Consider the following 141,437-nt stretch of genomic DNA (forward strand, 5'->3'; position numbering starts at 1 on the left):
GATATGGTGCCTAAAGATGGGCCCCTCAGGTTGGAAGGCACTAAAAATATGACTGCAGAAGAGTTACCTCCTCAAAGTAGAGTCGACCTTGGTGACAGGAATGGAATCAGGCTTTCAGGACCTTCGTTTGCTGATGTGGCACAACTCAAAAGAGAAGAAATGGCTGTAAACATCCATTAATAATAGGAATTTGGAACGTACGAAGTATGAAACTAGGAAAATTGGAAGTTGTCAAAAATGAAATGGAATGCATAAAGATCGATATCCTAGGCATTAGTGAGCTGAAATGGACTGGTATTGGTCATTTTGAATCAGACAATCATATGGTCTACTATGCCCGGAATGACAAATTGAAGAGGAATGACATTGCATTCATCATTAAAAAGACCACTTCAAGATCTATCCTAAAGTACAAAGCTGTCAGTAATAGGATAATATCCATACTCCAACAAGGAAGACCAGTAAATAAGACTATTATTCAAATTTACACACCAACCACTAAGGCCAAAGATTAGGGAACTGAAGATTTTTACCAACATCTGCAGTCTGAAATTGATTAAACATGCAATCAAGATGCATTGATAATTATTGGTGATTGGAATGCAAAAGTTGGAAACAAAGAAGGATTGGTAGTTGGAAAATATGACTTTGGTGATAGAAACAGCATGGGAGATAGCACAATAGAATTTTCTGAGACAAACAGCTTATTCACTGTAAATATCTTTTTTTCAACAATAGAAACGGCGGCTACGCACGTGGACCTCACGGGATGGAATACACAGGAATTAAATCAACTACATACTTGATTTAAGAGATGATGGAAATGCTCAATATCACCAGTCAGAACAAGGCCAGGTGCCGACTGTGGAACAGGTCATCAATTGCTCATATGCAAGTTCAAGTTAAAGCTGAAGAATATTAAAACAAGTCTATGAGAGCCAAAGTACAATCTTGAGTATATCCCACCTGAATTTAGAGACCATCTCAAGAATGGATTTGACAAATTAACACTAATGACCGAAGATCAGAGGAGTTGTGGAATAACATCAAGGACATCATATGTGAAGAAAGCAAAAGGTCATTAAAAAGAGAGAAAAGAAAGAAAAGACCAAAATGGATGCCAGAAGAGACTCTGAAACTTGCTCATGAAAGTACAATAGCTAAAGTGAATAGAAGAAATGATGAAGTAAAAAAGCTAAAGAGAAGATTTCAAAGGGTGCTTGAGATGACAAAGTATTATACGAAATGTGCAAAGACCTGGAATTAAAAAACCAAAAGGGAAGAACATACCTGGCATTTCTCAAGCTGAAAGAAGTGAAGAAAAGATTCAAGCCTCAAGTTTCAATATTGAGGGATTCTACTGGGATATGATGCAGGAAGGCATCAAAGGAAATGGAAGGCACAGAGTCACTCTACCGAAAAGAATTGGTCGATGTTCAACTATTTAAGAAGGTAGCATATGTTCAAGAACCAATGGTACTGAAGGAAGAAGTCCAAGCTGCACTGAAGGCATTAATGAAAAACACAGCTGCAGGAATTGACGGAATATCAACTGAGGTGTTTCAACAAATGGGTGCAGTATTGGAGGCTGTCACTTGTCTATGCCAAGAAATTTGGAAGACAGCTACCTGGCAAACCGACTGGAAGAGATGCATATTTGTGCCCATGTCAAAGAAAGGTGATCCAACAGAATGCAGAAATTATCGAACAATATCATTAATATCACACATGAGTAATATTTTGCTGAAGATAATTCAAAAGTGGTTGTAGCAATACATCAACAAGGAACTGCCAGAAATTCAAGCCAGATTCAGAAGAGGATGTGGAACAAGGGATATCATTGCTTATGCCAGACGGATCTTGGCTGGAAACAGAGAATACCAGAAAGATGTTTACCTGTGTTTTATTAACTATGAAAAGGCATTCGACTGTGTGGATATAACAAATTATGGATAACCATGTGAAGAATGGGAATTCCATAACACTTAATTGGGCTCAGGAGGTTGTATCCTTTCACCATACTTATTTAATCTGTATGCTGAGCAAATAATCTGAGAAACTGGACTATATGAAGAATGATGCATCAGGATTGGAAGAAGACTCATTAACAACCCGGGATATGCAAATGACACAACTTTGCTTGCTGAAAGTGAAGAGGTCTTGAAGCACTTACTGATGAAGATCAAAGACTACAGCCTTCAGTATGCATTGCACCTCAACATAAAGAGAACAAAAATCCTCACAACCTGACCAATAAGCAACATCACGATAAGCAGAGAAGATACTGAAGTTGTCAAGGATTTTATTTTACTTGGATCCATAATCAAAGCCATGGAAGCAGCAGTCAAGGAATCAAATGACGTATTCAATCATGCGAATCTGCTGCAAAGACCTCTTTAAAGTGTTAAAAAGCAAAGATGTCACCTTGAGTACTAAGATATCCCTGACTCAAGCTGTGGTATTTTCAATCACCTCATATGCCTGTGAAAGCTGGACAATGAATAAGGAAGACCGAAGAAGAGTTGACTCCTTTGAATTGTGGTGTTGGTGAAGAATATTGAATACACCACAGACTGCCAGGAGAACAAACAAATATGTCTTAGAAGTACAGCCAAAATGCTCCTCAGAAGCAAGGATAGCAAGACTTCATCTCACGTATTTTAGATATGTTATCATGAGTGACCAGTGTCTGGAGAAGGACATTGTGCTTGGTAAGGTGGAGAGTCAGAGAAAGAGTTAAAAAATCTGTCAAGGATATGAATTGACACAGTGGCTGCAGCGATGGGCTGAAGCATAGCAACAATTGTGAGAATGGTGCAGGACCAGGCAGTGTTTCATTCTATTGTACATAGGGTCACTGTGAGTAGGAACTGATTCAACAGCACCTAACAACAACAACAACAATGAATATAAAGTGGGCACCCCAGGGCTTGGCATATATCACAGCCTCAGTAAGGGATCACCATCAATGTTATGGAGTCCCCAGGTGGGGCAAGTATTTAACATGCTTAGCTGCTAACCAAAAGGTTGGAGGTTTGGGCCCACCCAGAGGCACCTTGGAAGAAAGGCCTGGAGATCTACTTCTGAAAAATCAGCCATTGAAAACTTTATGGAGTATAGCTCCACTCTGACACATATGGGGTTACCATGAGTTGTAATCAACTGGATGGCAGCTGGTTTGGGTGTTTTTGTTTTGTTTTGAGTCCCTGGGTGGTGCAAACAGTTGACATGCTTGGCTGCTAACCGAAAGGTAGTCTGAAACCCTACAAAGCACAGTTCTGCTCTGACACACACACGGGGTCATCATGAGTTTGGGTCGACTTAATAGCAACTTAAAAATTTTTTTTTAGTCAACATTATGGCTATTTCCACCTGCTGGAGACAGGCTGGGTCTTTCAGTGCCCCGTGAGATCCAGACCACAATGATAACACGCTTCCTCTCTGTCTTGTCCTTTCTGCTTCTCGAAGTCTTCCTTCCTCATTGCACCTCCCTTTAGCAATTTATAAAATGCAGGGTCATTCAGGACACTTTATTCTGAAATCTTTGGGTCTGTGCTTGGAGAAGAGGAAACACTTCTTTTACAACCCATTCTGCTCTCCAGCATCTCAGAAGAGGAAGGTCCCTGTGAACTTCTCCAAGGCAAAGACCAGCACCTGGCCTATCACATGCTTGCATGTGCCAGGCAATGGGCCAGTGTATTAGTTTTCTAGGGCTGCCATAACTCATTACCACAAACTGGGTAGCTTAAAATAACAAAAATTTATTCTCCCACAGAGTCCAGAAGTCCAAAACCAAGATGTTGGCAGAGTTGATTCCTTCCGAGGCTCTAAAGGACAGCCCATTCCATGCTGTTCTCCTAGCTTTTGGTGGCTGCTCGCAATTACTGTCATACCTTGCCTTGTAAATGCGTCACTCTAATCTCTGCCTCCATCTTCACCTCACCTTCTCCTCTGTGTCTGGTGTCTAACCTCCCTCTGTCTCACTCCTATAAGGACACCTGTAACTGGATTTGGGGCCCACTCTAAATCCAGGGCGATATCATCTTGAGATCCTTAACTTAGTTACATCTGCAAAGACTTTTTTCCAAAGAAGGTCACATTTACAGGTATCAGGGACTAGGACTTGGACATATCTTTTTGGGAGCCACCATTCAACACACTATACCTGGGGACTCATATGCATCATCTCATACAATCCTCACTTTGAAACAGTATCAGAGGAGGGAAACTGAGTTCAAAGAGAACAAGTCACTTTTCCAAGCTCAAACTGCTAGGTGTCAAAAGTGGGATTAGAATCCAGGCCCTTCTGACTTGCTGCCATACCACACTGTCCCAGAGGAGGTCTCAGTAACAATGATTGATTAGTGAATGAATAAATGAATGAGTGAAGTATTTAAGTAACAGGTATGCAAGTTACCTTGTACAAACATTTCCTAGAAACAACAAATTACAGGTTAAAAAGTTTGGGAGCTCATTTAAACTAGGTTTCTATTCCTGGTGGCTCCAGCTCTCTGTGTGACCTTGAATACATTAGGGCCTTAGTCTACTTATCTGTAAAATGGGGATTATAATATTTTCTCAAAAGTTTTTCAAGGATTTTAAGTGAGAGAAAGGACATAGATCAATGTTAGGCACAAATTGGGAGCCTGGGAAATATTACTCCATTTAAGGAGGCGTTTTTGCCTAGTCAGGCATGTCCCTCCACAGTGCATAAGAACCACCTGAGACATTTGTTTAAACCATTTCCTGAGCCCTGAACTCACTTGGATCAGAATATATGAGAGCGGGCCCAGTAATCTGCATTTTTTTTCTTTTTTTTTAAAGTTGACATGAAATTCACGTAACATAAAATTAACCATTTAAAATTGTACAATTCAGTGGCATTTAATACTTTCACAGTGTTGTGCACCACCTTGTCTAGTTCCAGAACATTTTCATCAACCCAAAAGGAAACTCCGTGCCCATGAAGCAGTCAGTTCCAATTCCTCCACTCCCACCCCAACCCCTGGCCACCATTAATTTGCTGTCTTTATGGATTTGCTTATTCTGGATATTTCAAATAAGTGGAATCATATACTATATGGCTTTTCGTGTCTGGCTTCTTTCACTCAGCATAATGTTTTTGAGGTCCATCTACATTGTAGCATGTATCAGAACTTCATCCCTTTTTGTTGTTGTTGGTTGCCACCAAGTTGATTTTGACTCATGGAGGCCCCGTGCGTGTCAGAGTAGAATTTCTCCATAGGGTCTTCAAGGCTGTGACCTTTCGGAAGCAGATGACCAGTTCTGTTGTCTGAGGTGCCTCTAGGTGGGCTCGAACTGCAAACTTTTTTGCTAAATCTTTGCACCACCCAGGGACTCTCATTCCTTTTTATGGCTCAATAATATTCCATCATAGGAATATACCACATTTTGTTCCTCCATTCATCCATTGACAGAAATAATCTGAATTTTTAGGAAGCACCCACAGATGGTTCAGATGCTTTGTTGTCACTTGGATATGTAATGACAAGGGCAGAGGGTAGAGTCAGCCAGACCTGAGTGGAATTACCCAGCTCTGCTATTTTCTGGTTGTGTGTTCTTGGGCAGCTTCCATCGTCTCTCTGAGCCCCTATTTCTGCATTGGAAAAACGGAAATCATCACAGGGATCAGAGGAGCATCTGCCAGGGTGTGATATGGGTTGAAATCCCGTAAGCTGGGCATCGGTAATAGGTAGACAGAAAATTGTGGCAACATGATTTACCCTTTTCTAACACACAAGATAGCTTCTGTCTTACTTTTTTAGTGCTTCTATAATACCACAAGCAGGTGGCTTTAAGGAACAGAAAATCCTTTTCTCACAGTTTAGGAGGCTGGAAGTCCAGGTTCAGGGCACTGGCTCTAGGAGAAGGCCCTTTCTCTGTTGGCTTTAGGGGGGAAATCCTTGTCTCTTTAAGCTTCTGTAGCCCTGGTGTTCCTTGGTTCCTTGGTGATCTTCATGTGGAATCTATATTCCCATATTTGTGCTCCTTATGACTCTGAAGTGATTAGATTTAGGATACACCCTACACTGACATGGCCTCATAAGCATAACAAAGAAAACAAACAATTAAAAACAACAACAACAATAGCCCAGAGTGGAGGGTCTTTTCATCCCGCACTTGAGAGACGAGGAAGGTGGGCCTCAGGGATTAACTCACTTCCCAGCAGAGTTTGGTCCGCTCACATCAATAGGTGATGGGTTCTCCTTGTCTGCAGGTGGCCAAGGTGGAGAAGGAGGTTCAGGGAGAGAGGGGGCTTGCCCAAGGCCACCAGTCAGGGTGCTCAAAGCTAGATTGGAACCCAGGAGTGTTTGACTCCAGAACATCAACTCCTTCCAGCCCTCACCAGGCTGACTCCTCAGATGAGAGCTGGGATACCCAGGGAGGGTGAAATGTCCCCGTTGCCACCTGAGTCAGGCATGGAGATCCTCGATTGCTGCTGGTTCAGGAATAGCTAAAACTCACCTCATATTCTGGTGTGCCAGGCAGTCTCTCTCTCTCAATCCTAAAGATAACTGTGAGGGATGGTCTGGGATATTCCCATTTTGCAGATGAGGAAAAAGAGGCTCAGGAGAATGAAATGGCAGCTTGCCAAGGACATGCAAGTGCAGGGCAATGAGTTCCTCTTTTTATATGGCCTTTCTGGCACTGGACTTGTAACTCCGGCAAAACGATTGGGTGGGACTATGCAAGTAAGGTATGTAAATCTCTTTCCAGGATTGGCTGGGACTATGCAAATAAGGTGTCTGTGGCCCACCAAGGGGATTGATCAGTTTTGCCATTCCACTAAGCTTAAAAAGAGTCAATTTCACAGGTTGAGGGGGGAACTTCACCACCATCAAGAAGAACCTGGAGTGGAGTGTGCCCTTAGGATCTGGGGCCCCTGTGCTGAGAAAACTCCTAGACCCAGGAGAGAGAGTTGTAGCACTGGAGACAGCACACAGCAGGTACAGAGAGAACCGGGAAACTGGCACAAGACATCTGTGGTGGGATTCCCAGCCCACAGAGCAAGGTGGCTGCAGTGGGCTCACTGACCCATGGAGACAGAGAGCTGAGTACCCTCAGGGAGGAGGCTTCCTGGTGCTGTGGGGTGCCTCCAGGCACATGTCAGCAGAGCTAGAGCAGGGGCTGGAGACAGGCATAGCAGAGAAGGAGCTGAGAGGTTAGAGGCTGTCTGGATTGAAGAACTGTGCCCTGCCTCCTGAGTTGTTCCTGTTACTTCCGAGTTGATCTCGATCCTAAGTTGTAACCTGTTACTTCCGTAATAAACCTCAAAATCGTGAGTATGGTCTTAGAGATCTCCATGGCCACTGCAATGAATTATTAAACCCCACAGAGAAGTAGAGAGAACCGTGGGAGAGATGGCTGCTGTCAGAACTGGTACACAGGTTCAAGAGTGGAGGTGAGTCTGAATTCCACCTCATGGGAATCAGCTTTGGTTTGATGTGATTTTCTCTCCTCTGCCTGAAGTTAGATGAGGAGGTCTGATACTACCATTTTACGGAAAGTAACCTGCTCCTCAGAGGCCCCAGAAGCCCAGTCCTCCATGGTCCTGCCCTCTGGCTCTTCATCCTTGGATTTATTTTCTGACCCAGAGTGTTGTGTTTTCCCCTTGAAGGCCTTCAGGCCCTGGTCTGTAGTGGGGTGGACCCAGGACTCAAGGTGGACAATGGGAACTATGTGAAGGGAGGTGCCGCTAGTGCAGAGCTAAAACCACGTGTATGAAAGCAACCCAGCTCTTGAAAAATTTTCTGTTAGAGCTCAGAAGGTGATGGTGTCCAGGTGCCCAGGCCTCCTCTTCAGTATACAGAAGTACAGATTCCAGGCCCCTCCTCCCTCAGACCCAGGAGTCCAGCCCCCTCCTCTCCCTCCTCTCTCCACCCAGAAGTCCAGGCCCAGCCCCCTTCTCCCTCAGATCCGGGAGTCCAGCCCTCTCTTCCTCCCTTGGATCGGATCCATCCAGGAGTTTGGGGGGGGGGGGGCTTTTAGCCCCTCCTTCCTCAGACCCAGGGGTCCAGCCCTCTCCTACTCTGCCTTGCTCAGATTCAGGAGTCTGGGCCCAGCCCCCTTCTCCCTCAGACCAGGAGTTCTGCCCCCCAGCCCCCTCCTCCCACAGTGACCTACCCAAACCCAGTGCCGAGTCGATTCCTCATAGAGATGAGTCCACAGTGACCTACTCAGTGGATAATCAGCACGACTTAATGCCTCTGACACCTGATTCCCATTCCCTGCCTCTGCTGCCCTCCCCCCTCCCCCCGCAGCTGCGTCACTCTGGCCAGGTGACTGCTCTTCTCAGGCCTCAGTTTTTCCTATCTGGAAGATGGGGCTCCTCCTCTCTTGCTTCCCTAGGAAAGGAGAGCTGCTGAAAAAGGAAGTCTCTACTCTCTTTTTGTCTTTGTTGCCCTCCTGGGAAAAGGGCTGGAGAAGGGGGGGTGGTCAGGGGGAGGTGGGCTGGAGAATGCTATCAACCAGGCAAGTCCTGCTGAACAGATGGGGTGTGACTCAGACAGGTCCCGCCCCCTCCAGACCTTCTCCTCCCTCCTGGCTGGCTCCAGAGATCCTAGAACTTCCTCCCAGAGGAGGCAGATGGTGGAGATCCAGTCATCTCTGCTGCGGGGCCTCCCGCCTTCCAGGGTTGCAGCCCAATCTTGGAGGCCTAGGTGTTTCCCAGAATCTGGGGGTGTGGGAGGGACGGCTGTCCAGGGCTCCACCGAGAGCATTGTGGCCCAAGCCCTCAGAGTTCCTGGAAATTCAGTGGCAGTCGGCTGTAAGATTTGGGGATTTTGCTGACCTTGGGGACTCCTTGCCTAGGGTCCCACCTCCCTGAGAGCCCATCATCCCACCCCTTTCAGGACTGGACACTCTGATGAAGCAGCCACAAATCTGGGGAGGGGGGAGGGTGGAGGTCCCCACTGCTGGGCTCTCTCCCTCCTGTGCAGCTTTGACCTTCCTATCCCTCCTCTCCCTGCCTCCCCCCTTCCCCATCTTTTCTTCTCTCTCCCACCTCCACCCTCTTCCTCCTCAGCCCCTCCCTTCTTCCTTATCCTTCTACCTTTCTCCCTCCTTCCTTATCCTTCTACCTTTCTCCCTCCTCCTCATCCCCCTTCTCCCACTTCCTCTTTCTCCTCCCCCCTTCCGCAGTTTTTCCCCTCTCCCTCCTCCACCATCCTCCTCCTCTACCCTTCTTCTTTCTCCCAGTTTCTCTTTATATCCCTCTCCTTCCTCTTCCCCATCTTTTTCTCTCTCTCTCCTTCCTCTTCCTCCTCCCTCCTTCCCTCCTCTCTTCTTTCCCTCCCTTCTTTTTCTTTCTCTCTCCATCTACTGTTCTGACTCTCTATCCCAATCTCACATGTTCATTTGTATGACATATATTTATTGAGTGCTTACTATGTACCAGGCACTGGTCCAGGCGCCCTGGAAATAGACTTGTGAAGAAAACAGGCAAAGAAGACTGCCTTTGGGGAATTTTCCTTCTGACGGGGGAACTCACAATACACAAGAAAGATAATGAATGAGCTATCCATCCTGCAGGAAGGTGACTGGTATCTGGGTGGCGCAAGCAGTTTGTGCTTGATTGCTAACCTAATAAGCAACATCACTATAAATGGAGAAAATGTTGAAGTTGTCAAGGATTTTATTTTACTTGGATCCACAATCAACACCCATGGAAGCAGCAGTCAAGAAATTAAATGACGTATTATTGCATTGGGCAAATGTGCTGCAAAAGACCTCTTTAAAATCTTAAAAAACAAAGATGTCACTTTGAGGACGAAGGTACATGGGACACAAGCCACGGTGTTTTCAATCGCCTCAGATGCATGCAAAAGGTGGACAGTGAATAAGGAAGACCAAAGAAGAGTTGATGCACTTGAACTATAGTGTTGGCAAAGAATATTGAATACACTATGGACTGCCAGAAGGACGAACAAATCTATCTTGGAGGAAGTACAGTCGGAATGCCCCTTAGAAGCGAGGATGGCAAGACTTGGTCTCACTTACTTTGGACATGTTATCAGGAAAGACCAGCCCCTGGAGAAGGATGTCATGCTTGGTAAAGTAGAGGGTCAGGGAAAAACAGGAACGCGCTCAACAGGATGGATTGACACAGTGGCTGCAACAATGGGTTCGAACACAGCAACCAATGTGAGGATGGCAGAGGACTGGGCAGTGTTTTGTTCTGTTGTACATAGGGTCGATATGAGTGGGAACCAACTCGACTGTACCTAACAACAATGATCAACTTTTTGAGGAACCATCAAACTGTTCTGCATGGTGTCTGTATCATTTTACATTCCTACCAGAAATGGATGAAGGTTCCAACCAGGCCATTTCTTGCTTTGGATGTCCTTCCTGTGTCACCTTCTAACCCCCACCCCCCCCCATTACCCTGGGTAACTCCTCATCAGTTAGACCTCATTTCATTCAGGACACCGCCTCCTCTAGGAAGCCTCCCCTGCTGCTCCAGCTGGTCATCTCTTACTGCAAGGGATTCTCGGAGACCAGTCAGACATCTGGGGCTGAGGGAGGATGGAATGGGGACCTGGACTCTTGTGTCTGAGGGAGGAGGGTGTTGGGGGTCAGAAATCCTGTGTCTGAGGGAGGAGGGGCTGGGGGCCTGGATTCCTGGGTGAAAGGGAGAAGGGGGCTCGGGGCCTGGACTTCTGGGTCTGAGGGAGGGGGGCTAGGGTCCCGGCTAAGATGGTGCCTCCTCACACTGGTGTATGATTCTGTTTACACAGCTGTCTCCTCCATCAGAGTGGTGTCTCCTCAAGGGCAGGGCCCAGGTCTGAGTCATCTCTGTGTGCCTGGCATCACCCACCCGAAAGCCCGGCCCACCAGTGGCTCAGGAGATGTCAGACAATGAATAAATGCTCTTTCTTTGGCCCCTTCTCCATTCCAACTTTGTTATCTCCTTGCCCTTCTGTCCTGGTGTTCTGTAAAACACACTCTGAGGTTTTCTCATGATGAGCAAAATCCTGGAAAGGCCATTATGGACTCAGGACAGGGACTGAAGATCAACCACCATTGGAGCAGAGGATCTGGGAGAAGTGGCCGTTGGTGAGGAGTGTAGGAAATCTCTGATTGTCCCATCCCAGCTTCGTGTGTCCTTGTCTTTCAGCTCTTATATTGACTGCTTGTAGCCTTGGTCATCTATCTCTGCAAGGGATTCTGGGAGACCAGTCAGACTTCTGGGTCTGAGGGAAGAGGGGGCCGGGGGCCCGGACTCCTGGGTCTGAGGGAGGAGGTGATGGGGGCCAGGGCTCCTGGGTCTGAGGGAGGAGGGAATAGGGGCCCAGACTCCTGGGTCTGATGGAGGAGGGAATGGGGGCCCAGACTCCTGGGTCTGAGGGAGGAGGGAATGGGGGCCCAGACTCCTGGGTCTGAGGGAGGAGGGAGTGGGGGCCCAGACTCCTGGGTCTGAGGCAGGAGGGGGTGGGGGTCCAGACTCCTGGGGCTCAGGGAGGAGGAGGCTGGGGGCTCAGATTTCTGGATCCTGGGCACCAATTCCTGGGTCCCGAAGGGGGAAACCATTGGGGTTCAAAGTCCTGGTCCCTCCTCCCTCATCCACACTCTGGTTTTAGAAACATCTGGTTTTATATAGCTGCTCCACCCAGGCTTGGAGGGGTAGAGGCTTGACAGGCAAATGCCCTGCTTCTGGGTGGAGCCTGGGCTGGGGCAGAGGAATCACCCACCCCTCCTCCTCTGGGCTCTGCTCCCACTGGAGGATCCATCATCCTGACACAGCCAGACACCCGGTGGAGGCCAGGCTCCCGGGAATGGGGGTCAGAGAGGCCGGCACGCCCTGGTGGGGTGAGCAGGCACTCCTGGCTCCGGCCTGGACGGGCTTTCTCCCTGCCAGCTACACTCAGGCGAAGGCCCAACCTGGCACCAGCCCCCCACTCCTTGGCCACCCGGGGAAAACCAGGGTGGGAGGACTTGGCATCTCAGAGGCAGAGCTCTGGACAGGCTGGAAGAGATGAAGCAGCAGGGAAAAAGGAAGATTGAGAGAGAGGCAGAAATAGAAACAGAAAGCGTGAGTGAGAGAGAGATAGAGATAGAGGCCCAGAAAGAGAGAGACAGGGTTACAGACAGACAGAGGGAAGACAGACACAGAGAGAAGCAGACAAAGATAGACAGAGATAGCACTCCAGAAAGAGAGAGACAGGGATACAGAGAGGCTGAGGGAGGATAGACAGAGACAGACAGACAGACAGACAGACAGACAATGAGAGACAGAAGGAGACAAAGGCAGATAGAGGAAGGGAGACAGAGAAAGACAAGAGGAATATCGATTCTGACTCAAAGGGACCCTATAGGCCAGAGAACTACCCACAGGGTTTCCAAAGCTGTAAAAAAAGACTGCCACATCTTTCTGCTGCCAAGCAGCTGGGTAGGTTTGAACTGCCAACCTCTCGATTAGCAGCCGAGCACTTAACCACTGCACCACCAGGGCTTCTACACACAAAGATTGAGCCCCAGAGAGAGACAGGAATACACAGAGATGGAGGGAGAGAAAAAGGAGAGGCAAAGAAAGAGGGCAGACAGACAGACACAGAGAACAGGGACAAGAGAGAAAGAAAAACAGAAAAGAGAGAAACAGACAGGGACTCAGAGAGAAACACAGAGAAGGAGATAGAAATATGCAAAGACAGACAAAGGCAAAGGTAGGGAAACACAAGTACAGAGAGAGTCCCAGACAGAAGCTGTCAGGGATACACAGAGATTGAGAGAAAGAGGGAAAGATACAGAGAGAGAAAGAAGGGTGAAAAATCAGGGAGAGACACCCAGAGAGAAAGAGAGAGACGCACGGAAGAAGGAAGTCAGGCAGACCAAGAGTCAAAAACTCAGAGACAGACAGACACAGACCCACAGAGAAGCAGGTGGAAACAGACACAGAGGGGGAAGAAGAAAAAGAAAAGAGGGAGGCAGGAGAGAAACAGACAGGAGCACAAAGAGACCCATAAAGACAGACAGAAAGGGAGAAAGAGAGGTAGGGAGAGACAAAAGGACAAAAGAGTCTGAGAGAGACAGAGGCAAAGAGAGAGAAGGAGACAGGAATATGCAGAGATGAACAATCAGAGTCTCAGACACACTGAAACAGGGAGAGAGCAGATGGAAAGGGAGGGAGAGAGACTGATTAGTTCATAGGAAGAGGGACAGACAGAAAGAATTATCTAATTTACAGGGACTTTTGATTTTTTTTTTTTTGAAAAGCATGGAAAGAAGGGTGAGGAAACAATGACGTTTATCATGGGGTCTTCTGGTCCCTGAAGGGCTGGGAGCTCTGATCTCTTGGATCCCCCATCTCTGGTTTCTGAGAGAGGCCATGCCCACCTCTACTGTGACTCAGTTTCCCTAACGGGTCAGGTCACTGACAGAGCTCGGGTGGTTCCCTGAAGGCAGCTGAGCAACAACTCTCTGAGTTCACCCCTGGGTCCCTGGGGAGACCAACCCCAGTGTCCCTGACCCTCCACCACCCCACTCAAAGTGTTCCTGACCCCCCACCACTCCACCCAAGACGTTGGCACGTGCACGCAGGCGCACACGCAGACCCACTTCAATTAGGCTCTGACAGACATTCACTCACAGCTCCAGTTCCAGACGGCTGTGCCTCATAAACCAGAGCACACACAGTCACACCCACAAACACACGTGTGTGCATTTTATTCCAACCGTCAGTGGCTGAGACAAGTCCCTGGGGGGCCCAACCCAGAGACAGAAGGTTCTGGGGACAGCAGGGGAGTGGCTGCGGGGAAGAGGGGGTATCTGGGCCACCCCTGGCAGGTGAGAAGGGGGAGGTGAGGAGACCTGGGAGGGTGGGAGACAGAGAGAGAGCAGTGGGCGGAGAGATGAGGAAAAAGATGTGAGGAGAGAGGTGGGGAGAGAAAGAGAGAGATGGAGAGAGAGATGTGGAGAAAAAGAGACGGGGGAGAAAGGTGAGGGAGGGATGAGGAAAGATGTGGGGAGAGAGATGAAGGAGAAAGAAAGACATGGGGAGAAGGGGGGAGAGATGGGGAGAAAAAGAGAGATGTGAGAAAGAGGTGAGGAGAAGAAGTGGGGAGAGAGATGGAGAAAGAGAAGAAGATAAAAGGATGAAGAAAAAGTCAGAGACAGGGAGAAACAGAAGTGGGGAGAGAGAGAGTAGAAAGAAAAATCCATTGCCATCAAGTTGATTCTGGCAGAGAAAGAGGAGAAGAAATACAGAGAAAGGGAGACTGGGGCACAGAGGGGAAAAGAAATTGAGAGCTGGGAAGAGAGAGATGGAAACAAATACCAGGGTGATGGACAAGAGAGTCAAGAGGGAAACCCAGAATATAGAAGAAAGGTGGAAGAGAAAAAAGGGGGAGGGAGGGGTATGGGGCCAGAGAGAGGGGGAGAAGAAATGGTGGGAAACTGGGGGAGAAGGGGGGAGAGATGGAAGGGAGACCTCGGAGGAGAGGGATGGGCAGGGATGGCAGACTGGGAAGGGAGGCCCCCGCTCCCAGAGGGGGATGGGGGTAATAGCGGGAAGCGGGTGGAGCTGCCCTGCTTGGCCGTGACCTCAGAGCCCCTGGCCCAGCTCAGCCCTGACGTCAGCCTTCCTCCCGCCCCCGCCTGCTCTGGTCTTCAAATGATCCCCCCAGCTCTCCTGCTACTGAGAGACTCCTCAGAGAGCAAGAAGCGGGACAGAGAGAGAGCTGGGCCGGACCCTCAGCGATGAGACAGGTGTGTGTGTGTGTTAACTTCGGCCATGTGGGAGAACTACTAGCATGTGTGTGACCACGTGCGCTAGAGGAACTGTGTTCATGTGGTTGTCCCCATGTGTGCGATTTCATGTGTGTATTCATGTGTGTAAGGAGCCCTGGTAGTGCAATGGTTATCTATTCAGCTGCTTACCGAAAGGTTGGTGGTTTGAACCCACTCAGAGGCTCTGCGGGAGAAAGACCTGGTGATCTGCTCCTATAAAGATTAAAAAAATTACAGCCTAGAAAACCCTTTGAGGCAGCTCTACTCTGTCACGTGGGGTTGCTGAGTCGGAATTGACTCCACAGCACCTAACAACAGCATTCGTGTGTGTGTGACAGTGGCCATCTGTGTGGGACAGTGAGTATGTGAGGCTGAAAGTGTGCCATTTCCATCTCTGAGTGTGGGCGGCCATCGAGGGCACATGTACATGAGATATGACATGTCCCTGTTTATGTACATATTTATCTTGCTGTATATCTGTGTATGTCTGTGTGCGGCGGAGAAGGAAAGAGAGACAGAGAGAGAGAAAGCTGTATTTGCCTGTGACACGTGGGTCTGGATTTGTGTTTCATCTGTTCAATAAATATTAAGTTGAACCACATGAAATCGCCGATATTCAACTGCATTTGACCTATAAAAATGGCAATTTCATATGGTTGACTGTTACTATTATTTCTTCTCAAACCCTCCTTGTCTGTCCCATTGCCCTAGACCCAAAGGTGGGTGTTTGTGTGTTTCTTGACACATTGGCATTTCCGCCCAGTGTTGCCCCTTCCTGCTGGAGGGTATGTGTCAGTGTGTGTCAGCATGTGTACCTGTGGGAGTGGGGGTGGGGGCTGTAGGATCACTGTGTTTTACCTGAGGCTGGATGGTCTGTAGTCATTTTCAAGAACATGAGTGTTTTCCTATGTGCACATGCTCTGTCACTTGTCACGTATGGGTGTGTGTGTCCACAGTTGATATATGTGTGTTCATCTGTGTTGCTGGGACCCCTACCCTCTGCATCCGCACCATGAATTAGGCCACCTCTAGGAACTCAGGCAGAGTAGGGTTTGGAGCAAAGGAACGGAGAAGGAAGATTCTAGAAGAAAAGATAATCATTGTTGATATCGAGCAGTTACTAGTATCAAGCCATGTTCCAAAAGCTCTGCCTCAGCACTGTCCAACAGAAACACAATGCAAGCCACAGAGATAATCTAAAAATTTCTAGTAGCCACATTAAAAATGTAAAATGAAACAGGTGAACTTAATGTTAATAATATATTTTATTTAACCCAGTGTAGCAGAGTTCCTGGATAGTGCTGACAGCCAACATGCTCACCTCTTAGGCTCACCGAAAGGTTGGAGGTTCAAGTTCACCCAAAGGCAACTCAGAAGAAAGGCCTGGCGATCTAGTTCTGAAAAACCAGCCATTGAGAACCCTACGGAGCACAGTTCTACTCTGACACACATGGCATTGCCACGAGTCAAGTCGATGGCAACTAGCAGTAACTCAGTGTAACAAAACAAAAACAAACCAGTTTCGGTTAGCAGCTGAGTGCTTAATCATTTGCACCACCCAGGGACTCTAAAAACCAGCTGTTGTCAAGTCTATTCCAACTCATGGAGACCCCATGCGTTTCAGAGTAAAACTGCACAGAGGGTTTTCAATGGCTGTGACCTTTCAGAAGAAGATAACCAGGCCTCTCTTCTGAGGTGCCTCTGGGTGGGTTTGAGCTGCCAATCTTTCAGTCAGTAGCCAACTGCTTAACTGTGCCGCCCAGGGACTCCCCTGGTGTGACAGGGGTCAGCAAAATTTCTGTTAAAGGCCAGATAGTAAACATTTGTGGTTTTGCGGGCCTTAGTATCTCTGTCACAACTATTTATCTTTGACGTTGTGGTTTGAAAACAGCCATAGACAACAACAGCCACTAATGAGCATAGCTGTGTTCCAATAAAACTTTATTTAAAGACATAGAAATCTGAATTTCACATAATTTTCATGTGTCACAAAATATTCTTCTCCTTTTGATTTTTTTCAACAATTTAAAAATGTAAAAATCATTCTCAGCTTGTGGGCCATAGTAAAACAGGTGGTGGGCATTTGGTCTCTGGCTAGAGTGTGTGGACCCCTGATATATATAAAAAAATTATCATTTTAATATGTAATCAATACAAACATTATTACCCAGCCCCAAAAAACCCATTGCCACTGAGTCAATTCCGACTCACAGCAACCTTACAGGACAGAGCAGAACTGCCCCATAGGATTTCCAAGGCTGTAAATCTTTACGGAAACAGACTGCCACATCTTCCTCCTGCGGAGCAGCTGGTGGGTCCGAACCACCGACCTTTCAGTTAGCAGTCGATCACAGGCAAGCACTTAGCCACTGCATCACCAGGGCTCCTTACAAACATTTTAATGAGATATAGTTGCTTTTTTTTGTACTAACTCTTTGAAATCTAGCGTGTATTTACAACACATCTCAACTCAGATGCTACATTTTCACTGGAAACTCTTAATCTGTATTTAGATATGGAAGATTCTTGGGTGGCGCAAATAGCTTGCACTTGGCTGCTAATCTAAAGGTTGGCGATTCAAACTAACCTGTGGTGTCGTGGAAGAAAAGCTTGGCTGTGTGCTTCCGTAAAGATTACAGCCAAGAAAAATCTACTGTGTAACACATGGGGTCACCATGAGTCAGAATCAACTCGATGGCAACGAGTTGTTTTGGTTTGCTGTTGTTAGTTGCCTTCGAGTTGATTGTGACTCATGGCAACCCAATGGTTTATTTAGATTTCGCAAAATTTACTGCTGAAGAGGAAGCATCATATCCTCAAATTATTTCAGGTATACTTGAGCTTTCCAACAACTGAATCCAGTATCGACTTTTAAAGTTAAATTTAAATTAAATTAAATGAAAAATTCAGTTCCTCAGTTGCACTCGCCACATTGCAAATGCTCAGTAGCCACATGTGGCTGGTGGTTCCTGTACTGGACCATGCAGATCTAGAACATTACATGATGGTAGGTCTACATCTAATGACTCATTTAATTCTGAACTCGGCAACCCTATGAGGTGGAACTGACGACAAGGGAGGTGGCTTAGTGTGGAAGTTAAGAGCTGGGCACTGGAGCCAGACTGCCTGGGTTTGAACCCTAACCCCTCTTCTTACTACTCAAATGACCTTGAGCAAGAGAATTCTCCTTCCTGTGCCTCAGTTTCCTCATCGGTAACAGAGGGATAGTAATGCGACCTCACAGTGTTGCTGTAGAGAAGAACCTGGAACACAGAAGGTGCTAAATTCCCATTTTACAGATGAAGAAACAGGCATCCTTCCCCTCTGATTCTGGGCTCTTCCAGCAATGCCTGCTGGGCACTGACCCTGTCGCAGAGCTGGGCAGAGGAAGAGGAAAACCAGCCTGTACCTTTGGGAAGCTTCCAAAGGGAACTTCTGTCTGCAGAAATCAGACTCCTCTTGAGAGCCGTGAGATCTTGGGCCATTCCTCTTCGCTGATCAATCCTCAGTTTTGCCATCTGCACAGGGGAGAAAACATTATTTGTCCTCCAGAACTCCCCTGTGGAGTACAGGCAGTATATAGGGTTGTGGTTTAGTGATTGGATTCCAAGACTTCAAATCCCAGTTTCTTCTTTTCCAGGTATGACCCTGGGCAGGCTGCTTCACCTCTATGTGACTCAGTTGCCCCATCTGTAAAGTGAGGATGATAATAATAATAGCTACCTCACAGGGCTGTTGTGAGGATTAAAACAAATAAGTTAATATAAAAGGCTTTGAGCAGTGCCTGGTAGATACCATAGTGTGTTGTTCTTTTTAGTACATATAGATTATATTATTATTACTGATTCAACACTAGGATGCCTTTGTGATATGAATCATTATTTTATGTAGCACTAAAGGAGTCCCTGGGTGGCACAAACGACTAAATGCTCTACTACGAGTCAAAAGGTTGTGGTTTGAACCCACCCAGAGGCACCTCAGAAGACAGGCTTGGTGATCTGCTTCCAAAAGGTCACAGCCTTGAAAACCCTATGAGTAGTTCTACTCTTGCATACATGTGGTCGGAATGGTACTCCACCACAACTAACAACAACAAGAGGAAAAAACCTCCTGCCGATTAAACTGACACTCCATTGAGTGTAATCCCCACGGCGATTTCAGAGATGTGAAACAACTGTGTTAGAATCAGTATAATCAGGCATTAAGCTTAGACAACTGTTTGCCACAATTATTTTCATGAATGAAAACAACTTCCTAGTATCCAGGGGATCCTCTTGACAAAATGGGGATATTTTGAGCTGGCATGGGAAAAACCCAGGAGGGCTTCCTGGAGGAGGACTCTTCCCCATTCTTTCTCCCTCTCTCCGCTCCCAGCAGGACACAACCAAGCCCAGCACGGCAGCCTGCCGCTACTCTGGTCTGGCCCGGCGGGTGCTCACCATCGCCTTCGCCCTGCTCATCCTGGGCCTCATAACCTGGGCCTACGCCGCTGGCGTGCCGCTGGCCTCCGATCGCTACGGCCTACTGGCCTTCGGCCTCTACGGGGCTTTCCTCTCGGCGCACCTGGTGGCACAGAGCCTCTTCGCCTACCTGGAACACCGGCGGGTGGAGGCAGCGGCGCGGCGGGCGGCGGCGCGAGGTCCCCTAGACGCGGCCCAGGCGCGCAGTGTGGCGCTGACCATCTCCGCCTACCAGGAGGACCCGGCGTACCTGCGCCAGTGCCTGGTGTCCGCGCGCGCCCTGCAGTACCCGCGCGCGCGGCTGCGCGTCCTCATGGTGGTGGACGGCAACAGCGCCGAGGACCTCTACATGGTCGACATGTTCCGCGAGGTCTTCGCTGACGAGGATCCCGCCACCTACGTGTGGGACGGCAACTACCACCAACCCTGGGAGCCGGCGGCGGCGGGCGGGCCGGGCGCCTACCGGGAGGTAGAGGTCGAGGACCCCGGGCGGCTGGCGGTGGAGGCGCTGGTGAGGACGCGCAGGTGCGTGTGCGTGGCCCAGCGCTGGGGCGGCAAGCGCGAGGTCATGTACACCGCTTTCAAGGCCCTGGGCGACTCGGTGGACTACGTGCAGGTGAGTGGAGGGCGGCCTGGCCCCAACCCTGACCCTAACATTCCAAATCCATCTTCCCTGAGGTCTTAAGTTCTAGGTAGAGATTCATTCTTTCCTTCCTTTTTCCATTCATTCATCTATCCAATGGAGAGATTATTTCCATTCATCCATCTACCTACCCATACATCCAATATATTCATTTATTCGATCATCTATTCAATGTAGATTCTTTCCCTTATTCATCCATTCATCCATCCATCCACTCATCCATCCATCCACCCATCATCCATTCAATATTGAGATTCATTCATTCACTTATTCAACCATCCATTCTATGTAGATTCTTTCCTTCACTCATTCATTCAACCATCCACCCACCCACCCCCCCATCCATCCACTCAGTATAGATTCATTTGTTCAATTATTCGTTCATACATCATTCAAGTAGGGATTCCTCCCTTCACTCATTCATCCATCTAAGAGACATCATTTATTCATTTATCCATTCATTCATCCATGGGATATAGAGATTCAGGTGTTCCTTCCCCCCTTCATTCCTTCCTTTCTTCATTCATTCAATGTAGAGATTTTGTTCATTCATTCACCCATCTATGTATTCAAAAGAGTCATTTATTCCTTTAGTTATTCATTCATTCAATGGAGAGATTCATTCATTAATGCAATGTATTTGTTTTCCGTTGCTGTGTAACAAATTACCATGAATTTGGTAGCTTGAAACAGCACACATTTATTATCTCACGATTTCCGTGGGTTAGAAGTCTGGGCAGAGCTTAGCTGGATTCTTTGTTCAGGGTATTACAAGGCTGCAACCAAGGTGTTTGCTAGAGTTGGCTTAAGGGTCCTCTTCCAAGCTCATGTGTTTGTTGGCAGAATTCATTTTCTTGCAGCCAAGGAACTCATGGTAGCTTGCTTCTTCAACGCCAGAAAGAGAAAGTCTCTGCCTTCTAGAGGGCTCACCTGTTTAGGTCAGGCCCGCCCAGGATAATCTCCATTTTTATTAATTTAAAATCAACAGATTAGGGACCTTAATTACATATGCAAAATCTCTTCACCTTTTTCATATAAGGTAACATAATCATGGGAGTTATATGCTGTCACTTTTGCCATATTCTATTGGTTAGAAGCAGTGACAGTTCTCACTCAAGGAACACTATTATACAAGGGTGTAGGTCTAGGTTATGTTTTTAAGATGTGATTAGACATTGAAAATGATTTAAAAATTCAAGGTCCCAGCTGCTCCCCACCTCTGGTGCCTTGCCCCCGAGCACCAGCCCCACACAGTAGGGGTCTGGTCTGATCCTGGCCCCTCTGGCCCCACAGGTCTGTGACTCAGACACAAGGCTGGACCCTATGGCACTGCTGGAGCTAGTGCGCGTGCTGGATGAGGACCCCCATGTAGGGGCTGTTGGGGGGGACGTGCGGATTCTTAACCCCCTGGACTCCTGGGTCAGCTTCCTAAGCAGCCTCCGGTATTGGGTGGCCTTCAACGTGGAGCGGGCTTGTCAGAGCTACTTCCACTGTGTGTCTTGCATCAGCGGCCCCCTAGGTGAGCAGGGGTGAGATTTGGGAGGGTCATGGATGGAGTGGAGCAGGGGAAGGGGAGCAGGTGATGTGACTAAGACTGGGGACAGAGATGGGGCTGGGGCAGGAACTGGGATGGGGATAAGGTTGGGAAATGGAGGTGGTGTTTCGACTGGGGATGGGGTTGGAAAAAGGATGTGGATGGAGATTGGGGCTGGGGTTGGGGAAGGGTTTGAGGAAAGGGAAGTGATGGGGTTGGGATCAAGGACAGGGTTGGGGCTGGGTTGGAGGTTGGAGATGGATTTTTAGATGAGGACAGGTTGGGGATGGGGCTGAGAATGGATATGGGGCTGAGGATGGGGTCGTGGATTTGGATCTGAGACTGGGTTGGGGCAGGTTTGAAATAAGGACGGGCTGAGAATGGACTTAGGACTGGAACAGAGCTGGGGCTATGGTTGGAGGTAGTGCTGGAAAGGAAATTGAGATGGTGAGGGATGGGGCTGGAGATGGGGTTGGGGTTGGAGATAGGAATGGAGACGGGGTTGGTGACAGACAGCAGGGGCTGATGCTCCTGCACTCCCTGCCCCCCATCCAGGCCTGTACAGGAACAATCTCCTGCAGCAGTTCCTCGAGGCCTGGTATAACCAGAAGTTCCTGGGCACCCACTGCACCTTTGGAGATGACCGGCACCTCACCAACCGCATGCTCAGCATGGGCTACGCCACCAAGTAAGCTGAGGGAACCAGGTGGCCGGGTGTGTCCTGGGGCCAGATAGTATCCCAGGGAATGTGTGCATGTTGGGAGTTCTCCAAACTCAAAGTAACTCCTGGGACAACGTCTCTACCAAGTGAGATGTTAGGGGAGAGTGGAAGATACCATAAGGGACAGGGGTGGCATTTGCATTGGATCACAGGACCCAGTGGGCTCTACCAAATGAGGCAAGGTGAGACTGGGGAATTCCACCTAGAAAATACAACATGAGATGGAGAGAGTAGATTCTACCATGGAGACCAAGGTGGCACAGATTATTCCAGGTGAGGTGGGGAGGGCAAGAAATAAATGGATGGAGTGGTATCTGACTAGTGAGAGAGTGAGGGAGAAAGAGTGAAGTGAGAGAGGAGGGGAGCTCCTACCCTCTAGTAAGGGCTTTAAGGAAGTGAGATGTGGTTTAGTGATGCTTTGGGGCATATGAGCTAGACAAAGTGAAGTTCAGGGAAGAGTGAATTCCACATAGCGAGATCCAGCAAGACACTGGTCTGCTCTGACAGAACTTGGAATATACCGAGGGTCACCTGTGCAATCGTTCACGTGACATTCATTAAGTGCCTACAACATTTTAAGCCCTTGGAATGTGGTAATTTCTTAACCCTTATGTGCCTCAGTTTTCTCATATGTAAAATGGGGTCAATAATGGTTCCAACCTAACAGGGATATTGTGAGGATCAAATTCATGCTTACACTTAGACAATAAATAAGTAAAATATATAGTGTGCGAGGTAATCATAGGTGCTATGGAGATAACCCATAGAGACGTCTTGGAAGGCAGGCCTGGCAATCTGTTCCCAGAAGGTCGCAGCCTTGAAAACGCTATGGAGGAGAGTTCTACTCTGCACATACGGGGTTGTCATGAGTCGGAATCTACTCCACGGCAACTAACAACAACAACAACATGAGATAAATAAAGCCAGGAAGGGGGTGGATAGGAAGTTTCAGGGTAGGGAATGAAATGCTAAGTCAGGTGCCTGCGACAGGGTCAGGACTAGGCAGGAAGAGGAGGCTGGAGCAGTGAGCATGCCAAAGCGTGTGAGGAGTGAGGAGGACGGAGGTTCACAGGGAGTCCCTCATGGAAGGCTCGGAGGCCGCGGTGAGGACTTTGGATTGAGACAAGGGAGCCATGGGAGGGTTTTGAGCAGAGGGGTGACATGTTGTTGTAATAGGATCCCTCTGGGTGCAGTTTTGAGAACAGGCTACAGGTGGCATGGCTGGAAGCAAGGAGTCCACTAAAGATGCAACTGCATCATTCAGGGGCTTGGTTTAAACCCGCAGAGTAAAAAAAAAAGTAGCAACCAAAAAATAAAAATTAAAAAAAAACCAAACCCACTGCCATTGAGTCAATGCTGACTCATGATGACCCCATGTGTTACAGAGTAGAACTGTGCCCCATAGGGTTTTCTTGGCTGTAATCTTTACAGAAGGAGATTGCCAGGCCTTTCTCCCATGGCACAGCTGGGTGGGTTTGAACTCTCAACCTTTAGGTTAGTAGTTGAACACAAACCATTTGCACTACCCAGGGATCTTATAATAGCAAGAGGATTGTGAAAAAGGGGTAGATTCTGAGTGGGACTAAGAGAATGGACATGCATGCCTTCCAAGTGACAGATAAGAGACTGGACACTATCAATTAATGTCCATGGGGAGGGAATAATGTGACCTAACAAACTGATTGCTGGTGACCAGCCAATGGCTTTCTGTAAAAGGGATTCTGGCCTTGAGTGGCTTGGCTGGAAATCTGAAGGGATTGATTAGTAATGTCTGCCATGGCCACAGGAAGGGAGCCTGATGGTCCCCTTGAGAAGCTCTACCACATGGATTACCCTAGGCAGGAACCATGCCTGTCTTGTTTCTCATCGTGCGGCTGCCAATAAGAATAATTGCAATGGTATTAGTAATAGATTAGTGATAGTATAAGTAAGAGTGCTAGTAATGGTAAAAATATTAGCAATGGCATAGTAGTAGTAGCTAACATTTATCTAGCAAGCACTACATAAAAAAAAAAACCAAGCCCACTGCCATCGAGTCAATTCTGACCCATAGCGACCCTATGGTGACCCTATAGGACAGAGTAGAACTGCCCAATAGGGTTTCCAAGGCTGTAAATCTTTAAGGAAGCAGACTGCTACATCTTTCTTCCACTGAGCAGTTGGTGGGTTTGAACTGCCAACCTGTCCATTAGCAGCCAAGTGCTTAACCAGTGTGCCACCAGGGCTCCTCGTAGGAACGATTATTGACCCCATTTTACGTATGAGAAAAACTGAGGCCCGGAGAGGTGAGGAAACTAGCCCAGATCCCACAGTGGCCATTTCTGGCTCCAGAATCCTCTCCAGGCCCCAAAGAAAGCTGTGCTGAGGCCGCACCTTCTCCCGCCCCTCCAGGTACACCTCCCGCTCCCGCTGCTACTCAGAGACACCCTCGTCCTTCCTGCGTTGGCTCAGCCAGCAGACCCGCTGGTCCAAGTCCTACTTCCGAGAGTGGCTGTACAACGCACTGTGGTGGCACCGGCACCACGCGTGGATGACCTACGAGGCAGTGGTCTCGGGCCTCTTCCCCTTCTTTGTGGCTGCCACAGTGCTGCGGCTCTTCTACGCTGGCCGCCCATGGGCGCTGCTATGGGTGCTGCTGTGTGTGCAGGGCGTGGCGCTGGCCAAGGCTGCCTTTGCAGCCTGGCTGCGGGGCTGCCTGCGCATGGTGCTCCTCTCGCTCTACGCGCCACTCTACATGTGTGGCCTCCTGCCTGCCAAGTTCCTGGCGCTGGCCACCATGAACCAGAGTGGTTGGGGCACATCGGGCCGCCGCAAGCTGGCTGCCAACTACGTTCCTGTGCTGCCACTGGCACTGTGGGCTCTGCTGCTGCTTGGGGGCCTGGTGCGCAGTGTGGTCCAAGAGGCCACGGCCGACTGGAGTGGCCCGTCCCGGGCTGCCGAGGCCTACCACCTGGCCGCTGGGGCCGGTGCTTACGTGGGGTACTGGGTGGTTATGTTGACATTGTACTGGGTGGGCGTGCGAAGGCTTTGCCGGAGGCGGGCAGGGGGCTACCGTGTCCAGGTGTAAATTCGAGCAAGAGTCTTAAGGGGAGGCAGGAGGAGACTTGCAAGGCTGAAGGGGCATGAACTTGCTGGATCTTAGCTTCTCACCTCTGTGAAATGATGGGGGAGCCCTGGTGGCTCAAAGGTTAAACACTCTGAAAGGCTGGCGGTTCAACCCACCCAGGGAGAAAGAACTGGCAATCTGCTCTGGTAAAGATTCCATTACCCTGCTGCCATCCAGTCTATCCCAACTCATAGCGACTCTATAGCAGAGAGGAGAACTGCCTCGTAGGTTTTCCAGGGCTGTAATCTTTATGGAAGCAGATTGCCACATCTTTCTCCCACAGAGCTGCTAGTGGGTTCAAACCACCGACCTTTTGGTTAGCAGCCAAACGCTTAACCACTGTGCCACCAGGGCTCCTCCTGTAAAGATGACAGCCTAGAAAAATGAGTGGGGTCAACCCAAGACTCCCCCTGGGACTGTGTTGGGGCTGGGACTTCTGGATCCCTGGGGACGGGTATTTATTGATCAGGGTGTAGGTTTTTTAGGGGCAGGAAGAAAAGGGGCCCCCACTTTCTCCCTGTTCCTATTTAATCTTCATTTGTACTGTGTGATTAGGATATAATAAAGAATTTTATTTATTTTCTTCTGAGACTTGTCTTTTTCCTTTTTTGAGAACCAAGGGGGCTGGGGATGGTACTTTGTTACAGCAGCCTTACCAGACTAATACTTTATCTGTCTGCAAATCCCACTGGTTCTACCTTCAGAATAGATCCAGAACCACTGGTCCTCACCTCCCCTGTCACCACCTTTGTCCCCAGGCTGCATCTCTTGCCTGGATTAAAGCTACCATCTCGGGCCCGGATTGCTTCAGCACCCACCTAAATAACAGTGGTCCCTGCTTCCACCCTTACCCCCCCTATAGTCTATTATCCACAGAGTTTCTAGAGGGATCCTGTAAAAATGTAAATCAGATCATGGCTCTCCTTGGCTTAAAACCCTCCCATGGCTCTCATCTCATGCAGAGGAAAATCCACAGCCCTTATGGTGGCCAATAGGGATTGAATTGTGTCCTTCCCAAAATGTGCGTTGTGAATCCTAACCCCTATTCCTGTAGTTATAATCCCAGTGTGTTGTTGTTAGGTGCCATCCAGTCAGTTCCGACCCACAGCAACCTTGTGCACAACAGAACAAAACACTGCCCAGTCCTGTGCCATCCTCACAATTGTTATGCTAGTTGCAGCCATTGTGTCAGGCCGTCTCATTGAGGCTTTTCCTCTTTTTCAATTACCCTCTACTTTACCAAGCATGATGTCCTTCTCCAGGGACAGATCCCTCCTGATAACGTCCAAAGTATGTGAGATGAAGTCTCGCCGTCCTTGCTTCTAAGGAGGAGTCTGGCTGTACTTCATCCGAGGCAGGTTTGTTCTCTCTTTCGGCAGGCCACGGTGTATTCAGTGCTCTTCGCCAACACTGCAGTTCAAAGGCGTTAGTTCTTCTTCGGTCTTCCCTATTCATCGTCCAGCTTCTGCGTGCACATGAGGCTACCGAAAACACCGTGGCTTGGGCTGGGTGCACCTTAGTCCTCAAGGTGACATCTTTGTTTTTTAACACTTTAAAAAGGTTTTTTTGCAGCAGATTTGCCCAATGCAATGCATCTTTTGCTTTCATGGGTATTGGTTGTAGATCCAAGTAAAATGAAATCCTTGACAACCTCAATCTTTTCTCCATTTATCATGATGTTGCTCATTGGGCCAGTTGTGAGAATTTTTGTTTTCTTAATTTTTTTATGTTGAGGTGTAATCCATACTGAAGGCTGTGGTCTTTGATCTTCATTAGTAAGTGCTTCAAGTCCTCTTCAGTTTCAGCAAGCAAGGTTGTGTCATCTGCATAATGCAGGTTGTTAATGCATCGTCCTCTAATCTTGATGCCCCATTTTTCTTCACAGAGTCCAGCTTCTCAGACTATTTGCTTAGCATACAGATTGAATAGAGATGGTGAAAGGATACAACCCTGACGCACAACTTTCCTGACTATAAACCACATAATATCCCCTTGTTCTCTTTGAACAACTGCCTCTTGATCTGTGTACAGGTTCCTCCTGAGCATAATTAAGTGTTCTGGAATTCCCATTCTTCACAATGTTATCCATAGTTTGTTATGATCCACACAGTTGAATGCCTTTGCATAGTCAATAAAATACAGGTAAACATCCTTCTGGTATTCTCTGCTTTCAGCCAGGATCCATCTGACATCAGCAATGATATCTATCCCTGGTTCCATGTCCTCTTCTGAATCCAGCTTGAACTTCTGGCAGTTCCCTGTCGGTATACTGCTGTAGCCGCTTTTGAATGATTTTCAGCAAAATTTTACTTGCATGTGATATTAATGATATTGTTTGATCATTTCCACATTCAGTTGGATGACCTTTCTTAAAAACAAAAACCAAACCCGTAGCCGTTGAGTCAATTCTGACTCATAGTGACTCTATAGGACAGAGTAGAACTGCCCCATAGAGTTTCCAAGGAGTTCCTGGTGGATTTGAACTGCTGACTTTTTGGTTAGCAGCTGTAGCACTTAACCACTACGCCACCAGGGTTTCTGACCTTTCTTGGGAATAGGCATATATATGGATCTCTCCCAGTTGGTTGGCTAGGTAGCTGTCCTCCAAATTTCTTGGCACAGACGAGTGAGCACTTCAGTGCTGCATCTGTTTGCTCAAACATCTCAATTGCTGTAATTGATAGTGTTGATAGTACTAGTGTAGGGTGTGTCTTAGGCCAATCTCTTTTGAGAGGTAAAAGAGCAGATTAAACAAGCAGAGATGGGGGAAGATAGATGCCATGCCACATGGGGATCACCAAGGAACCGAGGCATAGAAGCTCAAAGACAAGGACTTTCCTCAGGAGCCAAATGAGAGAGAGAGCACCTTCCCCTAGAGCCAGCGGGCTGAACTCAGACTTCTAGCCTCTAAGAAAATAAATGTTTGTCAAAGCTACCCACTCGTGGTATTTCTGTTACAGCAGTGCTAGATAAATAAGCAGTGGCCAAGGGCCTGAACAATCTGGTCACGTATCCTCCCCTACCTCATGGCCCACTCATTTCCTACAGCCTTACTCTAGCTACACTGGCCTCTTGGCTACTCCTCCCACACACCAGGCACCCACCTGCAACAGGGCCTTTGGCCCTGCTGTTTCCTCTGTCTGGAACATCTTGCAATATGCAGTTCTTCCCCTAACTACCTGGAGCTAGGTCAGACTTCACAGGTAAAGGGCACACTCCTCCAGACTGCTAAATCTGCCCAAGATTTCAGACACCAGCTACAAGCTTGGGCATTCCCAGGTCACCCACAGTTCTAACCTGCTAGCTACAAATTTGAGGGTTCCTGATCCTGAGTTGTACCCTGTAACTGCCTTAATAAACCACTTAACTGTAAGTGGTTTGTACATTCTGTGAGGCCATTGCAACGGATTATCGAACCCAGCAGAGAAGCGGAGAGTGCTGTGGGAGGGATGGCTGATGTCAGAACTGGTAAAAAGGTTGGAGTCCCTGGGTAGTGCCAAAAGTTAACATGCTCAGCTGCTAACCGAAAGGTTGGAGGTCAAAGTTCACCCACAGGCACCTGGGAGACCTGGCAATCTACTCCTGAAAAATAAGCCACTGAAAACCCTATGGAGCACAGTTCTACTCTGGCACATATGGGGTCACCAAGAGTCGGAGTCAACAGGAACTTTTTTTTTACCAGTTACTTTCCCCTCAGGACACCTGTACTTCTGACCAACTGGTTACAAATTTGTGGGATCGGGTTTTATTAGCCCCTTAGGAGCCCTGGTGGTACATTGATTAACAGCTCGGCTGCTAACCAAAAGGTTAGCAGTTCGAATTCACCCACTGCTTTTTGGAAACCCTATGGGGTGGCTATGAGTCAGAAATGACTTGATGGCAGTGGGCTTGGTTTTGGTTTTATTAGTCCCTCAGGTTTGATAATTCACTAGAACTCACAAAACTCAGGAAAGCATCATATCTATGATTACAGTTTTTTTTTTTTTTTTTGTGGCACAAAGGCCTAGAATACTTTATTCTTACATTTTCAGAGAAATGAGGACAGGGAGGGGAGTCGCGCATTTGCCAAAAAAAAAAAAAAACCCATACCAGTTGCCACTCTACTTCTCTGCTGGATTTGACGATGCTTTGCAGTAGCCACAGAGAACTCACAGACCATACTCATGATTATGGAGTTTATGTTTTTTTTAACAGGTTACAGTTCAGGATTGTCATGGTTTGAACTGTGTCTCCCCAAAATATGTGTATCACTAGGCCTTGATTCTCAGTACTGTATGATTGTGTACCATTTTGTCATCTGATGTGATTTTCTTATGTGCTATAAATCCTGTCTCTGTGATGTTGATAAGATGGGATTATCGGCAGTTGTGTTACTGATGCAGGACTCAATCTACAAGATTGGACTTTGTCTGGAGCCAGTCTCTTTTGAGATATAAAAGAGAGAAGCGAGCAAAGAGACATGGGGACCTCACATCTCCAAGAAACAAGAGTCAGGAGAATAGCGTGGTTTTTGGACCCGGGGTCTCCATGATGAGAAGCTCCTTGACCAGTGGAAGACTGAGGGCAAGGACCTTCCTCCAGAACCAACATAGACAGGAAGCCTTCCCCTGGAGCTGACACCCTAAATTTGGACTTGTAGCCTACTAGACTGTGACAGAATAAATTTATCCTTGTTAAAGCCATCCACTTGTGGTATTTCTGTTATAGCAGCACTAGATGACTAAGACAAGGATCAACTTGGGAGTAACAGGAAAAACTCAGGATACAGTTTTTTGATCAGGGCAGCAACTGGTTAACCTTTACAGGAGCAGATCACCATGCCTTTCTCCTGCAGAGTCACTGGGTGGGTTTGAACTGCCAACCTTTCAGATAGCAGCCGAATGCTTAACCATTGCACCACCAGGGCTCCTTATCATCATATAACTTGATATATCCCACTGCCATTGAGTCAATTCCAACTTAGAACAACCCCACAGGACAGAGCAGAACTGCCCCTGTACCATTTCCAAGGCTGTAATCGTTATGGAAGCAGACTGTCACATCTTTTTCCAGTGGAGCAGCTGGTGGGTTTGAACTATTGACCTTGTGGTTAGCAGTCAAGCACATATATTTTTAGAGGACACAATTCAATCCATAACAGGGAAGGAAAGTTGTTTTTTTTTGTGTGTGTGGGAGGCATCAAGGACTCTATTTGAGAGTGTCTTCTGCAGGAGGGAATGTCAAAGGGACTGTCAGAAATCTTGCTATGGGGCTATGGGGAGGGTCTGGGCTTGGACCTGAAGCCCTCAGCACAGGACCTTGCACTATGATATAAAAACACGAACAAATCTGATGCCCTTGAGTTGATTGTGACCAATGGTGACCCCATGTGCTACAGAGCAGAACTGCACTCCACAGGGGTTTCTTGGCTGTAATATTACTGAAGCAGATCGCCAGGCCTTTCTTCCATGGTGCCACTGGGTAGGTTAAGACAGCCAACCTTTCAGTTAGCAGCCAAGAGCAAACTGCACCACCCAGGCACCTTGCACTGTGATAAACCCATTGCCGTCAACTCCGACTCATAGAGACTCTACAGCACTGTGCTAGCTGTGGGTACTACTGTAATTATGGGGGCCATGATTCCCCTGAGTGTGTTTGGGGTATGCTGCTTCCTCCTCCACCTGATAGTAGTGACCGCTTTCGAAGACTAAAGAAACTGGAGCAGAAGAATATACTCTTTATTTGAGGGATGGAAGTGGGACAAGGTAGGAAGACAGATATCTTTGTTAGCTGTCGCTGAAGTACCACCTAAAGAACACCCTGGAGAAACAAGGAGGCTTGTGTGTGTGGAGGGAGGGGTGGGTTGGGGATCAGAAATCTGGGCCCTGGTGGCCTGGACGCCTGAGTCTCAAAGGTGGATGGGGGCCTGGACTCCTGGGTCTGAGGGAGGAGAGGCCAGCGGCCCAGAGTTCTGGGTCTGAGAGAGGAGGGAGCTGGGACCTGGACTCCCGGGTCTGAGGGAGGAGGGGATGGGGTCCTGGATTCTTGGGTCTGAGGCAGAAGAGAGCCTGATACCGGGACTGGGGGGTCCCGAGGACTCACCACCCGAGCAGGACCAGACTCGCTGACAGGAAGGCCACGGCGGCCGCGAGCAGGCACTGATTGCTCGGCGTCAGAGCCCCGGGGGTGGCCAGCAGCTCGCCCAGGCTCGGCCTCCAGGGCTCGACCATCTCCATCTCGCGCGGAGCCCAGCGCAGCACTTCCCGAAAGGAGACCTGAAGCTCGGTCTCCCCGCGTGGGGGCGGGCCCGTCACTGCGGGGGCAGGCCCGTCACTGCGGGGGCACACACGTCAGCCGGACGAGCCCCACCCCGCTAAGCCCCGCCCCCACGCGCGACCGCGCCCCGCCCGAACCATTAAGAAAGAAGTAGAGCCGCGCAAGGGGGCGCTGTTCGTGCAGGATCTCGCAAGAGAACGTCCCGCGGTGCTGCGGCTGCGCCGGTCGGATCCGCGCCACGTTCCCTCGGGCCCCCGCCAGCTCTCGGAAGTAGGTCTGGTCCTGAGTCCGGAGCTAGAGGACGCTCAGGCTGAGGCGGTGGGAGGCGCGGGGCCTGCCAGGGCCGGCCTGCTGGAGCCTAGGACCTGCATTCTCCACCCGGGCTCATCAAACCGTAAGGTACAACCAAGGCCCCGCCCCTGAACCGGACCACGCCCACTTGAGTCATGGCCCCACCTCTCCGTTTTTATTCGCTGGTCCTTAATACATAGCCCCGCCGCATAGCCTTGACACCCCGACCCCCGGAGCCTATACTCGTCTCCCGCCCTAAGCGCTGCCCCTAACTCCCAAGCCCTACATATAATCCACCCCCTGAACCCTGGCCCTGCATTATGGACCTCGATTCCTGTCCTAAATCCCAGGACCCTCCTCTGCACTAAGCCTGGATCTAGACTACGCTCCGAGTCCCACCCCCTTGAGTCCGGACTCCCCATCTTTTAAAGCATAACCCACCTCCTAAACTCTTCACGCTGGCCCCGCCCCGACTCACACCTCCTCCTACGAACTTCCAGGAATAGGTGATCTGCTTAGGAAGCTCGAAGTTGACGTCGCAAGAGAACATAGCCTGATCACCCCGAATCACCTTCATGTCCTGAACTGAAGACCGGGTTCAGGTCACTCTGTCGTACTTGCCCACACCTGGCCCCACCCCCAGACCACAAGCCTGCCCCTTCTTCGCTCAGGTCTCTTCTCCAGTTCTTCACTTCCTGTCCCCACCTCTCAGTTCAGTCGTTCCAGGGCCCTCCTTTCACTAGGGCAGTCCAGTCACTCCAGGCCCCACCCCTCTGCCTGGCAGTCCAGTCATTCCAGGCCCCTCCCCTCACCTGGGCAGTCCAGAGGAAGGTCGCAGAGTGTAGAGTAACACCCGCGACAGCGGAAGCGCCGTGAGACCTCCTGGAGCCCTACAGGGTGGGAAACCTGGGTCTAGAGGGATGTCTCCATCTTCCCCAGCCTGTGTCCCTGTGGCCAATTTAGGATGTATTAAGTCTCCCGGGGAGCCCTGGTGGCATACTGGTTAAGAGCTTGGCTGCTAACCAAAAGGTCGGCAGTGCAAATCCACCAGCTGCTCCTTGGAAACCCTATGGGGCAGTCCTACTCTGTTCTATAGGGTCGCTATGAGTTGGAATCGGACTGGACAGCAACGGGTTTGGGGGAGAGGGTTCCATTGACCTGTTAGAATCTTGGCCCCGCCTTCCCTGCGCTCATTGGAGGGCACTCACCACTCTCGCCCTCTAGGATTCCTCCTGGCTTGCTTTGGGGCTCTCGGACCCACCTCCTATGTGGTTAGTGAGCAATACCTGGTCAACTTACTTTTCTCCAGGGCTTAATTTTGGCCGCCGAATCTAAGACCCACCTATGCTCTCCCAATCAGGTAGTCTCAGGTTTTGGCCCCGACCACTTCCCGTGCCCCGCAATCCTGAGCTTTGAATTATATCCTCACCGCAGGGAGGGATGCAGTCCGGGGCTGCATAGAGAGAGAGAGGAAGTTACTACTTTGCAAGTTGAGGGAGGGGGCACCCTACCCGAAGGACCTCTAGAAGATGTTACTTGGCCGGAAGTATTCCTCTGAGGGGGCAGAGCCAGGCCTGCTGCATTCCACCTAAGGGGCGGGGCCAGCCCTGGAGCATTCCAGAGAGACAAGCACGTATTCCACTTGCAGGGCACCGAGCCTAATTAGGAGGCCACCAAAAGAGGAAGCCAGACAGGCTATTAATATTTTTCACGGAACGCGCATGGCCAGACACAGATCCAGGAAGGGGCTGGGGCCTGTCTGGGTCAGGAGCATCCCAAGAAGGGGTCCCTGCTGGAGAGGAAACCCTGGGTCAAAGGGGTGGGGCCGCCTCCCGAGCGGTCCAGGCAGGAGTGGTCCACCAAGGGAACAGCTCAGCGATCAGGCCAGAAGCGGATATGGGATTTCAGGAGTGGGGTCCCCTAATTGTATTACACGTGGTGGTGATGGAGTCTACTTTTACCTTCTTTAAGCTGTGCTATGTCCTTCTTCATGGCCTCGGCAGCAGCATGGAAAACCTCCTCATAAGACTCTATAGGGTGGAGGTCGTTCTTGTAGTAAAGGCCCTTCCCCGATGGCCAGTGTAGCTGGACAGGACCCGCTGTCACCGTGCCCTTGTCCCTTCCCCTGTCTCTCTCCACCCCTATGTCTCTCCAGTATACCACATCCAATGCTCTCCTCACCTCCTCCCACCTTGTCTGCCTCAAAGGCTAAGTCCCCAAGTCTCCTGCCTCCTGAGTCTCTCTCGGGTGGACCCACTCTTCTGCATCATCTTGTTGGTGGGAAGATCAAATTCCTCATCGAGGCCTACTAGGCCATTTGTGGTCTGCATAGGTCCCCTGCCCTCTCTGCGCTCCATCCATGCTACCCACCTTTCATTTCCCCTAATACAAAAAGAACCACTAGCAGCCTAGCACCCCAGGGCCTTTGCCCATGTAGGGTTCTGTTCCTTTCCCCCATTCCTATTCATCCTTTATGTCTTACCTCAAGCGTCACCTCCAAAGGGTTCCCTCACCACAGATCTAATCTCGCTCCCTCTGTTATTTTGTATAGTGCCCCATTTCTTTCACTCATAGCTCTCCCCAATATATAATTACATATATACATGGTCAGAAACCCTGGTGGCATAGTGGTTAAGAGCTACGGCTGCTCACCAAAAGGTCAGCAGTTCGAATCCACCAGGCACTCCTTAGAAACCCTGTGGAGCAGTTCTACTCCATCCTATAGGGTAGCTATGAGTCGGAATGACTGGATGGCAATGCGTTTTTGTTTTTTAATATGATCCACTACCTGCCTGCTTTTTTTTTTTTTTTTTTTTTTACTGTGGTGCCTTGCATGTTGCTGTGATACCGGGAGCCATTGTTGGGTGCTGTTAAGTCCATCCTGATTCAGTGACCCTATATGACAGAGTAGAACTGCCCCATAGGATTTCCTAGACTGTAATCTTTATAGAAGCAGACTGCCACGTTTTTTCCTCCCACAGAGCCCTTAGGTGGGTTCAAACCACCGACCCTTCCGTTAGCAGCAGAGCATGTAACCATTGCACTACAGGGCTCCTAGTTTGTAATTACATATATATGTGGTCCACCACCCATCTGTTTTTTGTACTGTAGTGGGTTGTGTGTTACCATGATTCTGAAAGCTATGCTACGAGTATTTCAAATGCCAGTAGTCAACCATGGTAGGCAGGTTTCAGCAGTTTCTAGACTAAGGCAGCCTAGGAAAAAAGACCTGCTGATCTACTTCCAAAAATTAGCCAATGAAAACCCTGTGGGTTACAGAATATTGTCTGAGACTTCAACTCGCTTACTGTGAACGTGTCATCAGAAGGGACAAATTGCTGGAGAAGGACATCATGGTTGGTAAAGTGCAAGGTCAGCAAAGGTGAGGGAAACTCTCAATGCGATGGACTGACACAATAACCAAAATAGTGGATTCAAACATACCCATGTTCATGAAGGTGGTTCAAGACCAGACAATGTTTTGTTCTCTTATACATAAGGACAGAGTCAGAGCTGACTCAAAGCAACTAACAACATATGTATGGTGATTTGTTTAAGTCTCTCGTGTGCTGGACTGTAGGAGCCCTGGTGGCAGGTGCAGTGGTTAAGTGCTCGGCTGCTGACCAAAAGGTCAGTGATTCGAACCCACCAGCTGCTCTGTGGGAGAAAGATGTGGCAGTCTGGCTCCGTAAAGATTACAGCCTTGGAAACTCCATGAGGCAGTTCTACTCTGTCCTACAGGGTCGCTGAGTTGGAATCAACTCAACAGCAGTGGGTTTGGTTTATGGTTTTGTGCTAGACTGTAAGTGAATGTGTCCTTCTTTAGTGCTGTGATCCCAGACCCTAAGAGAGGGGCCCAATCTTAGAATAAATAAATATGTGTAGAATGAATTCCAGGATCCAGCTGGAACTAGAGATATAACTAGTAGCCTATGGCCCAAATCCAGCCCTTGGACATGTTATATTTGGCCTGAAAAGTGTTTAAAAAACAAACATACGAGCCAGTTGCCAACATATTAAATTTGGGAAAATCACATGTTTGGCTTCTCTTTATTAAAAAAAAATGGGGAGGGGTCTAACTTGGAGATCATATAACACAAGGCAACAGTCAGCTGAACAGCAGCTCACCCCACTTACACAGGGCACGCACCCACAGCTTCTCCATAGCCCCACTCTCTGTTCATTTCTACGTCCTTCTCCCCATCCCCCTTCACTTTTTGATGTTTCTTTCCTGCCCTTTTAGGCATTTGGATTTTGCCCATTGTTACTAGCCTCCAAACTAGAAAGTTTGGGGATTTTTTTTCCAGGGAAGCTTTGCAGAGAAGTAGATGTATGGATTGACCTAGTGGTAGAGGTGGTTTTGGAAAACAAATGGGGCAGGGATTGCCAGTAGCCTCTAATCTCTCTCTTTTAAAAATATTTTATTGTATTCTTGGTGAAAATATACACAGCAAAACACACGCCCATTCAACAATTTCCACACATAATGTTCAATGACACTGGTTACATTCTTTACATCAACTTTCTCAGTATTTCCCTTACGGTTGTTTTACTCTGAGTAACTTAGTCTCACTGCCCCCTAAAGTTCTTACCTGTGTTTTAGAGTAACTGTTGTCCATTTGGTTCCTTATTGATCATTTTTTTAAGAGTGTAGCACTCAAGAGTGACATTCTTTACTTTTTGATCTAACCTGCTATTTTGTTAAAAGATGACTTCAGGGGATAGTTTCGCTTCAATGTTTAAAGAGTATCTCTGGGATTCTGCCAGTCTCAATGGGTCCATTAAGTCTGGATTCTTTGAAAATTTGAAGTTCTGTTCCACAATTTTCTCCCTTTCTATCAGGATCCATCTACTGTGTCCCTGATCAGAATGTTTGGTAGTGGTAGCTGGGCACCATCTAGTTCTAGTCTCAAGGTTCCAATCTCTTTTCCCTTTAATAACAGAACACTGCATGTCTGTGGGAACAGTGCCACTCAACTAAAAGATTTCATTTCTCAGGCTTCCTTGCAGTTAGGTGTGGTCATGTGACAAAGTTTTGGGCACTGAGATTTAAGTGGAATTATCAATGTGTGAGTTACAGAAAGTAGCCTTAAAAGGAAGGTGGTGCCACTTTATTATTCCCTTCCTCCATCCTGCTGCCTGAAACTTGGTTGTGATGGCTAGAGCTCCAGCAGCCATTTAAGACCATGAGGACAAAGATTATACCTATGACAGTAGAACAGAAAGCCTGAAAGAGCTTGGGTCCCTAAGAAAATGGAGCTGCCATACCAGCCCTGAATGTCTACCTCAAAACTTATTTCTCATGGGAGAAATAAACTTCTAGCTTGTTTAAACCACTGGGGTGTGTGATGGGGGTTTCTCTGTGACTTAAAGCCATACAAAAAGGGAGGGATTTGAGGATATTTGCAAGAGAGTGGCTGAAGTGATGATGATGGGGTAATAAGCTGGAGAAAGGGGGCACTGAAGCCAGGAGGAAGGTTCAAAATGAGGAGTCAAGAGATTGAAGACTCAGAGGTCTTTCCAGGGCCACAGAACAGGACTGTAGTCTGGAGATGGCAGGATGGTCAGGAGGATGCGGTCAGAGTGGGAGCTCCAATGAGATAGCATCAGGATGTTGGAGGAGTCATCTCATGGATGGGCCAAACCAAGTGACTCAAGTGGAGGAAGAGTGTAGGATATACCAAGTGAGCCATGGAGGATCATCTGATTTGAATCCTGGCTCTTCCAGGTGTGAGCACACCTGTTTCACTTAGACATCAATCATACGTCCTTCTCTGTATGTGACCTTGACCAAGTGACTTAATCTTCCTGATCCTTAGTTCCCTCATTCATATGATGGGGGCAATAAAGTACCACCTCCCAGGGTTGGGGTGGAGGTGAGGATTAAATGTGATACATATAAAAGTGCTTAGACATGTCTCATGAAATTGTTTTAATCCCTGCATGAGATGATGTCTGGAAGTGCGTAGAACTGTGCCTGCAACACAACCAATGTTGTGGAAGGTCAGCTATTATTATTACCATCCCCTGGTTTGGATAAAGGAGCCCTGGTGGCAAAGCAGTTAAGCACTCAGCTGCTAACTGAAAGGTCAGTGGTTTGAACCCACCAGCTGCTCTGCAGGAGAAAGATGTGGCAGTCTGCTTCCATAAAGATTTACAGCCTTGGAAGGCCTATGGGGCAGTTCTACTCGGTCCTATGGGGTTGCTATGAGTCAGAATCAACTTGACGGCAATGGGTGGGGGAGATTGAGGCATGGAGAGGCTAGGGAAGTTGCCCAAGGTCACAGAGTTACATTTCAAGCCAGGCGGCCGGGCTCCAGAGCTGGCACACTTAATCATTCTGCCCTCTTTTCTACACCATACCATACACTCCATGGTTTACAGACACAGACTGTGTGACCCGGGACCATCAAGGAGCAGCATTAAGTCAGCCTTGTCCATCTCTCTCGTTCTCCAGTTGGGAGAAAGTTGGGTGCCATCCTCCACCTTCCCACCCTGCACACCCTACGCTCACCTGCTCTAGTCCATGTCTGGAATATCTCTTGGGTCTGCCCTTCCTATCTAGCTGGAAAATAGGGCTATAACAGCTCACCATACCCAGCGGTGCTGAGAAAGAAAGGCCTGGCGATCTGCTTCCATAAAGATTACAGCCATGAAAACCCTACGGGGCACAGTTCTACTCTGCAACACATGGGGTTGCCATGGAATTGGAGTTGACTCAAAGGGTTTGGTTTTGGATTCACCAGGCTCGTATGAGGGGCTTACAGAATAGTGACTATAAATAACTCTCTGCCTAGCAGACACAGCTTCTGCCATGTACAGGGCCAGCTTGGCACATAGTCAAGTCCTTGATCTTCCTTCTCTTCTATCCTCATGTCCCACCCCCCTCAGCTTAGACCCATCTTGGCCTGCCTGGATCGCTGTTGACTGCTTCAAGCGTCCACCCAATGTCTCTCTCCTGGATACCTTCAATAGTCTTGCTTTTGCCCTGGGCCAGACAGATTTGCTAAAACCCAAGACAGATCCCATCCCTCCTCTGCACAAAACCCTCCAATGGCTCCCGCATCCCACTCTAGGGCAACGGCTGAAGTTCTTATGATGGACAACAGCCATTCTCAAAGTATGTTCCTGGACCAGCAATATCAGGGCCTTTGCACTGGCTCTTTCTGCTGCCTGTAGCTTTCTTTCCCCATGTTATCTGCATGGCTCATCTACACGGCCCTCATTTTCACCTCCTTCAGGCCTTTGCTCGACTGTACCTTTCCATTTGTACCTCCCCGGACCAACTTATTTAAAATGATCACCCCATTGGCCACCCTGTTCCCTTTCCTTGCTTTGTCTTCCTCCACAGCCCGGATCACCAGCTGACACACGATAGTAATTTATAGATGTTTCTTTTCTGTCTCCTCCCATCGCCAAATATAATAAATCTGAGAGCGGGCTCTCATACTTTTGTTCACAGCCATGTCCCCAGCACAGTGCCTGGACCATCTGATGAATATTTGCTGGACATATTGCACTTGCCTTCTCCCGGCCTCCAGTCTCTCCCTCCAGTCCATCCCCACAGGGCCCCTGTTATTGTTGGGTGCCGTCGAATTGATTCTGACTTCTAGTGACCCTGTAGGACTGATTCTGACTCACAGTGACCCTGCAGGACAGAGAACTGCCCCACAGGGTTTCCTAGACTGTAGCCTTTACAGAAGCAGATCTTTTCTCCCATGGAGCTGCTGGTGGGTTCAATCTGCCAGCCTTAGGGTTAGCAGCTAAGCACTTACCCACTGCACCACCAGGGCTCCGTCACAAGGCCCCAGAGGATTGTTTATGCGCCTGGAGCTGACCTCTGCTCACAGCTCTCCCCTGGCTATCCAGAAGTCCATCGGGTTTTCAATGGCTGATCTTTTTTCTTCTTTTTTTCCCAGCGGTAGATCGTGAGAACTTTTTCAAGGCACTTCTGGGTGGACTCGAACCACCAAACTTTCAGTTAGCAGCCGAGCATGTGAACTGTTTGCACCACCCATGAATGGGAGTAATTGCCAATGCAGAAGCCCTCCCCTGGCTTTCCAGAGCCTCAAGTCTCCCTGACCTTTTAGCTGAACCCTGACCCTTGTTATCTAGCTGCCTCCTCGATGTCCCCTGGGCCCCTCAGTCACTGCATCCTAGCCCAGCTCACCATCTGCCCCCACTCCTGCTCTTTCTCTCCAGCTTCTCCTCCCAGGGATAGTTTTAACTGCCCACTCAGCTATGCTCTGCTCCTCCTTTCTCCAAGTCTCCTGCCCTCGTCCTCTCTTGTCCATATTCACAACACCAGCTCTGCTCAGGGCTCATCCTCTCTCACCCAGACCCTCGCCCCAGCCTCCCCGACCTCCCAGCCCCCAGTCTACCACACACACGCCCCCTAGAGGGGACTTCTACACTTCCATCTGGACCTGTTCCTCCTCTTTTCAAAGCCTTCTGTGACAAGACAGCCTGAGTGGGGAGAAAGGGTGTTTCCTGGAGCCCTGAGCCCCCCTTTTCCAGCTCTCAAGTCCTTGGGTCTCCCTTTGGGGAGAGGGCTGCACGGCTGGAGTTGTCTCCATGTTGCCCCCCCCCACCCCGCCACTGGACATCCCCATATGTCCCTCCAAACTCAGCCTCAATGGGCTTTGGGGATCTTTGTCTAAAAGCTGGGTGGGCAACAGCATGAAGCAAAAAGAGTAACTGTCAATGTGGAAAAAACAAAACCAAACAAGCTGCCATCAAGTCATCCCAACTCATGGTGCCCCGCATGTGTGTCAGAGTAGAACTGTGCTCCACAAGGTTTTCAGTGGCTGATTTTGTAGAAGTGGATTTCCAGGCCTTTCTCCCGAGGTACCCCTGGATAAACTGGAACAGCCAACCTTTTGATTAGCAGCTGAGTGCATTAACCATTTGCACCACCCAGGGAGGGAATGCAGAAACCACCCCCCTCAAAAAACAAACACAAAAAAATCCCAAACCAGTTGCCATCAAGTCCATTCTGACTCATGGTGACCCCACATGTGTAAGGGGAGAACTGTGCTCCATAGGGTTTTCAATGGCTGATTTTGTGGAAGTAAGTCGCCAGGCCTTTCTTCTGAGACACCTCTGGGTGGATTTGAACCTCCAACCTTTGGATTAGCAGCCAAGCACTTAGCCGTTTACACCACCCAGGCATGGGACTAACTGCCAATGCAGAAAACAAAAAAAAACCAAACTAGCTGCCATTGAATCGATTCCGACTCATGGCGACCCCATGTATGTCAGAGTAGAGCTGTGTTCCACAGCGTTTTCAATGGTTATGACCTTTCGAAAGCAGATTGACAGGCTTTCTTACGAGGTGCCCATCAGGTGGGTTCGAACGGCCAACCTTTCAGTGAGTAGAAGGCTTAACTGTTTGCACCACCCAGGGACCTGTCCATACTGAAAGAAGCCCTGGAATTCCAGTCCTAGGAGGTGGCAGGTTTATCCTATACAATAGTGCTCCATGACCTCCCTCCCACTCCTTTCATCCTCTGGCAGCTCCAGGCTCTGGCATGTGGGGGGCAGGGGTCATGTGTCCTGTGACCATGGCAAGCAGGTGTGATTACTGTGGACACTACCCCTTGGCCAAGAATGTGCCCCACAGCCCTGTGGTCCCTCCACCTGGCCACGAGCGTGTGTATTTCTTCAGAGCTGCACATGTGTGTCACACCCCCAGGCTGTTACATGTGCCTCTCTGCCAGGGCTGCCACACCCATGTCTCTTACCACTGCCACCTGAGTGACTCTCAGGTGTTCCTACTTACTTTTCTGGCCCTCTGATATCCTTATAGGTCCCTGTTGTTGTCGTTAGGTGCCATCAAATCAATTACAACTCATAGCAACCCTATGTACAACAGAGCAAAACGCTGCCAGGTCCTGTGCCATCCTCACAATCATTGTTATGCTCGAACCCATTGTTGCAGCCACCGTGTCAATTCATCTCGTTAAAGATCTTCCTCTTTTTCTCTCACCCTCTACCTTACTAGGTGGTGCAAACGGTTTGCACTCCACTACTAACCTAAAGGTGGGAGGTTTGAACCCACCCAGCAGTGCCGTGGAAGGAAGGCCTGGCAATTTGCTTCTGTAAAGATTAGCCTGTTGCCGTCAAGGCAATTCCAACTCATGGCGAGTCTATAGGACAGAGTAGAACTGCTCTATAGGGTTTCCAAGGAGCAGCTGGTGGGTTCGAACTGCTGATCTTTTGGTTAGCAGCTGAGCTCTTGACCACTGCACCACCAGGACTCCTCTGTAAAGATTACAGCCAAGGAAACCATATGGTGCAGTTCTACCCTGTAACACATGGGGTCTCCACGAGTTGGAATCAATTCGACAGCAACAGGTTTGGTTTTTGTGATAATTGATACCCTCACACATTAAAAATGTGGAATCGCATTCTAACTGTAAGGAGAACATAGATTTTTTTCATCCTAGAGGAAGACAAAGGAGCCCTGGTGGTTCGGTGATTAAGTGCTCGTCTGGTAACCAAAAGGTCTGTGATTCGAACCTACCAGCAGCTCCACAGGAAAAAGATGTGGCAGTCTGCTTCCATAAAGATTACAGCCTTGAAAACCCTATGGGGCAGTTCTACTCTGCCCCATAGGGTCACTAGGAGTTGGACTTGATGGCAATGGGTGTGGTTTGTTTTACAGGAAGACATCCTTCCTGAGGGTGTCTCATCTTTCTGAGGGTCAGGGAGACCCTGTGTCTCACTGAGCTCTGCAGCCATCCGGGAGGCAAGAAGATTGTCCCACCTTACAGATGAATGAGTCGAGGCCCAGAGAAGGGCAGTGGCATGTCCGGAGTTTCATAGCCAGGAAGAGTGGGAGCCAGACGGTCAGGTCGGGACCAGCCGGGGGTCTTCTCCCTGGGCTGGGCTCCACTCTGGGTTATTTCACCATCGTCCCTCCACCTAAAGCCTCGCCGGCCTCTACATGTTCCTCCGAGAACCGCCTTCTCCTTGACACATAATCCAGCTCACTCAGCTTGCTAGTGTCACCTCCTCCCAGATCACTGCTGAGTTTCTTAGGGGCCCCTGCACACACCCACCTCTTGGGGGTCTCAACCCCACATCCCCTGCTGCCACCCCCACTCCACTCACTCTGGGCTGCAGCCGTCTCCTGGAGGGAGTGGGCCATCTGGGTAAAGATGTCATGCAGGCGGCCTCTCTCATCATAGTCTGGGGGAGGCAGGGGGAGGGGGGAGGGGTGTCAGGTGGCAGGAGTTTGGGGAGCAGCTTCTCCCAACCCTGTGACCTTAACATGGACATCCTCTGTCTAAGATATCATCTTTCTCTCTGAATCTGCATCCCACTCCCACCCCTGTGAGTTGTTATCTCCCTTCTCTCTGAGTCTCTACCACATGAGTCTCTATTCCCCTACTCTCTCTGGGTCTCTGTCTCCCTCTCTCTGGGTCTTTGTCCTCTTTTCTCTGGGTCTCTGTCCTCCCCTCTCTCTGGGTCTCTGTCCCCCTGAGTCTCTATTCCCCTTTTTCAGGGATTCTGTCCCCCTCTTTCTCTGGGTCTCTGTACCCCCCTCTGTCTCTAGGTCTCTGTCCCCTTCTTTCTAGGTCTCTGTCCCCCTCCTCTGGGTTTTTGTTCCCCTCTCTCTCTGGGTCTCTATCCCCCTCCGTCTGAGTCTCTATCCCTCTAAGTCTCTGCCCCATCAATGTCCAGCTCTCACTTTGTGTGTGTGTCTCTCTGTTGCTCTTCTCCGTCTGTGAGTCTTGCTCTTCTGATTCTCTATCTCTCTATCCCTTTTCCTAGGTGCCTATCTGGCTCTCTCCAGGCCTCTGGTCCCCCCTCTCCATGGCCTCCCAGGGCCCCAGTAGAGGATCTCACTGATCTCTGTGTTGCTGAGGCCCTTGAAGGCAGCCGTGAATGCGTTCTCACACTTCTCGAGCGCTGGTTCCTCCATCCCAACGAAGATCTGGCAAATGCGAAGGCGCTCAGAGTAGGTCGTGAAGCAGAGGAGGCAGGCCCAGGCAGGGGCCATGATGCCCACCAGGGCCACTAGCGCAGATGGGACAATGCTCACAGGGGCCAGCAGGGCCATAGCCGAGGGGCTTAGTACCTAGAGAGAAGCTGGTGACTTTTGTGAGGTCACTGCATAGCGGGGGAGGGGCCAGTGGATGTAGGGTCAGGGGGTCAGGCTTTGGCTGGTGGTCAAACGTCAAGATCTGGGTTTTCAGAGGGAAGGCTATGAGGGGTCGGGGGTCAGGCTGGTGATCCCCAGGCTGGTGGTTGGGCCGGACGCCAGGCTCCCAAGAACCTCACCTGTGACCCTGGACATCCTCACAGGTTAAAGGGTCTCAGGGACCCAGAAGCCGGCAGCGTGGGGTGGGGTGGCCACGAGGGACAGCGGGGTGAGGTCAGAGACAGGCAGGGGCACAGAGGCAGAGACAGTGAGTGCCAGAGACAGAGACACAGAGACATAGAGAGATGGAGGGAGATGTGGACTCTGTCAGGGAGACTGAGAGGCTATGAGGGCAAGAGACTGAGACACAACAGAAATGGGGAGACAGAGAAAGCAAAATGGCGATGGCTTGATAGGAAAGAACTTTACGCAAGGAGGAAGGGATGCAGGGAGAGGACAGAATAGACAGCCAAGCTCCTCCTCCCAGGGTCCCTGCAGCAGACCCCTGAGCCTCGGCAGGTGGGGCAGCCAGGGGCAGGGGGTCCCGGCTGGGCCCCCGTCCCGTGCAGGGCGCAGCCTGGGGAAAGCTAGGAGGCCGTATAGTGATCTCCTTGGGTGTCCTCCTCAACTATACAACCTCCTACCTCAGCCCGGGGGGCGCGGCAGGTGGACGGATGGACAGACAGACGGACAGACGGGGGCCAGGGAGAGCAGGGAGGGCCGGAGGCCCCGGCTGTGATGGTGAGCCCGACACGGACCCACAGACACGAGCTTGTGTGCGGCGAAGGCCCCGCAAGGTCGGTTCTACGGGTGGGTGCCAGGACCCAGGTGTCCGGGCCCCCGGCCCCCTCCTCCCCAAGGGACCCAGGAGTCTGGGCCCCCAGTCCCTGGCCCCTTCCTCCCCAATGGTCCTTGGAGTTGGGCCCCCCACCAGTCTTCTTATCCCTCAGACCCCAGAATCCATGCCCATAGTTCTCCCCAAGGGACCGAGGAATTCCAAAATCAGCCCCTTCCTCACCAGGGATCCAAGAGTCCAGGCCCCTGGCCCCTTCCTCCTCAAAGGTCCTTGGAGTTCCCCCACCCCTCACCTCTAGTCTTATCCCTCAGACCCAAGAATCCAAGTCCACAGCCACCTCCTCCCCAAAGATCCCTGGAGTCCCAGCCCCCCAGGCCCTCCTCCCTCAGACCCAGGAGTCTTGGCCCCCAGACGTCTTTCCTCCCAGAAGTTCAGGCCACCTCCACCTCCCTCAGACCCAGGGGTACAGCGAGGCCTGCCTCCCTGGGGAAAGAAGGCACTGCCCAATGGGAGGATCCTCACCTGTCTGGAGTTTGACCCCTCGGGCAACATTACTTCCTATTGTGTCAGGCTCCAAGGAATCCAGGACCAAGGCCTGAGATGGGCCAGTGGGTCTGCAACCATCAAAGCCTCATCATTTATGATTTCTAGAGGCTGAAACTACACCAGGAGCCAGCACCAGCGTCTGACTGACACCCCAGGCAGTCCTGAGAGGGAGGTGCTAGGAGCATCCCCATTTGGCAGGTGAGGACACTGAGCCTGAGAGGGGAAGGGGCTTCCCCAAAGTCACCCTGAAAGTGGGTGGGGCCAGGCCTCCCAGACCGGGCCCTGTGGACTCCTGAGCTAACAACAGTCTGCCCACCTGGGAGTCTCCCTCTGGGCCTGAGTCTCTGACTCTCTTGCTCCCACTGCCCCACACACTCTCCGTAATCTTTTTCTGCTATCAATTTTTTTCTGACCATGCCCTTTTTCTATTCCACAGTCTTAGACTGTCTCTCTCTCTTCGTTTAGGTCTTACCTGCCTTCAGTCTCTTTCTGCGTGAGGCTGTGTCTCCCTAGCTCTCTCCTGTCTTTCCTTTCTCTACCACACTGTCTTTCTCAGTCTGTCTTTCCCTCCCCATCCTGCCCTCTCCCCTGCCCCTTTCTTGTTTTGGCCTTCCCTCTCTTTTCTCCTCCGTTTTCTCTCTCTTCTTTCTTCCCCCCCTTTCTCTTCCTCCCTCCCTCTGTCTTTGTCTCTCTCATTCTCTGGGACCCTCAGTCTCTTTCTCCCTCAATTTCTCTGTCTCCCTCTCCTCTCCGTCTTCCCTGTTTCCTCCCCATTCTTTTTGGTGTCTCAGTCTCCCTCCCTCCTCCTGTCCCCCCCATCTCCCCTTCGGTCTCTGTCTCTCTCCCTTTCTCTCCTCCTTTCCCTCCTCAGTCTCTTTCCCTCCCAGTCTCTCTCCTTCTCTCTCCCCTCCCCCTTCTCTCTTTCTCTCTCCCTCCCTTCTCTTTTCCTTCTCTCTCTTTCTCCTTCCTTCTCTCCCTCCCCCTCTCAGCTCACTCGGAGCCAGGTCTGGAGCTGGGGGTGGGGTGGGGGTGGCTCGAGAAGGGGCCCCGGGCTGGGGTAGCGACCTGCTGAGGAGGGGGAGGAGAGGCGGGAAGGGGGCGGAGAAGGGAAGGGGGAGGCAAGCAGGGGCCAGAGACGGGTCCGCGGTCCCAGCTCACAGTCCCCGTCCCTCCTTCCCAACCTCCTAGACCCTCAGGCGGGGGCGAGAGTCAGGCCAAGGTGGGGAGGAAGGGGAAGGGAGGAGGCTGCCCCCGCCCCCCCCACCAACCTGGCCCTGAGCCCAGGCCTGGGTTCCCAGCATGCCCCGGGGCTGCCTGGGGCCTGAGGAGGGGGGTGAGGAGAGAGGGGAAGCTGAGAATCTTCAAGATTCGCAGGACCTGTGCATCCCCTCCCAACCCCAACACATTCCTCCTTGGGGAAACTGAGGCCCAGAGAGAAGGGTCAGGACTCGTTCAAGGTCACTGGACGAGGCTTTGGGAGAGACACGAACTGTCTGGTCCACCAGCCCTACTTAGGGGAAGGGGTGGGCTTAGGACTTCCCCCAGGTCTAGGTACCCCTCCCCCTCTCCGCAGACCCTGGGGAGCCCCCAAGGGTCAGAGAGCAGACCCAAACAGTCTGGCACTATAGCAACCAGCGGGCCCCGCCCCCTTAACCCCTGGAGGGCTGGACTCCAGCTGGGGCTAAAGAGGAGGTGGGGACTCCTGGGTTCCGGGGGAGGAGGGGTCTGGAGACCCGAACTCCTGGCTTCCAGGGAGAAAGATGCTGGGGGCTTGGATTCTTGGGTTCCAAAGGAAGAGGAGGTTGGGGATCCGAGCTCCTAGGGAAGAGGGGACTAGGGTTCCGGACTCTAAGAGTTTTGAGGGGGATGGGAACTGGAGCCTGGACTCCCAGGTCTTAGGGAAAAGGAGGTTGGGGGTCTAGAATCCTGGGTCCTGGGGCAAAGAGAGCTGGAGGAATCCTAAGGGGAAGGGGACTGGACTCCTGGATCTGAGAAAGGAGGGTGTGGGAGCCTGGACTCCTGGGTCTGAGGAAGGAGGGCACCGCGGGCGCAGACTCCTGGGTCTGAGAGAGGAGGGGCTGGGGCCTGGAGTCCCGGGTCCCCAAGGGAGCCTGGATGCGGGCCTCTCCTCCTCCAGACATCCCCTGCCCCCGCCGCTGACCCTGGCCTGTCTGGCAGCCCAGACAACCTACCCCCTCCTCCTCAGCCCCCTCCCACTCGCACGGCTCACCCTTGACCCCTCAAAGCCCCGCAGCCCCATCCCTGCCCCTCCCCCTCCCCTCCAGCCAGACGTTAACCCTTCCGTAGCCAGAGGCATCACCAAAGCCAGACTGTCCTTCTCCACCTCCCTGAGGGCTCAGGCACCTCGTCCCCTGTCTCTGACACCCTCAGAACCTAGCCACACCAGCCTCCATTTCCCTCCTCCCCCCAGGGACCCCGGAATCCAAGACTCCAGCCTCCTTCTTTCAGGACCCAGGAGTCTGGGTTCCCAGCCCTCTCCTCACAGAATCCAGAAATCCAGGCCCGCGGCCGCCTCTTCCCTCGGGCACCCTGGAATCTGGTGGGGGGGGGGCCCGGCCCCAGGCCGCCTCCGTTGCCGCAGACTCACCGCTCCCGCGGCTCCCGCGTCGGAGGGACCAGGGTCTCCTCGAGCAGGAGCCGGGCCCCCGGCCGCCGCCTCTCCATCCTTCTCCCCGCCTCCACCGCCCAGCGGCCTCTCCCCTTCCTCCGCGCGTCCCCGCCATCCTCTGCCCTGCGCTCCTGGCTCCCTCCGGCCTGCGCCTCCCCGGCTCTGCGGCCGGGCGCTCCCTCCCGGACCCCGCGAGGGGGCCCCCGCCCGGCCCCTCCCCGCCGCCCGGCCCCGGCCCGCCCGGCCGCCCCCCTGCCCCGGCGCTGGCCCGGGTCCAGGGGAAAAAATTCCATCCAGCCCCGCGAGGGAGGAGGCGCGGGCGGGCGGGCGGGGCCCGGCCAGGGGAGCGTGACGCAGCGCGGAGGGAAGGGACAAAAGCGGAGCCGGGAGGTGGCGGGGCGGCCGGCGCTCTTGCGGCCCTCCCTCCTTCCCGGCCAGGCTCGGTGTCTGTCTCTCCGTTTTCTCTCCATCTCGCCTCCCTTGCCTTCTCTCCTCCCTCCCTCCTTTTGCGTGTCTCCCTCCTCCTTGCTCTGTGCCTTCCGCCATCCCTCTGTCTCCATCTCTCCCTCCCTTCCTCTCTGTCTTCCTCTCCCTCCCTTCCTCTCTCTCTTTTTATTTCTCTCTTCATTTCTCTCCCTCCCTCTCTCTGTTTTTCTCTCTCCTTCCCTCCTCCATTTCTCTCTCCATCTCTCTCCCCACTCTCTGTTTTCCTTCCCTTTCTCTCTGCCTCTTGTCATTCTCAGTTGGTTTTGTCCCCTCTCCCTGTCTGTTTCCTTCTGTCCTCCTCCCTTCTGTCCCTGTGTTTCTGCCCTTCTCTCTTCCTGTCTCTCCACCTCCCTCCCTCCATCCTTTGGGCTGTGTCTGTGGGTCTCCTGTGCCTCTCTCCTGGTTTTCTTTCCCTTTTCTCTTTCCATTTGTTTTTCTCCCTTCCTCTGTGCTGTCTCTTTCCTTTCTGTCCCTGACATTCTTCTTTCTCTCTCTTCCTGCCTGTCTCCATCCTTTCTCTGGTGCTCTCCTTCCCTCTTTTCTCTGTCTCCTTATATTTTCCTCTTCCCCCACCCCACCCTTCATCAGGATCTGCCCTTCTCTCTCTCTCCCTCTCACTCCCTCTCTCTGAGTCTGCTTTCCCTGCCTCCCTCCCTCCGTTTCAGCCTCTCCACCAGAATCCTCCCCCACCCCCACAGGGGACTCAGAGGTGAATCAGACCCATCTCTGTCCTTGCTGAGCTCACAGTCTAATGGAGACAGACACAGCCACAGACAGTCACAATCTGGGGGTGATGGGGTTTTGACAGAGGGAGTGACCAGAGGCTGTGGGACCCCAGGGGAGGAAGGAATCCCTTCAGGAAACCTTGAAGCCAGCAGAAAGGCCCGTTGGAGAAGGTGTGGTTGTGGTATGGCCTCCAAGAACCAGGAGAAGTTCATCAGAATTGCTGAGAGAGGGGGTGGCAGTAAGGGCATCCCAGGCTGAGGACACATTGGCAAGGGCCGATGGCAGGAAACTAGGGAAGATTCTGGAAGAACGGCCAAACATTGGAGGTCTACAGGGTGGGAGCCAGAGAAGAAAGATGGGGCTGGGGTGAATGGGTGGGGCCAGTTCTCAAGAGTTTTGAAGGCCAGGCTGGAAACTTTGTCCTGAGGGTGATGGGGAGCCTTGGGAGGGTTGTGGAGTGGGGGTGGCAGGGTCAGATCTGGGTGTCAGAAAGACCCCTCTGGGACTGTGTGGGGAATGGGATGGAGGGGGAGAGACTGGTAGCAGTAGGGAGGCCAGGGAAGAAGCTGGGGGCTAGGACCTTCAGGACAGAAGGGGATAGGGCAGAGAAAATGAGGAAGTGGAAGGGTTAGGGGAGTGAAAGAATGGGAAGAGGTGATGAAGATACTGGAGGTGGGGGAGGGGGAGGGTGGGAGTTGTTTCCAGTGGGGAACTAGGAGGAAAAAGAGGTTTGTTGGGAAGATGCTGTGCACAGGCTGGGGCTTGGTTAGGGGCCTTGGGGGACATTTAGGAAGACGTTCAGGCAGCGGTAGATAGAAGGGTTTCAACAGTGAAAATTACATCTAACTTCCAGCCACCGAGTTCCCCTGTCTGGGGACTGCTTATTTATACCAATTTCTTGTGTATCTTTCCAAAGGAATTCTGTACATGTGTGCAAATATACTATACCACTTCTTCTTTTTTGTCCCTAGATTGGATCACATTATTATGCACTTTGCTTTTTTTTTTTTTAAACACTATATCCCAAAGTTCCTCCCATGCCTGTGCTTATAGAGCCACCCCATTCACTTTAATGGTGGTATAGTACTCCATAGGAGTCCCTGGGTGGCGCAGATGGTTAAGTGGTGGACTACTGACCGAAGGATTGGCAGTTCAGACTCACCCAGAGGTTCCTCAGAAGTAAGGCCTGGTGATCTGCTTCTGAAAGGTCGCAGCCTTGAAAACCCTAGGGAGTGCAGTTCTACTCTGCACACATGGGGTCACCATGAGTCAGAATCAATGTGACAGCAACTCACAACAACACAGTATGCCATGGGTGTCCCTGGGTGGGACTAAGGGTTAACACACTGTTGAAAGTTTGGAAATTCAAGTTCGCCCAGGGGTGCCTCTGAAGAAAGGCCAGGTGATCGTTTCCCGACAAATTAGCCATTGAAAACCCTATGGAGCATAGTTCTACTCTGACACACATGGGTTGCCATGAGTCACAATTGACTCAGTGTCAACTGGTTAGAGTATTCCACTGTATGGATGAGCCAGTTGGGAGTTGGATGAGTCAACTGGGACTTTTGTGTTTTTTTTTTTTAACCTAAACTAATGTTGTATACATATTCAAATTTACTAGTATTTTTTTAATTAGTGATTTCTTCCAATGCTTTTAAGCCCCTGAACTCAAATATTTGATAAATACGGTATTCTAAGACTTTTAAAATCTGTTGATAATTACTAGTACTAGGAATAATGATGATGACAACCATTTATTGACTGTTTACTTGGGGCCAGGCTTTGGACTGCATATTTATTATATATCACTTAATTATTACAACGTATAAGATCACAATGTTACGTATGGTATCATGTAATCATTACTTAACTGTTCCTTATCCCATTGGTGGTTCAGTGGTAGAATTCTCACCTTCCATGCGGGAGACCTGGGTTCAATTCCCAACCAGTGTACCTCATGCGCAGCCACAACCTGTCAGTGGAGGCTTGTGTGTTGTTATGACGCCGGACAGGTTTCAGTGGAGCTTCCAGACTAAGACAGACCAGGGGAAAAAAAAGCCTGGTGATCTACTTCCAAAAATCAGTCAGTTAAAACCCTATGGATCACAATGGTACAGTCTGCAATCAATCATGGGGATGGCGCAGGACCAGTTAGCATTTCGTTCCATTGTGCATGGGATTGCCACGAGTCGGGGGCCAGCTCAACAGCAGCCAACAGCAGCAATAAGGATGAGGGAATTGGAACTCTGAACAGGGACTTACCCAAGGTCACATAGTGAGTGGCAGAGCCAGGATTTGAGCCTAGGTCTCCCTGACTCCAAGTTCAATGCTCTTTTTGGGGGAGTGGGCTGCCTCTGTGACAATGTGCAACTATTTCGGATTACAATTGGACACATATCAGACTTGTCTTTGGACACAAATTCACCTATCATTAAAAAGGATCCTTTGCCAGACCTTGCACCTTGATTTGGTATCCAGAACGACAGTCACTACATGTTCACCCCAGATGCCTTGCAGCCGGGTCAGCACAGTAAGCTCTGTGCTGTCCTTCTGTCCTGGCCCTGATCTAATTGTGTTGTGATTTTCTGTCTGGGCCTGTCTCTGAGAAGTCATTGAGGGCATGATCGAGGTCTGAGTCATCTCTGCATCCTCAGTATCACCCAACGTAGAATGTGGTTCAGATTAGGGGCTCAGGAAGATATTTGCTAAAGGAATGAATGGAAGGATGGGTGGATAACAAATGGTTGTGGGTTAGTCTGGGACTTGCTTAAGCCTTTGGGATAAGAGAACACAATTCCCACTAATTCCTGAGATATAGGGGCCCCATCCCATTGGTTGGTGAGTCACAGGGACCGCTATTTCCATCATTCTCTGACACATGGGCCCACGACTTCCTCAGTCCCTGAGACTAAGCTACTGCAATTCCCACCAATCCCTGAAGATTCAGGATCCACCCTTCCCATCAGCTTCTGAGGCCCGGGACCCACACTTCCCTTCAGCCCTCCCGAGGCCCAGGACCCACCCTCCCCATCAGCCCCTGAGACTTGAGATTCACTGATCCCATCGGTCTCTGAGACATGGGGTCCACTGTTCCCATCAGTCCCAGAGACACAAGGCTACCCTTACCATCACTCCCTGAAACAGGGGGCCATCATTCCCAACAGACATTAAAAAAAAAAAAAAAAAAAATTAGCATACAAATATTACTATTCCTAAGGCACAGGAGCCACCTGTACCTTCAACTCGTGACACACAAGTACCACCACTCTTATTATCCCTGGAAGCAGCACTTCAAGGGAAAATAGAAACTCCCTGCCCTTTACAAGACCATTCCCAAGTTCCTTAAACAGGATATGTCAGTCAGGAAGATATATCAACCTTTCCAGAGCTAGATCTGAGTCAAGGACACATTTACCTATTAATACAGTGGAAAAGGAGGCACGAAGAACATCAAAGCAGCAAAAATCCTTCCATGTGAGGGTTAAGCCCCAAGCCTGAGATAATCAGGTAATCCCCACAGGTGGAATAATCCTCAAACTGGCAGAGCATTCAAAATACCGGATAATCCAAATGCAAAAGACCCCCCTCCCACCCCGTACCATTAAATAATTCAAAATGGTGGATCTGTAGGAATTGGGGCCAGGGGCACCATTTCACAGTAGAGGAGACAAAGCTCATTCCCACTATTAATCTGTTCCTGGCCAAAAGGGGTAAAAAATGGCTGTGATTTTTTTTTGTGGGGGGGTGAGGTTCTCCTTAGCCAGTCCCTCCCCTTATGGGCCATGCCTTTGACTCATCGGATGAATAAAGAAATCTTCAGCTGCTCTGCTGCTCTTCACATCTAAGCAAAAGGACGCTCAAGTTGACTGGAGTAAGTGTAGATTTTGCAAGCCCATCATGCTGCCATCCATTCCTCCTCCTCCTGGAAATGGAGATTCTTTTTCTTGCGGGAGACCCAGTCCATGTGGTTCTGGAAATAACGTTATGGTATTGATGTCCATCCTCCCTCCTCTCCAAAAATCTGGTCTGGGCATACTACCCAACACTTGCCAATCAGAATATTCATGCCTGTGTGACCTCCCCAACACAGCTGATTAGAATCCAAGATTTTATTTTTATCTTGCAACTTCATTTTATGTCTTCTAAAATATACAAGCATCAGTGCATACATACAGTGTTTTTGTTTTGCCAGAACAGGATCATATTCTATATAGCAGACCACCATTTGTCTGTCAGTTCGTTGTACTGTGGTGGCTTGTGTGTTGCTGTGATGCTGGAAGCTACACCATCGGTATTTCAAATACCAGCAGGGTCACTCATGGTGGACAGGTTTCAATGGAGCTTCCAAACTAAGACAGTCTAGGAAGAAGGATCCGGTGATCTATTTTTTTTAATTGGCTAATGAAAACTTTATGAATAGCAGAGAAACATTGTCTGATATAGCACCAGAAGATGACCCCTCAGGTTGGAAGGCACTCAAAATACAACTGGGGAAGAGCTGCATCGTCAAAGTAGAGTCAACTTTAAGGATACGGATGGATGGAGTAAATCTTTCAGGACCTTCTTTGCTGATGTGGCATGACTCAAAATGAGAGGAAACAGCTGCAAACATTCATTAATAATCAAAATATGGAGTGTACAAAGGAGAGTTGGAAGTGGTCAAAAATGAAATGGAATGCATAAAGATCGATATCCTACGCATTAGTGAGCTGAAGTGGACAGGTATTGGCCATTTTGAATCAGATAATCATAAGGTCTGCTATGCCAGGAATGACAAATTGAAGAGGAATGGGATCGTATTCATCGTCGAAAAGAACATTTCAAGAGCTATCCTGAAGTACAACGCTGTCAGTGATAGGATAATATACATATGCCTATAAGGAAGATCAGTTAATACAATTGTCATGTATTGAATTGTATCCCCCCAAGATATGTGTCAACTTGGCTAGTCCATGATTCCCATTATTGTGTGATTGTCCACCATTTTGTCATCTGATGTGATTTTCCTATCGTTGTAAATCTACCTCTATGATGTTAATACCCCCACGCATCTGTCAGTTCATCCTACTGTGGGGGCTTGCATGTTGCAATGATGCTGGAAGCTATACCACCAGTATTCAAATACCAGAAGGGTCACTCGTGGCGGACAGGTTTCAGCTGAGCTTCCAGACTAAGATAGACTATGAAGAAGGAACTGGTGATCTGTTTCTGAAAAGAATTAGCCCATGAAAACCTTATGAATAGCAGCAAAACATTGTCTGACGTAGTGCCAGAAAATGAGCCCCTCAGGTTGGAAAGCACTCAAAATACAGTTGGGGAAGAGCAGCTCTTAGAGTTGATCTTAATGATGTGGATGGAGTCAAGCTTTTGGGACCTTCATCTGCTGATGTGGAACACTCAAAATGAGAAGAAACAGCTGCAAACATCCATTAATAATTGGAATGTGGGGTGTATGAAGTATGAAACTAGGAAAATTGGAAATCATCAGAAATGAAATGGAACACGTAAACAATGCATAAGCGAGCTGAAATGGACTGGTATTGGCCATTTTGAATTGGACAATCGTGTGGTCTACTATGCCAGGAATGACAGCTTGAGGAGGAATGGCATTGCATTCATTGTCAAAAAGGACATTTCAAGATCAATCCTGAAGTACAATGCTGTCAGTGTTAGGATAATATCTATACACCTAAGAGGAAGCCCAGCTAATTCAACAATTAATATGCACCAACCACTAAGGCCAAAGATGAAGAAACTGAAGATTTTTACCAACTTCTGTAGGCTGAAATTGATTGAACATGCAATCAGGATGCATTCATAATTACTGGTGATTGGAATGTGAAAGTTGGAAACAAAGAAGAAGGATTGGTAGTTGGAAAATATGGCTTTGGTGATAGAAATGATGCCGAAGATCACATAATAGAATTTTGCAAGACCAACAACTTCTTCATTGCAGGTACCTTTTTCACCAACATAAACAGTGACTATACATGTGGATCTTGCTAGATGGAATACACAGGAATCAAATTGATTACATCTGTGGGAAGAGATGATGGAAAAGCTCAATATTATCCATCAGAACAAGGCCAGTGGCTGAACGTGGAACAGACTATCAACTGCTCATATGCAAGTTCAAGTTGAAACTGAAGAAAATTCGAACAAGTACATGAAAGCCAAAGTACGATGATGAGTATTTCCCAGGTGAATTTAGAGGCCGCCACAAGAATAGATTTGACGTGTTGAACACTAATGACCAAGGACCAGATGAGTTATGGGATGACATCAAGAACATCATACAAGAAGAAAGAAAAAAGGTCTTTTTTTAGGCAGGAAAGAAAGAAAAGACCAAAATGGATATCAGAAAAGACTCTTAAACTCGATCTTGAACGTCAAGTAGCTAAAACAAACAGAAGAAATGATGAAGTCAAAGTGCTGAACAGAAGATTTCAAAGGGTTCTCGAGAAGATAAAGTATTTTAATGAAATGTGCAAAGACCTGGAGTTAGAAAACCAAAAGAGGGAACAGGCTCAGCATTCTCAAGCTGAAAGAACTGAAGAAAAATTTCAAGCCTCAAGTTACAATATTGAAGCATTATATGGGCAAAAAATTGAATGGCACAGGAAGCATCAAAAGAAGATGGAAGAAATACACAGAGTCACTGTACCAAAAAGAATTGGTCAACGTTCAGCCATTTCAGGAGGTTGCATATGATCAAGAACCAATGGTACTTAAGGAAGAAGTCTAAGCTGCACTGAAGGCACTGGAGAAAAGCAAGGCTCCAGGAATTGACGGAATACCAATTGAGATGTTGCAACAAACAGGTGCAGCACTGGAAGCATCTCACATCTATGCCAAGAAATTTGGAAGACAGCTACCTGGTCAACCAACTGGAAGAGATTCATATTTGTACCCATTCCAAAGAAAGGCAATCCAACGGAATGTAGAAATTATGGAACAATATCATTAATATGGAGCCCCGATGGCATAGTGTTTTTTTTTTTTTTTTATCATTAGTATTACACAAAAGTAAAATTTTGCTGATGACAATTCAAAAGCAGTGGCAGGAGTACATTAACAGAGAACTGCCAGAAATTCAGGTCAAATTCAGAGGGTAATGTGGAACAAGGAATATCATTGCTGATGTCAGATGGATCTTGGCTGAAAACAGAATTCCAGAAAGATGTTTACCCGTGTTTTATTGACTATGCAAAGGCACTTGACTGCATGAATTATAACAAATTATGGATAACATTGCAAAGAATGGGAATTCCAGAACACTTAATTGTGCTCATGAGGAACCCTTGCATAGACCAAGAGGCAGTTGTTAGAAGAGAGCAAGGGGATAGTGCATGGTTTAAAATCAGGAAAGCTGTGTGTCGGAATTTGTATCCTTTCACCATACTTATTCAATCTGTATGCCGAGCAAATAATGTGAGAAGCTGGTCTATGTGAAGAACTTGACATCAGGATAGGAGGAAGACTCATTAACAGCCTACAAGATGCAGATAACAACTTAGCTTGCTGAAAGTGAAGAGGCCTTGAAGCACTTACTGATGAAAATCAAAGACAACAGCCTTCAGTGTGGGTTTACATATCAACATAAAGAAAACAAAAATCTCACAACTGGACCGATAAGCAACATCATGACAAATGGAGAAAATACTGAAGTTGTCAAGAATTTCATTTTACTTGGATCCACAGTCAATGCCCATGAAAGCAGCAGTCAAGAAATCAAAAAATGTATTGCATTGGGCAAATCTGCTGGAAAAGATCTCTTTAAAGTGTTAAAAAACAAAGATGTCACTTTGAGGACTGAGGTGCACCTGATCCAAACCATGGTGTTTTCAGTCGACTCATATGCAGGTGAAAGCTGGACATTGAGTAAGGAAGACCGAAGAATAATTGATGCCTTTGAATTACGGTGTTGGCGAAGAATATTGAATATACCATGGACTGCCGAAAGAACTAACAAATCTGTCTTGAATGAAGTACAGCCAGAATGCTCCTTAGAAGCAAGGATGGTGAGACTTTGTTTCATGTACTTTGGACATGTTATCAGAAGGGACCAGTCCCTGAAGAGGGACATCATGCATGGTAAAGTAGAGGGTGAGCAAAAAAGAGGAAGACCCTTGACAACATGGATTGACATGGTGGCTGCAACAATGGGCTCAAAATTAGCAATGATTGTGAGGATGGCAAAGGACCAGACAACGTTTTGATCTGTTGTACACAGGGTTGCTATGAGTCAGAACTGACTCGACAGCACCTAATAACAGCAACAACAAAGTGATTAAGAGAACGGAACTGAAACCAGATTTCCTGGGTTTGAATTCTGGTTCAGCCACTTACTAGCTGTGTCTCTCTATGCCTCAGTTTTGTCATCTGTGAAATGGGTATGATAATAAGAGAACCTACATCACAGGGTTGATGTCAGGATTAAAGGAGTTAATATATGTAAAGTGCTTAGAATAGTGCCTGACACATAGTAAGCCACATAGGATTACCTGTTTGTATTATTCCTATAAATAAATATATAGAGAGATAGGGCTTATCCTAATTTCCTCTTGCACATACAGGTAATTTTACATAAACAGAAAAATTTATACTTATGAGAAGTTTTCCCTACATTCTTCCCTCTCTCCTTTTGTTTTCTTTGCTTGCCTTCTTTGACTCCTTCCCTTCTTGCCCACTCTCCATGTGGGTCTTTATTGGAAAGCTATCCTGATACATGTCTTTCTGTACTTAACTAGACACACACACACGCATATACACATATTTGGGTTGCATTAAAATTCAGCTTCAGCCTCATTATTTGTTCAAATTTTTCTATTTGACTTCAGCCTCTTCTCAGTCTTTTAAAGGCTGAATGACTGAATGTTTGCTGGAAGGTCATTTCTGGCAGCCCTTAATTTGTGTGGGCTCACCTCAAAGAATATGTAATCGACTGGATTATCATCATAATATTACAACTGTGATAACGTTAGTAATATGAACAAGTCATATTGTTCATATCTAATGTTAATATCTCGACAGTTATTTTCAAATTTAATCGCTGGTGTAAATCGGAGTGAGAATCTTACCTCGGCATTCAAGGTTAAAATTTTATCAGTTAGTTGAAATACACACACATATAGGAATAAAAGGTTGAAATAATTAATGATGATTGTGAAAGCTTGTATGTTTTTAGGTTGGGTTCCCCAGGAAACTGAGATGGAGATTAGAGTAGAGTCCAAGAAATTAGTTGAGGAGTGATCTCAGGATTAACACTTGTAATGGAGTGAAGGAAGTGAGATTATGAACAGTAGCAGTTGAACTACTATGCAGTCATAACAAAGGCCTCAGCCAATGCCACAGGGAGCTCTGGCATTGGATGGCACCGCAGAATTGTCCCAAATTGGAATAAACAGATGAGATCTTTATACTTGTGAGACAAAAACTCAGTTTGGCTTTTGTCTCTGCTTCCTGAAAATAACCCTTGGAATCAAGGTGTCTCTGTATCGAAAAAAGCTAGGCAACACTTGAAAATTTGTGCAAATGCGTAGGAGCGTGATTATTCAATCATTCATATTCAGTGATTCAACCGATCGTGACTATGCAATGTGGTCCCAATCATGACTATGCAATGAGCCAATAAAAGGCTTTGAGCACAGAACTCTAGGGGCTTCCTGGTTGGTGAGAACATCTGCTCTCAGGAGGGTTGCATGTTCCTGTGGACAGTCCTAGACCTCACCCTATGCATCTCCTGAGTTTTATCCTTTCTGCTTGTAATAAATAAAAAATAAAATAAAATAAATAAGGCAACTGTAAATATAGATACTCTGTGTGAATTCCGTGAGCCATTCCAGAGAATTAACAAACCTACAGGGGCAATGAGAGCCAGCAGGGGCTGATGTGTGCCTATGTGACAATCTGAAGGACTGTGTCCATTTAACTTGTGTGCTCTGACCTCGCTCAGGGTGACTAAATCAGAGAAGGGCTGCATTGGCAGCCAGTCTGAAGGACAGTGTCCTTTTCTCTTGTGAACTCCCAAAACTGTTCCGGTTGGCTGGGGTTGAAGAGAGAGTGTCACTTGGGTGGCTGGTGATGAGGATAGAGAAGTGGGAAGGTGAGGACTGGATCCATTTCCAGATTGGAATTGGACTGATGCTGATTCTTACCACCTAGTTAGCAATGAAGGTAGGATTTGCCCACCGTGCCCCTTGCTTAGTGCAATATCCTACATTGACCAGTCATTGGATGTGAGCTGCTCCCAGGAAGGGACCATGCCCTTGGGTTAGGAAGCGCCCTTCCTCTGAAGGCAGTCTTTGGGATGGGGGTGGGGGGGGCTCAGCTGCAAGTTGTCAGCCATTAGCACTTCCAGCAGCTGGAGGAATAAATGCTTCAGCCCTGAAGGGGAAATCTATCTGCTACCGTATGCATTTTACATCCAAAAAACAATTATTGAGAACTTCCACATAATTACACAAATCAGGAAATAGATTGAGTGTTATGAATAGTAAGGGTGCATTAGGAAGGATGTTTTCTCCTCTTGGAGCCAATGAATGTTTGTAAAAATATAAATAATAACATGAGTCAGAAAAGCAGAGATTAGATTAGATGGGAATCCAGAGATTGTTTTTGTGTTTTACTAAGACTTCTTTGTAGAATTGTTTGGTATTCAAGCATCATATTATTAAATAACCCTGAGTAACTATATTTGATTTTTTAGTTAATTCCGCTTAAGTCATAAGTCTTTTAAGAAAAAGTATTATTTGAAAATTCTTCAAGTTTGTGAATGTGAATTTAAAGAAGATTGCCAACATTGCGGACTAAAAATTTCTTGAAGTGGGGAAAAAAAAACCACTCTAAAATAATGTATAACAACTTCTATGATGAATTGTCTTTGATCTAGACATAATAATGAATGCAAAGAGCATGGAAAAAAAAATAGGGAAGTGTTAGCAATAAGATACCCCAAACACATTTTGTTCTCACGAATCAAACTTCAAAACAACAGATTTTATAAGATGCTTTAAGAAGATAAATTCTTTATAGTTTTGAGCCTATTGAAGCTAAAACCTTAAATCAAAGCTGTCACAATGACTGCAATAAACTACCAATCATGTTCAGAAATGGAAGATGAAATGTTGTCAAATTTTACCCAAGCTATGAATCCTAAATTTTTTTCTAGAAAACATGTTTTGAAAAAGTATACTGGATTATATTCAACTGTGTACAGAATTGCTCTATGCACTACTACTGAATCTTGTACAAGAAGCATTCAGACGTGAAGAACCAGTCAGATGTCTTTTAAAAATTGATTAATGATGAGTTTAACTATATTTCTACTTGGTTGTTGAGCTATTTCTGGGTCTTACACATAGTTAACAACATAGTGAATATGATTTACAAAATACATATAGAATGCAAAATCAGTAATTGTCATTGATAATGGAACAAAAATGGCAAAGGCTGTAAGCGAATTAGAAATTATAAGCACGTGATGATTTGTTTACACCCTTCAGTTGTGTGTCCAGAAAGCTCAGTATCAAGTAAAATAATTGTTGGCCATACAGAAAGATGGCGGACCACACTTTCATCGTTCTTCTTCAGCCAAAATCAAACTCATGACCTATAAGAGATTTTGGAACCTGCTGTGTCATGTCACAAGGTGTTCAGACAAGGTTTGTCACAGGTATCACAAGGTGTTCAAACAAGAGGGCAAAGAAACTCTCCCATGTTCAAAAAAACTGCTGGAACAATAAAGAAATTTTCTACCGTATCCTGCACATGACAATGCCACCATAGCAGGACTTACCGGCAACCAAGACTAGCTTACACAGAAAATGGTTTTTTTGATGAAACTACTGAAGAAGCAGCCAACCAGCACGCTTTGAGAGCGGTAGCCTGTCTTCCATGATGTGTGCTATAAAGACTTTCCTATCACTCTGCTCCTTTCAGAGTGCTGAGACTGATGGGTAGCCATTGACAGGTGAGACAGAGATGGAAATTTAGAGAGAAATTTTGAGGTAGGAAACCTTCTATAAGGGCTCCCAATGATCTCCACCTCCTGATATTCATGCCCTTGTATAATGTCCTCTCCTTGAATGTGGGCTGGACCTAGGTTTGCTTCTAATCAGTGGAATATAGCACAAGTGATGGGATGTCCCTTCTGAGATTAGGTTACGAAAGATTGTGATTTCTGTCTTGCTAGCAAACTCTCTATTGCCTTTTCAGCCTTCATGCATTGGTGAAGTAAGCAGCGTTGTTGTGAGCTGCCACGTTGGAGAGGCCTACATGGCAAAGAACTGAGGGCAGCCCCTGGCTAACAGTCAGCAAGGAACTGAGACCCTCAGTCCGACAACCCATGATGAATTGGATGTTGTCAAAAACCACTGAGTGAGCTCGAAAGTGGATCATTCCCCAGCAGAGCCTTCAGCTGAGACCACAGACTCTGAAATGACACCTTACTTGTAGCCTACTGAGAAACAGTGAAGCAGAGGACCAAAATGAATTGAGTTCAGATTCCTGGACTATAGGAACTGTGAGGTAATAAATGTGTATTGTTTTAAGCTGCTTAGTTTTGGGGTAATTTGTTACGCAGCAATTGGTAATGAATACAATTTTGGTATCTTGAAAGTCAGTTACCTTGCTCCATTTCCCTATTTTTAATCCAAAATTTAAGGACAGATTCTTTCCAAATGATTGTGTAAAGAAGCACGTGTGTGCAAAATATATATTGAAAAAAATAAAATAAGAGAGGAAGAATGTTCTTGTTTTGATTAATGGCTGACTAGGTTCGACCTTTGTGTTGAAAAATGACTAAAAGTGCTATATAAAATACTAAATATATTCTTTACAAAATCGTGAAAGATATGACAATCTAGTGAGCAATTATGAGGCTAAAATTTGCAAAATGAGGACTCAGAAGCAAATAGAGCATTCAAAGCTGCTTTTGACCAATGGGCATTTGCTTAATCTGACTATGAAAATGATCTAAAGTCTTACCAAGCTTCTGTGATGAGGCAGACAGAAATAAAAATGATAACAAACTGGTAGTGCACATAAGCACACGGAAGAAGCAAACTTAAACCCTCTCTGGAGGATGACACCTTTTAGATAAGATTGTCATCCTTTGCGGATGATAGAATCATCTACTAGAATACTCGAGAGAATTCACTGAAAAACCTTAGAACTGATCAGCAAAATTTCCAGTTTGGCAAGTTAAAATATACCCTACCTCCTACACTTCACAAAAGAGTTCTAGATGGATTAGAGATTTAAATGTGAATAAAATTATTTTTCCATTGTAATTTCCAGTTGATCACTTTTTTAATGTAAGAAAGTTACTGTTTTTTAGCAATTAATTGGGCAATCCAACTCAACCAGAGGTTGATTCCCCCCTTCCCCAGGGGATATTTGGCAAGGTCTGGAAACATTTTTGGATGTCACACTGAGGGGGAGAGGTGCTGTTCACATTTAGCAAGTAGAGGCCACGGGTACTGCTAAATATCCTTCATTGCACAGGACAGCAGTCCTCCCCCAACAAATGATTATGCAGTTCCAAATGTCAATTGTGCAGAACTTGAAAAAAAAAAAAAAAACCAACTTGGTGTAACCTAACACCTTAAGGAGTTATCATTTTTACTTCTAATAAATTTTTCCGGTTAATTTAGGATTTTCCATATGCAAAGTCATACTAGTTACAAATAAATAAGCATGTTCTTTCTAGTGTTTATACCTCTTATTTGGTTCTGTTGTGTAATTGCATTTGGCTACTACTCTCAGAAGCATATTTACAATGAGTAGCTGAACTATATTCCTCTGTCTGGGGACTGCATCATTGTGGAAGTCGTGGTAGGAGGTCCTACTTTCCACCCTTAAGGACCTAAAAGCTAGATACTTGCTTTCTCTGAAACCTAGTGGTTAGAAAGTAGGTGTTTAAACTTATACTGAGCCTTTTTACAAAGCCAGTGACATAAAGAAGGGTCCAGTGTTGGGTGTGATGGATGGCCTTGGAACTCCAACCAGGCTGTCCTTAGGCAAACTTGGGTTTGGTTCTCCTTTCATTGTTTCTTTGAGTTCTGACCCATTTTCTAAGCTTGGTACTTCAGCCTTCTCATTCAACCTTTTGGCTACCCAATATCCTGTGAATAAATTCCTTTTTTTTGCTTATGTTAACCCAAATTGGTTTCCTTTGCAACCAAGAACCCACTGGTAGAATGTTAAATAATAATTCTGATAGCAAATGCCATTGTCTTGTTCTTGATTTTGTTGGAAATAGTTTTTAGTTTGCATTCATTCGTAAGTTCACTCATGAAACAAATATTGAAATCCATGAGTCTACCCCTTTATCTACAGTTCCAATCTGATAACGCATGGGTCATTTTAGGTTTTTGCTTTTCTGTAATTGTAATTCCCATCTCCTAGACTGAGAAACCTTTTTCCCATTATTCATAATATATTACTTATTTGATTAATTCCCCTGAGTGTAACTAGTCTCCCAACATGGCTACTGTCCATCTTCCATGTGAAAGCCCCCCTACTCTGCTTGGCTCTGCTTCCGCTTGCTGGGATGCCTCTCTCCCCAGGGATTCTCTCAGCACCCTGCTCAAGCTCTGACATCCACCCTGGGCCACCCCCACATGCAAATGCCCTCCTCACCTTGCTTGGGCTCTAAAGCTCCTCTCTGACACTACAGGGTGGGTACTCTCCTCACACTGTTTGAGACATCTCATTCCAGGCAACCTCTCCACACAAATATTTATCTTGCTTTGATGCACCTAATGGCTTTAGGGCTCTATTGATCAGTAAGTGAAGAGAAGGGAAGAAGAAGATGAAGATAAATTCTGTATATGTAGAGCTAAGCAAATTCCTAATTGGATTTAGGGTATAAGAGAGGAAGGGGAGACAGGGGATGACTCCAAGATTTTTAGCCTGAGAAGCTGGAAAATGGAGCTAACATTTAATGATATGGGAAAGACTGTGGTAGGAGCAGGTTTGGAGTGGAAATATTGAGTAAGGTTTGGACATGATGAGTTTAGGATGTTGTGATGGTTATGTGTCAACTTGGCCAGGCCATGATTCCCAGTATTATGTAAGTATCCTCCATTTTGTGATCTGATGTAATTATACTCCATTTTGTGATATTATGTAATTATCCTCCATTTTATGTGTTGTAAATCTTAAACCTCTATATGTTAATAAGGCAAGATTATTGTGGGGTGCTCTTAAGTCACACCCTTACCAGACACTCAAGTCACACTCTTTCTCAAGTCACACCCTTACTCAACTATCTGATGTAAAGGGAGTTTCCTTGAGGGTGTGGCCTGAATCCAATATGTATGGGTGCTCTGGGAAAGCTCTCTCTGGCTCAGGATCCTGCTTCTGGTTTGCCATCATCTAACTTCTGGATCTTGTAACTTGAGCTAGCAGCCTGCCACCTGACCTGCTGATTTTGGGTTCGTTGGCCCCTGTAACCACATGAGTCAGGAGAAGCCTCCAGCCTGACACCTGGAATTTGCTAGCCACCACAACTACATGAGCCATTTCCTTGAAATAAAATTTTCTCTCTGTCTCTCTCTCTCCCTATAAATATATATGCTTCACTGGTTTTAATTCTCTAGAGAACCCAGCCTAAGACAGGAAATATTACATTTCCAAGCAGGCAATTAGATTTCTGAGTCTAGAGCTACAGGGAGAGGTCTAGGATGATGTCCATTTGAGAGTTATCAATATTTGATGGCATTTAAATCTTTTGAATTTTTTTTTCAAATTGTGGTATTGGATGAGAATATTGAATATACTGTATTCAATATATCATGGTCAGTCAGAGACTGAATATCTCAACCTTAGGAGAAATACAGTCAGAATGCTCCTTATAAGTGAGGATGGTGAGACTTGGTCTTGCTTACTTTGGACACGTTACCAGGAAAGACTAATCTCTAGAAAAGGACATCATGCTTCGTAAAGTGGAGGGTTAGCAAAAATGAGGAAAACCCTCAGTGCAATGGATTGACACAAGAGCCACACCAATGGACTCAATATACCAACAAGCATGAAGATGCTGCAGGACCAGGCAATGTTTTATTCTGTTGTACATAAGGTCGCTGAATCAGAGCCGACGCAATGGCATCTAACCACAATAAAAACAAAGCCTTCGGACTAGATGAGATTGCTGTAGAAGTGAATAAAAATGGTGAAGAAAAGCTACCCAAGGATACAGTCTTGGAGCAGAACAATGTTGTGCTTTAGAAAGAAGCATTTAACTTGTTTTTGGTTTTATATGGCTAGATCAAATCCTAGGTTAAGGAAATAATCTTATATAAGGGGAATTTTGTTGGGTGAATTTTAAAAGATGCACTATCAGCATCTAACAAAGTTATATCTGTAGTCTCCTTTGATCTATCTATACGAAGTTTTTTTTTTCCTAATATTCTCTATTCCTAGATAATACCCATGTGGCCATGGTATGTTTTTTGACATACTGTGGTTTCTATTGCTAATATTCTCTTTGGGATTTTTTCCAACAATAGTTATGAGGGAATTCTTCTATTGTTTTCCATATCACCATATTAGATATTTATATCACGTGATGCTGCTTTTGTATAAGTAACCCGGAAGCTTTTTACTTTCCTCTAACTTTACATTGAAAGAGTTTAATATGATTCTATCAATTTATAGCCAAAAACCAAACCAAACCAATTGCCTTTGAGTCAATTCCAACTCATAGCAACCCCATAGCACAAAGTAGAACTGCCCCAGAAGGTTTCCAAGGCTGCTATCTTCATGGGAGCAGATTGCCACATCTTTCCCCTGCGGAGCGGCTGGTGGGTTCGAACCTCTGACCTTTCAGTTAGCAGACGAGCACTTCACCATTGCATCACCAGGGCTCCCGACTTCATAGTTACCAGTCTATTTTAGCATGCCCATCTCGTCTTGATAATATTTTTGTACTTTATCTTTATCTGGAAAATCATCAGTTTATCCCAAGTTTTCTAACTATTGGAAGGTATTGGACAAAGTATTCTTGAAATAATTCAGTTCCTCCAGAGTTTTCACCTTCCCTCCCATCACACTGTTATTCTCTGATACTTTTCTCTACATCCTGCTTGATTTTCCTGAACCTGCCATCCAAGCCAATGGTTTTTGTTTTCTGTGTCTCAAGGATCATGTTTTATGCTTCTAATTCAATTTTACCTCTCTATTATCATCATTTCCTCCTTAATTATTTTTCCTAGATTTTTCAGTTCCAGTTTTATTTTGTTGTCTCATCATTGCTTATGTTTTATATGCAAGTTTTCTTTAATTTCCTTCCAAGTGGGAATGTGCCATTTTTTGTTACATACAGTTAACCAATTTATTTATAATGCTATGTTATTTCCAATTATTTTTAATGCGATGTTATTTTTCTACTTTGTAATTTGTGAAAAATTGTTTTGGAAGAGGAAGCTGCAGCAGAGGGCATCTAAATTGGAGAACTTTCTCCATGATTTACCTCTGAACGTATCAAGAATGCTGAGTGTTCCTTGGAAACCCTGGTGGCGTAGTGGTTAAGAGTTTGGCTGCCAACCAAAAGGCTGGCACTTGGAATCCACCAGGTGCTCCTTGGAAACCCTGTGGGGCAGTCCTAGTCTGTCCTGTAGGGCCATTTTGAGTCCGAATCCGCTCGACGGCAACGGATTTTTTTGGAGCGTTCCTTGGCCAGCAGGGGGCAACCTTGGGCTTCAACTGGCTTCCCTGACTCAGCGTGAACTGCATTTACTGCTGCGAAATCAAGTTGGATAATAACTCTCCAGCTACAGGAATCTTTGCTTGATGGGTCAGTACATCTGTTTTTCCAGGGGTTAAAAAAATTAGCTCCCTACAAGAGCGAGGCAGAAATAGAAACTAAGTGTTGTAGGCCTGGGATTAAAAAAAAAAAAAAAATTGGGCAAGTGTACTGACAAATGGTACCTGAGCTTTGCCTTCATACAGGGGAGGCCATTGACCAAGATGAGACATACAGCGAGGTTAAGGGGCGTGGGGGGTGGGGGTGGGGAGTGGGACAGCGCCTGCGCACCCAGCTGACTCCAGGTATTCCAATTGTTCATGAGAAATTAGACATTCATTAGTGTGAGATATCTCCAGATTTTGAACTCTGACAAACAAAAATGTTTCTAAAACCTGTATGTAAACTAAATACAACCGTCAACTAGAATTGTTTTGGCGTGGTGGCACTGGATTCACTGGGTGGGCTTCCAGTTATCATAATTAGTAGTGAAATATTGAACACTTTATCCCTAAAAAGGTCCCTGGGTGGGTGGTGCAAATGATTTGTGCTGAACGACTGATCTAAAGGTTGGAGGGTCAAACCCATGCAGTGGTGCCACAGAAGAAAGGGCTGGTGATCTGCTTCCATAAAGATTATAGCCAAGAAAATCTCACGTAGTAGTTCTGCTCTAACACCTCGTGTCAACATGAGTTGGGATTGACTTGATGGCAATATGCTTTTTTTTTTTTTTAAACTCCTAAATGGACAAGAAAAAAGCAAAGATGTTTACTACTGCCACTACTACTCAGCATTGTATGAAATTACTAGAGGGTGCAATCATGATTGGAAAGGAAGAAGTAAAATACTGTTTTGAATGGCAAGATAGTGTGCAAAGAAAATTCAAAAGATTCTTCTACAAGCGAACTATTAGTATGTGAATTTAGCAGAGTCGCTGGATACCAAGTCCCCATAGAGAAAGTGTTTACCACATTTTTACACAAATAACAAGTGCCGTCTACATTTGTCAGCCATGTCCTTCTCCCTCCCCATCCCCCAGGTATTTTCATATGCACAGCTGTGCCAATTTTTTTACGTTGTTGTGAAAAAGTTAGCGTAGCGTGCTTATGAAAATACCTCACCAGGGGAGGGTGTGGATGGCAAACAAACGCAGAAGGCTTGCGTTATTTCCTTAAAAATACAGTATATATCTGTACTGACAAAAATCAGACAATGAAATTAGAAGTATATTTTTGAAAATAGCACCCAAATTCATATTCTTAAAAGTAAAACTAACAGGATAAGCTCAAGATCTCTACACTAAAAATTAGTAAATATTGTTGAGAAAAAATACCCCAAAAACAAACCCATTGCCGTCGAGTTGATTCCAACTCATAGCGACCCTATAGGACAGAGTAGGACTGCCCTTATAGAGTTTTCAAGGAGCGCCTGGCGGATTTGAACTGCCAATCCTTTGGCTAGCAGCCATAGCACTTAACCACTAGCCACTAGGGTTTCCGAGAAAAAATAAAGAAGCCGTAAATATTGGAGTACTATATCATGCTCATGAATTAGAAGAATCAATATTTTAAAGAAATCAGTTGTTCCCCAAACTGACCTATAAAACCAACCCGTTGCTGTCAATTCCGACTCATGGCGGCCCCAGAGGACAGAGTAGAACTGCCCCATAGGGTTTTCAAGGAGCGGCTGGTGGATTCAACTGCCAACCTTGTGGTTAGCAGCTGAACTCTTAAATACTACATCACCAATTGACCTATAGATTATACACAATCCAAATCGAAATCTCCCAATTTTTTTTTCTTGTTTTTAAAGCTGATTTTCAAATGTATATGGAAATGCAAAGGTCCTAAAATATCCAAAGCCATCTTGGAGAAAAATAATGTGGGAGGACATATAATAATACCTTTTTATCACAACTTAGGAAACCCTGGTGGCATAGTGGTTAAGTGCTACAGCTGTTAACCAAAAAGTCAGCAGTTTGAATCCACCAGACGTTCCTTGGAAACTCTATGAGGCAGTTCTACTCTGTCCTATAGGGGCACTACAAGTCAGAATCGACTTGAAGGCAATGGGTTTGGTTTTGGTTATCATGACTTACAAAGCTAGATTAATGAAAGTAGTGGTACTGGTGCAAGGATAGACAAAGGTAATGGAACAGAATACAGAGTCCAGAAGCAGACTCACAAATATAGTGTCAAGTAATTTATGACAAAGGTGCCACGTTAATTCAGAATGGAAGATGATCTTCTCAACAAATGGTTCTGGTCAGCTAGATATATCGATGCAAAAAAAAAAAAAAGAACCTGGATCCCTACCTCACACTATATATACATAAAATGAAATTGGAAATGGCTTATAGACCTGAATGTTTAAGGTAAAACAATAATAATTGACTTAAAAAAAATTGGTGCTTCTGGTGTATGTTGATGGGGGGAGGGTGGTGGTTACACATGGGGGTGTGTTGACTAGGAGGGGCTTAAAGGAGCCTTTAAGGTGAAAGAATTACACTGTTGATTTGGGTGGTGTCTTCATGGGTGTAGACATATTTAAAAATTCATCTAGCTATTCACTTAAGATTTGTGCACTTCAATCTATGTAAGTTAAATTTCAATAAAAAGCACGTAAGTTAAATTTCAATAAAAGTGAATAAATACAAAAGATTTGGCTAAGACATGCAAACAAAACAAAAAATTTGCTCTAAGAAGGGCCACAGAGATCTGAAAAAATAACTTTTATTGATTGTCTTTTATATTGTATTTAATAAAACTTTTCACTATAATTATATTTTGTAACATTTCAAAACAATTATAATGAGACAGTGGTCTTCTACACATAAACTTGACAGGAAGGAATGTTTGGATGAACGGAAGCCCAGTCCTAACAAAGGCAATATTGGGGTGGTGGGAGGGCAAGTTCCCGTTATTCCTTCTACCACAGAACTGGGGGCTGGGGTCAGGAGGGAACAGGGACAGGTGGGTCTAGTAGATAGGGAGAGAGTGGAGTGGGGGGACAGGGACAGATGAGGACAGTACATGGGAAGTGGGATTGGCACAAAGCAAAGGGACAGTGGGTGGGGGTGTGGACCAAGAGTTTCCAGGGAGACAGTGACAGTGATGTCCCCATGCCTGTTACTCTGGGCTCCATGACCACACCTCAGTCCTGTCTTGAGAAAGAAGGAGGCTCATTCAGACCTGCTCCTCTGGGGGCCTCCGCACCTGCAGAGCAAATCCAGGTCTTAGATCAAAGTTGATCACTTTAATTCTAATACCAGGCAGGGCAGAACAGCTCAGCCCCAGCCTGAAATTCAGGGTCAATCCCTGGGCTTCCCTGGAGAAGGGCAGGTGTGCTCACCGAGTATAGTAGATCCAGGTGAGGCCATAGGTGAGGAGGAAGCCAGCGCCCATGAGAGCCCCCCTGATCAGGATGAGGATCAGGGGCCCGAAGCCCTCTTTCACCTTAGTGAAACAGGGGCAGGAAAGGCGGCCTTCTGCGGGAGGGAGACAAGGTGGTGAGGCTCTGTCCCCAGGCCTCCGCCCTCCCACAACCAACACCTGACCAGATTGCCTGCCCCTAGCGCCTCTCCTGCAACTCGCTAAGCACCCGAGTTTCCAGGAAAAGGAAACCTGCTGGGAGCCCGGTGGGGGTTGAACTTGACAGGTGAGTTCACTTCCATCTCCAGGCCCAGATATTTAGGGTCAGCTCCAGTACGCCGAACTCTGAGCGCTGCAAAGCGCTCAGGGCTTTTCCCTCCCGTGCACAACTCAGCATGGCAGGGGGTTGCTGTCAGACAAGCAGACCAGGAGGAGGGACTGGCCCTCCAGAAGTGGCAGCGTCATGCCATTTGCTCTGGGCCTCAGGAGCTGAGAGAGCGAGTGAAAGAGCAAGATAGCTGGATACCGCGTGGGAGCGGTGAGGGGCGGAGCCTGGAGCGACCGGAGGGGCGTGGCGTCGGCGAGCTCAGTAAGGGGGCGGGACCTGGAGAGACCGGCTTCGGCTGGGTGTCCTTGAGTTCAGGGATGGGGCGCGGCGGGGCAGGTCTGAAATCCACTGAGGGGGCGGGGCCTGGAGCGAACAAGAGGGTCAGGGCGGAGGATGGGGAGGTTAGTGAGGGGGTGGGGCCAGGAGTGCGGGCGGTGAGGAGGCGGGGGTGAGCAAACAACTGGGGGAGCAAGGCTGAGAGAGAGAGACTGAGAGACAGGGAGACAGGAGTTGGAGGGTGGAGCTGCAAGGAATCTGGTGGTTGAGTGTGGCAAAGAAGGGGGCGCTGAGCAGAGATTGGAAGTAAGAGGGCGAGCTCTGTATTCAGAAGTAGTGGGCGGGCATCTCAGGTGGAGCTGTGCAAAGCACTGAGCCAGCCTGGCAGATGCAAGAAATGTGCCCAATTCTGCATCCTGGCAGGGAGAACCTGAAGCACTGGAGACGCAATGTTGGTGGAAAGGAAGGCAGGGTCAGGTCGTGCGAAGACTCCAGGAGCAGGCCGAGAGCCCTGGGCTTTGTCTTGGGAGTACTGGGTGGCTATACGGGGCTGTGAGCAGCGGATTGACGGAATAAACTCTGGGTGTAGAAGGACCCAGATGGGAAGGTGGCAGGGAGGCCAGGGAGGAGACTGAGGCAATATCTTGAGCAAGAGGACAGATCTGAGCTGTGGCTGCAGCTCGAGGGAAGAGGAAGAGGCAAGTGAGTTGAGAGTGAAGTTTGCAAAACCTTCTGAGTCATGGAGTACAGTTGAGGAGGGGAATTGTCTAGAGGGACATCTGGAAGAAAGGAAATGTTAAGGGGGCATCGCTAAGGGGATCACTAAGGGCTCAGTTTCTTATTCTCTCACCTCTTTGGGGGAACTTGCTGCAGGTGGCTGCTTAGCCATGAGGTGGAGCACCCTGTCCTCTCACCCATCACCTCTCCCCTTAGGCCTTCCCCCCACAAAAGACCCCCTGACCTGGCAGCAGCAGGACGGTGACACTCTGGTTCCCATGGTCGTTCTGGGCCTCGCAGTGGATCCCAAGGCCAGGGATGAGCCCCCCGCGGAGGCTCAGGGAGCTGTTGGCCCAGGGCCCGGCGGAGCTGGAGGTGACCGTGGCGGAGGCGTTGCTGCTGTTCCCCTCCACCAGCCCATCCCCAACCCGCCAGCGCAGGGAGGGGGCCTGCTGGGATCGGGCTGAGCAGCTGCAGTGCAGACCCTCGGCCTCCCAGGAGCAGGAGGGGCGGAGCAGCTGGAGGGTGTCTGTGCAGAGAGAGGGAGGGGAGGGCTCAGCGACGGCCACTCCCACCCAGGACCTGGGCGTCCTGCCCCTACGGGCTCCCACACTCACAGAGCACAGAAAGACGCAGAGAGATGCGCTGGGAGCCCAGCGGGTTCTGAGCTCGGCAGGTGAACTGTCCTTCATTTCCAATTCTCACTTGAGGCAGCTCCAGCTCTCCCGTTGTGAAGATGGAGGAGGGGCTCGGGGCTTGGGATCCTTGGAACCAGCTCAGCTCTGCAGGGGGGTTGCTGTCAGCAAGACAGACCAGACGCAGGGACTGGCCCTCCAGAATGGTAAGGGATATGGTATTTTCCATGACCTTGAGGACTTAGGGGAGAGAGAGATGAGAGATAGAGAGAGGTGGAGGGAGGGAGAGAGATGGAGAGAGAAAGATGAAGAGAGAGATGGAGGGAGGGAGAGACAGACATAGAGGGAGGGAAAGAGAGAGAGACAGATTGTGAGCTGTGGAAGGAGGAAGACTGACAGTACCTATCCCTTCCTCCTTCCTGGCATCTGGGATCGAGGGGCCTCTCCTTCTACCCTGGTCCACATTGGGTTCAGTATGGGTTCAAAGGCTGGAGCCTTTACAGCCCAAGGAGGCTGACCAAAAGTGTTGGGCTTCATATGTTCACAAGAGACTGGATATCTCACGGGGACATGCCTGTACTTTTTGGTAGAGAACAGATTGCCCCAGATGGCTTTGGGAAATAGACTCAATTTATGCAGCAGGAAATAGGGCTTAGGGGCCAGGTTGGAGGGGTAGGAGGAGAACCACAGATCACTGTCATAGTTAAATGGAATTGGCATGGACCATCCTTTGGATTTGGCAACAAAAAGGTCTTTGGTGACTGTGGTAAGATCTGGACCACAGGAGGGATGGAGGCATGGGAGGGTTCAAAGTCTGACTCACAGCTTTGACTAGCGTGTGTGTGCGGTGGGTGGTGGAGGGTGGGTGATGATTCTTATCTTTATTCTTCGCATGTCATTCCCCACCTCTGCTCCCAGCTCCCAGCCCCGGAGAGGAGAGGCTCTATCCTATCTGTGCCATTTTGGAAGAAGATGTTGATGGCGAGGTTCTCTGGTGCATCTGGGAAGAAAGATAAGGCTCTGCTTCAGAGGGCAGGAGTGGGATCAGTTTTGGCTCTGAAGGCAAGAGTCAAGGAAACAGGGAAGGTGGTCACTGCCGTCCTTCTTGTCTACTCTGCACCAAGACCCCCAAGGCTCAGATCCATGCACGAGTTTTCTAAAGTTAGCGCACTCACTCTCTCTCTCCTTCTCCCTCCCACCTTCCTTTCCTTTCTTCCATCTTTTCTCCCTCCCTACCTTCCTTGCTTCTTTTCTTCCTCCCAGCCTCCTTCTCTCCCCCTCCTTCTCTCCCTCTCCCCCCGCCTCCCTCTCTCTGTGTGTCTAGCACACACATGCACACATACACCCCACTCCCACTACTTTCAGGAACCCAGCCATCCCACCCACACTCACAGGTGACATTAAGCAGGATGGTAATCTTCGTGGTCACCTGAGACTCTTGGTAGTTCACCTGACAGGTGAGGTAGGTGCCATGGTCCTGGGGCCTTGGGATGAGGGTGAGCACCGAGGACTGGAGAGTACTAGGGCCCAGCATGTTAAGGGCATCCCCTGTCCAGGAGAAGGTGAGCAGTCTCGCCCCCTCACAGGATCCTGGCAGGCTGCAGGTCAGGTTTGTGGGGCGGCCAGACTCCAGAGGTTCCAGAATGTGGATGTTGGGTTTCTCTGTCAGGTCTGAGGAGGAGAGACAGAGGTGTCTTGGCCCTGGGAGTATGGGGACTCAGAGTGTGGCCCTGAGAGTGGTCAGTGCCTCAGGGTCTGAGCTCACCCCAGGTCCTGTACCTTCTCTGACCACTCTGGCCCATGACCAGGAGCAGGGTGTCCTGTCCCTGCACAAACACTGGGTGCCCCCATCCTACGGTCCTCTCCTGGGGCCCCTGCCGTACCTGTCACCTGCAAATTCAGCTTCTCTTTGTAGGTATGTTGTATATTTTGTCCTCTCTCCACTCGGAACATGTAGGTCCCTGCGTCACTCTTCCTGGCATCTCTGATGCTCAGGGAGCAGTTGTTGGTCTTGGGGTCCCCAAGGAGGTGGAATTGGCCCTGGGTCTCTGTCTTCACTACTTGGCCTTGGTGGTTTGTGGCCACAGGACTTCTTCGATATATGTTGTCTGAAGCGTAGTACCAGTAGATGTAGAGTGGGTCAGTGGAAGGTGACATATCCTGGGGGTAGGAGAATTTGCAGGGTACAAGGACACACAGGCCCTCCTGCACCGTCACCAACTCTGGCACCTGTAGCTTGTACCACAGATACTCCTTCTGCAGGGACCCTGGAGGGACATAAGCCTCAGATGCGGCTCCATTCCCACCCCCCATCCCCTTCCCTCACCCCTCAGCCCACTCACCCCCCCACAGCAGGGGCAGCAGCAGCAGCAGTGGCAGCATGTCTGAGTCTGCAGGGCTGGGAGCCAGCTCCTGGACCCTCTGTCAGAGAAGGAAATGCCCTGAATGTTGGGAGGAGCCAAGGAAGCCCCAGCAGGAAGCACGTGGGTAAGACAGAGCTGTGGCCACCACTGAAGGGGAACTTGGGAACCTCAGCTATGGGGGTGGGTGAGGCTGATAGATCCTCCAGTCCCAGCCCCCATGTTACAGGTGGGGACACTGAGGTGCTGAGCTGGTGAGGAGCTCTCCAGACCTGAATGCGGAAGTCATCAGCACACAAATGATGTTGAAACCCAAGAGCCAGAGTGAGATCAACAAGGGAATGAGTGCAGAGAGCAAAGAGAAACCATGGCTCTCTCTGGTCATTTGGTGGACTGTGTGTCAGACCCACCCTTCTGCTGAAAAACACTAACTTTCATGAAACCATTGAGAAAGTCACTGAATTGTACGTGGAGAAATTGTTGAGGTAGTATATGTTTTATTATGTATGTTTTCACCTCAGTAAAGAAAGAACAACAAAAACCATTGAAGACCTGTCAAGAAAGAAATTTCCAGACCAAAATCTAGGTAGGGCAGGAACTCAGCGAGGGGAGCTGAGCCCTGAAGTACCTTCGACTTGAAGAGATTTACTGGCCATAGCAAACTTGAATTCTGGTTTTCGTGGACCAAAACCATGGTCTTGTGGTACAAAGATAAAGTACAGGCCCACCCAAGACAGGACGTCTTATGGCAGAATCTCACCCCATTAAGTGAGGTCCCAAAATGGTAAATACAGACTCAGATTTGCAGAGTAGGAACTCAAGAATGAAAGCAGCTCTGGCCACAAACCAGGCTTTGCATGGATGTGCAGCTCAAATTATTTATTTATTTATTTATTTATTATTTTTTAACTTTTATTGTGCTTTAAGCGAAAAGTTTACAAATCAAGTCAGTTTCTCCTACAAAAATTTATATACACCTTGCTATGTACTCCTCGTTGCTCTCCCCCTAATGAGACAGCACACTCCTTCTCTCCACCCTGTATTCCCTGTGTCCATTCAGCCAGCTTCCATCCCCCCTGCCTTCTCATCTCCCTTCCAGACAGGAGCTGCCCACTCCTCTCCAGTATCATTTTCTATCTTAAAGTCCCGTCCAATCCTTGTCTGAAGAGTTGGCTTTAGGAATGGTTCCAGTCTTGGGCTAACAGAAGGACTGGGGACCATGACCTCCAGGGTCCTTCTAGTCTCAGTCAGACCATTAAGTCTGGTCTTTTCACAAAAATTTGAGGTCTGCATCCCACTGCTCTCTTGCTGCATCAGGAATTCTCTGTTGTGTTTCCTGTCAGGGCAGTCATCAGTTGTAGCCAGGCACCATCTAGTTCTTCTGGTCTCAGGTCAGGCTGATGTAGTCTCTGATTTATGTGGCCCTTAAATAAAACAAAAGACAAGAATCACATGATTTTATTAATTGATGCAGAAAAAGCATTTGACAAAGTTCAACACTCATTCATGATAAAAAATCTCAGCAAAATAGGAATAGAAGGAAAATTCCTCAACATAATAAAGGGCATTTATACAAAGCCAACAGCCAACATCACCCTAAATGGAGAGAGCCTGAAAACATTCCCATTGAGATTGGGAGCCAGACAAGGATGCCCTTTATCATCAATCTTATTCAAAGTTGTGCTGGAAGTCCTAGCCAGAGCAATTAGGCTACATAAAGAAATAAAGGGCATCCAGATTGGCAAGGAAGAAGTAAAAGTACCTCTATTTGCAGATGACATGATCTTGTACACAGAAAACCCTAAGGAATCCTCCAGAAAACTACTGAAACTAATAGAAGAGTTCAGCAGAGTATTGGGATACAAGATAAACACACAAAAATCAGTTGGATTCCTCTACACCAACAAAAAGAACATCGAAGAGGAAATCACCAAGTCAATGCCATTTACAGTAGCCCCCAAGAAGATAAAATACTTAGGAATAAATCTTACCAGAGATGTAAAAGACTTATACAAAGCAAACTACAGTACACTTCTGCAAGAAACCAAAAGAGACTTACATAAGTGGAAGAACATACCTTGCCCATGGATAGGAAGACTTAACATTATAAAAATGTCTATTCTACCAAAAGCAATCTATACATTTAATGCAATTCCGATCCAGATCCCAAGGACATTCCTTAATGAGATGGAGAAACAAATCACCAACTTCATAAGGAAAGGAAAGAGGCCCCGGATAAATAAGACATTACTGAAAAAGAAGAACAAAGTGGGAGGCCTTACTTTACCTGATTTTAGAACCTATTATACCCCCACAGTAGTCAAAACAGCCTGGTACTGGTACAACAACAGATACATGGACCAATGGAACAGAATTGAGAATCCAGACATAAATCCATCCACATATGAGCAGCTGATATTTGACAAAGGCCCCAAAACAGTTAAGTGGGGAAAAGATAGTCTTTTTAACAAACGGTGTTGGCATAACTGGATATCCATCTGCAAAAAAATGAGACAAGACCCATACCTCACTCCATGCACAAAAACTAACTCAAAATGGATCAAAGACCTAAATATAAAATCTAAAACGATGAAGATCATGGAAGAAGAAATAGGGACAATGTTGGGAGCCCTAATACATGGCATAAAGAGTATACAAAACATTATAAAGAATGTAGAAGAAAAACTAGATAACTGGGAGCTCCTAAAAATCAAGCACCTATGCTCATCCAAAGACTTCACCAAAAAGTAAAAAGACTACCTACAGACTGGGAAAAAGTTTTTAGCTATGACATTTCTGATCAGCACCTGATCTCTAAAATCTACATGATACTGGAAAAACTCAACTGGAAAAAGACAAATAACCCAATTAAAAAATGGGCAAAAGATATGAATAGATACTTCACTAAAGAAGACATTCAGGTAGCTAACAGATATATGAGGAAATGTTCATGATCATTAGCCATTAGAGAAATGCAGATCAAAACTACAATGAGACTTCATCTCACTCCAACAAGGCTGGCGTTAATCAAAAAAACACAAAATAATCAATGTTGGAGAGGTTGTGGAGAGATTGGAACACGTCTACACTGCTGGTGGGAATGTAAAATGGTACAACCACTTTGGAAATCGATTTGGTGCTTCCTTAAAAAGCTAGAAATGGAATTACCATACGATCCAGCAATCCCACTCCTTGGAATATATCCTAGAGAAATAAGAGCCATTATATGCACAGATATATGCACACCCATGTTCATTGCATCACTGTTTACAATAGCAAAAAGATGGAAGCAACCAAGGTGCCCATCAACGGACGAATGGATAAATAAATTATGGTATATTCACACAATGATTTATGTGGCCCTTTCTGTCTCTTGGGCTCGTAATTACCTTGTGTCTTTGGTGTTTTTCATTCTCCTTTGCTCCAGGTGGGTTGAGACCAATGGATTGTGCAGCACAAATTGACGTCACCTAGGTGGTCCAGCAGAGCCCTGGTGGTACGGTGGTTAGGAGTTTGGCTGCTAACCAAAAGGTTGGCAGTTTGAATCCACTAGCTGTTCCTTGGAAACCTTATGTGGTGGTTCTACTCTGTCCCATAGGGTCGCTATGATTTGGAATCAACTCTATGGCAATGGGTTTGGTTTTTGGTTTTTTCTTTTGGGTGGTCCAGCAAACTTCAAGCTGTGCAGATGAAGACCTAAATAACCAAACCCATTCACTGTTGAATCAATTCAGAATAGAACTGCCCCATGAGGTTTCCAAGGCTGTAATCTTTAGGGAGGCCAACTGCCACATCTTTCTCTGCCAGAGCAGCTGTTGGGTTCAAAGTGCTGACCTTTTGGTTAGCAGCTGAGCACTGAGCCACTGCACCACCAGCGCTCCTTCCACAAGACCCTAACCCATTGCCTGTTGCCATTGAGTTGATCCTGACTCATAGGGTTTCCCACAAGACCCTAGGGTCCCTAAAAGCCAAAACTTGAGTTTATGGGAGGGTGAATCTGGTACGCAGCCCACTGCTTGACTAGCAAGAACCCTGCTTTCTCTTTGCTCTCTGCACTCACTGGCTTGGTGATCTCACTCTGGCTCGTGGATTCCAACATTATTTGTGTGATGGTGACTCCCACATTCAAGTCTCCAGAACTCCTCATCCTCTCAGCACCTCAGTGTCTTCATCTACTGCAAGGTGAGTGGGACCGGAGGATCTATCAGTTTAGATGTTTGTGAATTAGAATACTCATTTTTTTAAAAAAAAAATTCTTCCCCTAAATTGACTTATGGGTTCTACATAAACCCAATTGAAATTCCAAAAAGTTTTTTTTTTTTTTTTTGCGGAAGCTGATTTTCAAGTGTATATGGAAATGCGAAGGACTTAAATTAGCTGAAGCAATCTTTGCTGCTGCTGCCCCTGCTGTGTGTGTGGGGGGTGGGGGCGGGGGGGTGGAATGAGGAGGCTGAGAGGTGAGGGAAGGGCATGGAAGGAAGGGTTCTGGAGCTGCAGCTGAGTCTCTATGTCCCTCCATGGTCCCTGCAGGAGGATCCATGGTACCAGCTGTTGGTGCCAGAGTCGGTGATGGTGCAGGAAGACCTGTCTGTCCTGGTGCCATGGAAATTCTCCGACCTCTCGAATTTATGGATTCTCACTGACCCACTTTACATCTTCTAGTTCCAGACTGGGGACAAGATATACCAACGTCGTCCTGTGGCCACAACTAACCAAAACCAAGCAGTGATGACAGAGATCCAGGACAGATTCCAACTCCTTGGGGACCCCAAGACCAACAATTGCACCTTGAGCATCAGAGATGCCAAGAAGAGGATCACGGGACCTACATTTTCTCAGTGGAGAGAGGATGGGATGTAAAATATAAGTACTGAGATAAGAATCTGAATCTGCAGGTGACAGGCACAGCAGGGGCCCCAGGAGAAGACCTTGGGATGAGGGGACCCCAGTATTTTGTAAGGAGAAACAATCCCTGCTCCTGGTTGTGGAGCCAAGGTGGTTGGAGGAGGTACTGGACCTGGGACAAGCTCTCAGTGCCACACTCTGTGCCCCGACCCCCATCCCCCTGGGGATCAGAGATCTCCCTCTCTCATCATTAGACCTAACAGAGAAACCTGAAATCTGTATTCCAGAATCTCTGGAGTCTGGCTGCCCCCATGAACCTGACCTACAGCCCACCAGAATCCTGTGATGGGGGAGACCACTCACCTTCTCCTGGATGGGGGATGCCCTTAACGTGCTGGACTTTCCAGTCCTTGGTGCTCACCCTCACCCCTAGGCCCCAGGACCAAGGCACCTACCTCACCTGTCAGGTAAACTGACAAGGATCTCAGGTGATCATGGAAAGGACCATTGAGCTTCATGTCTCCTGTGAGTGTGGGTGGGATGGCTGGGGCCCTGAGAGCAGTAGAGACAGGAGGGGACCGTGCCATGTGATACTTTTCCCAGAGGTACTTGGGAAAGTTCCCCAAACCACACCCCTTCTCATTTTGATGTCTCTTTGGACAAAGGGCAAAAGTCCACCCTGCTCTTCACCACATCTTCCCTTCTAGATACCCCACAGTCTGTGGCTACAACCATTTTCCATAGCAGCTCCACAGGCAGGAAAGACCCCGTCCTCTCTGGGGCTGCTATGGAGCCAGGTGTCAGCTCAGGACTCAGCTGTGTCTCAGAGGTCAAAAGAAGGGAGGGCTGAGTTTGCAGAAAAGCCCCATCCCTCAGTCCTCAGCCCCTGGGTAGAGTCTGACCCCGCCCATCCCCTCTCACTAGTCTCCCACTGATGGATCCGTATTACATTTTGTGGCTCAGCTTACCTGAATTTCTGATAGAGTGCGTGCTCTGCTTCGTCTCTGGTCTGGTCCTCTTTTCCAGAAACCTGAAATGTGCACACGACCCATAGCTCAGCCCTGGGCCCCGTTTCCTTCTGCTTTCCTGGGTGACCTCGTCTATCCCATGGCTCCATCTCCCATCCCGTCGCTGTGCTTATTCCTTCACCACCTTAAATATAGCCCTTTCCCTGAGCCCCAGACCTGCTTTGAGTCCTCTTTTGGGGATTCCTCCTTAAAACTCCTTTTCCCCCAGACATCACACCAGTTGGACCCCATGAGTCACCGAGTTTTTCAAACTTCACTCTCAAATCACTTCCCTTGGGGCCCAGGCCCAACTCAGGTCTGTCCTCTTCCCCAGGTCATTGCCTCAGCCTCCTCCCTGGCCTCCCTGCCTCCTTCCTGTCTAATGGCTCCAGCAGGGTCTTTCTACACCCAAAGCCTATTGTAAGTGAGTGAGAGAGAGCTGTGGCCACCACTGAAAGGGAACTTGGGAACTTGAGCTGTTGGGGTGGGTGGGGCTGAATGATCCTCTTGCCCCACCTCCCACACTGTAGGTGTGAACACTGTGCCTCTGAGAGGGAAGGAGAGGGAATTTTCAGCCCTGAATCTGAAGTCATCACCACAAAAACGTTGTTGAAATCCAAGAGCCAGAGTGGGATCACCAAGGAGTGAGTGTAGAGAGCAGAGAAAACTGAAGGCCCTTTGTGATAATTTGGTGAGCGATATGTCCAGCCCAGCCTCTCGCAAACTCAAGTTTTGGCTTTCTTGGACCCTAGGGTCCTGTGGTGCAAAGATGAAGCACAGGCCCACCAAGATGGGAGATCTTATGGTCTTACGGAAATTCTTCTGCTACTGTAATAAATGACCTGTAAAAATGGCGTGGGAGGGCAGGTCTGACCTCCTCTAACTTCATAAGGGGAAAGGAGAATCAAGATCAACAGCCCAAGCCTGATTCCTATGAGGAGAATGTTAGACATGCCTTCCCTTTCCACCATCTTTACCAATTCTGACTCTAACCATCCCTGCCGCAGAACTCTCTACTCCTCTGCTGGGTTTGACAATTCATTGCAATGGCCAAACAGAACTCACAGATAATGCTCTCGATTATGGGGTTTGTTAGGGAAATAGCAGGTTACAGTTCAGGTTCAGGAATGCACAGGATACAGTTCTCCCATCAAGACAGCCTCTTCAGCTGTGCTCATAGGCACGCCTCTCTCTGGCTTTCAGCCTCTGCCCTGCTTGGGGAACTCTTACAAAGCTCTTTTAACTCTGCCGATAAGTGCCCAGAGGCACCCTACTGCACCAGCAAGCCCCGTGCCCAAAGGTACTCAGCTTTCTCACTCCATTGACCAGGAATCCCACCACGCCATCTCCTGCAGTTGTTTCTCTGACCCCACTCCTGGAGGTCTCTGTCTCCTGGTTCCAGGAGCTTTTCAGCACAAGGATCCTGGGCTCAAAGGGCAAGCTCTCTGGCTCCTTGCTGTTCTTTGTTGTTGTTGGTGGTGGGATTCTCTCTGCTCTGGAATTGGCTCTCTTTTAAATCTAGCAGGATGGTGAAACTGACCAATCCCTTGGTAGGCCACAATTATCTTATTTGTACAGTCATGACCAATCACTTGGGTGGGAGTTGCAAGACCATGCCAAGTAAGGCCACATAAAAGGCAATCCTCACTGGCTGACTACAAACTGAGTCATCATGTTTGGCAGAGAGACAGGGAAAACTAAGGAAACCGTCAGTAAGCTGGATAGACCCAACAGCCACACCAATGGACTCAACTCAGGAAGATGGCGAAGGACAGGACAAGGTTTTGTCCTGTTACACAAAACAGAGCAGAACATTGTTGCCAACTCGATGGCAACTAAAAACAACAACAAAGCCCTTGGACTGGATGAGATCCCTTTGAAAGTGAATAAAGATGGTGAAGAGAAGAGGCCCAAAGACAGAGGCCTGGGTCAGGCCAATGTAGTGCTTTACAAAGAAGCCTTTAAGTTGGTTTGGGTTGTATGTGGCTAGATGGAATCCTAGGTTAAGGAAATAAACTTATATAGGGGAATTTTGTTGGATAAATTTTTTAAAAATGTCCTTTCAGAATCTAACAAAGTGGTATATGTAGTCTCCTTTGATCTATCTATCTGATGCTTTATTTTAATAAATTTTCTAATGTTTGATCATTTCTGTATCCCTAGATAATACTCATATGGCCATGATATGTTCTTTTAACATACTGGAATTTCTGTTGCTAATATTCTATTTGGGATTTTCCTATCAATATTCCTAAGGGAGATTCATCTGTAGGTTTCCCTTTTTGTGTTACTGCATAAGGTTTTTATACCATGTTTACAAGTAATTGGCTTTGTACAAATAATTGGGCAGCTCTTTATTTTTCCCAGAGTTTACATTAAAAGAATTTTATAGATTCTATCAATTTATATCATAGTTACCAATCTATTTAACATGTCCATCTCTTCTTGAGAATATTTTTAAAATTTGTATTTATCTGGGAAATCATCCATTTATCCCCAGTTTTCTAGTTATTGGAAGGAATAGAACAAACATTCTTTGGAGTTATCGCCTTCCCTCTCATCATTTTCATCCTTTCCCCTGCATCCTGGTTAAGTTTCCTAAACCTGGGCGCCAAGCCACTGGTTTTTGTTTTCTGTCTGTATTTTATACTTTTAATTCAATTGTAATTTTTAAGCATTCGGCTACTAATAGAAAGGTTGGAGGTTCGAACCAGCCAGGTGCTGCACAGGAGGAGGATGTGGCCATCCGTTTCCGTAAAGGTTACAGCCTTGGAAACCCTATGTGGCTGTTCTACCCTGTCCTATAGGGTCACTATGAGTTGGATTCAACTAGATGGCAATGGAGTCGGGATTTCCTACTTAATAATTTTCCCTGAATTTTCCAGCTCCAGTTTAATTCTGTTGTCTTAGTGCTATTTATATTTTATAAGCGAGTTTTCTTTATTTACGAGTAGGAAGCTTCTATATTCTATCGTTTTCTTGTTTCATACAATTAATCAAGTAAAATAATATTTACAATTAGTTTTTCATGCTATGTTCTTTTTATATTTTACTATAATTGTTTTTGGAAGAGGAAGCTGAAGTGGTGGCATCTAAGCTGGAGAACTTTCTCCATGATTTACCGCTGAACATATCAAGATGCTGAGTGTACCTTGGCCAGCAGATGGCAACCTTGGGCTGCGATTGGCCTACCTGTCTCAGGTTGAGCAGCATCCATTGCTGAGATATCAAGTTGGACAATAACCCTCTAGCTATTGGCATTTTTGCTTGATGTGTGCAAAAATGGCGTGTTGGCAGTGTCTGACCTCCTCTAATTTCACAAGCGGGAAGGAGAATCAAGATCAACAGCCCAAGGCTGATTCCTACGAGACGGAGGTCAGGCATGCCTCCTCTCTCCACTGTCTTTACCAATTCTGACACCAGCTGTCCCTCCCACAGCACTCTCTGCTTCTCTGCTGAGTTCCATAATTCATTGCAATGGTCACACAGAACTCAAAGACAATACTTATGATTATGGAGTTTATTAGGGAAGGAACAGGTTACAATTCGGATTCAAGAATGCTTGGGATACGGTTCTTGCATCAGGACAGTCTCTTGCCCGCTGGCCAGCCGTGCTCTCAGGCATGCCTCTCTGGCCGTCAGTCTCTGCCAATAAGTGCCCAGGGGTACTGTACTCCGCCAGCAAGCCCCCTGCCCAAAGGCACTCAGCTTTCTTGCTCTGTGGGCCAGGCAGCCCACCATGCTGTCTCCTGCCATTGTTTCTCTGCCACCACTTCTTTTTTTTTTTTAATTGTGCTTTAAGTGAAAGTTTACAATTCAAGTCAGTTTCTCATACAAAAAGTTATACACACATTGTTATGTGACCCTAGCTGCTCTCCTTCTAATGAGACAGCACACTCCTCCTCTCCAACTTGTTTTTCCTGTGTCCATTCAACCAGCTCCTGTGCCCCTGTGCCTTCTCATCTCACCTCCAGACAGGAGCTGCCCACATAGTCTCATGTGTCTACTTGAGCTAAGAAGCACACTCCTCACCAGTATCATTTTATGTCTTATAGTCCGTCTAATCTTTGTCTGAAGTGTTGGCTTTGGGAATGGTTTTAGTTTTGGGCTAACAGAGCGTCCAGGGGGCCATGACCTCTCAGATCCCTCCAGTCTCAGTCAGACCACTAAGCCTGGCCCTTCTGCCAGAGTTTGAGGTCCGGATCCCACCTCTTCCCCACTCCATCAGGGACCCTCCCACATGTTCCTCATCAGAGCAGCCACCTGCCACCACTTCTTGAGCTCTCTCTCTGTCTCCTGGTTCTAGCAGCTTCTCAGTGCAGGGATCCTGGGTCCAAAGGATTCACTCTATGCTTCTGGCTGTTCTTCCTTGGTGGAATCCTCTCTCTGCTCTTGGTTGGCCACAATTACCCTATCTGCACAGTCCCACCCAATCACTTCTGTGGGTGTTAGAAGACCACGAAAAAAAAGGCTGCACAAAAGCGATCCATCGCACCCCAATGGGTCAGTGCATCTATTTTTCAAGGAGTTAAAAAATTAACTCCCTACAAGAATGAGGCAGGTATAGAAAGTAAGTGTAGTAGGCCTGAGATTAAAAAAACAAAACAAAACAAATAAGGGCACATGTACTCACAAATGGTACTTGAGCTTTGCCCTCAGTGCAGGGGACACCATAGACCATGGTGAGAAATACAGCAAAGTAAGGGAGATCGCTGTCGTGTGGGAATTCCAGACATTTCAATTTTTCAGAAGTTAGACATTGAATTATTGTGAGATATCTCCAAATTTTAAACCGTGACAAATTAAAAATATTTCTAAAACTTGAATGTAAATACAACTGTGAGCTAGAATTATTGTGGTGTGATGGCACTGGATACATTGCATGGGCTTCCAATTCTCATACTTAGTAGTGGACAATGAATAAGGAAGACTGAAGAAGAGTTGACGCCTTTGAATTGTGGTGTTGGCAAAGAATATTGAATATACCATGGACTGCCAAAAGAACGAACAAACCTGTCTTGGAAGAAGTGCAGCTAGGATGCTCCTTAGAGGCAAGGATGGCAAGACTGTGTCTTACATACTTTGGACATGTTGTCAGGAAGGATCAGCCCCTGGAGAAGGACATGATGCTTGGCAGAGTACAGGGTCAGTGGAAAACAGGAAGACCCTCAACGAGGTGGATTGACACAGTGGCTGCAGCAATGAGCTCAAGCATAACAACGATTGTAAGGATGGCGCAGGACCGGGCAGTGTTTCGTTCTGTTGTGCATAGGGCCACTATGAGTCGGAACCAACTCGATGGCACCTAACAACAACAGTAGTGAAATACTGAATATTTTACCCCTAAAAAGATTCCTGGGAGTTGGAAATGGTTTGCACTCAACATCTAACCTAAAGGTTGGAGGTTCAAATCCACCCAGTGATGCCACAGAAAAAAAGGCCTTGTTACTTGCTTCTGTAAAAACTATAGCCTAGACAAATTGCAGCATAGAAAATTCTATGGAGCAGTTCTACTCTGTGACACATGAAATCGCCATGAGTGAGAATCAACTTGAAGGCAATGGATTAATTTTTTTACCTCTGAAAGGTTTAGAAAAAAACAATGTCCACTACCACCACTTCTATTCAGCACTGTCATGAGATTACTCGAAGGGGCAATGAAGCAGGACAATGATAAAAGACGTAATGAATGGAAAGAAAAAGTAAGATTTATTGTTTTCAGTGATACAATATTGTTTTCAATGTACATAGAAAATCCAAAACTTTCTACAAGCAAACTATTGTGATTAGTATGTGGGTTTAGCAGAGTATCTGGAGCTAAAGTCATCACATGGAAACTATATCTGTATCAGCAACTACTGGACAAGGAAATTGAAAGTATAATATCCTTTAAAATACACACAAATTCATAATGTTCTTTTTTTATTGTGCTTTAGATGAAGGTTTACAGAGTAAATTAGTTTCTCATTAAGCAATTAATACACATATGGTTTTGTGACATTGGTTACCAACCCTGGGACATGTCAACACTCTCCCCTTCTCGACCCTGGGTACCCCATTTTCAGCTTTCCTGTCCCCTCGTGCCTTCTCATCCTGCCCCTGGGCTGATGTGCCCATTTAGTTTCATTTTGTTTTACGGGCCTGTCTAATCTTTGGCTGAAGGGTGATCCTCAGGAGTAAGTTCAGTACTGAGTTAAAAGTGTGTCTGGGGCCATACTCTCGGGGTTTCTCCAGTCTCTGTCAGACTAGTAAGCCTGGTCTTTGTGTGTGTGTGTGAGTTAGAATTTTGTTCTACATTTTTCTCCAGCTCTGTCCGAGACCCTCTAATGTGATTCCTGTCAGAGCAGGTGGTGATGGCAGCTGGGCACCATGTAGTTGTGTTGGCCTCAGTCTGATGGAGGCTGTGGTCGTTGTGGTTCATTAGTTCTCTGGACTAATTTTTCCCTTGTGTCTTTGGTTTTCTTCATTCTCCCTCGCTCCAGATGGAATGAGACCTGTGGAGTATATTAGATGGCTGCTCACAAGCTTTTAAGACCCCAGACGCTACTCAACAAAGTAGAATGTAGAATATTTTCTGTATAAACAATGTTATGCCAATTGAGCTAGGTGTTCCCCGGGACCCTGGTCCCCAGCCCTCAGCCCAGTAGTTTGGTCCCTCAGGGAGTTTGGATGTGTCTATGGAGCTTCCACCACCTGGCCTTGGTCAAGTGTGTGCTGGCTTCCCCAGTATCGTGTACTGTCTTATCCTTCACCAAAGTTACCACTTATTTATTGTCTATTTAGTGTTTTTTCCTCCCCATTCCTTCCCTCCCCTTGTAACCATCAAGGATTGTTTCTTTTTGTGTGTAAACCTTTTCATGAGTTTTTATAATAGTGTGTCCTTTTGTGATTGACATTTCACTCAGCATAATGCCCTCCAGATTCATCTATGTTGTGAGATGTTTCAAAGATTCATCATTATTCTTTATCATTGTGTAATGTTCCATTGCATGTATGTACCATGCTTTATTATCCATTCATCTGTTGATGGGCACTAGGTTGTTTCCATCTTTTTGCTATTGTGAATAATGCTGCAACGAACATGGGTGTGCCTATGTATGTGTGATGACACTTATTTCTCTAGGATATATTCCTAGGAGCGGGATTGCTGGATCATATGGTATTTCTATTTCTAGCTTTTTAAGGAAGCACCATATCGTCTTCCAAAGTGGTTGTACTGTTTTGCATTCCCACCAGCAGTGCATAAGAGTTCCATCTCCCTGCAACCTCTCCAACATTCGCTATTTCTCTTTGTTTGTTTTTTTAATTCCTGCCAGTAATGGCGGGTGAGATGATATCTCATTGTGGTTTTGATTTGCATTTCTCTTACTGCTAGTAATCTCGAGAATTTCCTCATGTATCTGTTGTTGTTGTTGTTAGGTGCCGTTGACTCGGTTCCAACTCATAGCGACCCTATGCACAACAGAACGAAACACTGCCTGGTCCTGCGCCATCCTTAAAATCATTATGCTTGAGCTCATTGTTGCAGCCACTGTGTCAATCCACCTTGTTGAGGGTCTTCCTGTTTTCCGCTGACCCTGTACTCTGCCAAGCATGATGTCCTTCTCCAGGGACTGATCCCTTCTGACAACATGTCTAAAGTATGTAAGACGCAGTCTCGCCATCCTTGCCTCTAAGGAGCATTCTGGCTGCACCTCTTCCACAACAGATTTGTTTGTTCTTTTGGCAGTCCATGGTACATTCAATATTCTTCGCCAACACCACAATTCAAAGGCATCAACTCTTCTTCGGTCTTCCTTGTTCATTGTCCAGCTTTCACATGCATATGATACGATTGAAAATACCACGGCTTGGGTCAGGCGCACCTTAGTCTTCAAGGTGACATCTTTGCTCTTCAACACTTTAAAGAGGTCCTTTGCAGCAGATTTGTCCAATGCAATGCGTCTTTTGATTTCTTGACTGCTGCTTCCATGGCTGTTGATTGTGGATCCAAGTCAAATGAAATCCTTGACAACTTCAATCTTTTCTCCGTTTATCATGATGTTGCTCATTGGTCCAGTTGTGAGGATTTTTGTTTTCTTTATGTTGAGGTGTAATCCATACTGAAGGCTGTGGTCTTTGATCTTCATTAGTAAGTGCTTCTTGTCCTCCTCACTTTCATCAAGCGAGGTTGTGTCATCTGCATAACGCAGGTTGTTAATGAGTCTTCCCCCAAACCTGATGCCCCGTTCTTCTTCATATAGTCCAGCTTCTCATATTATTTGTTCAGCATACAGATTAAATAGGTATGATGAAAGAATACAACCCTGATGCACACCTTTCCTGACTTTAAACCAATCAGCATCCCCTTGTTCTCTCCGAACAACTGCCTCTTGATCTATGTAAAGGTTCCTCATGAGCACAATTAAGTGGTCTGGAATTCCCATTCTTTGCAACGTTATCCATAGTTTGTTATGATCCACACAGTCGAATGCCTTTGCATAGTCAGTAAAACACAGGTAAACATCCTTCTGGTATTCTCTGCTTTCAGCTAGGATCCATCTGACATCAGCAGTGATATCTCTGGTTCCATGTCCTCTTCTGAAACTGGCCTGAATTTCTGGCAGTTCCCTGTCGGTATACTGCTGCAGTGGTTTTTGAATAATGATCTTCAGCAAAATTTTGCTTACCTGTGATATTAATGATATTGTTCTATAATTTCCACATTCGGTTGGATCACCTTTCTTGGGAATAGGCATAAATATGGATCTCTTCCAGTTAGTTGGCCAGGAAGCTGTCTTCTATATTTCTTGGCATAGATGAGTGAGCACCTCCAGCTCTGCATCCGTTTGTTGAAACATCTCAATTGACATTCCATCAATTCCTGGAGCCTTGTTTTTTGCCAATGCCTTCAGAGCAGCTTGGACTTCTTCCTTCAGTACCATCGGTTCCTGATCATATGCCACCTCTTGAAATGGTTGAATATCAACTAATTCTTTTTCGTACAATGACTCTGCGTATTCCTTCCATCTTCTTTTGATGCTTCCTGCGTTGTTTAATATTTTCCCCGTGGAATCCTTCACTATTGCATCTCGAGGCTTGAATTTTTTCTTCAGTTCTTTCAGCTTGAGAAATGCCATGCGTGTTCTTCCCTTTTGGTTTTCCATCTCCAGCTCTTTGCACATGTCATTATAATACTTTACTTTGTCTTCTCGAGAGACCCTTTGAAATCTTCAGTTCTTTTACTTTCTCAATTCTTCCTTTTGCTTTAGCTCCTTGACGCTCAAGAGCAAATTTCAGAGTCTCCTCTGACATCCATCTTGGTCTTTTCTTTCTTTCCTGTCTTTTCAGTGACCTCTTGCTTTCTTCATGGATGATGTCATTCCACAAATCGTCTGGTCTGCGGTCACTAGTGTTCGATGCATCAAATCTATCTTGAGATGGTCTCTAAATTCAGGTGGGATGTAGTCATGGTCATATTTTGGCTCTCGTAGACTTGCTCTGATTTTCTTCAGTTTCAGCTTGAACTTGCATATGAGTAATTGATGGTCTGTTCCACAGTTGGCCCCTGGCCTTGTTCTGACTGATGATATTGAGCTTTTCCATTGTCTCTTTCCACAGATGTAGTCAATTTGATTCCTGTGTGTTCCATTTGGCAAGGTCCATGTGTATAGTCACCGTTTATGTTGTTGAAAGAAGGTATTTGCAATGAGAAGTCGTTGGTCTTGCAAAATTCTATCATTCGATCTCTGGCATTGTTTCTATCACCAAGGCCATATTTTCCAACTACTGATCCTTCTTCTTTGTTTCCAACTTTCGCATTCCAATCGCCAGTAATTATCAATGTATCTTGATTGCATGTTCGATCAATTTCAGACTGCAGTAGCTGATAAAAATCTTCTATTTCTTCATCTTTGGCCCTAGTGGTTGGTGCATAAATTTGAATAATAGTACGACAAAGTGACAGACAGGTGGGGGCATGTATCTGTTAGCTGCCTGAATGTCTTCTTTAAAGTGTCTATTCATATTCCTTTGCCCATTTTTTAAAAATAATTTTTATTGTGCTTTAAGTGAAAGTTTACAAATCAAGTCAGTCTGTCACATATAAGCTTATATACACCTTACTACATACTCCCATTTACTCTCCCCCTAATGAGTAAGCCCGCTCCCTTCTTCCAGTCTCTCCTTTCGTGACTGTTTTGCCAGTTTCTAACCCTCTCTACCGTCCCATCGCCCCTCCAGACAGGAGATGCCAATACAGTCTCAAGTGTCCACCTGATACAAGTAGCTCACTCTTCATCAGCATCTCTCTCCTACCCGCTGTCCAGTCCCTTCCATGTCTGATGAGTAGTCTTCAGGAATGGTTCCTGTCCTGGGCCAACAGAAGGTTTGGGGACCATGACTGCCGGGATTCTTCTAGTCTCAGTCAGACCATTAAGTCTGGTCTTTTTATGAGAATTTGGGGTCTGCATCCCACTGTTCTCCTGCTCCCTCAGGAATTCTCTGTTGTGCTCCCTGTCAGGGCAGTCATTGGTTGTGGCTGGGCACCATCTAGTTCTTCTGGTCTCAGGATAATGTAAGTCTCTAGTTCATATGGCCCTTTCTGTCTCTTGGGCTCATAATTATTGTGTGACCTTGGTGTTCTTCATTCTCCTTTGATCCAGGTGGGTTGAGACCAATTGATGCATCTTAGATGGCCGCTTGTTAGCATATAAGACCCCAGACGCCACAGTTCAAAGCCTTTGCCCATTTTTTAATTGGATTATTTCTTTTTGTTATAGAGGTATTGGATTTTCCTGTAGATTTTAGAGATTAGACCTTTATTGAATTTATCATAACCAAACATTTTTTCTCAGTGTGTAGGTTTTCCTTTTACTCTTTTGGTGAAGTCTTTTGAAGAACATAAGTGTTTAATTTTTAGAATATCCCAGTTATCTAGCTTATCTTCTGGTGTTTGTGTATTGTTAGTCATGGTTTGTATCCTGTGTATTAGGACCTCTAACATTGACCCTGTTTTCTCTTCTATGATCTTTATGCTTTTTCACTTTATATTTAGGTCTTTGATCCATTTTGAATTAGTTTTTGGGTATGGTATGAGGTATGGGTCCTGTTTCATTTTTTGCAGATAGACATCCAGTTTTGCCAGCACCTTTTGTTAAAAAGACTTTTTTCCCCCCATTTGATGAACTTTAGGCCTTTGTCGAAGATCAGGTGACTGTAGGTGAATGGATTTACGTGTGAGTTCTCAATTCTGTTCCATTAGTCAATGTGTCTGTCGTTGTACCAGTAGCAAGTTGTTTTGACTACCATAGGTTCTGAGGTCAGGTAATGCGAGTCTTCCTACTTTATTCTTCTTCTTCAATAGTGCTTTACTTATCTGGGACCTCTTCCCTTTCCATATAAAGTTAATGATTAGTTTTTCTATCTCTATAAAGAATGCTGTTGGTATTTGGATCAGGATTGCATTGTATTTTAGATTGCTTTGGATAGAATTGACATTTTCACAACATTGAGTCTACCGATCCATGAGCATGGTATTTTTTTTTTTTCCATTTGTGTAGGTCTGTATTAGTTTCTTGCAGTAGTGTTTTGTAGTTTTCTTTGTATAGGTCTTTTACATCCCTGGTTAGATTTATTCCTAAGTATTTTACTTTTTTAGGGGCTATTGTAAACGATATAGTTTTCTTGATTTCCTTTTCATTGTTCTCTTTACTGGTGTATAGGAATCAAACTGACTTTTGTATGTTGATCTTGTACCCTGCTACTCTGCTGAATCTTTCTATTAGTTCCAGTAGTTTTCTTGTGGAGTCTTTTGGGTTTTCTATGTATTGTATCATATCATCTGCAAATAGGAACAGTTTTACTTCTTCCTTGCTAGTTTTGATGTTCTTTATTTCTTTTTCTTGCCTTATTGCTGTGGCTAGGACTTCCAGCTCAATGTTATGTAGTAGTGGTGATAAAGTGCTTCCTTGTCTCGTTCCTGTTCTCAAGAGGAATGTTTTCAGCCTCTCTCCATTAAGAATGATGTTGGCTATTGGTTTTGTATAGATGTCCTTTATTATATTGAGGAATTTCCTTTCTACACCTATTTTATTAAGAGTTTTTATCAGGAGTGGATGTTGGACTTTGTCGAATGCCTTTTCTTTGTTGATTGAGATAATCACGTGATTATTTTATTTTATTTATGTTTTGGGTTACACTGATTGATTTTCTAATGTTGAACCATCCTTGCACACCTGGAATGAATCCCACTTGGTCTTGGTGTGTTATTTTTTTGATATGATGTTGAATTCTATTGGCTAGAATTTTGTTGAGGATTTTTGCATCTATATTCATGAGAAATGTTGGTCTGTAATTTTCTTTTTTTTTGTGGTGCTGACGCTTTCTTTGTTCCTCTTACTCTCCTGTGCTGAATTCATTTTGTTTGTGGATTTTTTTTTTTCCATTTCTTTCATTTTTGTAGACTTTGTGGTTGCTGAGACTTTATGTTTTTCTTCTTTATTTTTATTTTGATGAGTAAGTTTGTTAACTTTCTTTGTGGTTACTTTGAAATTTACCCATATCTTTCTAAGTTTAAACCAGTCTTTTCATACTTGATAATGCCTTGACTTCCTCTCCATTTGAAAGTTCTATAGCTACGCCTTTTAGTCCCTCTTTTATTGTTCTGACATTATTGTCATTTACAGATTGACTGCTCTGGTTCCCGGTTGTAAAATTGTTTAATTTAGTTTTATCATTGAGAGTTCATTGTCTAGGTTGACATCTGGCTTATGTCTTAGAGTCAGGTTGTTGTCTGATGTTCTTGGCTCTCTAACTGAAGGACTCCCTTCAATTATTCTTGTAAGTTTGGTTTCGTTTTTACATATTCCCTTAAATTTTTTTTTTATCTGGAAGTGTCCTAATTTCACCATCATATTTGAGCAAGTTTTGCAGGATATACTATTCTTGGTTGGCAGTTTTTTTTTCTTTCAAGATTTTATATATGGCATTCCATTGCCCTCTTGCCTACATGGTTTCTGCCAAGTAATCAGAGCTTAGTCTTGTTTCCCCTTTATTTGTGACTTGCTTTTCTTGAGCTGCTCACAGGATTCTTTCTTTTTCGTTGGTCTTAGTGAGTGTGATTATGATACGTCCTGGTGTTTTTCTTTTGGGGTCTATCCTATATGGGGTTTGTTGAGCTTCTTGAATGGTCCACTTTTTGTCTCTCATGATATTAAGGAGGTTTTCTGTCAGCAAATCTTCAATGATCCTTTCTGTGTTTTCTGTTTTCTCCCCCTGTTCTGGAACTCTGATCACACAAAAATTTTTGCTTTTGATTGTATCCCACATCTCTCTCAGTGTTTATTCGTTTTTCTTCATCTTTCCTCTGATTTTTTTCTCAAACAAAGTGGTATCCATGGATTTGTCTTCAGTTTTGCTGACCCGGTCTTTCATTGTTCCAAATTTACTCCTAAAATCTTCTCTAGCACTGTCCATTTCTGAAATCTTGTTGTTTATCTTTCAAATTTCTAATTACTGTGTTTTTTAAAAATGATTTCTAGGTGTTTATTTATTTTGACATTTTGTTCCTGTATTATTTTCCTGAATTCTTCCATTATTTTGCCTGTCTTTTTCATGACTTTTTCTATTTTTTCCTTATTTTTGTCTGCGTTTTCCTTCATCTGTTCAAGAACTGTTAATATTAGAGTTCTGAATTCACTATCTGGTAGTTCCAGTGAAGGTCACCTGGTGTTTTATTTTGGTCGCTTTCTGGAACCATGCTCTCCTTTTTTTAAAAAATATGTTTTGATATTGTCTGCTGTCTTGGGGACATTCGTGATTTATTTTCTTGGTTTATTGATTGTAAATTTGGTTGTTTCATCCTGTTTTTTTAATTTGGTTATGCCTGGGCAGGCGGACTGGGTGTGTTTTGTTGCTTGCCTGCCTGTGGGCATGATACTTCTCACCACCTTGTCCAGGTGGGCAGGGCCAGTCACTCAGCTATGGAGCAGCAGGATGGGTCCAGCAGGGTAGAGTGGTGAGGTGGGTAGCTTATGGCATAAACTGGGGCAACAAAGCAGGCCTAGGAGGCAGTGCAGGGCAGAGTCCAGAGGTCCTCATTGGTAGTGCTTGGGGGCATGGCACTCCACGAATGGTGCAGATAGGCAGGAGGTAAAGGAGAGGATATGATGTGTGGAGCTAAGTGGGTGGGTGAAAGAAGAGAAAGAGAGAGAACAAGACAAAAAATGAAGTTAAAAATAATACTACTAATAATAAAAGTAAATAAAATGGTGGCATAGTAGGATTCAGCAGATGGAGGTAGGGCAGACTCAGTGAGGCTGTGTGCCGGTGGTCTCTAGATGAGCAGTGTGGCTCAGCCTGTCGAGAAGAGGTGTGGGTGGTGCACAGGTCTAGATGGGTGGGAGAAAGGAAAGAGGTGAAAGAGGGAGAAGAAACCAACAACCAAAAAACAAATTAAAAATAAACAAATAATAATAATAACAAAATAAAACCAACAACAAAAATATGGTGGTGGGGGAGCTGACTGTTGGGGATGGGGTAGAATTGGGGTGGTGATGAGATGATGTCTCTCTCACCATGGGACATGGAATGGCCCCCCAGAAAGGGACAGAGGCAGCATAGGGCCTAGGTGGGAGGGAGGAGGAAAAGGGAGATGGGGAAAGATAAAGAAAAAATGCGGTGTTAAAGGATCCAGCCTGTGGGGGTGGAGCAGACCAGAGAGGCCATGTACTGGCAGCTCTCCAGGCAAGCAATGCAGCACAGCCTGCCAAGAAGGAGAGGGGGTGTTGCACAGGGCTGGGTGGATGGGAGAAAGAAAAGGAAGGAAGGAAGGGAGAGAGAGAGAGAAGAAAGAAACAAAAAGCAAACAATAAATAAATATATAGTGCTGAGGGAGCCGGTCAGTGACAGTGGTGCAAACCCAAGGAGGCCATGTACAGTGGCTCTCCAATCAAGCTATGCAGCACGGCCCCTCCAGAAAGGGCTGGGTGGGTGGGAGAAAGGATAAGAAGGAAAGGAGAGAGACAAAAGAAACAGAAAAAAAGAAAAAGAAAAAAGAACAAAGCAAACAAACCAAAAAACCACAGGCCATCAAGAAGGGGAGGGGATGGCACACAGGGCCAACTGGGTGGGAGAAAGGAAAGGAAGGAAGGGAGAGAGAAGGAACCAAAAAAAAAAAAAAAAAACAGGGAGGTGGGGCTGAGATGGCAGAGTAGTCAGACACTTCTGGTGATCCCTCTTACAACAAAGACTTCAAAAAAAAAAAAAGTGAAATGATTATATTTATGACAAGTTAGGAGCCCTGAACATCAAAGTTAGAAAATGGACTGATTGGCAAGGAGAGGAAGAGATGGTTCAGAAGCGGAGAGGAGCTGATGGACTTGAATTGCTGAACCCTAAGGCACCATTCCCAGGAGCGACTACTGCAGGCTGGTGGTAACGTTTGGCCTCAGCTTTCTCAGGGAGAAACAGCCAGCTGCACAGCCTACTCACATCTCCGGAACTAGAGAAGAACGGTGCTCTTGGCAAAAACTAAGTACTTGTGTATATTTTACTGCGCCCCAGGCCTGCAAGCCGGCTTCAGTGGCTGTTGATTTTCCTGGGCCTCAGATAGGTCTTGCTGAGTGCTCTGAGCCATTCTCCCAGCCTTGGAGAAGGAATAAATTCACAATTGCAGGAAAAGAAAATCTGCCAGCTCCACTAACCTAGGGAGCTGGACAGAAGCAGCTCCTGTCCAGGCATAAATGGTCTGTGGACTTTGAATAACTTGCCCCCCACATGGACCTGTGTGGGCCTATTTTAGGAGATAGGCTCTTGTTTGCAGGCTGCAACAGTTTCAGCTGTGTGTTGGAGAGGTGACTGTTTGATGTTTGACACCACTTGGCCTATTAAACAGAGTCCTCCCCTACCCACATCAGGGGCCTAAGGACTGGTGGCTCTACTCAAGTCACCCAGCCACCTGTGACAGGGGTCTAAGGATAACTGGTACCTCCCAGTCCTTACAACCAAAAGCAATGGGTGCCCATGGTCCATCTGCAGAACACATCCACCTGTGCACTCTAGGGAACAGGGACACACTTTTGTCACAGTCACTTGGGGGATGGTTGTCAGCCCCCTGCCTTGTTCAGAGCATGACCCCCTGCTGCAACCAGATACTGGTACCTACGCCAATCACCCCTGTCCCTCTAAGACTGTAGGTTGGAGCCTGTAGCACACACTTGATGACCAACTACTTGGACACCTGAGCTGAATCCATACAAGAAAAGTGAATGGACTCCTAGTCTGATATACCTGATAATGGCTCTAGCCATCTGGTGACAGGATGCTAGAGCTACAAAGGTGAAAATAATCAAGCTAGCTCACTCAAGCAGCCTATTTGGGCATATCAAAACAAAACAAAGCAAGAAGTTAGGATACAGTAAGCAAACATAAAATAAACTAATACAATAACCTACAGATGGCATGGAGACTACAGTCAATATCAAGTCACATAAAGAAGCAGACCATGATCACTTCAACAAGCTCTCGAAACAAAGAATCAAGGGATCTTCTGGATGAAGATGCATTCCTGGAATTACCAGATGCAGAGTACAAAAGATTAATATATGGAACTCTTCAAGACATCAGGGACAAGATCAGGAAGGAGATCAGGCAATACACGGAACAAGACAAGGAACACACAGATAAAGCAGTCGAAGAAATTAAAAAAGGTTACTCAAGAACATAATGAAAAATTTAATAAGCTGTAAGGATCCATAAAGAGATAAAAATTTTTTTTTTTTTTAGAAATTCAGAACATTAACAATAAAATTACAGAATTAGGTCAATAGAAAGTCAGAGGAGCAGAATTGAGCAAGTGGAAGGCAGAATTGGTAAGATTGAAGATAAAGCACTTGACACCAATACATTCGAAGAAAAATCAGATAAAATAATTTTAAAAAATGAAGAAACCCTAAGAATCATGTGGGACTCTATCAAGAGAAATAACCTACGAGGGATTGGAGTACCAGAACAGGGAGTGATAACAGAAAATACAGAGAGAATTGTTGAAGATTTGTTGGCACCAAACTTTGCTGATATTGTGAAAGATGAGAAGATATCAATCCAAGATGCTCATCGAACTCTACATAAGATAGATCTTAAAAGAAAGTCACCAAGACATATAATCAAACTTGCCAAAACCAAAGATAAAACAAACAAAAAATACAAATGAAAAAACACAAGCAAATGAAAAAATGGTGCTGAAGGGGTTGGCCAGCAGGGGTGGGCTGGACCCCAGCAGCAGTGAGCTGCTGTCTCTCTGGGGGAGCAACCGGGCCTGTTGGGAAGTGGCAGAGGCCTCATACAGGGAAGAAAAGTGGGGGGTGGGAAAGCGTGTATTCCTGGTTACCACATGCTCTGTCTCCTGTTGATTGCTCTGTGAAGTTGCCTTTCTGTACTCCCTGTCTGTGTTTTTTGGTGACTGTAGTCCAAGATGGTGAATCCATGCCGCTTTAGCTGGTAGGGGACCTCCACTCTGTAACTCTCCGGTTCTCTGTTCTCTGTCAGTTTCTTACTCCATTTCTATTCCTTCATTTGGAGCTTAGGCTTCCAGGATTGACGTTCATATCTGTTTTACTTAGTTTTTCAGGTCTTTGCTGCAGTGGGACAGCATGGCGCTTCTGTCTGTAGTGTCATGTTGGCTCCACCTCCTGGAATTTTGCTTCAAAATGGCTATCGCTCTGGAAATATCTCCTCCCATATCGAATCCCAAAGAATGGTCTGGATTGTTCTCTCATACTCAGCTCTTGCCAGGCCTTCCTGGGACTTCTCCGAAATTAATAATATTCTTAAAAGTAAAGCTATCAAAATAAGTTCAAGATCTCTACACTGAAAACTAGAATATGTTGCTGAGAAAAATTAAAGAATGCCCTAGATAATGGAGTGATATAATATGTTGGTGAATTAGAATACTCAATATTTCAAAAAAAAAAAAAAAGAATCCTTCCCCAAATTGACCTATGGGTTCTACATAAACCCAACTGAAATTCCAAGAAGTTTTTTTGTGCAAGCTGATTTTCAAGTGTATATGGAAATGCAAAGGACCTAAATTAGCCAAAGCAACCTTGAAGAAAAATAATGTAGGAGGACATATGCTACCTACTATCATGACTTATAAAGTTAGAATAATGAAAGTGATGGTATTGGTGCAAGGATAGACAACAGAACAGAGAGACCAGAAGCAGACCCACAAATATACCATCAGTTAATTTATGACAAAGGTGCCACATTAATTCAGAATGGAATAGATGATCTTCTCAACAAACGGTTCTGGGTCAATTGGATATATCTCTGAAAAAAAAATAACCTTAGTCCCTACCTCTCACTATACATACATAAATTGAAAATGGCTTATAGACTTAGCTGTTTAAGTTAAAACAATAATCATTGACTTATGAAAAATAATAAAAAATCAGCACATCTGGTCTATGTTGACAGGGGAAGTATCACAGTTACACATGTGGGTATGCTGCCTGGAAGGGGCTCAAGGAGGTCTTCGGGGTGCTGGAATTATACTGTATCTTGATTTAGGTGGTGGCTTCATGGGTGTAGACATATTTAAAAATTCGTCTAGCAACTCGCTTAAGATTTGTGCACTTTAACCTGTGTAAGTTAAGCTTCAGTCAAAGGGAATAAGTACAATGGAGTTAGCAGAAACATGCATAAAGTAAAACATCAAAAAAAATTGCCTTAGAAAGTACCACAGAGGTCTTAAATAACAAGAGTTTTATTAATTTTCTTTCATACTGTATTGTGTTTAATAAAACTTTCCACAATAATTATATTTTGTAACATTTTATAATAATTATAATGAAACAAGGTCTTCTACGTGTAAGCTTGACAGGAAGGTTTGGACAAACAGAAGCCCAGTTCTAACAAAGGCAGTATTTGAGAGGTGGGAGGACAAGTTCCCAAAATTTATTCCTTCAACCACAGAACTGGGGGCTGGGATCAGGTGGGAATAGGGACAGGTGGATCCAGTAGATAGGGAGAGTGTGTGTGGTGGTGGGGGGGGGGACAAGAAAAAATGGGGCAGTACAAGGGCAGTGGGGCAGGCAGAAATCAAAGGGGCAGTGGGTGGGGGCTTGGGCCAAGTGTGGGAGATGATGACAGTGATGTTCCCATATCTGTCACTCTGAGCTCCATGTCCACACCTCAGTCCTGTCTTCAGAAGGAAGGGGGCTGTCAGCCCTGCTTCTCTGGGGGCCTCCACACCTGCAGAGCAAATCAAGGTCTCAGCCAGAGTCAGTCACTTTAATTCTAAAGGGGCAGGACAGCTCAGCTCCAGCCTGGAATTTGGGGACAATCACTGGGCTTCCCAGGAGAAGGGCAGGTGTGCTCACCTGGTGTAGTAGATCCAGGTGAGGCCATAGGTGAGGAGGAAGACAGTCCCCATGACAGCCCTCCTGATCAGGGTGAATATCAGGGCTCCTGATTCTTCTGTCACCTTAGTGAAACAGGGGCAGCAAAGGGGGCTCTCTGCAGGAGGGAGAAAAGTGGTGAGGTTCTCTTCCCAGGCCTCCACCCTCCCAAAGCCAACACCTGAGGAGGCCCTCTGAACCCAGGAGCTCTCCTGCAACTCACTCCGCACCCAGGCCTCCAGGAAACGTGTTGGGAGCCCAGTGGGGACTGAATTCAACAGATGAATTCCCCTCCATCTCCAGCCCCTAATATTAGGGGTCAGCTCCAGTACGAGGGGTAAATGAGGGTTGGAAGGGGATCTGTGTTTTTCCTCCAGGGCACAGCTCAGCGTGGCAGAGGAGTTACTGTGAGCCACGCAGACCAGGAGCAGTGACTGACGCTCAAGCAGAGGCAGCGACACACAATCGCTTAGGGTCTTAGCTGGGAGAGCAAGAGAAAGCTGGGGAGTCAAAGAGGGCAAGGCAGAGATAAGACGTGGATCCTGGAGCGGCCTGCAAGGGTGGGGCGGGTTTAATTCATGAGGGGGCGGGGCCAGCAGCGAACGCGGCGAGTGGGCGAGGCCAAAAGGGAGGGCGGTGAGGGGAGGGCCCCGGAGGATGGGGAGGGGAGGGGTTGGTTGACCGCAGTGATGGGGCGGGACCAGAAGTTGGGGCAGGGAGTAGGAGGGGCCAGGAGTAACAGCTGTGAGGAGGGTGGAATGAACTAACTACTGGGCAGCAGGGCAGAGAGAGACGCACAGAGAGTGGGAGGCAGACAGAGACAGAGAGACAGGGGAGAGGGTGGTGCTGCAAGGAACTTGGTGGTTGAGTCAGTGTGGAAAAGAGGGGAGGCTGAGCAGTGACGGGAAGAGGGGTAGCGGGCAGGCATATCAGGTAGAGCTGTGCAAAGCACTGAGTCACCCTGAAAGATGCGGGAAATGTACCCAATTCTGCAACTTGGCAGGGAGAACCTGGAGCACTCAAGACACACACAAGGATGGCGGAAAGGAAGGCAGGGTCACGTCGTGCGGAGACTGCAGGACAAGGCTGAGGGCCCTGGGCTTTGTTCTGGGAGTACTGGGGGGCTGTAGGGGGCTGTGAGCAGGGGATAGAAGGATTAAGCTCTGGGTGTAGAAGGACCCTGCTGGAGCCATTAGACAGGAAGGAAGCAGGGAGGCCAGGGAGGAGGCTGAGGCAATGATCTGGGGAAGAGGACAGACCTGAGCTGGGTCTGGGGCCCAAGAGAAAAGGAAGACAGAAGTGATTTGGGAGTGAAGTTTGAAAAACTCGGTGACTCATGGGGTCCAGCTGGTGAGAAGGGGAGTTGTCTAGAGTGAAGTCTGGCAGAAAGGGGGTGTTAAGGGGGTATTGTCAAGAGGGGACTCAAAGCAGATCTGGGGTTCAGGGAAAAGGGCTGTATCTAAGCTGGTGAGAGGAATGAGCACAGGGATGGGATCGAAGCTGGAGCCAGGGGATAGAACGAGGTCACCCAGGAAAGTGTAGAGAAAAACATGGTCCAGGACTGAGCTATGGGGAGTGTGCAGATTTGAGGTTCCTGGAAAAGATGATCAGACCAGAGATGAAGCAGGGCACACGTCCTATCAGAAATTCAGATAAGTTGAGTCGCCAAATGTAATACTGGGTCCATCAGTGGGAGACTGGTGAGAGGGGATGGGTAGGGTCGGACTTCACCCAGGGGCCTAGGGCTGAGGGAGGGGCTCCTCTTCAAGCTCAGCCCTCGCCTTTTTTGAGCTCTGAGACACAGCTGAGTCCTGAGCTGACACCTGGCTCCAAGGCAGCCCCAGAGAGGAAAGAATCTTTCCAACTGTGGAGTTTCTCTGGAAAATGGTGGTGGCCATAGACTGTGGGGTATCTGGAAGGGAAGTTGTGGTGAGAGGCAGGGTGGCCTTTTGCCCTTTGCCTAAAGAGTCACTGGAATGGGAAGGGGTGGGATTTGGGAAACTTTCCTGAGAGCTTGTAGTAAAAGATCCCAGGGCATGGCCCCATCCTGCCTCTACTGCTCTCAGGGCCTCAGCCATCCCACTCACAATCACAGGAGACATGGAGCTGGATGGCTGTTTCTGTGGCCACCTGAGATCCTTGGCAATTCACCTGACACGTAAGTGCTGTGGTCTTGGGGCCTGGGGGTGAGGGTGAGCACCAAGGACTGGAGGGTCCAGCACGCTAAGGGCATCCCCCGTCCAGGAGAAGGTGAGCAGTCTCCTCCCCTCACAGGATTCTGGCAGGCTGCAGGTCAGGCTCGTGGGGCGGCCAGACTCCAGAAGTTTCAGAAATGTGGATGTTGGGTTTCTCTGCCAGGTCTGAGGAGGAGAGAGGGAGGTGTCTTGGCCCTGGGAGTATGGAGACCCAGAGTGTGGCCCTGAGAGTGGTCAGTGCCTCAGGGTCTGAGCTGGCCCCAGGTCCTGTACCTCCTCTGACCACTCTGGCCCATGACCAGGAACAGGGTGTCCTGTCCCTGCATAAACACTGGGTGCCCTCATCTTAGGGTCCTCTTCTGGGGCCCCTGCCGTACCTGTCACCTGCAAATTCCGCTTCTCATCTTCGAAGCTGTATTGCACACCCCGTCCTCTCTCCACTCAGAAAAAGTAGGTCCTTGTGTCATTCTTCTTAGTGTCTCTGATGCTGAAGGAGAAGTTATTGATCCTGTAGTCAATAGGTGGAATCGGCCCTCAGTCTCTGTCTTCAGTTCTAGGTCTGGGTTGTTTGTGGCCACTGGAGGGTCATAGAATATTCTGTCCCCATACCCAAACCAGAAGACATAATGGGCCATGGTGAAAGCCATCTATTCCAGGGGTAGGAGAATTTGCAGGGCACAAGGACACACAGGCCTGCCTGCACTGTCACCGACTCCAGCACCCGCAGCTCGTACCCTCCATCCTCCAGCAGGCACCCTGAAGGGACATAAAGGCTCAGCTGCAGCTCCATTGCTGCCCCCATACCCTTCCCTCACCCCGGCCCACTCACCATCCCCCTCCTCCCCGCCCCAGCAGGGGCAACATGTTTGGATCTGCAGGTCCAGGAGCCAGGTCCTGGTCCCTCTGTCAGGGAAAGAAATGCCCCAATGGGGGGAGGGGCCAAGGAAGCCCCAAACAGAAGCATGTGGGTGAGAGAGATCTGTGGTTTCCACTGAGGGGGAACTTTGGACCCTCAGCCATGGGGGTGGGTGGGACTGATAGATCATCCAGCCCCAACTCCCATGTGGGGACACTGAGGTGCTGAGCTGGTGAGGGGTTTTCCAGGCCTGAATGTGGAAGTCAATACCACACAAATAATGTTGAAATCCAAGAGCCAGAGTGAGATCTCCAAGGGAGTGCAGAAATCAAAGAGAAACCAGGGCTCTTCCTGGTTATGTGTTGGGCTGCTTATCAGATCCACTCTCCCATATACTCAATTTTGGTTTTTATGGACCTTAGGGTCTTGTGGAATGAGCCCTGGTGGTGCAGGGGTCAAGTGCCTAGCTGCTGACCAATAGGTTGGCAGTTCAAAACCACGAGCTGTTTTGTGAGAGAAAGATGTGGCAGTCTGCTTTTGGAAAGATCACAGCATTGGAAACTATTTGGGGCAGTTCTCCTCTGTCCTATAGGATTGCTATGAGTTCAAATTGACTCGATGGAAATACATTTGGTTTTGTTGGTTTTTAGGGTATTGTGGAATAGGTCCCTGGGTGGCACAAACAGTTTGTGCTCTACCACTAACAGAAAGCTAGGTGGTTCAAACCCATTCAGCAGGACCTGAGAAGAAAGGCCTGGCGATCTGCTTCCACAAAGATGACAGCCAAGAAAAAGCTATGGAAAGGAGTTTTACTCTGTAACATGTGGAGTTGCCATGAGTCAGAATCGACTTGATGGCAGCTAACAACAACAACAACCACAGGATCTTGTGGTACAAAGATGAAATACAGGCTCACCCAAGAGGGCAGGTTGTGGTCTTATGGAAATTCTTCTGCTGCCCTAACAAATTACCGCAAAGTGATTGGTTTAAAACAACATAATTTTATTCTGTCATGGTTCTAGGGGCTGGAAGTCTGAATTCAGAGTTTCACCAAGGCCATGTTCTCTCTGAAAGTGCTAGGGGAGAATTCTTCCTTATCTCTTCCAGCTTACTTATGCTCATCAAAAGACTCCAGCAAAAGAGTAAAAGGAGAACCTGCAGACTAGGAAAAAAATTTTGGCTATGACATATCCGACAAGGGTCTAATCTCTAAAATATATAGAATACTTCAACACCTCAACAACAAAAAGAAATAATCCAATTTAAAAAATGGGTGAATGATATGAACAGACACTTCACCATAGAAGACATTCAGGCAGCTAACAGACACATAAGGAATTGCTCACAGTCACAGCGATCAAAGAAATGCAAATCAAAACTACAATGAGATACGGTCTCATTCCGACATTACTGGCACTAATAAAAAAAAAACAGAAAATAGGAAATGTTGAAGAGGTTGTGGGGAGATTAGAACTCTTATGCACAGCTGGTGGGAATGTAAAATGGTATAACCACTGTGGAAACTGATATGGTGCCTTTTTAAAAATCTAGAAATAGAAATACCATACAATCCAGCAACCTCACTCCTAGGAATATATCCTAGAGAAATAAGAGCCATCACATGAATAGGCATACACACACCCATGTTCATGGAAGCATTATTCATAATAGCAAAAAATCAAAACAACCTAAGTACCCATCAACAGATGAATGGATAAACAAATTATGGTGCACACCAAACCAAAAAACCAAAGCCACTGCTGTCGAGTCGATTCCGACTCATAGCAACCCTATGGGACCGTAGAACTGCCCTATAGAGTTTCCAAGGAACGTCTGGTGGATTCGAACTGCTGACCTTTTGGTTAGCAACCAAGCTCTTAACCACTTCACCTCCATGAATATTATGCAAAGATAAAGAACAATGATGAATTTTTGAAACATCTCACAACATGGATGAACCTGGAGGGTATTACGGTGAGTGAAATAAGTCAATCACAAAAGGACAAATATTACATGAGATCATTATCATAAAAACCCAAGAAAATGTTAACACACAGAAGAAAACAATCTTTGATGGTTACGACGGAAGGGAGAGGTGGGGAGGAGAAATCACTAACTAGATAGTAGACAAGTGTTAACTTTGGTGAGGGGAAAGACAACACACAATATAGGGGAAGTCAGTACAACTTGACCAACGCAAAGTCACAGAAGCTTCCTAGACACATCCAAACACCTTGAGGGACTGAGTTACTGGGGCTGAGGGCTGGGGACCATGATCTCAGGGGACATCTAGGTCAATTGGCATAACATAGTTCATAAAAAAATGTTCTACATCCTAGTTTGGGAGTAGTGTCTGGGGTCTTAAAAGCTTGTGAGTGGCCATCTAAGGCACACCTATGGATCTCATCCTGTCTGGAGCAAAGGAAAATGAAGAAAACCAAAGACACAAGGAGAATATTTGTCCCAAGGACTAATGGACCACATGAACCACAGCCTCTACCAGCCTGATCCTAGACTGCTTGGACAGAGATCACAATAGGTGGCCCCGGACAGAGCAGGAGAAAAATGCAGAACAAAATTAAAACATTCACATACACACAAAAAAAGACCAGACTTACTTGTCTAACAAGAGACTGGAGAAACCCTCGAGACTATGGTCCCTGGACATCCTGCTAGGTCTGAACTGAAGCCACTCCTAAAGTGCACCCTTGAGCCAAAGATTGGACAGATCTATAAAACAAACAATAACACAAATGAGAAAGGTTCTTCTTAGTTCAATCAAGTATATGAGACCAAATGGGCAACACCTGCCCAAAAACAATGACAAAAAGGGAGGAAGGGACAGAAAAACTAGAGGAATGGACACGGGAAACCCAGGGTGAAAAGGGAAAGTGGTAGAGTGCTGACAAACTGCGGGCATTGCGGTTGACGTCACAAAACAATTTGTGTATAAATTTTTGAATGAAAAACTAATTTGCTCTGTAAACTTTCACTTAAAGCACAATAAAATAAAATAAAAATTATCATTAGTTTGTTTTAACATTTGCGTGTGTGGGTGTGTGACTACACAGAGGAATATATATATATTCCTCTCTTTGAGATGATTTCTGTAGCTCTTCTTATTTTATTGTGGTGAAAATCTGCATAACAAAACCTATGCCATCTCAGCAATTTCTACCTGTGCAATTCAGTGACATTGATTACATTCTTCAAGTTGTGCAACCATTCTCACTATCCTTGTCCAAATCATTCCACCACCATTTTATAGCTCTTCTTGAACGTGGAAATGGTTGCTTCTTTCCCCCACTTCAGCAGTTTGGGTTATTTTACTTCTATTACCTTGAACAGTGTGCCCTTGAGATGGGCCAGCTTGGCCTTTCCCCTGCCCTTGGGGCCTAGCTTTCCTGGCAGAGATTATGGGGAAATTTCCTCTTCTGCCCTTCTGTCCGTACATTGTGGCTTCCAGTTGCGACATCCTTTCCACTCACTCGCCTGTCTTTTTCTCACTCCTAACAGATGGGGTGGTGCATGGGGGTTAGGGGATGAGGCTGTCCCAAGGCAAGATCTGGACTCTCCAGCTCTAGAGATGCCTCTTGTGTTGAGTAGGATGAAGCCAGAGGGGGCCCAGGTGGAGAATGAGGCCGGCACTGCGGGTGTCTCTGTCTCTCACCCCAGGGAACGAACACAAAGTCTGTGATGCATCAGGACAGCTTGTGTGACTTGATGCACTGTACCTCCTCCTAGGCTTGGGATCCCTGAATCCTACGATTCCCTGCATCTAGGCACATGGTTACTATGCTTCAGTGGCCAAAACAAGCAGGAGAAAAAGGTACAAAATGTAACCCTCATGGTCATCATTGTCTCCTTTCTTTTGGAGAGCCACCTCTTTTGTACTTTCATCTTATTTTCAAAAAATATTTCATGCATCTTGTAGCTTATTTCTACAACTTTTTGAGTCCCTCGTTCCCGCTGTATTTATTAAGCAACACATATTTTTAGAAGAGGAGTCCCTAGATGATGCACTTAACTACTAGCCAAAATGCTGGCAGTTCAAACCCACCCACAGGCTCCTCAGAAGACAGGCTTGGCACTCTACTTCCTAAACGTCACAGCCTTGAAAACCGTATGGAGCAATTCTACTATGCACGCATGGGGTCGCCATGAGTCAGAATAAACTCCATGGCAAGTAACAACACCAATATTTTTAGAAGGCTTAAATTTGTGTTTCCAGTGTAGCTAAGTTCTCAGCAAGCAGACTGGTAAAATATTAGTGGCCTCATTAGCAGTTCACAGAATCGATATATTTTTTAGTACACTAAGAGAATTTCACAGTCATTTTAAACACTTGTAAGGTAATTCCTCTGAATTTTAAATTATTCATTTTTATACTTAAAGTTTATTTTAAGCCAGAGGTAGTTATTTTATCTCTTTGGTAGTGTCTTCCCAACTTTTTGATTATGAGTTTATTTTTCATTTCTATTTGGAGATATAGCAAACATCCAAAGGAATGTCTGATCTGTATGTGTTCTGTTTAAGGAATAATTATAAAGTGGACCACCACGGATCCCCACTCATGCTAAGAAAAGGAACATTCCAAGTAGTCCCCAACACCCCCTCTGGGCCATTCTCCAACCCAACACCCTTGCACTGTCCCTTCTGTTCCTTTTTTCTTTATAATTTTATCTTTATGGCTGTATCACCAAGAAACAGAGTTTGGTTTTTCCTGTTTTCAAACTTTATATTAATGGAATCATACTGATGTATGATTTTATGTCTTTCACTCAACAGGACAATGTTTCTTTGTTTTTATTGTCATATAGTCAACCATATAGTTCAAAGACAACCCAATTACAGTCATGTGCCAATAATGTCTATTTGGGCAATGTCCCATAAGGTTAAAAAACCCCATTGCTGTCAAGTCGATTCTGACTCACGGCGACCCTATAGGACAGGGTAGAACTGCCCCAAGGGGTTTCCAAGGAGTGCCCTGTGGTTTTGGAGTGCCTGGTAGTTTCGAACCACCAACTTTTGGTTAGCAGAGGTAGCACTTAGCCACTACACCACCAGGGTTTCCAAGGTTTTAATAGCGTTCAGAAATCCCAGTTGGAGAATGGGACTTACCAGACATTTCTGGGCATAGCTAATGCAACAGCTTCCCTCTTGCAACATGGGTATCTCATGTTGCTTATATACAAAGCGATTGTGCTGCCAGACATGTAATGGTATAAGAAATTATGTTGTCGCTGTTAGGTGCTGAGTCGGTTCCGGCTCATAGCGACTCTGTGTACGAAAGAACGAAACACTGCTGGGTCCTGCACCATCCTCACAGTCGTTGCGATGCTTAAGCTTATTGTTGTAACCACTGTGTCAATCCATCTCGTTGACAGTCTTCCTCTTTTTCAACGGCCCTCTGCTTTACCAGCATGAAGTCCTTCTCCAGGGACTGATCCTTGATGATAATATGTCCGAAGTATGTGAGTCATAGTTTTGCCATCCTTGCTTCTAAGGAGCATTCTGGTTGTACTTCTGCGAAGACAAATCTGTTCATTCTTCCAGCATTCCATGGTTTATCAATATTCTCCAATACCACAATTCAAAGGCATCAATTCTTCTTCTGTCTTCCTTATTCATTGTCCGGCTTCCACATGCATATGAGACAACTGAAAACACTATGGCTTGGGTCAGGTGCACCTTAGTATTCAAGGTGACAGAGGGTGATAGAGGAAGTTTATTTGCTCCAACAAATAATATGGTGTTTGCACAACATCCAATCACATAACATCCTGTTTCACAGAATGTATCGTGGATGCTAAGTGATGAATGACTGTAATTCATTCTACTATTGACAGACGTTTATTATGTTTCCCATGGGGTTATTAGGAACAATGTTGTTGTAAAGAGCCTTGACTATGTATCCTGGACACTTGAGCAAGAGATTCTCTTCACTGGCATTGCCAGATAGACACAAAATGGGAGACACATATGTGAAACATATGTGTTATTTTTAGTTTTCTAATTGCCACATTAAAAAGTAAAAAAAGAAAAGTGAAGTTAGTTTCAATAGTATATTTAACTCAATGTATACAAATGTTATTATTTCAATACACATGCATTATAAAAAAGGGGCCCTGGTGGCCCAAATGGTTACGCACTAGGCTGCTAACTGAAAGGTCAGTGGTTTGAACCCACCCAGAGGCTCCTTGGAAGAAAGACCAGGCAATCTGCTCCCGTGAAGATTACAGCCTAGAAAATCCTACAGGGACAATTCTGCTGTGTTATCTGGGGTTGCTATGAGTCAGAATAGACTCAACAACAGCAACAATCATAAAAATTGTTAATGAGATAGTATTGTTTGCATTGATTTGTTTTGTAGTAAGTCTTTGAAATGTGGTATGTGCTTTACCCTTATGTATCTTATAGTACATACTCTTATAGCCACATTTCAAGTCATCAAAAGCCACATGGGTGGCTACCATATTGGACAATGCTGCTTTTACTCTAGGACATTAAACTAGGAGTGGAATTGCTGGTTTATAGTGTAAACACATCCTCAGTTTATTAGATAGTGTTATTTTCCCCCAAAGTGGCTGTACCAACTAATGTTCCAGCAACCAATGTTCCACGCCTTCACCAGCATTTGCTGTTTTTGTCAGATACAGTAATATTTGCTGATTTAGAACAAGTATTTTGTTGCTATTTGTTGCTGTTGGCCATGCCTCATAGTGACCTCATGTGCAACAGAACAAAATGCTGCACCATCCCCATGAGTTGTGATCCACAGAGTTTTCATTGGCTGATTTTTGGAAGTAGATCACCAGGCCTTTCTTCCTAGTCCATCTTAGTCTGGAAGCTCTGCTGAAACCTGTTCAACATGACAGCAACATGTAAGTGTCCTTTGATAGACGGGCGGTGGTTATACTTGAGGTGCATTGGCCAGGAATCAAACCTGGGTCTCCTGCATCGAAGTCGAGAATTCTACCACTGAACAACCAATACCTCATTGGAGTCCTGAGTGGTATAAGCAGTTAATGGACTCAGCTAATAAGCAAAGGGTTGCAGGTGTGAGTCCATCCTGAAGCACCTCGGAAGTTCCTTACCTCAAGTTCATGGTGATGACTTTCTACATTATCTTCTGACAGCACTACTAGCTTTTCTCTCATATTTAAGTCTTCAAGGAGTATTAGTGGCACAGTGGTTAAGTGCTGGGCTGCTAACCGAAAGGTCAGCAGTTTGAATCCACCAACTGCTTCTTGGGAGATAGATGTGGCAGTCTGCTTCTGTAAAGATTACAGCCTTGGAAACCCCATGGGCCAGTTCTTCTCCATCCTGTAGGGTCACTAGAGTCAGAATCAACTCAACAGAAATGGATTTGGTTATTTAAGCCTTCAAACCATCTGCACAGCTTGAGGTTTGCTGGACTTCCCAGGAGATGTCAATTTGTGCTGCACATATGTGCAACGCCTGGTTTGTGGTCAGAACTGCTTTCATTCTTTAGTGCCTGTTCTGCAAATCTGGGTCTGCGTTTACCCTTTTGGAACCCCACATAATGGGGCGAGATTCTCCCATAAGATGTCCTGTCTTAGATGGGCCTGTGCGTCGTCTTTGTACCACAAGACCATGGTTTCAATTTATGAAAACCAAAATTTGAGTTTGCCATGGTCAGTAAATCCTTTCAAGTCAAAGGTGTTTGAGGGGTCAACTCCCCTCTCTGGGTTCCCACCTTACCCTAGATTTTGTTCTGGAAATTTCTTTCCTGATAGCTCTTCAATAGTTTTTGTCATTGCAGTTGTTCATTATGGCAAAACGATATATAACAAAACGTACATGCTCTCAACAATTTCTCCCTGTACAATTCAGTAATGTTCTCCCAAGGTTTTATGAAAATAGAAAATAATTTTTTTCCACAAGGTTAGTGTTTTTCAGCAGAAGGGTGGGTCTGACACACAGTCCATCAAATGACCAGAAAGAGCCATGGTTTCTCTTTGCTCTCTGCACTCATTCCCTTGTTGATCTCACTCTGGCTCTTGGGTTTCAACATCATTTGTGTGCTGATGACTTCCACATTCAGGTCTGGAGAGCCCCTTACCAGCTCAGCACCTCAGTGTCCCCACCTGTAACATGGGGGCTGGGACTGGAGGATCTATCAGCCTCACCCACCCCCATAGCTGAGGTTCCCAAGTTCCCCTTCAGTGGTGGCCACAGCTCTGTCTTACCCACGTGCTTCCTGCTGGGGCTTCCTTGGCTCCTCCCAACATTCAGGGCATTTCCTTCTCTGACAGAGGGACCAGGAGCTGGCTCCAGGCCCTGCAGACCCAGACATGCTGCCACTGCTGCTGCTGCCCCTGCTGTGGGGGGGTGAGTGGGCTGAGGGGTGAGGGAAGGGGATGGGGGGTGGGAATGGAGCCGCATCTGAGGCTTATGTCCCTCCAGGGTCCCTGCAGAAGGAGTATCTGTGGTACAAGCTACAGGTGCCAGAGTTGGTGACGGTGCAGGAGGGCCTGTGTGTCCTTGTACCCTGCAAATTCTCCTACCCCCTGGATATGTCACCTTCCACTGACTCACTCTACATCTACTGGTACTACGCTTCAGACAGCATGTATCGAAGAAGTCTTGTGGCCACAAACCACCAAGGCCGAGTAGTGAAGACAGAGACCCAGGGCCGATTCCACCTCCTTGGGGACCCCAAGACCCACAACTGCTCCCTGAGCATCAGAGATGCCAGGAAGAGTGACACAGGGACCTACATGTTCCGAGTGGAGAGAGGACAAAATATGAAACATACCTACAAAGAGACGCTGAATTTGCAGGTGACAGGTACAGCAGGGGCCCCAGGAGAGGATCCTAGGATGGGGGCACCCAGTGATTGTGCAGGGACAGGACACCCTACTCCTGGTCATGGGCCGGAGTGGTCAGAGAAGGTACAGGACCTGGGGTGAGCTCAGACCCTGAGGCACTGACCACTCTCAGGGCCACACTCTGGGTCTCCATACTCCCAGGGCCAAGACACCTCTGTGTCTCCTCCTCAGACCTGACAGAGAAACCCAACATCCACATTCTGGAACCTCTGGAGTCTGGCCGCCCCACAAACCTGACCTGCAGCCTGCCAGGATCCTGTGAGGGGGCGAGACTGCTCACCTTCTCCTGGACAGGGGATGCCCTTAACGTGCTGGGCCCTAGTACTCTCCAGTCCTCGGTGCTCACCCTCATCCCAAGGCCCCAGGACCATGGCACCTACCTCACCTGTCAGGTGAACTACCAAGAGTCTCAGGTGACCACGAAGATTACCATTCTGCTTAATGTCACCTGTGAGTGTGGGTGGGATGGCTGGGTCCCTGAAAGCAGTGGGAGTGGGGTGTATGTGTGCATGTGTGTGCTAGACACACAGAGAGAGGGGGGCTGGGGGAGAGGGAGAGAAAGAGGGGGAGAGGGAAGGAGGTTGGGAGGAAGAAAAGAAGCAAGGAAGGGAGGGAGAAAAGATTGAAGGAAGGAAAGGAAGGTGGGAGGGAGAAGGAGAGAGAGAGTGAGTGCGCTAACCTTAGAAAACTTGTTCATGGATCTGAGCCTTGGGAGTCTCGGTGAAGAGTGGACAAGAAGGACAGCAGTGACCACCTTCCCTGTTTCCTTGGCTCCTTGGCTTCAGAACCAAAACTGATCCCACTCCTGCCCTCTGAAGCAGGGCCTTATCTTTCTATTCCAGATGCTCCAGAGAACCTCACCGTCAACATCTTTTTCCAAAATGGCACAGGTAGGATAGAACCTCTCCTCTCCAGGACTGGGAACTCTGAGCAGAGGTGGGGAATGACTTGGGAAGAGCAAGGGTGAGAATCATCACCCACCCCCCACCACAGACTGCACACACACCCTATTAAAAACTGTGAGTCAGACTTTGGACCCTCCCATGCCCCCATCCCTCCTGTGGTCCAGATCTTACCACAGTCACCAAAGACCTTTTTGTTGCCAAATCCAAAGGATGATCCATGCCAATTCCATTTAACCATGACAGTGTCCTGTGATTCTCCTCCTATCCTTCCAAGCTCCATTTCCTGCTACACAAATTGAGTGTAGTCCCCAAAGCCATCTGGGGCAATCTGTTCTCTCTCTACCAAAGAGTACAGGCATGTCCCAGTGAGATATCCAGCCTTTTGTGAACATATGAGGCCCAACACTTTTGGTCAGCCTCCTTGGGCTGTAAAGGCTCCAGCCTTTGAACCCATACTGAGAAGGAGAGGCCAAAGGATCCCGGGAAGGAGGAAGGGATGGGTACTGTCAGTCTTCCTCCTTCCACAGTTCACATTCTCTCTCTCTTTCCATCTCTCTCTCTCTCCCTCCCTCCAACTCTCTTTCTCTTTCCATATCTGTCTCTCACTCTCTCCATCTTTCATCTCTCCATCTTGCTGCCAAAGTCCTCAAGGTCATGGGAAACAACATATCCCTTCCCATCCTGGAGGGCCAGTCACTGCGTCTGGTCTGTCTTGCTGACAGCAACCCCCCTGCAGAGCTGAGCTGGTTCCAGAGATTCCAAGCTCTGAACACCTCCCCCATCTTCAACATGGGGGAGCTGGAGCTGCCTCAAGTAAGAATTGGAAATGAAGGAGAATTCACCTGTGGAGCTCAGAACCCCCTGGGCTCCCAGCACATCTCTCTGTGCCTCTCTGTGTTCTGTGAGTGTGAGGGTCCCTGGGGGCAGGATATCCAGGTCTTGGGTGTGAGGGGTTTCTGCTGAGCCCTCTCTTCCTTCCCCACAGACGCCCCCCAGATGCTGGGCCCCTCTTGCTCCTGGGAGGCTGAGGGTCTGCACTGCAGCTGCTCCGCCCGAGCCAGGCCGGCCCCCTCCCTGCGCTGGCGGGTTTGGGAGGGTCTGGTGGAGGGGAACAGTAGCAACGCCTCCATCATGGTCACCTCCAGCTCTGCTGGGCCCTGGGCCAACAGCTCCCTGAGCCTCCACATGGGGCTCAGCTCTGGCCTCAGGATCCACTGTGAGGCCCAGAACGACCACGGGAACCAGAGTGTCACTGTTCTGCTGTTGGCAGGTCAGGGGGTCTCTTGTTGGGGGAGGCCTAAGGGGAAAGGTGGTGGGGCTTGGTCATAAAGTCATTGCGAGGAAAGGGTGTTCCATGTCATGGCTAAGCAGCCACCTGGAGCAAGTTCTTCAAGGAGGTGAAAGGATAAGAAACTGAGTCCTTGCGTGAGTCTACTCACACCCCTCTTCTCTGCAGGGAAATCAGCGTCCAGGGCAGAAGTGGCTCTGGGAGCCCTTGGAGGTGCTGGTGCCATGGCCCTGCTCTCCCTGTGTGTGTGCCTCACTTTCTTCTGCATGTAAGTCTTGGTCCTGGGGAAGTACAGGGAAGTGTGTGGTATGGAGTGGGGAGAGAAGTCATTGAATCCTAGAGACACAGAGCTGAGGAGATCCAGGAGGGTCTTTTTGGTTTTCTGGTAACAGCTTTATTGAGAAATAATTCCCATACCATACAATTAATTCCTTTAAAGTGTACATATAATTCTATGGCTTTCAGTATATTCACAGAGTTGCACAACTATCACCACAATCAATTTTAGAACTTTTTCATTAACCTCAAAAACAAAAAAACAAAAAACCTATACCCCTTAATGGTCACCTCTTTGTGCTTCCATCCTTCAAAGCCATAGGTAACCACTAATCTACTGTCTCTATGGATTTGCCTATTCTGAACATTTCATGTAAATGAAATCACACAATATGTGGCCTTTTGTGTCTGACTTCTTTCTCTTAGCATAATGTTTTCAAGGTTCAACCACGTTGTACCATGTATCAGGGCATCATTTCTTTTTATTTCTGAGTAACATTCCATTGTATGAATATACAACATTTTGTGTATCCATTCATCTGTTGATGGACATTTGTATTGTTTTCAGTTTTTGGCTATTGTGAATAATGCTGCTATGAACACTGTGTACAAGTTTTTGTACATAAGAATGGTCTGCAGTAATGGAAATACAGTCTTTGGCTACCTTAGCGAGGAGTGTGGTCTTTCCCAAACCCTAGTCATCCAGAAGGGAGGAGCACTCATTCCATGTCAGGAAGGTCTCCCAGTCCAGCTCCAGGGCTTGGTGCTTCAGTTGTCATTTTCAGCATCTTTATAGGGAGTAGGGGGCAGCTTGCCTACCTGTGCCTGAGCCAGCTCAGCTGCAATGTGCTGGTTTCTTTCCTTAGAGTAAAAGCCCGCAGGAAGCAAGCAGCCAAGAGACCAGGGGACATGGATGATGAAGACCCTGTCATGGGTACAGTCACCTGGGTGAGTGACATGGGTGTGTTTTCCTGCAAAGGGAGGGGGGCAACCTGAGCATATCCACTTGGCAAATTCAGACTGAGCTCCTCCATGTTTCTGCAAATCTTCTCCTCTTGCTGGTTTCCCATCTTCCTGTCGGCATTGTCACCTCTCTAGTCACCTGGGCAGACATCTGTGAGTTGTCCTCATTTCTGTTCTCCCTTCATCCCCCAAAACCAATGAACCACTCAGTTCCTTCCAACCTTCTTCCTACATAAAGCTAACACTGACCGTCTGCTTGCCTCCCTGTACTGACTCTAAAGTGGTTTGACCACTGACCACTAAGCTCACCTCATTTTCTCTATCTCTTATCCCTGACACTGGATGCCAGAACCATAACTCCAAAATTACTTTACAGCCAATCTGGAGTTTCATTGTTGCTTGCTCCCATTGCTTGGAGAATTAAGGCCACATTCCTTGGCTCAACATTTGAGTCTGTCTTGGTGGCCTCTCCAGCCTGTTTCCTGCCCTGCCTGCCTCACTGGTGCACGATCACTCTGGCCTTCTCACTATCTCCGTACAGACCTGCCCCCTTGTGACTCTGAGTGCATGTGTAATTCCTTCTGCCTGAAATGCCCTACCTTCTGCATTCCCACTAGACCACAACTTCACATTCTTCTAGCACCAAATTCAATATTCCCTTCTCTGTCATCTTCTTTCCTTCTGACGTTTATCCTTCCCTCTGTCTGTTTCCCCACAGCTCCATGTGCATCCCTGTCCCTGAGGGGCACATTACACAATGTCATTGCATTTACCTATTTCCTCTCATTATGCTTGTGAAATCCTCGATGATCAAGGTTGGGTCTATTTCAGCCTGTTATTGTGTCTTACTGCACTCCTGTCGAGCATATTCCCTCTCTCCTCTTATAAAATTAGGCTTGTGTTGGCCTGAATGAAATTATTCAAAATACTTGGTTCATGAGCAAGCTGTTATCACTGAAACAAGCATTGCTGACTTTTATTTAACTTACTCATTTTTTAAAAATTCATAATATGATTAGCAACTGTGAATCCATTATCCAACCTAAGGCCTAGAACTCTGATGATAACTAACATCTACCCATGTGCTGCTTCCCAGTAGCCACTTCTCTGAATCTTGTGTTGCTAGCATTATCACATATATGTATGCCTAAAATATACATTAAGAAGCCCTGGTGACACAATGGTTAAAGTGCTCAGCTGCTAACTGAAAAGTTGGCAATTCAAACCCATCCAGCAACTCTGTGGGAGAAAAGACCGGGCAATCTGCTCCAGTAAAGATTACAGCCTAGAAAACTCTATGGGAGCTGTCCTACTCTGTCACATGGGGTCACTATGAGTCAAAATTGACTCTATGGAAGCTAACAACAACAACAACAAAATACACAGTATTTAGTTCTAATTGCTTCCACACTTACAAATGGTATCATGCTCCGTGCACTCTTCTTGGACTTGCTTTTTGCCCTTAACCTTATCTTGTGAAGATTCACCCATGTTGTTGCCCAAAATTGTAGTTCATTCATTTTCTCCACTGTATAATATTTCATTGCATAATCAGACCACCTTATATTAATGAGCATCTGAGTTTCTGAATTTTGCTATTATGAACATCTTTATTTGTCTTACTGTATTCATTGTTGTTGCTGTTGTTACTTGCCATCGAGTTGATTCTGACTCATGGTGACCCTATGTATGTAGAGTAGAACTGCTCCATAGGGTTTTCAAGGCTGTGACCTTTCAAAAGCAGATCGGACAATTTTGAATCAGACAATCATATACTACGCTGGGAATGACAAGTCGAAGAGGAATGGTGTTGCATTCATCATCAAAAAGAACGTTTCAAGATCTATCCTGAAGTACAACACTGTCAGTGATAGGATAATATCCGTACGCCTACAAGGAAGACCAGATAACACGACTATTATTCAAATTTATGCACCAACCACTAGGGCCAAAGATGAAGAAATAGAAGATTTTTATCAGCTGCTACAGTCTGAAATTGATCGAACATACAATCAAGACGCATTGATAATTACTGGTGATTGGGATGCGAAAGTTGGCAACGAAAAAGGACCAGTAGTTGGGAAATAGGGCCTTGGTGATAGAAACAATGCCGGAGATCGAATGATAGAATTTTGCAGGACCAAAGACTTCTTCATTGCAAATACCTTCTTTCACCAACATAAACTGTGACTCTACACATGGACCTCGCCAGATGGAACACACAGAAATCAAATTGACTACACCTGTGGAAAGAGATGATGGAAAAGCTCAATATCATCAGTCAGAACAAGGGCAGGGGTCGACTGTGGAACAGACCGTCAATTACTCATATGCAAGTTCAAGCTGAAACTGAAGAAAATCAGAGCAAGTCCACGAGAGCCAAAATATGACCTTGACTACATCCCACCTGAATTTAGAGACCATCTCAAGAGTAGATTTGATGCATTGAACACTAGTGACCGCAGACCAGATGATTTGTGGAATGACATCAAGGACATCATCCATGAAGAAAGCAAGAGGTCACTGAAAAGACAGAAAAGAAAGAAAAGACCAAGATGGATGTCAGAGGAGACTCTGAAACTTGCTCTTGAGCATTGAGCAGCTAAAGCAAAAGGAAGAATTGAGGAAGTAAAAGAACTGAACAGAAGATTTCAAAGGGTATCTCCAGAAGACAAAGTAAAGTATTATAATGACATGTGCAAAGAGCTGGAGATGGAAAACCAAAAGGGAAGAACACACTCAGCGTTTCTCAAGCTGAAAGAATTGAAGAAAAAATTCAAGCCTTGAGTTGCCATTGTGAAGGATTCCACGGGGAAAATATTAAATGAATCAGGAAGCATCAAAAGAAGATGGAAGGAATACACAGAGTCATCATATCAAAAAGAATTAGTCGATATTCAACCATTTCAAGAGGTGGCATATGATCAGGAACCGATGGTACTGAAGGAAGAAGTCCAAGCTGCTCTGAAGGCACTGGCGAAAAACAAGGCTCCAGGAATTGATGGAATATCAGTTGAGATGTTTCAACAAACAGATGCAGTGCTGGAGGTGCTCACTCATCTATGCCAGGAAATATGGAAGACAGCTTCCTGGCCACCTGACTGGAAGAGATCCATACTTATGCCTATTCCCAAGAAAGGTGATCCAACCGAATGTGGAAATTATAGAACAATATCATTAATATCACATGTAAGCAAAATTTTACTGAAGATCATCCAAAAGCCGCTGCAGCAGTATACTGACAGGGAACTACCAGAAATTCAGGCTGGTTTCAAAAGAGGACGTGGAACTAGGGATATCATTGCTGATGTCGATGGATCCTAGTTGAAAGCAGAGAATACTAGAAGGATGTTTGCCTGTGTTTTATTGACTATGCAAAGGCATTCGACTGTGTGGATCATAACAAACTAAGGATAACGTTGCAAAGAATGGGAATTCCAGAACACTTAATTGTGCTCATGAGGAACCTTTACATAGATCAAGAGGCAGTTGTTCGGAGAGAACAAGGGGATGCTGATTGGTTTAAAGTCAGGAAAGGTGTGCATCAGGGTTGTATTCTTTCACCATACCTATTTAATCTGTATGCTGAACAAATAATCCGAGAAGCTGGACTATATGAAGAAGAACGGGGCATCAGGATTGGAGGAAGACTCATTAACAACCTGCGTTATGCAGATGACACAACCTTGCTTGCTGAAAGTGAAGAGGACTTGCAGCACTTACTAATGAAGATCAAAGACCACAGCCTTCAGTAAGGATTACGCCTCAACATAAAGAAAAAGAAAATCCTTTGAATTGTGGTGTTGGCGAAGAATATTGAATATACCACGGACTGCCAAAAGAACAAACAAACCTGTCTTGGAAGAGGTGCGGCCAGAATGCTCCTTAGAGGCAAGGGTGGCGAGACTGCGTCTTACATACTTTGGACATGTTGTCAGGAGGGATCAGTCCCTGCAGAAGGACATCATGCTTGGCAGAGTACAGGGTCAGCGGAAAAGAGGAAGACCCTCAATGAGGTGGATTGACACAGTGGCTGCAATAATGAGCTCAAGCAAAACAACAATTGTAAGGATGGAGCAGCACCGGGCAGTGTTTCGTTCTGTTGTGCATACGGTCACTCTGAGTCGGAACCGACTCGACGGCACCTAACAACAACAACATATTTGATTGTATAATCAGGCCAGCTTGTATCAATGAGCATTTGAGTTGTTTCCAAATTTTGCTATTATGAACATTTTTATTTGTCTTACTGTATTCATTGTTGTTGGTGTTGTTACTTGCCATCGAGTTGATTCTGACTCATGGTGACCCTATATGTATGCAGAGTAGAACTGCTCCATAGGGTTTTCAAGTCTGTGACCTTTCAAAAGCAGAATGCTAGGGCTGTCTTCCAAGGTACCTCTGGATGGGTTTGAACCGCCAACCTTTCAGCTAGTCATTGAGGGCTTAAATATTTGCACCACCCAGGGACTCTTGGTTACTACTGTAAATGCCATCTTTTTTTAAAGTGCACTTTCTGATTGCTTATCGCGGGTACATGGAAATTGAAGTATTTTTATAGTTTTTTTCCAATTAAAAAAAATCACAAATTGGTCTTGGGTGTCATTAGAATCTTCTTGTTAAAGCGACTGGAGAATTCCTAGTTCTTATGCATAAGCCAAAGGAGTGGAGTCCTGGTTGCACAGTGGCTAAGCCATGGGTGGTCCTAACCCACCAGCTATGTCTTGGGAGAAAGATGTGGTAGTCTGCTTCCATAAATATTTACAGCTTTGGAAACCCTATGAGGCAGTTCTGCCCTGTTCTACAGGGTCACTATGAGTTGGAATCAAATGACCCACTTTCTTGAATAATCCCGTTGATGGGGGAAGTAAGTACACACAGACTTCCTCTTGTAACCGAAGTCTGTGTAACGCCTTATTGTGTGTAACGTGTGATTACAGATTGAACTGTAGCCAGTTCCTTTTTATTTCCCCACCATGTGCCAACCCAGAGCTTCTCCTTTTTCTTTCCTACATTGATGGGGTTGAATCCTCTGCTGGGTTCTTCTACAGTCCTCACAATAACTGCTTCACTTTATAGTGACACCCACCTCTTTTGGGGTGTCAACTCTCTGGGTGCTGTGAATGGTCTTTTTTCTCTCAGTAGATGCAACAAAGAGTGAAATGAAGTTCATTTTTAGTTGATCATATATCCTTCTTTCCAAGCTCTCCTATTACACCTCTCTCCCAAAGTGCCTCTGGGTGGACTCAAACCTCTAGTCTTTCAGTTAGCAGCCAAGCATGTTAACTGTTTACACCACCCAAAACCCAAATCCACTGCTGTCAAGTCAATTCCAACTCATAGTGACCCTATAGGATGGAATAGAATTGTACCATCGGGCTTGCAAGGCTGTAAATCTTTATGGAAGCAGACTGCCACGTCTTTATCCCTTGGAGCGGCTGGTGGGTTTGAATCACCTACCTTTTGGTTAGCAGCTGGGTGTTTTAACCCCTGCACCACTTAGGGACTCCTATTTCTAGTTGTTGTGTTGTGGTTGTTGGGTGACATTGAGTTAATCCTGGCTTATAGCAACCCCATGTGATACAGTAGAACTGCCCCATAGGATTTTCTTGGATGTAATCTTTGTGGAAGCAGATTGCCAGGCCTTTCTTCTGAGTGGCCACTGGATGAGTTTGACCTGCCAACCTTTTAGTTAGCAGCCAAGTGTTTAACCATTTGCACTACCAGGGCTCCTTCCTATTTGTAAATAAATCTTGCTAATTATCTATTTCATAATTAGTTTCAAAGAACTAACTTTTGGGATTGTCGAGCTTCTTGTTTTATCTTTTTTTTCCTCTCTCTCATTTTATTAGCACCTTTCTTCTATTTGCTTTGGTTTATTCTGATGTTCTTGGACTAACTTGTTAAGCTGGATACTTAGGTTATTAATTGACAGCACTCGTCTTTCTTTATAAAAATATTTATGCATAAATTTCTCTGAAAATGTCACTTTCACTCCATCCTACAAATTTTGATATGTATTGTTTTAATATTATTCAGTTCTTAATATTGTTAAACCCTCATTGTGATTTCTTCTTTGACTCTTATATTATTTGGGAATTTTTTTAACTTCCAAAACTTATGGAGCTTAAAAAAATCTTTCCATAATTAAATTCTAACTTGATCGTGTTTTGGTCAAAATACATGATTTTTATTACGTTTTTTTTTTTTAAATTGTTGAGACTTGACCTGTGGTCCAATAAGTCATGAATGTTTGTAAACGTTTCCTTCGTGCTAAAGAAGCAGGTAGATTTTCTATTCTTTAGATATAAAATCAGCAGGCCAGTGTGTTAATTGTATTGTTCAAATTTATATCTTTACTGATAGACTTCCTGACCTATGGAAGAAAGGTGGGTTGAAATCTTTAACTATGTCAATTTCACTCTGTAGTTCTATAAAACATGTTTCTTATATTTGACACGCATTTTTAAATTAGAACTGCATATTTTAGCAATAAATAATTTTTCAGTGAATTGAACATTTATCACACATAGTGATCCTCTCTATCCCTATTGATACTTTTTGTTTTAAAGTCTATTTATATCTCAAAACAGCTACACTGATTTGCTATTGGTTAGTAGACACTTTGGAGCTCTGGTGGTACACTGGTTAAGCTCTCAGCTGATAACCCAGAAGTTGGCATTTCAAACCCACCAGTTCCTCCTTGGGAGAAAGACTTGGCTATTTGCTTCCGTAAAGGTTACAACCTAGGTCTAAAAATGGCATGGTGACAGCATCTGACCTCTAACTTCACAAGGGTGAAGGAGAATTAAGATAAACAGCCTGGTGCTGGTTCATATGAGACGATGGTCAGATATGCCTCCTCTTGCCAGCTTTTTTTACCAGTTCTGACAGAAGCTGTCTCTCCCACAGCACTTCTCTGTTAAGTTTGATAATTTGTAGTAATGGCCACACAGAACTCATAGACAATATGATTATGGAGTTTATTAGGGAAGTAACAGGTTACAATTCAGGTTCAGGAATGCTCAGGATACAGTTTTTCCATCAGGACAGCCTCTACTCAGCTCTGCCCACAGGCAGGCTTCTCTTTGGCCCTCCGTCTGTGCCCTGCTCAGGCAAATGTTACAAAGCTCTTTTAGCTCTGCTGATAAGTGCCCCAGGGCACTCCACTCTGCCAGCAAAGGTGCTCAAAGGCACTCAGCTTAGCTCTGTAGGATGGAAAGCCTAGCTCTACCAAGTGCCTGGAGGCATCTTACTCTGCCAGCAAGCCTCCTGCCTGAAGGCACTTAGCTTTCTTGTTCCGTGGGCTGGGAAGCCCACCACACAGTCTCCTCCCTGTCTCCTAATTCTGTTGCCTTTGCTGCTGCTGTTTTTCTGCTTCTGCTTCTTGTGTCTTGCCATCTTCAGCGTTACAGCTCTCTGTCTCCTGGGTCTAGAAGGGTTTCAGCACAGGGGTCCCGGGTCCAAAGGACATGCTCCACTCCTGGCTGTACTTCCTTGGTGGTGGTGAGATCCTCCTATTAGGCCTCTGGGATGGCTAGTTTTAAGCCCAGCAGAATGGCAAGTCTGACCATTCCCCTTGGTGGGCCACAGTTACCTTATTTGCACAGTCCCACACAAGCGAGTTACAAGACCGTGGTGAGAAAGGCCACATAAAAACAATCCATTGCACCACACTTGCAAATCCTATGGGGCAGTTCTACTCTTGTCACATGGGGTAGCTATGAGTTGGAACCAACTTGATGGCACTCAACAACAGTAGATGCCTAAGGAGCCCTGGTGGCACGAGTGATTTGTGATCAGCTGCTAACCTAAAGGTTGGTGGTTCAAACCCACCCAGCTGCTCCATTAATGAAAGGCCTGGCAATCTGCTTCCATAGAGATTATAACCAAGAAAACCCTATGGAGCTTAGTTCTACTCTGTAATACATGGGGTAACCATGAGCTGTAATGGACTCAATGGCAAACAACAACGGCAGCAGATGCTTGGTATTTTTCCATCCTTTCTTTTTTCAAGTTTTCACACCCTGTGCTTTAGCAGTGATTTTTATAAACACTCTATAACCAGGTTTTCAAAATTCCAATTTGACAACCTCTGTCTTTTACCTATTTGTGTTTATTGTGATTATTGGTATACGTGGACTTGTTCCTACCATTTTACCTTTTACTTTCATTTGGTCTCACTTTTCCAATATTTCATTTTTCTCCTTTCTTGCTTAAAAAATCAGTATTTCTATCTTGTTGTTATTATTAGGTACTGTTGAGTCTGTTCTGACTCATTGAGATCTATGTACAACAGAATGAAATACTGTCCAGTCCTGCACCATCCTCACAATTGTTGCTATGTTTCAGCCCATTGTTGCAGCCACTGTGTCAATCCATCTTGTTGAGGGTTGTATCAGTCATCTAGTGCTGCTATAACAGAAGTACCACAAATGGATGGCTTTAACAAAGAGAAATTTATTTCCGCACAGTAAAGTAGGCTAAAAGTCCAAATTCAGGGCGTCAGCTCCAGGGGAAGGCTTTCTCTCTCTGTCAGCTCTGGAGGAAGGTCCTTGTCCTCAATCTTCCCATGGCCAGGGAGCTTCTCAGGTACAGGGACCCCAGGTCCAAAGGACATGCTCTGCTCCTGCTTTCTTGGTGGTATGACATCCCCCCTCTCTGCTAGCTTCCTTTTCCTTTAATCTCTTGAGAGATAAAAGGTGGTGTAGGCCACACACCAGGGAAGCTCCCTTTACATTGGATCAGGGATGTGACCTGGTAAGGGTGTTACAATCCTACTTTAATCTTCTTTAACATAAAATCACAATCACAAAATGGAGGATAACCACAAGATATTGGGAATCATGGCCTAACCAAGTTGATACACACATTTTTTGGGGGGACATAATTCAGTCCATGACAAGGGTCTTTCTCTTTTTTGCTGACCCTCTACTTTACCAAGCATGATGTCCTTCTCCAGGGGTTGGTCCTTCCTAATAGCATGTCCAAAGTATGTGAGACACAGTCTCCCCACCCTTGCTTCTAAGGAGCACTTTGGCAGTATTTCACCCAAGACAGATTTGTTAGTTCTTCTGGAAGTCCACGGCATATTCAATATTCTTCGCCTACAACATAATTTAAATGCATCAGTTCTTCTTCAGTCTTTCTAGTTCATAGTCCACGTTTCACAAGCATATGTGGTGATTGAAAATACCATGGCTTGGATCAGGCACACCTTAGTCCTCAAGGTGACATCTTTGCTTTTTAACACTTTAAAGAGGTCTTTTGCAGTAGATTTGCCCAATGCAATATGTCGTTTGATTTCTTGACCACTGCTTCCATGGGTGTTGATTGTGGATCCAAGTAAAATGAAATCCTTGACAAGCTCAATCTTTTCTCTGTTTATCATGATGTTGCTTGTTGGCCCAGTTGTTAGGATTTTTGTTTTCTTTATGTTAAGATGCAATCCATACTGAAGGCTGTAGTCTTTGATCTTCATCAGTAATGCTTCAAGTCCTCTTCACTTTGAGCAAACAAGGTTGTATCATCTGCATATTGAAATTTGTTAATGAGTGATCCTCCAATCCTGATGCCGCATTTCTTCATACAGTCCAGCTTCTCAGATTACTTGCTCAGCGTACAAATTGAATAGGTATGGTGAAAGGATACAACCTTGACACACCTTTTCTGATTTTAAACCATACAGTATCCCCTTGGTCTGTTTGAACAACTGCCTCTTGGTCTATTTACAGGTTCCTCATGAGCACAATTAAGTGTTCTGGAATTCCCATTCTTTGCAGTGTTATCCATAATTTGTTATGATCCACAGAGTCAAATGCCTTTGCACAGTCAATAAAACACAGGTAAACATCTTTCTGTTATTCTCTGCTTTCAGCCAGGATCCATCTGACATCAGCAAGGATATCCCTGATTCCACATCCTCTTCTGAACCCGGCTTGAATTCCTGGCAGTTCCCCATTGATGTACTGCTGCAACCGTTTTTTAATTATCTTCAGCAAAATTTCACTTGCATGTGATATTAATGATATTGTTCAATAATTTCTGTATCCTGTTGGATGATCTTTCTTTGGAATAGGCATGAATATGGATCTCTTCCAGTTGGTTGGCCAGGTAGCTGTCTTCCAAATTTCTTGGCTTAGATGAATGAGTGCTTCCTGTGTTGCATTCATTTGTTGAAGCATCTCAATTGGTATTCTGTCTGTTCCTGAAGCCTTGTTTTTTGTCAATGCCTTCAGTTCAGATTGGACTTCTTCCTTCAGTAATATTGATTCTTGATCATATGCTACCTCCTGAAATGGTTGAATGTCGACCAATTCTTTTTGATACAGTGTCTCTGTGTATTCCTACCATCTTCTTTTGATGCTTCAGTTTTTTGCCCAAAAACCAAACCCATTGCCATCGAGTTGATTTTACTCATAGTGACCCTATAGGACAGAGTAGAACTGCCTCATAGGGTTTCCAAGGAGTGGCTGGTGGATCAACCTACCAACCTTTTTGGTTAGCAGCCAACCGCTTGAACACTGCACCACCAGGGCTCCTCTTTGCCCATAGAATCCTTCAATATTGCAACTCGAGGCTTGAATTTTTCCTTCAGTTCTTTCAGCTTGAGAAATGCAGAGCATGCTCTTCCCTTTTGGTTTTTTTAACTCCAGTTCTCTATCTTACACCTAACAAAATGGAAGTTTCTTGTGCTTTTATGACTCATTTGTACTAAAAAAAAAAACAAAAACAAACCCAGTGCCATCGAGTTGATTCCAACTCATAGCAACCCTATAGGACAGAGTAGAACTATCACATACAGTTTCCAAGGAGCGCCTGGTGAATTCGACCTGCTGACCTTTTGGTTAGCAGCCGTAGCTCTTAGCCACTATGCCACCAGGGATTCCCCATTTGTACTGGGTACAATTAAATATGATTAGTATGCCCCCCATAAGATCTAATCAATGGTAGTATTACATATTTTTAAATGAAAGAGTGAATATTTGAGTCTGCAGGAAATGTGCGTGGGAAAAAAAAAAGAGCGAATAAAAGAAAGCCCAACTTCCCCTTGGAGACCATGCTCTGACTCTCTTTTCTTCTTCTTACTCAGAGTTGCAGGCAAAAGCCCTGGCCAGACAGTCCCCCTAACCAAGTACCCCCCTCTGGGGATACACTTCCCTCAAGCGAGGAGCAGGATCTCCACTACGCCTCCCTCAGCTTTCACGGAATGAAACCGCAGGAGTCTAAGGACCAGGAGGCCACCAGCACCACCGAGTACACAGAGATCTAAACAAGCAAATGAGGACTCACTCAGAGCTCAGTCCTGGCCTAAAGAATCATGGTCTGTCTGGGGAAAGGAGAAGTCAGGGACTAATTGATGAAAAATGGAAAGTCCTGTGACAATATTAACATAACTAGTGTATGAGGACATCGCGGCTGTTAAAGTGGAAGGTCAGCAAAGGCAAGAGAGGCCCTCAACGAGATAAGAAAGCAATACACATTTTTTGAAACAAATAAAAGAGAGAGTTCATACCCTATAGATAATTAAAAGATAATTTTAAAATTCCTGATAATAATAACAGGTAAGTCCACAGGGAGATGTGTTTTACATTTTCCGGTATCTACATATTACACCTCAGATCCTCACAACTGGACCAATAAGCAACATCATGATAAACAGAGAAAATACTGAAGTTGTCAAGGGTTTCATTTCACAATCAATGCCCACGGAAGCAGCAATCAAGAAATCAAATGAAGTATTACATCGGGCAAATCCACTCAAAAGACCTCTTTAAAATGTTAAAAGCAAAGGTGTCACTTTGAGGACTAAGGTGCACCTGACCCAAGCCACAGTATTTTCAATTGCCACGTATGCACGTGAAAGCTGCACAATGAATATGAAACACCAAAGAAGAATGGACACATTTAAATTATGGTGTTGGTGAAGAATATTGAATATACCATGGAAGAATGAACAAACTTGTCTTGGAAGAAGTACACTCAGAATGTTCCTTGGAAGAGAGGATGGCAAGAATTCAATGCATAACAGTGATTGTGAGGACTGAGTGGGACAAGGTATAGAAACGCACAATCTGGCATGCAGGGAGCTTCAGTGAACATCCATCTCTTTGCTAATCCCTTATCTGAGGGGAGATCCAGGCATGGACTTGCTACACAAAGTGTAGTCCAAGGACCAGCAACATTAGCATCACCTGGAGCTTCAGCAAATACCTTGTCCTTCTCTGTCCCTTAGCCAGGATAGCACCACAAGTTCAAAAGAATGATCCTTAGGCCAACAAAAGGAATAAAAGAAAAAGCAGAGATGAGCCCAGCCTACTCTGACCCCTTCTTTCCAAGAGAAACTCAGCCTTTCTACAGCCCCTCTGACTAGGTGTCCTGCTGGCCTATGCCTGTGAATTTGAGATTTGCAGCCGAGTTGGAGAGTCCCTGGGTGTCCCAAAGGGTAGTTGAATGGTTGGCAATTTGAACTCACCCGGAAGCACCTCAAAAGACAGTCCTGGAGATCTGCTTCTGAAAGGCCACAACCTTGAAGATCCTATGGAGCAGTTCTACTCTACAACACATGGGGTCGCCATGAGTCAGGATCAACTGTATGGCGACTGATAGCAAATCGAGTTGAGTTTACTGAACTCAGAGCCGGGCTGTGGTCCAGCACCACGGACAGCGTCAACCCAGCTGTGAGGGTCTCCCCAGGTCAAACCTCGTGGATGGAGCGCCCCCTGGGGAAGAGTCCTGCTCTGTCTCAAATGCAAAGGGTAGAAGACCGGAGGACTTGTGCTGTTCAGGGGGCATCCAAGGTCTTCTTCGAGGCTCCCCCTGTAAGCCTGCACCTGTATCTTAGGCAAGAGGGGACTTAGTTTCAGACAGACAAGGCATTTCTCACAGGCCTCTGGTTTTTTTGCTCCTCAGAGCTGTCTCCACCCTTGCCCATTCCAGAAAACCTTGTATGTGGATCAGACTCCTCCCCTCAGTTTCTTGTATGCTGAAATTTCATTTTTGCTTTTAATCCATTCCTGTACTATCATGGAGTTCTGGATATCAGAGAACATGATTTTTGGTTCTTTTCTGTGCCTGGCTATACGTGCCATGTCCTGAGTCAGCACAAATGAAGGAATAAAGTATCAGGAGGCTGGTTGAGGAGGTAGCTTTGAAGCTGATGGGTTGCAGAAATAAATTCTAAGTTATCCTACACACGAAGTGTAAGCACTCAGATTGGAAAAGAAGCCTATGACCTCAGTGGACCACAAGATAGAGTTGTCATGAGAAGTAGAGCAGACCAGATCAGGCAAAGTAAAGGAAAGGTGGTGGTGGGGTAAGGAGAGAGAGATTCGCAAGATAACCTAAAGAGAGGAGGTCTTGTGGGGGCTGAATGAACTGTTCAAAAGTTAGGGCTTACGGGAAATCCAAGAAGTGGCTGAGAGTTATGTCCCCTCCTGAACCCACACTGACACTGGAAATCCAAAAATATCACACCCAACCTGCAGTTGAAGTCGGGCCCCAGTTCTCAGTTCCAGCCTCTGACCATAAGGCCGACCCCCAAACCCCTTGGAAATGAATTCAAGTTCAGCCATCCCTTCTTGTGTAACCAGGTCTGGACTAAGGACCAGAACAGAGAGAAACCACAACTCTATTCATTTCCTGGGGGGTGAGGGATAGAAAGTTGTGGGGAATGAGATGGGAGGGGCCATCCTGACAGGTTATCACTAGGCCTGGGTTAGCCTTTCACTTTCCTGGTAGTTGTTTAGATGAAGGGGAGGGTGTTATGGATGGAATTGTGTCCCCCTCAAAACATGTTATAAATCCTAACCCCTAATCATGTGGACAGGGGGCCCTGGTGGTGCAATGGTCAAGAGCTCAGCTGCTAACCAAAAGGTCGGCAGTTCAGATCCAGCAGCCGCTCCTTGGAAGCCCTATGGGACAAGTTCTACTCTGTCCTGTAGGGTCACTATGAGTCAGAATTGACTCAACAGCAATGGGCTTGGTTTATACATGTGGATAATAATTCCATCTGAGAATAAGGTTTGTGTTATGTTAATGAGGTCATATCAGTAGAGGGTGTGTCTTAAATCAGTCACTTTTGAGATAGAAGGAGCAGCTCATCCACAGAGAAGGAAAGGCAAATGCGGGGGGGGGGGGGGGAACAGTGGGTGGGGAGGAAGATACAGGCTACACAAAACTTGCCAAGGAACCAAGGAACAGAAGCTGAAAAGAGACAGGGACCTTTCCCCAGAGCTCACAGAGAAAGAAATCTTTCCCCTGGAGCTGGTGCCCTGAATTTGGAATTCTAGCCTCATAAACTGTCAGGAAATAAATTTCTGTGTGTTAAAGCCACTCACTTGTGGTATTTCTGTTATAGCAGCACTAGGAAACTAAGACAGAATCAAAGCTCCTAATAGAAGAGTTTGGGGCAGCTCAAGCCAGAATGAGTCTGTCTGCTCCTCCCCAGGCCACCCTGATCTCAAGACGCTGATGATGCCAAGGGGTCACAGACCAGCCCCTCCCAACCCAAGATACTGCTGCTGCCCCTTCTGTGAGTGTGTAAGGGCAAGAGGGCTGCCTGGTCTGGGGTGGGGGTGGTGCCAGGAGAGCCAGGGAAGGCTTCTAGGAAGACCTTGGAGGATTTGAGCAGGATGGGAGAGGGAGGGTGTCACTGACAAGGAAGCAGCCGAGCAAGAGCTTGGAGGTGGGATTGAGAAAACCAAGTCTCCCAAAGGGTCAAAGGGGAAGCTTCTGGGCCTCACAGCTTCCTGGAATGACAGAGCAGCAACCCTGAAACCCAGAGCCCCCTGGCGGCCAAACTTTAACATGACCAACCAAGGCTTGTTAGGTGTCATCCCACTCATAGGGACCCTACCTGTAACAGAATGAAATGTTACCCGGTCCTTTGCCATCCTCACAATTGTTGGTATGTTTGAGCCCATTGTTACAGCCACTGTGTCAGTCTATCTCATTAAAGGTCTTCCTCTTTTTTGCTGGCCCTTTACCAAGCAAGGTAAAAAAAAAAATTTATTGAACACTTTATTACCAGTTGTTTGATACTTTGTTGGGAGGTTTTGTCTATTTCTAGAAGAGGAAATGGAAGATCAGAGAGGTCACTGACCCAGGCTCACCAGGTCAGTCTCCAGAGCCCAAGGTCAGGGGAGCCAGCTGCTCCCCACCTCACAAGAGACACCAGGAGAGCCAGGGGGGTGTGGGAGAGAGCAGGGATGGAGGGGGGGTAATGCCAGTCTCAGAGCTCTAGAGTCAGGCAGACTCTAACTGGCCCCTCTCCAGCTGAGTGACCTTGGGCCGGTTACTGCACCTGTCTATGCCATATTTTACTCACTGCAGCTGCAGCCAATAAGGATGAAAAGTGGTGTGTGGGAAGAGCTCAACTCAGCACCTGCTGGCTGAGAAGCTTTTGAGGAGCCGCCTCAGGGTGATTACTGTACATGGGGGTGTGGCCACTAACTCAGGTGATTTTGCTAATCCCACTTCATGCAAATAAGACACACCAGGCACACGGAAGTGCTCAAGAAGAAAGAGAACCATTGTGAGCACCTGGAACCCAGCAGAGGCACTAGGCAAGCAGCTCCCTAGTCCCCACTCACCCAGGAATCCAAGGATGTTTAACCCCCTCCTCTCTCAGACCCAGAGCCTGGTGGCACAGTGGTTAAGAGCTCAGCTGCTAACCAAAAGCTCAGCAATTCTATTCCACCGGCTGCTCCTTGGAAACCCTATGGGGTAGTTCTACCCTGTCCTGTGGCGTCGCTATGAATCGGAATCAACTAGGTGGCATTGGGTTTGGTTTGGGTTTCCCCGACAACCAGGCATCTGGGTCCCCAGCTCCTATAGAGTTACACTATCAACACGGAAACCTGGCAAAGGAAACTCGAGTTTGCAGTGTTCACAGGCGGCCCTTGCCTTCCTAAGCGTGGGGATCCCTGCCAGAGCACACCAGGCACTAGAAGGCGGGGATGACCGCGGAGGGAGGGGGCCGGGGTCCGGCCCGTGGCAACCCCTGCGGCCTTTGCAGATGGCCAGGCGCAGCCGGCCGCGGTCCAGCCCGTCAAGCAGCGCGCAGGCCTGGCAGAGCGGGCGGCTGGCCAGCCCCCCGCAGCGGGGGCAGGCACCCGGCGGTGCGGGTTGCGCGGTGGGTGCCAGCGTCAAGTGCTCAGCCGAGTGCACGAGGTCCAGCACCACTGACGACCACACCACCTCCAGGGGCTTGGGCAGGTCTCGAGCGTGGCCGCGGAAGGCCTCGGGCGCGTTCACACACTCCTCGGAGTAGTAGTTCAGGCGGTGGAAGTGCGCGTACAGCACCACCTCCTTCTCCGAGGCGAGCTGCAGAGGGCTGCAGCGGGGTAGCGCGGCCCCCTCGCCGGGCGAGCCCAGGTGCCGCCGCCCCCCAGCCGCCCAGTGTCGCCCCGCAGGAAGTTCATGAGCACGGTCTCCGCCATGTCGTCGGCGTTGTGGCCTACGGGGAGAGACCGGAGCGCGTGAGGTGGGTGCGGGAGGAGGCGGCTGCTGGTCAAAGAGAGACCCCCCGGCACCATGAGGAGGCCAGACACAGAGATGGGGAGCAGGTGGGGGTGGGGGGCACCGGTCAGGGAGATCCGTGGACACCGTGGGACAACCAGGACAGAGATAGGGAACAGGTGAGAGGCACAGAGGGGGAGAGCAGCCCATGGAGACCCCCCTAGCACTGTGGGGCAGCCAAGTGGAGGCTGAATGTGGGCTTGGCTAGAAATGAGAGGCGGGCACACACACAGCCAACTTGCGGGTGCCCTCATCCTGCTGCCCTGTGCTAGATGCCCTTTGGTGTAGGGAGTAGAGGTGCTTTATGCTGCAAATATCATTTCAGGCTCAGTTCAAACTATAGTTCCAACTATGCAGAAGGCACAATGGTCTTTAATGGAGAGTCTCAAGAAGGTTCTAAGTGCCGTGAGAATGTGGATCACGGTGTTTTAAAAGACCAGGGAGAAAATTAGTGAATACCTACAAACCCAAACGAAAACTCATTGCCCTCAAGTCGATGCCGACTTGTAGCGCCCCTATAGGACAGAGTAGAACTGCCCATGGGTTTTCAAGGCGGTAAAAAAAAATTTTTTTAATCTTCACCGAAGCAGACTGCCACATTTCTCTCCTGCGGAGCAGCTAGTGGTTTCAAACTACTGACCTTTCAGTTAGCAGCCGAGCACTTAACCACTGCGCCACCAGGGCTCCGTATTTACACACCAATCACCATAAATTTAAGCTAAATCGACAGTTACTCTGAATTTTCTCATTTTGTACTTGAGCCTACGTAGTAAGACACTGGTCTTCTTACGGCTTCTCAAATTGGCCATCCACCCTCTCTTTGGGGCCTTGGCACAGCTGTTGCCTCTGCCCAGGATGCCCTCTCCCCCAACCTCCTATTCATTCTTCATGTAGTTACCCACTCAGCCTTCAAGTGTGAGCTCCAACACTGAGGAAAGATGTCTTTAATCTCCACCTTTCTCCCTTCACTGTATGCTTCTGCTGTAAGCTCACAAAGTCTGTGTCATTTCCCTTCGTGGCACTTATTGTCATCAAGTTGATTCCAACTCATGGCGATCCTATGTGTGCAGAGTAGAGCTGTGCTCCATAGGGTTTTCAATGGCTGTGACCTTTCAGAAGCAGACTGACAGGTCTATCTTTTGAGGAGCCTCTGGGTGTGTCCGAATCACCAACCTTTTGGCTAGTAGTTGAATGTATGTGAGAACTGAGCAAGAGCAGAGATTGCATCTGTCTTGTGCACCATTATAAGAACATTTATATACAGGCAATCCCTGGGTTCCGAATGTCTGACTTGCAGACAACTAGCAACTTGTACTTAAGAATGGGCTGCCATAAGGCCTATTATATTAAAATTTTGAGTTAAATACAATAGTTGTGATTGTGATGCTCATGAAAACACTGTGTGGTTTGAAAGTGTTTCTCAAGTATTTTATAGGCATAGAAAAGTAAAATACATACTACATACAGAACCTTATGTACCCGTTCCAACTTACCTACAAATTTGTTCGTAATCTGGGGACTGCCTGTAGTGTTTCTTGTTCTTCAGACTCTAAGTGCTTTATACATGATAATCCACCGACCTCTCAACAATCTAGGAGCTCGAGATTAATATCCCCATTTTAAAGAAAAGGTAACTGAGGCACAGAGAGCTTAGGTAATTTGCTCTAAGCCTCACAGCTTGTATGTGGTACGAAGTGTTGCTACTGTGTGCCCTTGAGTCGCTTCCAATTCATAGTGACCCTATAGGACAGAGCTGAATTGCCTCATAGGGTTTCCAATGAGTTGGAATTGACTTAATGGCAAATAACAATCTTTATGGGAGCAGATCGCCAGATATTTTCTCCTCTGGAACCAGTGGGTGGGTGCACACCAGAGCACTACTGGTATGTTGTTGTTGTTAGGTGCCGTCGAGTCAGTTCCGACTCATAGCAACCCTATGCACAACAGAACGAAACACTGCCTGGTCCTGCGCCATCCTTACAATCGTTGTTATGCTTGAGCTCATTGTTGCAGCCACTGTGTCAATCCACCTCATTGAGGGTCTTCCTCTTTTCCACTGACCCTGTACTCTGCCAAGCATCATGTCCTTGTCCAGGGACTGATCCCTCCTGACAACATGTCCAAAGTTTGCAAGACACAGCCTTGCCATCCTTGCTTCTAAGGAGAATTCTGGTTGTACTTCCTCTAAGACAAATTTGTCCGTTCTTTTGGCAGTCCATGGTGTATTCAATATTCTTTGCCAACACCACAATTCAAAGGCGTCAATTCTTCTTCAGTCTTCCTTATTCATTGTCCAGCTTTCACATGCAGATTATGTGATTAAAAATACCATGGCTTGGGTCAGGCGCAACTTAGTCTTCAAGGTGACATCTTTGCTCTTCAACACTTTAAAGAGGTCCTTTGCTGCAAATCTACCCAATGCAATGCATCTTTTGATTTCTTAACTGCTATTTCCATGGCTGTTGATTGTGGATCCAAGTAAAATGAAATCCTTGACAACTTCAATCTTTTCTCCGTTTATCATGATGTCGCTCATTGGTCCAGTTGTGAGGATTTTTGTTTTCCTTATGTTGTGAGGTGCAATCCACACTGAAGGCTGTGGTCTTTGATCTTCATTAGTAAGTGCCTCAAGTCCTCTTCACTTTCAGCAAGCAGGGTTGTGTCATCTGCATAACACAGGTTGTTAATGAGTCTTCCTCCAATCTTGATGCCTTGTTCTTCTTCATATAGTCCATCTTCTTGTATTTTCTCAGCATACAGATTGAATAGGTATGGTGAAAGAATACAACCCTGATGCACACTTTTCCTGACTTTAAACCAATCAGCATCCCCTTGTTCTGTCCGAACAACTGCCTCTTGATTTATGTAAAGGTTCCTCATGAGCACAATTAAGTGTTCTGGAAATCCCATTCTTCCCAGTGTTATCCATAGTTTGTTATGACCCACACAGTCAAATGCCTTTGCATAGTCAATAAAACACAGGTAAACATCCTTCTGGTATTCTCTGCTTTCAGCTAGGATCCATCTGACATCAGCAATGATATCCCTGGTTCCACGTCCTCTTCTGAAACCGGCCTGAGTTTCTGTCAGTTCCCTGTCGATATACTGCTGTAGCCATTTTTGAATGATCTTCAGCAGAATTTTGCTTGCGTGTGATATTAATGATATTGTTCTATAATTCCCACATTCGGGTGGATCACCTGTCTTGGGAATAGGCATAAATATGGATCTCTTCCAATCAGTTGGCCAGGAAGCTGTCTTCCATATTTCTTGGCATATACGAGTGAGCACCTCCAGCGCTGCATCTGTTTGTTGAAACATCTCAATTAATATTCCATCAATTCCTGGATCCTTGTTTTTCACCAATGCCTTCAGAGCAGCTTGGACTTCTTCCTTCAGTACCATCGGTTCCTGATCAACTACTGGTATATCAGGGTATAAAACCAAAACCGGTTGCCATCAAGTAGATTCTGACTCTTAGAGACCCTATAGGACAGAGGAGAACTGTCTCACAGGGCTTCCAAGGCTGTAGTCTTTACTGAAGCACACTGCCACATCTTCCTCCCATGGAGCAGCTGGTGGGCTCAAACCGCCTGCCTTTTGCTTAGCAGCCAAGCACTTTAACCACTGCCGCCCGGGCTCCTTATATGAGAGTATATTAGCGTCGAAATAAGAAAGAGCACAGAGAAAAAGCTGATCAAAAAAAAAAAAAAAGAGTTAAGAGACACAGTTGCATTTCTGACTGGAAATGGCTTCTGAAGGGAGGCAGCCCTCACACCCCTCCCTTTATGAAAGGAGACACAAAGAACATCTTTTGCAGGATGCAGAGAACCACATCCCCAGTCCCTAGAGAGCAGCCTTTCTATCAGTATGCGTGTACCAAGATGAGGATAGTGACATTCAAAAGCTTGCAACGCCTGCCCCACCCCATCGCAGGGATGGGCACACCCTACGCCCATAAACATTTAGGGGGTTCCAACCCCATACTGACCCAGATGTATAACCCTGGCTTCTTATTGGGCTCCTCCCCTTAGGATGCCCAGGGTCTCTTTTACCACTTGTTGGGCATGCACTCAACTCCCCTCCAATAAGCCACCCCCGTATGCGTCCCAACCCCCTTACTGTGCCAGGCCCCTCCCCGTATATGAATCCTATTTCCCCCCACCCCACCCCACCCCGCCCTCCTGCTTGCGCATGCGCTCACCTGTCACGATGCGCGTGGCTCCCAGGAAACGCGCGCCTTCCTCCAGTGCCCGGCGCTTTAGCACCCCGCAGAAGATGCAACAGGCGCGGCTTCGGCTCGACCCTGCCGTACTGCGCGCAACGCGTCCATGGGCCAGCCCCCGAGGAGCTCCCACCGCTCCGCTTCGCGCCGTACGGCCGCCAGGGCCGCGTCCCGGTAGCCGCCAATGCCCTAGTCCACCGCCACGAGGCGCAGCGATATGTCCAGGCGCGGCGCGAGCTCCCACAGCACGTGTGCCAGCACCGTGGAGTCCTTGCCGCCCGAGGCGCCCACGGCCACCACGGCCCCGGGGTCAGCAGGCGGCCTGCCAACACCGTGTGCAGCACCTCGGCCTCAAAGGCGGCGCAGAAGCAGGCGCCACACAGCGCTTGTGTGGAATGCGGGTGGCGGTGGGTGGCAAGTGGCACACGGCGGAGCTGGCATCGCCGGGGTCCCCAAGGACTGGGAGGGTTCCGCTTCTCCTGGACAGGGAGAGGAGAGGCAAGTAACACTTGGATTCCGGATTTTGGGTTCGCCATCTCCGGAGAGTCTGCCCAGATAGCGCCCCTGGCTTAAGTAGACCCTGGAGAGGTGGGTGTGGGAGGAGCAGACTTCTGGAGATAGGAAGGGTTATACGTCCACCTTATACCCAGCTTCTCCACAGGACTAGAAATAGTGACTTTGGACTCGTCTCTCTACTCCCTGGATCTAAAGCCAACCAGTACTGGGGTCCACCTCTTGAGGTCATCAGATCAAGTGCCACCCCTGCTAGAAAACCAGCTTGGCTCCCCTCTCTAAGACCTTGGGCGTTTGAGGCCCTACATGGTCTGGCCCCACCCAGACCATTTGGGTAGACTTCCAGCAGGTCTTCCAGCACTTCACAGCTTTGCCCAGCTGTTGCCATTGCCTGGAACACTGCTCCCCACATTGGGCAAGCCTGACTCTTATTAACTTTCAAGTCTCAGCTTAGACTCTTGATTCATTCAGCAAATAATCCACTGAGACACCTCCTCTCTAGGCACTGTGGACATAGCAGTGAGCTAGACAGGAAAGGTTGCAGCCCTCAGGGCACTAATATTCTAGTGGAGGAGCGAAACCATGATAAGTAAATAACCAAGATTGTTTCCAAATATGAGGAATAATATGAAGGAATTATCCCAGGTGACATGACTGGCGGCGCAACAAATAAGCGCTCAGCTGCTAACGGGTACACTGGTGGTTCTAACCCACCAAGGGGCTCCCCATGGGAGAAAGACCTGGCTATCTGCTCCTGTTAAAACTTACACGCTAGAAAACCCTATGGGGCAGTTCTACTGTCACATGGGGTCACAAAGGTAGAGAAACTGTAGGGCTTGGAACTGGTTATATTTTGGTTTGACTCCCTGCTGAGAATTTGCACTTCACATAATCACCTGGGGATCTTAAATTTTAACAAGACCTTGTTAAAATGTAGATTCTGATTCAGTACATCTGGGGTGCAAAAGCAAATCCCAGCAGGGGATCAAACTAAAAATAACCTCTTTGAAGTCCTCAAAGACCAGGGAGGAGCTGCTGTAATGATGTAAATCAAAATCAAACCTGTTGCTATTGAATCAATTCCAACTCATGGTGCCCTTATGTGGTACAAAGTAGAACTGCCCCATAGGCTTTTCTTGGCTGTAATCTTTAAGGAAACAGATCACCAGGGCTTTCTTCTGCAGCCCCGCTGAGTGGGCTCAAATGGCCAACCTTTAGGTTAGCTGTTGTTAGGTGCCCTTGAGTCGCTTCCGACTCATAGCGACTCTACAGGACAAAGTAGAACTGCCCCATAGGGTTTCCAAGGAGCCACTGGTGGATTTGAACTGCCGAGCTTTGGTTAGCAGCCGAGCTCTTAACCACTATGCCACCAGGGCTCCAATAAAACTCACTCTGGTGGGATTCCAACCCATGACCTTTGAATTGCTCTTTTCATCACTAGAAGTCCAATGTGCTATCCGCTGCACCACAGAACCACTTAAAAATATTTTGTTTATACATACCCAGTGCCTTCAAGTCGATTCCAATTCATAGCGACTCTACAGGGCAGAACAGAACTGCCCCATAGGGTTTCCAAGGAGCAGCTGGTCGATTCGAACTGCCAACCTTCTGGTTAGCAGACCAGCTCTTAACCACTATGCCACCAGAGCTCCTGTCTGTGCCAGCCAGGGACCTTGGAATGAACCAGGTGAACAATAAATGGTGGCTTGGACCAGAGTGGGGAGCCCTGGTGGCACTGTCTTATAGGGTTGCTGTGAGTCGAAATCAACTCCAGGGCAAAGATTTTTTTGTGAACCAGAGTGGAGGTGGTGAGAAGTGGTGGGATTTGGATATATTCTGCATGTAGAGCCGATGAGGCTCACAAAGACTTGGGGGAGGGATGTAGATGAGCAAAACAGAAGATGCAGGACAACTTCAGGTTTTGGCCAGAACATCTGGAAGGATACTGGAACCACTTGGGGGGAAAGAGGGCAAAGGATTGTAAAAGGAGTAGGTTTAGGGCAGAGAATCTGGAATCTCGTTTGAATATGTTAGATTTGAGGTCCTGTGCCGTAGTAAGTCTTTGATGAACCCTGGGCTGTGTCTAGCGCCTCCTCTGGGCTCCCACAGCCACCTGAGCGCCCCCTAGGCCAGCCCTGACACCCTCGGTTCTAACTAGGACAGAGGAGGGTGCTCTCGGACCGCTCCAAGTTTGGAGGGGCGGGACCGGGGAGTCAGACGCTGCTGCAGTGTCCAAAGCGGCTCAACAGGGTCAAGAGCTGCCTAGGCCACTAAAGCCCGGAAGGCCGTGGGGGAGACTGGTGTTGGAGGATCACGGAGAGGCGAGTCATCTCTCCAGGGACGCCTAACGGGCTGCGTGGGAGAGAAATACGGAGACCCTAGACTCTTTAGAGGTATCTGGACAAAGGGCCAGTACCAGCTAGCCGCGGAACGGGATACTAACGTGGGCAAAACACCGCGCGGAGAGGTCCTGGCTGCAGGAAAATGCTGATACGGTGAAAAGACTACGGCTCCCAGAAGGCTTTGGGTCTACCCGCCTACTACTCCCCAGAGCCCCATGCGGCGGCTTGGCTCAAAGCGTTTAATGCTCTGGGACAAGCTGGCCTACAACTCCCTGCGAACTTTGCTGCGCTTTGTCCACAACTCCCAGAGTGCCCTAGGTCGGCCCCGCCTGTTTCCGGTCTGCGCCTCCGCCCGAGCATGTGCAGCGTTTGAACCTTGTGCACTTCTGCATGCTGCGAGTTGTGCAGTTTATTCCAAGGATGAAATGGCTATGTTCAGATTTTCTCTTTTTGTGGGAGTACGATAGGGTTTGAGATGCGGGTGGGCGGGCCTCGGGGTCAGAGGGGGATCAGGGGTATGAAAAAGAGTGCGTTCGGCGGACAGAGACCAAGGATTGAGCCGTATCGCGATGGGATGCAGGGTCGGCTTTCGCGCGCGCGCGCCCCCTGCAGGGGTGGGAATTGTATGCGTGCCCAGACCTAAGGGCAAGGACAGTTAAGACGCTGTGTGGGCTGGGCTCTCTGTGCACGCGCGTAGCTCAAAGCGGTTTGTAGATCTCTGCGCACTGGGCTCGGGACATGAACACGGTAATAGTTAATGCGCAGGCGTGGGGCAGTTACCAGTACCCTCCCCAGCTAGGTGCAGTTGGAGGCAGAACTCCGAATGGAGGGCCGCAGAGAGAAAGGGTTTCCCAGACCATGAGTACCAAGAGCAAGGAACAGAGCACGCCCAAGAGAAAGTGTAGAGCCTGCTTTCCAGGTCCCATCTCTCCAAACTGCTCCCACCTGCATATTCTGAGAGCTTCCTGACTCTACCCCCTGTGAGGTACGTGATAGGGAGGGTTGAGGATGAAGAGTGATAGGAGCACAGTCCTTTCTGTGGGTTCGTGAGCCTGTTGTGAGTGGTGAACTCTGGTCATGGGGCTCATTCATTTAATAGTCATTTCCTGAGTCTTACTGTGTGCCAGACGATGTGCTCTGGGGACACGTGTGTCAGGCCTGGTCTCCCTCCAGAGCTTCTGGCCTGGTTGGGGAGGTAACCAGAAGTTGGGGGCTACAGAAGCCCAGAGACCACAAGCACTGCTAGTAGGAAAAACAACACTTAATGAACAACTGGAGCATGCCAGACACGGTGCTTTATACTTCCCATGTACCATCCTGTTTCCTCATCTGTAAATTTGGGATTATAATAGTACCTGCCTCATTGAGTTAAGATCAAGTGAGTTAACATGGAAAGTGTTCAGAATAGCGCTTGGTCAAAGTAAGTGTTCAATAAGTGTTTATTATTTTCATCTCATTTAATCCTCATATTCACAGAGATGGCTTCCTGCTCTGGGCCAGACCTAATTTTTGTTTTTTTAAAGCAAGCAGGGAAAAGAGCGTTTCAAGACCCCAGGCAGCCTACAGATAATCTAAGTCAGTGTTTCTCAACAGAGGATGATTTTGTCCCCTAGGGAACAATTGGCAATATCTGGAGACAACTTTGGAGTTCTACTGGATTCTCATTTAGGTCCCCAGAATCACCAAGCACAAAGCCTGGTGCAGAAGGTGCAAGGTGTTCAAGACCATTCTTGATCTACTCCTGGTTTACTCTTCCTTTACTATCCTCTGTTATCTCAACCCCAGTGAACACAAAGCTGTGGGATGTGGTGGTTAAGGCTCTGGGACCACACTGTCTAGTTCAGATTTGGAACTACCGTGTCCTAGTTGCATATCATTGGACAAGTTACATGATGTACCTAGGCCTCAGCTTCCTTATCTGTAAAATAGGATAAATTATAGTACAACCCTCATAGAGTCAGAGCAGTGGTTCTCAGTCATGAGTGATTTTACTTCCCAGGGGACATTTGACAAATCTGGAGACATTTTTGATTGTCACAGCTGAGTATGAGGGTACAAAGCATCTAGTGGGTAGAGACCAGGAATATTTCTAACCTTCAACACACAGGGCAGCCCTCGCAATAAAGAATGATCTGGTCCAAAATGTCCGTAGTGTCAAGGTTGAGAAACCCTGGGTTGGAGAGTGAAAAATAATGCTTGATGAGTGCTTAAATGGCCCTTGGCCTGTAGTAAGTGCTCAGTAGGTATTGAGTACCGTTTAACTACTGCCTCCTAAGCACACTGGACTCTCGTGCTTCCACACTTCTGCCGAGAATGCCCTTGCTTCTCTTTGCATGGGAGTGAATGCTACTCAACCTTCACGACCTATCTATAAAACCACATCTTTGGGGAAGCCTTCCCTGACCACTAACTTCATCATTCTCCAACACATCCTCAACCAGGCAATGGAGGAACTCTGGAGTCAGACTCACAAGCCTGGACTCAACTTCAAGCTCTTATTCTTGAGTGACTTCAGACAAGTGCTTTCCTGTGTGTCTCAGTGCCCTTACCTGTTAAATAAAGGGTGGCTTCCGGGATGAAAAGGCCCAGCACAGGGTAGGTCTTTGGCTAGTGATAAGGCCCCCTTTATGGAATATCCTAGTCAATAAAACCTAACTGTTTAGTATTGGCTTAGATTGGGGGAAAATGTTAGAAATAAATTAATAGTATCTGCCATGGAAAGAATAGGAACTAGCAAAATTG

At 46.8% G+C, this 141,437-nt stretch overlaps 4 protein-coding genes, 1 long non-coding RNA gene and 2 pseudogenes across 8 annotated transcripts; 3 read left to right on the top strand and 4 right to left on the bottom strand.

Annotated features, from left to right (window-relative positions):
* Nucleotides 1–14,630: 14,630 nt before the first annotated feature.
* Nucleotides 14,631–25,705, top strand: HAS1 (hyaluronan synthase 1). The gene is made up of 5 exons (XM_049902096.1): nt 14,631–14,727; nt 19,126–19,824; nt 21,145–21,370; nt 21,941–22,073; nt 24,498–25,705. The coding sequence occupies exons 1-5, from the start codon at nt 14,719–14,721 to the stop codon at nt 25,171–25,173; spliced, it is 1,743 nt and encodes a 580-aa protein (XP_049758053.1). The 5' UTR covers nt 14,631–14,718; the 3' UTR covers nt 25,174–25,705.
* A 4,955-nt stretch (nt 25,706–30,660) lies between these two features.
* SPACA6 (sperm acrosome associated 6) lies at nt 30,661–44,013 on the bottom strand. The gene is made up of 9 exons (XM_049901989.1): nt 43,612–44,013; nt 42,874–42,951; nt 33,720–33,788; nt 33,188–33,211; nt 32,571–32,648; nt 32,237–32,343; nt 31,605–31,761; nt 31,294–31,504; nt 30,661–31,011 (listed from the first exon to the last, which is right to left on the bottom strand). Exons 1-9 carry the CDS (start codon nt 43,823–43,825, stop codon nt 30,978–30,980), a joined length of 972 nt encoding a protein of 323 aa, XP_049757946.1. The 5' UTR covers nt 43,826–44,013; the 3' UTR covers nt 30,661–30,977.
* Nucleotides 31,750–62,242, top strand: LOC126086030 (uncharacterized). The gene is made up of 3 exons (XR_007519392.1): nt 31,750–31,866; nt 45,354–45,446; nt 61,306–62,242. It is a non-coding gene; the product is annotated as an uncharacterized LOC126086030 (long non-coding RNA).
* A 7,312-nt stretch (nt 62,243–69,554) lies between these two features.
* On the bottom strand, nt 69,555–74,573 carry LOC126086027 (sialic acid-binding Ig-like lectin 14). Its single transcript, XM_049901988.1, has 9 exons — nt 74,508–74,573; nt 74,049–74,432; nt 73,558–73,836; nt 73,124–73,165; nt 72,568–72,573; nt 72,148–72,405; nt 71,775–72,059; nt 70,190–70,325; nt 69,555–70,053 (listed from the first exon to the last, which is right to left on the bottom strand). Exons 1-9 carry the CDS (start codon nt 74,545–74,547, stop codon nt 70,020–70,022), a joined length of 1,464 nt encoding a protein of 487 aa, XP_049757945.1. The 5' UTR covers nt 74,548–74,573; the 3' UTR covers nt 69,555–70,019.
* A 26,824-nt stretch (nt 74,574–101,397) lies between these two features.
* On the top strand, nt 101,398–126,849 carry SIGLEC5 (sialic acid binding Ig like lectin 5). Of its 4 annotated transcripts, none has more exons than XM_049901961.1 (10): nt 101,398–101,412; nt 111,087–111,162; nt 111,238–111,621; nt 111,804–112,112; nt 112,484–112,552; nt 113,211–113,468; nt 113,553–113,837; nt 114,024–114,123; nt 114,998–115,079; nt 126,187–126,849. In XM_049901961.1, exons 2-10 carry the CDS (start codon nt 111,126–111,128, stop codon nt 126,364–126,366), a joined length of 1,704 nt encoding a protein of 567 aa, XP_049757918.1. In that variant the 5' UTR covers nt 101,398–101,412; nt 111,087–111,125; the 3' UTR covers nt 126,367–126,849. The 4 variants fall into 4 exon arrangements, with proteins under 4 accessions (XP_049757918.1, XP_049757919.1, XP_049757920.1 ...); XM_049901962.1 differs by having other exon boundaries at nt 112,505–112,552; XM_049901963.1 differs by having other exon boundaries at nt 111,834–112,112.
* On the bottom strand, nt 101,827–102,741 carry LOC126086228 (sialic acid-binding Ig-like lectin 14; annotated as a pseudogene).
* A 4,076-nt stretch (nt 126,850–130,925) lies between the features above and the next one.
* LOC126086229 (cytoplasmic tRNA 2-thiolation protein 1-like) lies at nt 130,926–138,866 on the bottom strand (annotated as a pseudogene).
* Nucleotides 138,867–141,437: the final 2,571 nt, after the last annotated feature.

The sequence above is a fragment of the Elephas maximus genome, chromosome 11, assembly GCF_024166365.1.
Source record: "Elephas maximus indicus isolate mEleMax1 chromosome 11, mEleMax1 primary haplotype, whole genome shotgun sequence".
NCBI lineage: Eukaryota > Metazoa > Chordata > Mammalia > Proboscidea > Elephantidae > Elephas > Elephas maximus.

What these genes read in the sequence shown, in the direction of transcription:
- SPACA6 (XM_049901989.1), bottom strand. Translation starts at nt 43,825, where the DNA reads ATGGCCCTGCTGGCCCCTGTGAGCATTGTCCCATCTGCGCTAGTGGCC. An exon ending in GGAGACGGCTGCAGCCCAGA is followed by an intron (nt 33,789 to 42,873) that starts GTGAGTGGAGTG and finishes TCCACCCTATAG; the next exon opens with AGTCTTATGAGGAGGTTTTC. An exon ending in GGACTGCATCCCTCCCTGCG is followed by an intron (nt 32,649 to 33,187) that starts GTGAGGATATAA and finishes CCCACCCTGTAG; the next exon opens with GGCTCCAGGAGGTCTCACGG.
- SIGLEC5 (XM_049901961.1), top strand. Translation starts at nt 111,126, where the DNA reads ATGCTGCCACTGCTGCTGCTGCCCCTGCTGTGGGGGG. An exon ending in CATTCTGCTTAATGTCACCT is followed by an intron (nt 112,113 to 112,483) that starts GTGAGTGTGGGT and finishes CCTCTGAAGCAG; the next exon opens with GGCCTTATCTTTCTATTCCA. An exon ending in CTTTTTCCAAAATGGCACAG is followed by an intron (nt 112,553 to 113,210) that starts GTAGGATAGAAC and finishes TTGCTGCCAAAG; the next exon opens with TCCTCAAGGTCATGGGAAAC.
- LOC126086027 (XM_049901988.1), bottom strand. Translation starts at nt 74,547, where the DNA reads ATGCTGCCACTGCTGCTGCTGCTGCCCCTGCTGTGGGGGG. An exon ending in GCTGCCCCTGCTGTGGGGGG is followed by an intron (nt 74,433 to 74,507) that starts GTGAGTGGGCTG and finishes ATGTCCCTCCAG; the next exon opens with GGTCCCTGCAGAAGGAGTAT. An exon ending in TCTGCGTCTTTCTGTGCTCT is followed by an intron (nt 72,060 to 72,147) that starts GTGAGTGTGGGA and finishes CTCTCTGCACAG; the next exon opens with ACACCCTCCAGCTGCTCCGC.
- HAS1 (XM_049902096.1), top strand. An exon ending in ACTCGGTGGACTACGTGCAG is followed by an intron (nt 19,825 to 21,144) that starts GTGAGTGGAGGG and finishes CTGGCCCCACAG; the next exon opens with GTCTGTGACTCAGACACAAG. An exon ending in TTGCATCAGCGGCCCCCTAG is followed by an intron (nt 21,371 to 21,940) that starts GTGAGCAGGGGT and finishes CCCCCCATCCAG; the next exon opens with GCCTGTACAGGAACAATCTC.